This window comes from Tenrec ecaudatus, chromosome 10 (assembly GCF_050624435.1).
Source record: "Tenrec ecaudatus isolate mTenEca1 chromosome 10, mTenEca1.hap1, whole genome shotgun sequence".
Taxonomy (NCBI): domain Eukaryota; kingdom Metazoa; phylum Chordata; class Mammalia; order Afrosoricida; family Tenrecidae; genus Tenrec; species Tenrec ecaudatus.
The window spans coordinates 154,611,687-154,713,955 of record NC_134539.1 but is presented as its reverse complement, the minus strand read 5'-3'; the positions used below and the strand labels follow the sequence as shown (position 1 = coordinate 154,713,955).

The 102,269-nt window shown below is 56.3% G+C and overlaps 1 protein-coding gene across 2 annotated transcripts; it reads right to left on the bottom strand.

Moving 5' to 3' along the window:
- Positions 1-41,004: 41,004 nt before the first annotated feature.
- Positions 41,005-100,870, bottom strand: MGAT5B (alpha-1,6-mannosylglycoprotein 6-beta-N-acetylglucosaminyltransferase B). Of its 2 annotated transcripts, none has more exons than XM_075559463.1 (17): positions 100,735-100,870; positions 96,766-96,878; positions 87,074-87,221; positions 77,503-77,618; positions 76,391-76,464; positions 75,483-75,653; positions 74,525-74,689; positions 73,936-74,105; positions 60,666-60,797; positions 59,447-59,580; positions 55,385-55,521; positions 48,610-48,765; positions 47,502-47,648; positions 47,281-47,397; positions 43,124-43,198; positions 41,818-42,074; positions 41,005-41,203 (listed from the first exon to the last, which is right to left on the bottom strand). In XM_075559463.1, the coding sequence occupies exons 1-17, from the start codon at positions 100,800-100,802 to the stop codon at positions 41,005-41,007; spliced, it is 2,379 nt and encodes a 792-aa protein (XP_075415578.1). In that variant the 5' UTR covers positions 100,803-100,870. The 2 variants fall into 2 exon arrangements, with proteins under 2 accessions (XP_075415578.1, XP_075415579.1); XM_075559464.1 differs by having other exon boundaries at positions 55,391-55,521.
- Between the last annotated feature and the right edge of the window lie 1,399 nt (positions 100,871-102,269).

The following is a 102,269-nucleotide window of genomic DNA, read 5'->3' as shown; positions in this document are numbered from 1 at the left end:
GCGCCTTGGAGGGTGCCCATCCCGAGCCTCGGGCAGCTGACACGCTGGGGACAGGCGCCCCATCACGCTGCTGATTAAAATATAGCTGACTGCAGGAGAGGCCGAGCCAGCGGGCCGCGGCGAGTCGGTGGAATCCGGAGGTAATGAATAATGGTCTGTGGCAAACCAGATAATGCGCCTGCTATTATATTGTCTGGGGCTGCGGCGGCCAAGGCGCAGGCTAAATTGCTCCTCCGACATTGAAAGCCCAGCCACCGCCTTCCTCTCTTGAAAATTTCCATTTGTCTGGAGTCGGACTCTTGTCTCTTCCTTCGCAAACTCCATCCCAATGCCGGGCTATTTTGGTGCCTGTAGGAGTGGACTCGGGGTGTGGGGGGCCTCCATATGGTTCTGTGTGGGCCCGGCATACCCTGGGGCAGAATGCTGGGGGCCACACTGTGTTGCGGGGCCTTGGGGAGGCCGAAGGGGCTTGGGTGTCCCACAAACTTGTGGTTCAGGCAGAGGGACAGAGAGCCACAACCTGGTCTTTGGAGGCCTGGGAGTTGGAGGCTTTGGGGTTCTTTGTGGACTGGGGTCACTTCCTGGCCGTGACCTCGGCCTCAGCATCTGGTCCACACACAGTGAACCTGCTGTCAGTGGGTTGTCTGTGAGCACACGCAGACCACGCAGCACGATGTATCTGGAGCCAGCGTTCCGTGACGACTCTGATCGTGGTCACAAAGGCGTGCGCCGCACCAGGGGCCCCGGAGGAGGAGTCTCAGGAGCGAAGGGGTTGGCTTTGGTTTCTCCCCTTCCTTCTTCACGGTGCGTGGCTGGCTGAGGGAGCCCGAGCCGCTCCCATCACGTTTTCCATGTTCGTCCTGGTGACATGAGCTACATTGCCCCCCACTTGTCGAAATGTCACCATCATCCGTTTCCATATCTCCCCAACACCCCAAACAGGCTCCATGTCCCCCACCCACTCCCCGCCCAACTGCTGTTTCCACCTCTCTCTCTTTCTCCCACCACCCCTCCCCTCCCCAAACAAAAACACTCAATGCCACGGAGTCGATCCCGACTCAGCAAGCCTACAGGACAGGGTAGATCTGCCCCTGTGGGTTTCTGAGGTTGTAACTCTTTACGGGAGCAGAAAGCTCCATCCTCCTCCTAAGGAGTGGGTGGTGGTTTTGAACTGCTGGCCTCATGGTGATCAGCCCACACACTATCACAGGAGCTCCCACCCACTGATCCCAGGAACCACTAATAAGCATTGGTCCTTAAATGTCGGCCTGTTGGGCGCCTTTCCTATCAGGACGAGTGTGCATTTGTGTGTGACTGTGTTCATTTCAGGAGCCCTGGTGGCTTAGTGAGTTTGTGCCCTGACCACCAGGTCAGCAGTTCAAAACCACCAGGAGTTCTGCTGGAGAAAGGTGAGGCTTTCTACTCCCATAAAGAGTTACAGTCTCTGAAGCTCACGGTGCAGTTCTGCCCTGTCCTGTAGAGTCACTGCAAGTCGGAATGGACTCAATGGCAGTGAGTGTCCACTCCGCATGATGCCTTTAAGACCTCCCCGTGTCATGGCCTCTACACAAATCTCCTTTCTCTCTTTGACCCTAGGGGTTATATTTTGTGGGTAAGAGTTGAGGCAGTAGGGCAAAAGAGGAAAGACTTGGAGGCCTGGGGCATGCCAAGAGGATCCAGCAGGGTGTTGGCTGGAGGTCGAGGAGGGCAGGGCCAATCAGAGGGAAATGGCCAACAGTTGGCTGCTTCCAAACTGTGGGCCAGGCAGCACTGCCTGTCTCCTGCATCAACCCCGACTCAGGGCTCCGGGGCAGACTTTGATGGCAGGGTGGCAGAATGCCATTGGATTTGATGAGGAGGGAAAAGAACACCAAGAACGTGGTGGTGGTAGGGGGGTGGTGGTGGTGATGGGGTGTGTGTGTGTGTGTGTGTGTGTGTCACAGCCTCATCTCCTATGCCTACTGAGTGGGCTCCAAAACCCAACCCAACTTAACCCAACCCAACTTAACCCAACCCAACTCAACCCAACCCAACTCAACCCAACCCCAATCCCAACCTACTTCAACTCCAACCCAACTCTATTCAACCCCAACCCCAATCCCTACTTTAACCTAACCCAGACTCCAATGTAACTCAACAACAACTCAACTGAACTCCAACCAAATCCATCTCAACCCCAACCCCAGCTCAACCCCAACACAACCTTAACTCTAACCCCAACCCCAGCCCCAGCCCCAACCCACTGCTACCAACTCAGAGGGACCCTAGAAGAAGGTAGAACTGTTCCCTAGGGTTTCTGAGTCTGCAGATCTTTAAGCAGACAGAACACATAATCTCATCTTTCTTCCTTGGAGCAGCTGGTGGGTTTGAACTGCTGGCCTTGTGGTTAGCACCCAACGTAACCCACTGTGCCACCAGGGCCCCTCTGGCAGGAAGATGAAGGTAGAGTCTTGAGTATGGACAACAGTGCTGGCTCATGTGGGCTTGAGTTCGATTCCTCCTCCCCTGCCCACTGCTTACCAGCTGCGTGGCCACAGTGAAGATGGCGACTGCCCTGTGCCTCTTCGTGAAGTGGAGGGAGGACTGATTCATCACGGAGTCCGCGTCCCAGAGTGACAGGAGTGACACTGTGTTTGAGTCTCGGAAGCATGGAGCACAAGCCCGGCCAGTCTTCACAGTGAGGCTGGGACATGCTGTGTGAGGCCTGAGGCCCAGAGCTGAGGTCCAGGCAGGGTTTCATCCTTGAAGACCCTCATCCAAGTCTCCCTTTTGTCTTGTGCAGGACCAGCTGTGAGGGGTAAGGGTTCAGAGTTAGAACCAGCAGCCAAGATGTCCGCGAGTCTCTGGAAAGTATCTCCTCAGCTGGGACTAGTTCATCCTGCCCTGCTCGGCTCTGCACCGACGCTGCACTGCCTGAGCCTCCGGCCCAGGGGCTTCCTGGGAGGGCTTGGCCCTCCAGGGCCTCTTCTCCCACCCGCTTGAGGGTGCTGCCCTACACACCCCCACCCCGGGCACACGGGTCCCCAGTGGGGTATCACTGAATCCTGATCCTTCTAGGCAGTTCATTAAATGCACAATCAAATGTAAATTGGCTTGCTTGCTTTTTGTGTGTGGGGCTTTTTATGTAAGTACATGGATAAATCAGGACAACATCTTTGGGCAGCCCATCTGTCTCAATTGGGGCTTTGAAAAATGTGGTCGGTCACCTAGCAATGTTCCCGTTTGTCTGCTTCCCGTCTGCCAGACTCCAGAAACAGAACTGTGGCAGGAGGCGAATATCGCCTAGGTACCCCAAGCGGGCTGGGCCGAGGGCCAGGGGCCAGGGCGGGGGCCAGGCACCCAAGGCCAGGGACCAGGAACTGGGTCATAGACTGGAATGGGACTGGATTAGGATTGGGTCTGGGGCTGGGGCTGGGGCTGGGGCTGAAGCTGGGGCTGGGGCTGGGGCTGAGTCTGAGGCTAGGCTGGGGCTGAGGGCTGGGGCTAGGCTGGGGCTGAGGGCTGGGGCTGGGGATGGGGCTAGGCTGGGGCTGAGGGCTGTGGCTGGGGCTAGGCTGGGGCTGAGTCTGAGGCTAGGCTGGGGCTAGGCTGGGGCTGAGGGCTGGGGCTAGGGCAGCGGCTGGGGCTGGGTTTGGGCTGGACTGGGGCTGGGCTGAGGCTGGACTGGGGCTGGGCTGAGGCTGGGGTTGAGCCTGGGGCTGGGGCTGAGCTGGGGCTGGGGCTGAGCTGAGGCTGGGGTTGGGTCTGAGGCTGGGCTGGGGCTGGGACTGAGGCTGGGGCTGAGGACTGGGCCTGAGGACTGGGGCTGAGGGCTGGGCTGGGCCTGGGGCTGAGTCTGAGGCTAGGCTGGGGCTGAGGACTGGGGCTAGGCTGGGATTGAGGACTGGGGCTGGGGCTGGGGCTGGGGCTGGGGCTGGGCTGTGTTTAGGCTGGGATGGGCTGGCATGGGGCTGGGGCTGGGGCTGGGGCTGAGGGCTGGGCTGGACCTAGAGTTGAGTCTGAGGCTAGGCTGGGGCTGAAGACTTAGGCTGAGGGCTGAGCTGGGGCTGGGGCTGGGGCTGGGGCTGGGGCTGGGGCTGGGGCTGGGGCTGGAACTGGGTGGTACTGGGCCTGAAGTGGAACTGTGATAAAACTGGGTCTGCCCACTTTAGGAAGGGACTCTGGTGGCACCATGGATGTTGTATTGGGCTGCTAACCACACCATCTGTGATTCACTCTACTACACATTGGCACCCCGATGGCACCGTGGTTAAGCGCTCAGCTGCTCATTACAATGTTGTCCGTTCGAACCCCATGGAACACATACGTGGAAGCCTTCGCTCATAAAGATCAAGCTTTTGAAAGCCGTAGAAGGAAGTCCTATGCTGTCAGTTAGGCTACTTTGAGTTGAGATCAACTGGTGGCAAGGGATTTTCTATAACTCGTGCAAGACGGACCCTCTGAGCATGCGGATTCACATAGTCCCTGTCTACTTCCAATTAACTGGCTGGAAACCAGACTTAGTAGGTCCACTGAGATGGGAGAAACCTTGAAATGAATGAAATGTTGGCACACACTCCCATCTGTAAACTAAACGAAAGGTTAAGCCAATTAATAATAAATGTTTCTTTCTCACCTTCACTGTGGCTAGCTGACATCCTTAGGGAGGCAGAAAGGTTTTCCCCAAGTTGTCCCCCAAATGTATGCCAAAGCTCAGACGCTGCTTGCTACACATGGTAAATGACTGTACACTTGGAGGTCAGCGAAAGCTGCTTAGAGGTGACCTCCCTGAGGGTAATCAGTCATCTAGAGCAATCAGACTCTATAGTCTGTCCCACACTAACTAGGGCCCACTCCCTCCTGATAAGGAGAGTGGATTGTCTCCCTGGAGGAGAGCCCAAAGACAAGGTCAAGCCAACTCAAGGAGGACCAAGGTTAGGCTGCCATCTTGAATCTAGGGTCTGCCCATCTTGTCACGTGTGTGCCCTTAGTGCCACCCCTCCTGATTGCATGCACACCCCTAGCTTGTCCTCTGATTGATGTATGCTGACTGTACAACCTCTTCCCATTATGATGTGATCAGGGGGGCTGGCACGTCCCTGAATGTGTATATAAGCTGTGATTGGAAATACTGATGTTTTCTCTGCGCAGACCTGGCTGCTGAGATGATGGCCGTCCTGGAGGTGAGCAATCACACGCCTTATATTGTCTGATGTCTCTTTAATTTTAATCCCACAATTACACAACTGCCTCTGGACCCATCCGATTGTGGGGGCTGGTACCCCACAGCTTCCTATGAAACCAATCCTTTCACCTTGAACGACGGCAGTAGCAACAATCCACCAGCGATGAGAACCAGCGTTTCCCTGGGGCATGGGCTCTCCAGCTCAAAGAAAGCTGGTTGAGAACTGGGGGGGGGGGAGAGTATTAGCGATGGAAAAGAGAGAGCACATTGAGGGAAGGAGGGGGTGATGTGTGGCGTGGCACGGGAGGTGGACCAGGAAGGATGGGAAGGCTGCTTCTGTTCGGGATCGGTGTCCTGTCCAGCTTGGAGAGGCACAGGTGGTACTGGGCACAGTGGACTTTTATCCCCCCACCCCCAGCATCCTCACACGTTTCCTTCACCATGGCAGAGATGCTGCCTGCAAATGGTCTCGCTTCCTTCATCCCAGAAGCCAAGGCGAGATGTGACTGGGCAGCGTCTCTTTTGTTAGCTCTGTTGCTGAGCGCATTGGAAAAGCTCTTTGTCAAAGGGCCACAGGCCATAATGCACTTTCCCCTTGTTAGACAGAGCTTGCCCTGAGTCCCTCTCAACTCAGATGGCTGTACTTGTTCCAATGGGCAGCCGCGGCCCATTCCCTACCCTTGGCCAACGCAAGGTTCCAAATGCACCACCTTTCAAGCTCCGCCTCCGTGTCTCCTGTTCATTTTCCAGCTTTCGCAGGCTCGTGGGACCTTTGGAAAACACCTTGACCTGGACGAAGTACACCGAGTCTTCAAAGAGATACCTTTGCTCACGAGCATCTTAATGATCTTAAAGAGGGCTTTTCACGCAGAGGATTTGCCAGCTGTGGGATTATAGAGAGACTTTTCCCCAGCTTTGTCTCCCCCCAAAATATGACAATCACTAGGGGCTATTTTCCAGCATATGGTGGGAGGTCAGATGCTTAGACATCCTCTCTGAAGGCAGTCTACTGTCTGGGCCCACCACAAGTAGGACCTTCTCCCTGCTGTTAACGACAATGGGTTACTTCTTCCTAAAGGCTTGTGACCATTAGTTTGGTTCCTGTAGGTGGGGTTTACGCCCTACTGATAATGGTTTCTATGGAGATCCAGAAAACAGGTCAAACCTGCTCAGTGACATCCAAAGTTAGACTGCCATCTTGAATCTAGCACCCATCCATCTTGTCACATGTATACCCCCAACCCCTCCTCTTCCTATTGCGTGTACGTCCCTAAATTGTCCCCCTCTCATTGCTGTGTTAACTATAGCACAACCCTTTCCTGTGACGTATGTCTTCACCTGTGATTAGGGGGCTTGCGCGGCCCCACAGAATATAAAAGCCTTGGTTAGATATTTCTCTCTCCATGTAGACCACCGAGCAGGGCTGAGGTGAGGATGCGCCTATGAAATGTGTCTGTCTGCATTACTTCCATCTCTCTTCTCTCTCTCATGCTCTCTGTGACTTTACTGTCATCTTTACTTATTATCGGTGTACAATTGCTCCTACCTAAAAAACGTGTTTCCCCAGTGCTAGCCATAATTTGCTATGATACACACAGGCAAACTCCTGCTTAGTCAAGAAAACACAGGTAAATACCTTTGCGGCTTCTCTGTTGTCAGCCAAGATCCATCTGACATCCATACAGGGTCTCTCATTCCCCGCTCACTTCCGAATCCAGCTGAGCTTCGGACAGCTCTCGGTCTACGCCCTGCGGCCATGTGTGTAAACAATCTCCCACAGAATTGTGCTTGCCTGTGGTGCTGATGACACGGTCAGTGCTTTCCACTCTGTGGAGCCACCTTCCTTCTGACGGAATGGGCTCAGCTGGGCAGCCTTTCTGGTCGGTCCATCGGCCAAGTAGCCTTCTTCCAGTTTTCACGGCATAGGCGCACAAACACTTCCCGTGTGGCATCTGCTTGTGGCAGGGGCACAGACACCGGTCACCAGTGAGCTGGCTCGGGCTCCCCACAGCTCCACGTGGGTCAAGAGCAGACCTGTTCTCCAGAGGGTTTTCGACGGTTGGTTTTTCAGAAGGACACTGCCGGCTCTTCCTTCAAGCCTCCCCTGGGTGGACTCCGACCTGCAGTCCAGCATGCTCAGCCTCTGAACCATGCAGGGACTCAGCTCCGGGCCATGCCGCTGTGAGCTGTGCTGGGGTCCGTCCTGACCCATGGCGGCCACAGTGGAACGAGGTGCTGCCCGTTCCTGCTTCGTCCCATCACCGGTGTGCAGAGGGCCTTTGTGGGCCCTGGGGGCTTTGTTGACTGGTTCAGAGAACTAGGTGGCTAGGACTGTCTTCCTGGGTGGTCTTGGGCTGGGAGCAGGTGGGCAGGTGGTGCCTAGCTGATCTCAGGTACTGAGTTTCAGGACAGTTGGAATATCAGGTTCCCGGCCACCCCTGGAGGAGAATCTAACAGCTGGGTCAGGCCTTAAATGTGCTAAGAATCGCTGCTCTCAGCTTCAACTAGGGTAGATTTTCATGCATGCAAATGGAATGTTACTTTGCTCATGTAGACAACTTGGCAGGAAAATGTCTGAGGAACAAGTGGCTCAGCTGGTGAGGACTGTGGGTGGGGACCAGGCTGACCTGACACAGGGCTTGTGTGGGAGGGGCAGTGCATGTCTGTCCTGCAAGCATGTTGTGTGTGCGGGAATAGGGCTGTTTGTCCTTTCATTCGCTAAAGAAGTGGGTAAGGAACCAGTACCTGGCTGTGCTCCAGCAGGCCTTGTGTGCCAGGTATCCTAAATACGTACAATCCAAAATACTGTCTCCTTCTGGCCCTTCTGGTTCTAGCTTCTGTCTCTTCTGAAACTCCAAAGAGAGCAGCTGTTTACAGAAAGGGGAATTCAGAGCAGGGGACGGAAACGCCTGAGGGGGGATGGCTGCAACGTGCAACCAACATGTCAGGCTCTGCGCCCGTTGCCAAGACAGGCAGGGGGATCTGTCAAGAACCTCTCTTCTCACCTACCCACTCATCCATCCATCCACCCACCTACCCATCCACCCACTCATCCATCCATCCACCCACCTACCCATCCACCCACTCATCCGTCCACCCACCTACCCATCCACTCACTCATCCACCCACCTACTCATCCATCCATCCACCCACTCATCCATCCATCTACCCATCCACCCACTCATCCATCCACCCACCCATCTATCCATCCACCCATCCACCCACTCATCCATCCATCTACCCACCCATCCATCCACCCACTCATCCATCTACCTATCTACCCATCCACCCACTCATCCATCCATCTACCCACCCATCTATCCACCCACTCATCCATCCACCCACCCATCTATCCACCCACTCATCCACACGTCTACCCACACACCTAGCAATCTACTCAACTACCTATCCATTTGCCCACCCATCCATTCATCTGTTCCTCCACCTGTCATGAATTCACCCATCTATCCATCCACCCACTCATCCATCCACCTATCTACCCATCCACCCACTCATCCATCTACCCACCTATCTACCCACTCATCCATCCATCCATCCACTCATCTATCCACCACCCATCTATCCACCACCCATCTATCCACCCACTCATCCATCCATCTACCCATCTATCCACCCACCCATCTATCCACCCACCCATCCATCCACTCATCTACGCGTCTACCCACACACCTAGCAATCTACTCAACTACCTATCCATTTGCCCACCCATCCATTCATCTGTTCCTCCTCCTGTCATGAATTCACCCATCTATCCATCCATCCCTCCATCCACACCCACCCATGCACTCGTCCACTCATTGGTCCATTCATCCACCTACCTACCCAACCACCCACCCACCCATCTATCCATTCCTTCCTCTTCCCTTCACCCATCAATACATCCATCCCTCCACCCACCCACCCACCCATTAGTGCACTCATCCATCCACCTATTTGTCCATCCCTTCCTCCTCTATTCATCCACCTACCCATCCATCTATGCATCCATCCATTCATCTACATACCCACCCACTCACCAATTCATTCACCCTACCACCTATCCATCCATCACCTACCTGTTCATATGCCCACCCACTTTTACTCCATACCCACCCACTCACTCACCCATCTACCCACCTGTCCAGGCAGCCAGCCCATAGAGCCTTACAGTGTGTTTTGTGCCTGGTGGCACAGTCAATGCGAGCTCAATGGCCAGTCCAGAGGTCAGCTTGTTTGAACCTGCCAGCCCCTCTGCAGGACAGACTTAGCCCTGGGCGTCCATAGAGGTCACAGCCTTGAGTCCCTGTAGGGCAGTCTTACTGCTCCACTCTGCCCTGTAGAACCACTGCATCAGAATCGGCTCAACGGCCATGAGTTTTCTTGAGGTGGGTCTAAAATGTAGCTGCAAATCGCCCCATCCCCACCCACACACACACACTACTCCCATCTGGACAGCACCTAACCATCACAATGGCCATCGAGGGAGAAAGCAGAACAGAAACGCTGGGGCTGTTGTCGACTTCAGGTAGACGTCCGTGTGTCCAGAGTGGAGGACGATGCTTCAGCATGCCTCCATCGTAGGCTTCCGAGCTTTTCTTCCATGCCACCTCTCGGGCGGTTCCATTGACCCCCTGTATGGCCGGATCAATGCCAGGCCGGCTTCTAGCAGCAAATGACCTTGAATTTCCTCCACCCGTCCAGAGCTGACCAGAGTTGGCTGAAACAACTAGCAGCAAGTGGCCTTGAATCTCCCACACACACCTGCGGAGCTGACCAGAGCTGGCTATGTAACCTGTCAGCAGCTGTGCAAGTTTTTTTCTTTTTTTTACTCAAGGCCCGTTTTGTGCACAACCTGTTTGGCTCAGTGCCCACTTTGCTCTCAACCCTCCACTCTGAACCCGGCACGGCCCATTTGGTTCAGTGCTCACTTTGTTCTTGCCCACCGCTCTGCACCCGGCACTGGCAGGGCCCGTTTGGCTCAGTGCCTGCTTTGTTCTTGCGCACCGCTCTGCACCTGGCACGAATACACCCAGAACCAGCAAAAACCCCTTACATTCCAGAAACCTGGACATACCTGTCCATATATAAGCACCACCCCTGTAGCCTGCAGTGCGATTCCTCCGGCCCGACACTGTGGACCGTGGACTTCGCCCAAGCTGGGTCTTTCTCCCCAATAAAGCCTGTTTGCTCTAATTTGACTGATTTGGTCTCTGGCACCTCTCGACTTCCTTACAGCCCCCAGGTGTTTAAAGCCCACAGTATTGTTTCGAGATGGCCCCCGGACTCAGAACAACCCCACTGTTTAACGGGACAAACCATTTCCTGGCTCCGCACCAGCCTTGCCATTGTGACATGGGAGCCTGTTGTTGCAGCAGCTCCGTCCTCCCAGCTCACCGACGGTCTTCTTCACTGACCTTTGATTGGGTCAAGCATGAGGTCCTCCTTCAGGACTGCTCTCTTGCTAGCCAGGTGCGTAGGACCAAGTCTCTGATGGTATGTCCCCCCAGACATGCTTGTCAATTACTAGGCAAGTCAAATCCATTCACTGTTACTAGGGTTACCGACCTATTTGGACTTAGAGCTCTGTTTCTTTCTTTCTTACGCCTTTCTCTACTTTTCTCCTTATGCACTGCCTGTAGAAGCCCTGGTAGTGCAGAGGTTAAAGTGCTGGGCTGCTCACTGCAAGGTGAGCGGTTTGAACCTACCGGCTGCTGTAGAAAGGAAAGGTGTGGCTTGTCGGCTTCTGCAGAGATTGGCCATCTCAAGAACCCTCTGGGGGCAGTTCCACTGTGTCCTCCAGGGGGGTGTGAGCCGCCATCCCTTCCATGGCAGTGGCAGGGGGCTGAGTGGGGTCGATTATGGTGGACCAGCGAGTATGGTAAGGTTACGTGGTTTCCAGCCCTGCCGTGGTCTCCCAGAGCTGCCATGGCAGAAATACCAAGAGGCAGGGAGCTACCTCCAGCAGAACTTGATCTTCTCACAGTTCTGGAGGACAGAAAGCCTAATCAGACTCTGCCGATTCCCAACTATCTGTTTCCAGAGCAGAAACAAACCCGTCGCTGCCGCCGTCCAGGGCGGAGGGTTTCTGAGGCCGTTGGTCTCTGTGGGAGCAGACAGCGCCCTCGGGTCCTCATGCTCCCTCAGAGCAGCTGGTGGGTTCAAACGGTGGACCTTGTGGCTAGCCACCCAGTGCTTAACTCACCACACCACCAGGGTTCCTGTGGGTAGTCGAGCGCCTACTCACACTGGCAACCCTGATGGTGGGGCTTGAGAAGCCGCTCCAAAGAGTCGCCCTGTTGCCATCAAGCGGAGTCTTGCTCATCGTGACCCTGCAGGATGGAGGAGAGATGCTCCGGGGCTTTCCAAGGTTGCCATCTTTGCCCAAGGTCGGCAGTTCAAAACCACCAGCCGCTCCAAGGAAGAAAAGACGAGGCTTTCTACTCCAATCAAGGGTTACAGTCTCTGAAACCCACAGAGGCAGTTCTCCTCTGTCTTGTAAGGTCGCCATGAGTCAAAATCGACTGATGGCAGTGTGTGGATTCTGATTCACAGCGACCCTATAAGACAGGGTAGAACTGCCCCAGTGCGTTTCCAAGACTGTGCCTCTCTATAGGAGTAGAAAGGCCCTACTCTCTCCTGTCCGGGTAGCCAGCCCCTAATACACCATCACGGGTCCAGTAGGTGCAATTGTACAGCGAGAATAAGTAAAGCTTATATAGTAAAGTCATAGAGCACATGAGAGATAGAAGAGAGGTTGAAATAATGGAGTCAGACACATCTCATGGTAGCATGCTCACTTCAGCTCCTCTGGTGGTCCAAGGCAGGAGAGAGAGATGTATTACTAACCAAGGCTTACATGTCTTTTGGGGACGTGCAAGCCCCATAATTACAGGTGAGGACATACGTCACAGGAAGGGGTGGTGCTATAGGTAATACAGTGATGAGAGGGGGACGATCTAGGGGTGTACATGTTAGGCAGAACGGGAACTGGGGGGCAGGCAAGTGGAACAATACGCTGATGACAGTGCTCAACGGGACGCAACAACTGACATGGCCTTTGAAGGCCTGACACAGATGCATGGCAGCTCCGATAGCATTGTTACATTGTTACTGCGTTCTAACTGCCCACTTGGCCAAACAGCCCCAGCTACTCCTCCTTAGACTCCACCTCTCCCTGGACACTGTGACTTCTCAGGACTCCGACTGGCGTCGCCCCACCCCCTACCCCGTGAGCCTCACGGGAGCGCAGGACGCTTTCTCTGCTCTCCCTTCCCTCCCCAGAACTCTGAGACAAACTTCTGAAACTGTTTTCTACCTTTGCCTCCTTTCTGTCGCCAGATCAACCTCACAACACCTGCAATAGGAAGGGGATGGATTGGGGGTGCACATGTGACAAGATGGGCGGATCCTGGATTCAGGATGGCAGCCTAACTTTGGATGTCACTGAGCAGGTTTGACCTGCTCTCTGGCTCTCCATGGAAACCATGATGAGTAGGGTGTGAACCCCACCTACAGGGACCAGACTGATGGCCCAAGCCTTCAGGGAGAATCCATTGCCCTTAGCAGCAAGGAGAGGGCCCCTCCTGTGGTGGGACCAGAAAGTAGTCTGAAGGCTGAATGCATCTGACCTCTCACCATGTGCTGGCAAACAGCATCTAATGTTTGTCCTATCTTTGGGCGGGAGACAAAGCTGGGGGAAAGTTTTTTTTATATCCCACATTCTCTCAAGGAGCAGCTGGGGTGGTGGGGGTGGTGGGGGTGGTGTTTCAAACTGCTGACCTTGCAGTTAGCAACCCCATGCATAACCACTCCACGACCAGAACAGGTGTGTCAGAGTTATATTCTCTCACCATACTTACCCAGGCTGTGTGCTGAGCAAAGAGCCTTCTGGGAAGCATGCTATGCAGATAGGAGGAGAGCTCACTAATTGTAGTCAGCAGGCAACAACACACCCTCGCTTGCTGGGCGGCCTTCGGGGTGGGTGACACCTTAATGTAAAGAAAGCAACACCCTCACAACTGGACCCATCAGCAACTTCATGACCCACAGGGACAAGACGCAGGTTGCCCAGGGCGTCCTTTGCCTTGGATCTGCAACGCCCAGGGGAGCAGCAGCAGCAGCCACAAAATCAAGCGACCTTGGAAGACCCGGCTGCCCGAGGCCTCGTTACGGTGTTCAAGAACAAAGATGTCACTCCAAGGCCTCAAGTGTGCCCACTCCTGGTGCTGCCTCATCTGCATGCAAAGGAGCAGAGTGCTGAATGGGCCATGGGCTCCCCGGAGAACCGATCCATCTGTCTGAGAGGAGTATAGCCAGCATGCTCCTTAGCAGCGAAAATGGTAGGGCTTGGTCTCACTGACTTGGGACACGTTACCAGGAGGTATTAGTCCCCAGAGGCGGGCGTCATGCTTGTTGCAGCAGAAGGCCAGTGAAAGAGGAAGACCTCAATGGGCTGGATGGACGCAGTGGCTGCAGCAATGGGCGCACACAGCACAGATGGTGAGGATGGCGCAGGACCGGGCAGTGTTTTGTTCTGTTTGTACAGAAGGCTGTCAGAGACAGCTCCGCGGTGCATAGCAACAACAAGCAGCATGATGGGGCTAAGGCGGGATCCGTGAGCGTTACTAGGACGAGGGGACTGCGATCTACGGGGTTGCTTTATGTCTCTCGTCAACCTATTTAGAGATTTAAAAAGAGAGAGAGAGAGAAAAAACAGAGATTAAAAGAGACAAGCAGAGAGGATGGGCATTGACAACCACCAAGAAAGAAGTCTTGGGAGTGGAGCGTGTCCTTTGGACCCAGAGCCCCAGAGCTTGGAAACCTCCTAGGCCCAGGGGAAAATCGATGTCAAGACACATAGAGATTCCCAGGAGAATACCAGACCTAGAGCTGTTGAAAGGAGACAAGCCTGTTCTCCCAAGCCGTGAGAGGATACACTTGGGTTGGCTCTATGGCCCTCCACCCCCACGTGGAATCCTGTGACAGCAGCACCGGATAACGAAGACACCGTCCCACCGGCAATCGCCTTGACGACGTTCCGCAGTCCTGGCTGGAGGCTGGTCTGTTTCCCTTGCTGAGCTGACGAGGCCTATGCTCCAGCCGCTCCAGTCCACTCTGCACCCATTCTCATTGCCCAGGGCCAGAGAGCCAACAGCAGGGGCATCACCTGTGCCCTGAGTCCGCAGAATGGTTCCAAACACCCAGCTCCCAGGAAGCTGGTAAAACCTAGCTGATGCGCTCTGCGTGTCGTGTCGTGCACAAGCCCTCGCAGACAGCTCCGGCCTGTCACCTTGTGCCCAGAAGCAACCCCGTGTGCCCCCGCATCACAGCACGATGTGTCTTCCGTCTCCGTGAACCATGAGGATAAGCCTGTGGCGTTCCATGGCCCCAGGCCTCCTCTTCCTCACGTGCCCACCTGACTTAGCATCCAGAAAGGTGTGAGAACACCACCACCCCCCACCCTCCGCCCAGAGAGTTGCTCTGCTTAAACCTGCCCCGCCATCCAACCTCCGGGCAATCAGAAAGTCACGAACAACCTCAGCCCCAGCAGGATGGAGCTGGGAACCTCTGCCCAGGGAAATCTATATGTAAATTCAGACCCATTTGCAGTCTTTCCCCAGCAAATGGGCTTTGGTCTCCAGCCAGGTCTCTGCTCCCATAAGAAGGGCTGGGGACACATTGCGGTTCTGAGCTTGAAGCTGGAAGGGTGGGCATGGAGACAGGGAGTGGGGGTTGGGGGTGGCTCTCCAAGGTTGGAGTCTTCTTTAACTCAGAGAGACCCAACCTAGCGCTCCCTTTTCGGTTCTCAAGGTTGCCATGAGCAGGTGGGGGGTGGGGGTAAAGGAAGAGCTGTGGCCCGGGCTCTACAGCAGTTTCAGAATATGGCGCGGAAAACTTTTGTACAACCCAGCACTCTTCTGTGAAGGGCTGCAGCCCCCCGGCTCTGTCTAAGTCCACATGGTCACTGCCACTGCCAGGCCTGCAGCCTTTCTTTCTTGGCCTGTGTCTAGAGCGGGATACCTCGGTTCTTGCTTCCCAACGCTGAAAGAATCCGCGCGGCAGAAGCAACTTTGCAATCCAATGACTTTCTGAGGAACGGGGAAGTTCCAGGTATCGTGGTCTCCAGAGTACACGCTGCTTCTGGGAAGCGTGCCAGGCTGCGAGGGAACCTCGAAGAAGTTCGAGAGTGGACGTGAAAAACCACATGGAAAGAACACAGGAAACCCCCAGAGGCCAAGAGAGGGGCCTGAGAGGGAGCCTGGGCCCCAGGGCCGGAGTGGCGCATGTGTGTGTGTGTGCCCACACGCAGGAGAGATTCCCACCCTCTGCCTGCCAACCACACCTGAAAGAGAAGGGCAGGTGGCCTGTCTGCGGACTGCTTTTATCCCCATTGGCTGGGGAGGCAAGGTTGAGGGTATTGGCTGATCTTATTGGCTGAGTTTGGGCGCACCTGTGTTACCAAACTCATGTGCCTAGGTTGTGCCTTGGCTTGTCACCTCCGCCTAAGTGGCCCCAGTTTGGAATTTTCCATCGGTGTCTAATGAGTGCCTGATTTCCCTGTAGCCCCTTTATTGTGGCCTGAGACAGCCATTTGGGGAGACAGCCCCTCTCCCCTTAGTCCCTATTCTGGTCACCTAGCATTTATAGTTTAACGTTGTGTCCAGGTGAGATTGTACCACGGAGCAGACAGCCAGCAGAGCTCAAGGGCTGTCTACGAAAGAGTTAATTTTAAAAACAGCTGTATTGAGATATAATCCACACACCACCCAATCCACCCACTTACGTGTACAACTCAGTGGCTTTTAGCACATTCGCAATCAACACTTACCACATCCGTCTTCATCCCTCAGAATGACAATCTGGACCCTTTAGCTCGCTCTCTCTCCACTGCCAAGCCCCTGACAGCTACTAATCTACTTTCCGGCCTCCATGGATTTGTATGTCCCGGCTATTCCATATAAATGGATTTAAACAGTCGTGTGACCATTTGTGCCTGGATTCTTTCTCCAGAATCATGTTGTCAAGATGCATCATATCTTTATTCCATTTTAGAGTCAGATCGTCCGATATCCATTGTATGGATGGGCCACGTGTTCGGCTGGGTTGTCCAGAGAAGCAAACCAGTGACTGTCATCCGTGTACAGGATGGAACTTGACATCAGGAAGGTGCCGCAGCCCTGCCCCCCTCAAGTCCATGAGTCCATTGGCAGCCAGGCTGCCTCACGTAGCTGCAGGCGGATGGCACAGAAAGGTGACTGGGAAGCAGGGAGACCACAGGCCAGTGAGTGCGGAGACGTGTGACTCTGTAGGCAGCTAGCGGCAGAACTAGGCCTGGTCCCTCTACGTGCCAAAGCCTCCCTCCCCCTTACAGGAAGTTAGAAGCTGCTTAAGGCTAGAGGGCAGGCCCACATTCAGGTCTTTGAGACAGGAAGCTAGTACACCTGGGTTGGCCCCAATTTGGGCCAGGTGAGCCTCATCCAGCCAATGGAGTCAACCAGTACCGATGACCAATGACCACACCTCCCAACAGAGGGCCTCCTCTGTGGTTCCCTGAAACAGAGCCTCGGGGTCTCTCGCTCTCTCCCCCCCCCCACCCCTCCGTCTCTGTCTCTCTTGTGTTCAGTTTACTGTACCATCTGAAACTGCTTCTATCCTTATAAAAACCCACTCGGGTCACAAACCATTTCTTTCTCTTGTGAAGCCAAGGACCGAGGTATTTCTCACCCAAGGAACTGAACAAATCCAAGGTGGTCGGTGGAAGCATGGCAGGGTGCTGACAGCTCTGCGGGCCGGGCAGCCCACGTGGGGTCCCCCCTGGAGGCCGACGCAGGATCCCAGTGACGAAGAAGGCAACGTGGCAGAGTGGCTCTGTTCAATCTTGCTCCTCTACAAAGGCCACACCCCTAAGGATGTGTCCTCAAGCTACCACCTGATGACCAGCTGAACTCCTCCCCTGGCCACGAGTGTCCAGTTGGCATCTTCTCTAACTGCTACAGGCCTTGTTTTGTTCATCGATTCCACCTGTTGGCGGACATTTGGGCTGTTTCTCGCTTTGAGCACTGCTATGAACATTCAGGGTCAAGTTCGTTTTTGTTTTTTTGTTTTTTCCCGCCTGCCCCCGCCCGCCCCGCCTCCCGGCCCTACGTAGGGTCAAGTTCTTACACAGAGTTATGCTTTCTATTCTCTTGGGAGCCCTGGTGGCTTAGTGGTTTTGTGTTGGGCAGCTAATCACAGGTCAATTGTTCAAAAGCACCAGCAGCTCCATGAGAGAAAGAGGCTTTCTACTCCTGTAAACCCACAGGGGCAGTTCTATCCCATCCCACAGGGTCCGTATGAGGCAGAAATGGCTCCATGGCAGTGAATTTGTTTGTTTGTTTTGGTGAGTATCTATCCAGAAATGGAATGGTGGTGCAGTGGGCTGTGAGCTGGGATGCTAATTGCGAGGCCAGCAGTTTGAAACCACCAGGAGCTCCACAGGAGAAAGATGAGGCTCTCAACTCTCATAACGAGCTACCCTGTCCTCTGGGGGTTCCATGAGTGGGGGTCGACTCGGGCTGTGAGCTTGGCCAACTGCACGGCCCAGCGTGCACCCAGGTTAGAGGGTGCAGACAGCTATGGATAACAGTGAAAGGTGACCATCCATTGACAGCGGGTCTGTGGCTGGCTTCTCCTGGCAGGAGTCCATTAAACCTCCATTGAATTCCTTCTGACCACAAACTGGGTTGTGAACAGCCTGGAAAAGACGGAGACAAGTGGTAAACCTTAGGGACTTGCCCGGATGTGTCCTTGATGGAGCTTTGGGAGTCCCAGAGTCACGTGGCCGTGGGTCAGATCCTGACAGGCTTGTCTGGAGAGCCCCTGAACCAACCCTGTGAGCGCTTCCATCCCACATGAGTGTGTCCTAAACACAGCCTCCCTCCTGCTGCTGTGCTCCCGTCTACAGCTGGGGGAATCTGCCACCCATCGGGCTCTGGTGACAGCTTCCTTTGCCCGCCCACCTCCTATTTAAGCCCACCTCCTGGTTCTCTGTCAACCCTTGGATGACAGTGTATCCTTGGGCTGATGGCTTCGTCACCAGATCACATTCCGTGTCCACTCAAAGACTGAATACATGTCCTCTGAACATTGTGTTGGTGGTTTGGGGTCTCTTTCACCCCACAACAGAACTCACCAGCTACTCCTTGGGGAAAAGATGAGGCGGTTTGCGCCTGTCAACGTTTCTAAGCTCAGGAACCCCAAGAGGCAGGTCCTCTCTGTCCTCCAGAATGACCCGAGTCACACTCGACTCGGTGGCCGTGGGCACAGGTTGGGGATGGCAACTCCAGGCTTCATCACCTGAGCGGTTGTCTGACTCTCTTCCAGAGGGGTCCCGCCATTCTGCATGTTGGTGGCGGTGGTGTCAGCAGTCGGCCCCTCGTCCACAGACCCCAGACAACCCCCCAGGAAGCCGTGCCTGCTCCTGCACCAGCCCTGTGAGTGCCTATGGATCTGATCAGTGTGATCCCTGGGTGCTTCACTCCTGATTGTTGGAGGGAGATTGCCCAGCCTTTCCTCCTGGTCTCTCGGGGCTGGGCGTGCCACTGAAACCTGTTCAGCATCCTGGCAACATGCACCCTCCACTAACAAGTGGTTGGTGACTCTACAGAAGGTACCTTGGCTGGGGATTGACCTGGCCTCCCACCACCGAGCCACCCAGCTCCCTGCCATTGATGGCAGGGACCAAAATGGACTCTGATTTTATTTCCTTGCTTTTCTCAGTTTTCTCATTTTTCCCATCGTGGATCTGAATTGCTTATGTAATCTGTAAAAAATAAAAAACCCAAAATTACTTTTTTTGGGGGTATAAAAGCAGGATACATACGGAATCGTGCCATCCATCTGGGTTCTTCTTATAAAAGATGGGGGGTGCTCCTCCGTGGACCCCTGAGGTGCTCCACCACCACCACCACACACAGAAAGGAGACCCCTGAGGAGATGTGATGATTCCAGTAGGAGAGAAACAAAGTCTCTGGTGAGAAATGTCCAGAAGACTCTAGTTGATGGTGGGACTGGCAGCCAAGTGGGCTCTGTGAAGGCTCTGCCCCCGGGGCAGCCAGGCCCTTGGGAATCACTACTTCTTAGCTGGCAGGGACTCTTCTCTGCAGCAGCGGCCTGGGGTCACTCCAGAAACAAAGACCTGGTCCTGGGGAGGTGGTGTCCTGGGCTCCGCTCAGCTCTCTCCTCCATCTGTGTGCCTGGAGAAGGGTTTATTATGGGATCACAAAAGTAGGGCAGGCTGGGGTGGGATGGAGTATTGCTATAGCAACCAGGGACATGGGGCAAGGGGAGGTGGGTGGCGGGGGGTGGGGGGACACTCTATTAATCTATGGAGGAACAAATTGTGGGGGTCTGTAAACCCACAGCAGGGAGCATGGTGGTAAATTCTGCTCCCCCATCATCTCAGAGGAAGGGAGACAGGAACCTGGGGGTCAGTGTGACCCTGAAGGAGAAACTGTCCAAGATCTTCAGGGGCGGCTTCCTGGCTCTTTACACCAATTGGGGGGGGGCGCATTCCCACCCTCCTGGGTTGTGGTTCATGTCTCTAACTCCAAAACACTGCCATCAAGTCACGGTGACCCGATAGGACAGGGTAGAACTTCCCCTGTGGGTTTCCAAGACTGTAACTCTTTTTAAAAATTAATTAATTTATTTAAAATATCTATTTATTTATTTTTCTGTAACTCTTATAGGACTAAAAAGCCTAACCTTTTCCCCTCTGAGCAGCTGGTAGTTTCGAACTGCTGACCTTGCAGTTAGCAGCCCAATGCATAAGCCACTGCACCACCATGTCTATAACCCTGCATTTGAACAAAGAACTGTCCATCCACCCAATGCACAGAGCTAACGCGGAGTCACCAAGACAATAGGTGGCTCCCCAAGGCCAGAGCTGGGCAGAGGCTGGACAAGGGGGTCTCTGAGGGGTTTTCATGGGTTCATGTCTCTGCCAAACTTCCCAGTGATTTTCTGTTTTTCCGAGAAGGATGCAAATGGAGCCACCATGAAGGAAATGCTTGGGGGGATTGGGGACAAGAAGACGGTTGCTGTGTTGGGGGGTGCTGACTCGGAGTGGAACCTGGCCCATAGCGTTTCCAGCAACAATGGCTCGACACCAGATCTCCAGGCCTTTCCTCCACGGCACTATGGGTGGGCTCATGTCTCCAGTCTTTCAATTAACAGGCATGGTGTTAACTATTTGTACCACCCAGGGACGACAAGCATTAGCAATAAAACCGAATTTTAAAAAATAAAGTAAATAAAATGGAACGATGAAATGAAAATTAATAACAAAACATAATATAAACTAAAGCAAAATAAAGACCAGATGCCCTGCTGCTGAGTGGCTTCCGAAGAGAAAGCTCAGTAAAACCTTCCTGTGGTGAGTGAGTGGGGGGTGGTTGCTAGGAGCTAGTCCGGAGTCAGGGGTGCTGGGGAAGTTCTTCCCCGAAATGCCCTCCTGGGAAAGTGGAGGAATTGCTCTCGCCTTAGGAAAAACTTTGAGAAGGAGCCCAGCTCTTGGTTCAAAGAGAAGTAAGGGGCTGTGCTCCCACCTGCAAAGCAAGGCTGGAGGGGAAGGCTGGGGAGCCCCAGACACCTCGGTTAAGGGGACCAGATTTTAACATTGGTAAAACGGGACACCATTGACGGAGGGCGGGGGGAGTGTCTTGATTAAAATTTGGTCTATATGGAGCAACAAAAATTTTCATAGAATGCAAAAATGGTATTGTAATATATATTTAAAATTTCAACATAAGTACAATTTACAAATATAATACATTAAAATTATGTATAGTATTATTTTATTCTTTGGCATATTTCTCATTTGAGTGAATTTTTTTACTAGATTGCTGTCGTTGTTTAAAAGGTCATGAAATTTTCACAAGAATTTGTTAAATTATATTTCACACATAAAATGGCTTTCAAAGTCTCAACACTTGTGATATTTCTGATGTCCACACTTTATTTACCGTAGGAAAAACGCGTTCAGTCGCAGCATTAGTTCCTGGTAAGGACAGTGCGTATTCCACAATTTTTAGTGCATTATTGTATGGAACATGGTTTGTTTCAAAATGATGAAATATTTGTAATCATTTGTTCTCTATTGTGATTTTTGCTGATGCCCAAGATTTAACCTTTTCCTTATCAATATGTTTTTAATAATGATACCTCATTTAAAAGATCATTTTCAGAAATATTACTATATGGGAAATTTTGAGTAATATAATCGAATGATTTTTGCACATCACTCCAATTAAGTTCTTGTTTTAATGCAACCCAATGAAAATGTTCAATATCATTGTAATGTACCGTCCACTCTTCTAAATAATCTATGCAGTTACTATAGAACTTTGTAATGTGATTCATGATATCTGCACGATTTATTGCACCTTGTTCTTCTAGCTGGCTTATACTATTATAGATAGTTAACAGAAGAAAATTATTTTCTAACCGCTCTTGACACTGAATTTTTAAATTACTAACTTAATTTGCTACTTCAATTACCAAAATTTTGTCACCTCCAATAAGTTTTATAGCATTTTGAAAAAGAGCTGCTTGATTGTGTACAAGCTCTAGCCAAATTTTTGAAGATTCTTTTTCAAAAAACTCTTCTAAAATTCTGGGACATGTATCTTGTGATAGAAAGTAGGATTTCAAAGGATCATGTATTTTCAAAATTCTTTTGACAGCTGGCAAAAGAGCTAACCAGCATATTTTACTGTATCCAAGTATTTTCTGATATTCAACTTCCACAGTTTCACAAAATTCTTTAAGTATTTCAACGCGCACAGTGTATATATAAAAATAAGAATATACTTTTAATAACAATATTTTCCACATCTCTGGGCAACAAGTCAGCAGCTGTGTGAATGGCGTTATGTATTATGTAGATTCCCTTCCCGTTCTCCCGCCGTCCCCTAGCTTGTCGTGCATTCTTTCCAAAAATCGGGACTTTTTTAAAACGCCCTGGGACGCAGGACGCGGGACAAATTGTTAAAAATCAGGACTGTCCTGCCAAAAGTGGGACATCTGGTCACCTTATCCTAGGTCCCCAGGTTTTTTTGTCCTCTTTTTTCCTGTCCTGGATGCCTTCCCAGACAGATGGGACGGACGGACGAATGGACAGACGGGCACACACACACACACACAGTGATCTTCGGGCGCCCCCACAAAGTAGCCAGCCAACTCCCTTGACAGTAGCACTGCAGGGAACTCAGAACCCAAAACACACCTGTTGGATCGATGACCACTCACTCACAGGGACGCTGGAGGACCAAGACGTGCCCCACAGGGCTGCCCAGGCTGTGAGCACATTGGAAGCTGGCTGCCACGCTGGTGTGTTTGAACCGCCAACCTTTCACTCAGCAGTTGAACGCTTAGCTCACTGAAGCCCCTTCAGTAGAGTCCTTGTGGCTGTGCTGTTCTTGTTAGGTGTCGTCCCGTCGGTTCCGACTCCTGGACACCCGTGTTAGCAGGACAAACAGCCCCATGGGCTCCGCCCTCCAGATCGAGATGTTTGCGCTCCCGGTTGGAGCCACAGTCAGTGCTTCTCACTGAGGGCCTTCCTCACTTTATTTGGAGTGGCTTCTTCCAGTCTGAGGGAGGCCTGGTGGCGTAATGGTGCAAGGTCGGCAGTTTGAAACCACCCGCTGCTCCTCAGGAGAAAGACGAGGCTGTCCACTCCCACAGAGAGTTACAGTGTCAGTGTTCTACCCTGCCCTACAGGGTCACTGTGAGTCAGCATTGCCTCGGGGCAGTGAGTTTGATTTTTTTTTGGCTTTTCCAGTATGAGGGGCTCATCCTTGGCTCGGTGTCAGACAGTGTCCTGCTGCTATGTCGAAGGTTTCCCGTGGCTAATCACTCAGAATGGCACGGCCGACTCCTCCTTCGCTATCTGCTCTTAGTCTGGAAGCTCTGCTGAAACCTCTTCCCCAGGGTGACCCCGCTGGCATTTGAAATGCTGGCGACATAGCTTCCAGCATCACACCAACACGCCAGCCTCCGCAGCATGGCACAAAGACCAACGGGCAGGGCAAGGTCTCTCATGCCCTGCCAAGCTGCCCATTGCTCCAGAACACTCCACCTGACAGCACCAACCAACAGCCAGGATCACTGTAGCCTTCCAGAACTTTACCTCGTGTCTGACAAAGAAGCCAATCATCACATTTACTAAAAACGAAAAAGAAAGGGGTAAAACGGCGGCATTCCCTTGCTCTGTAGTAATTTTTTGGTAGCAGGCAACCAAACGACACCTTGCACTGGGCAGATCTGCTGCAAAGACGTCGTTAAAGGGTGGAGAACCAAGGAGGCTACTTTGAGGATGTTGCTAAGGTGCACCTGACCAGCTCTGACATTTTCAATCGCTTTGTATGTGTGTGAAGTTTGGACGTTGAGGTAGTTTATTGTGCCAACCTGGCCCATAAACACGTGTGGGGTTAATTGAAGGGCGGAGCGATAAAGGGCTCGGTGAGCTTCGACTTTCAAGTTCTCAGGTCTCTTGCTTTCTGATGGCCGGACCAGGGTGCAGCTGCCTTAGCCAGTTCCCTGCTTCAGCTGGCAAGGCTCACTTCCTGCAAGACATCCTTAGGGATCTAAGGAGAAGCTGCATGGACCTCTCCCGATGCAGCCCTGGGTGCTGGAGCAGCCGTGTGGAGACCCCTGCCAGCGCTGAGATGCTTACACACTGATTCGGCTTTCCTCCTTCAGTCGGCATCATAGTGTGTGTTTTGTGAGATGGAGGAGGACTTTGTGGATTGGTGTTGGACATATGGGTTAATGGGTTAATGTTGGACTTGTGGGCTTGGGCAGCACTGGGTTGGGATGGTTTCTTGATGTGCACTTACCCTTTATTTTATTAATAAATCATTTTTATTGGGACTCATACAACTTTTATCACAATCCATACATACATCAATTGAGTAAAGCATCCTTTACAACGAATGTATATTCGTTGCCCTCATCATTCTCAAAATTCACCTTCCACTTGGGTTCCTGGAATCAGCTCATTTTCCTTTTTCCCTCCCCCTCCCTCGCACTTACCCTTTATATAAAACTCTCTTATACATGAGTTTCTGTGGATTTGTTTCTCTAAAGAACCCAGACTAACACAGACATGGAAGGAGGACGCCTGAAGGAGAACGGATGCCTGTGAGTGGCAGGGCAGGCGGAGACTATTGGAAGGACCGTGAACTGCCAAAGGAGCAAACAAACCTGTCTTGGACGAAGTATGGCCAGAACGTGTCTCAGAGGCCAAGGTGGCGAGATTTTGTTTCATATACTTTGGACATGTGTATTCATATACTTGGACATGGATATCTCATTGGGAGAGACCAGTCCCTGGGGAAGGACGCCATGCTCCGGAAAGTGAAGGGGCAGCGAACAAGAGGAAGGCCCTTGACAAGATGGACTGATCCAGTGGCTGCAGCGATGGGCTCAGACGTGAGAATGATTGTGACGGCGGGGCAGGACTGGGGGAAGCCTCGTTCTGTTGTACATCGGGTCGCTGTGAATCAGGACTGACTCCCAGGCCCTCACAATGACATGTTTGCACTGCCCGAAGTTTCTCTTGGAAACAGCAACTGTCCCTGGGCCTTGGGAATCAGATTCCGCTTACAGAGCCATGATTCACTCCAGGTCTGAAGGACTCCTCCACTGTGCAGAGGAGCCCGGGTGGCACTGTGGCTTAGACACTGGGCTGCTAACTGCGAGGCTGGTGGTTCAAACCCACTGGCCACCCTCTGAGAGAAAGATGAGGCTTTCTGCTCCTGTAAAGATGTACGGGCTCAGAGCCCCATTCTGGGTCGCTATGAGTCGGAATGAACTTGAGGGCGGTGGGCTTTTGGGTTGGCTTTGCTTTTGTTTTCTTCTATTGCATGGAGGCTCCGGTTGCTACAGATATTAAGCACTTGGCTACAAGCCGAAAGGTTGGAGGTTCGAATCCACTCAGCAGCTCTTTGGAACTTAGGAAGTCCCAGAGCATGGCTCTGCTCTGCATAAATGGCTAATAGCGCTGGGGGAAGCCAAGTGGGGGTCCTGAGAGAATCTTGGGGAAGGTTAGGGGAAGGGGAGAGGGGCCTGCTGGTGTCTCACCTGCATCAGACAGCAGCCTGAGGCAGGCTGTACAGGAAGGCACCCATCACTAGCTTCTCTTTCAGTCCCAGATGAGCCGAGAGGGCTCTTGTGGACACTCTGTCCCTGCTCATGGGATCCCCCTCCTTGCAGTAAAGCTGAGCTGTTTTGGGCACCCTTGGATGTGGCGTGAGGGTTATGTCCTCGCAGTGACGGTCCCTCCAGTCACAGGGGGGCAGCTGGGGGCACAGTGTGGTTATTAGAGGGAACCAGGGAGAACTGGACCCCTGAGACTTGGGGTGCAACCCGGCTGCTCACTGAAAGGTGAGTGATTCAAACCCACGCGTCGCTCCTTGGGAGAAAGATGAGGCAGTCTGCTTCCACACGAAGATAGCTTTAGAAACCCACAGGTATCCAGTCTGCTCTGACCTGTGAGACGGCCCCCAGCAGTGGGCTGGCCTTGTTTCCCACGGCTCAGGAGAGCTGGAGTGGGGCAGGCCACACAGCACACGCCTGGCTGTTGTTTCATTTTTCATTTAAATGTATCCTTGAGTTGTGAGGGATGCTGTTGGGGGTCAGCGTTGGCTCTGCTAACTGCAAGGTCAGCCGTTCAATCCCACCAGCCACTCCTATGGGAGACAGCAGAGGCTGTCTGCTCCCGCAAAGATTTACAGCCTCAGAAACACTTGATTGGGCCTTTACGAGTCAGAATCGACTCAATGGCAGGGGGTCTCAAGGTGTAGAAGGAAGCAATGACAGAGGTGGGGGCTGGAACCCAGGAGCCTGATATTTGGTCTGAGGTGCCTGATGGGTGAAATTGTTAGTGCACTCGGCTGCTTCCAGTTGGAAGGCTGGAGGTTCCAATCCACCCAATGGTGCCTCAGAAGAAAGCCCAGGTGAACCCGTGCAGAAAAGCCAGTGGGGCCCTGTTCCACTCTGACGCATGGGCAGTGGGGATGCTGGGAGGTGCAGGGGACTGGACAGTAACTGGCAATGTGTCCCTATGGGGGTGAGGACATTGCCTTGTACCCCCACTGCCCCACCACCACTAAACAGGGACACAGGTCCCTGGTACATGAACTGTTCTCTGACTGGTCTTGTTGGCCCTTCTTGGCAGAGCCCGATCCCAATTCCCTAAATTTGCCAGCAAATGACAATTATTCCCTCCAGCACCTCCCTAATTAGCCCAGGAGAGACTGGCGAGCGCTAAAGCTGTTTCCATGGCAATGAGATCAGGGATTTGATGCTGAGGGGGTTGGTTCTGAGTGGGTGGCCTCCCTCCCTCCTGGTGAGGGGGCGGGCATGAGTGGGGGGGGGCTGACAGCAATGTGGTGTGGATGTACCTGGATTCCTTCCCTCCCCCCCCTCCCCACCGCCCTGTTCACCACTTTAACTTCCCTGGGTCTCAGTTTCCACATCCATCAGCTGGGGGCTAGAGGAGTGCCCCTGGGAGAGCAGGTGGGAGGCACACAGCCAGGAACCCACAGGTGGGAGTGCAGTGAGTACACAGGGGACCAGCTGAGCACTGCTTCCCTCAGGGGCTGGGGAGACTCAGAGCTAGGGAGACTCAGAGCTGGGGGGAGTCCACACTTTCTGACCCTGCTCCCTGCACACCAGCTTTCAGGACTCCCACTTCAAGCTCTTAATTCTGCCCCACCTCCTGTGAGCAGCTCATTCCCAGGGAGGTATTCTACAGGCAACCTGCGCCCATCCCAGAACTCCCCACCCTCCCTCTCAGGGGCAGCCCAGCAGACAGCAGACAAGGCTAGCTTCCAGGAGGACCCCGAGGGTCAAGTGCCCCTTCTCTGTCTCTGTTGCTCATCTTTCTCTGGGGGTGTGCCCAGGTGCAGGCTGGGCTGGCCCTTCTCAGCCCTTCCGGCTAACCAGGAGTTCACCCTTGTTCTGCAGGCCCGAACCCCACACCAGTCGCTGCTGTGCCCTTTCCTGTATTGGCACAGGCTCAGCCAGCCTCGGGAGTGAGATGCAAGGCCAGGGACCAGCTTTGGAAAAACAGGGAGTGGGGTGAGGGAGAAGGAGTTTAGCCGCAGCTGATGGACAGAGGGGTTATCCACCTGGGCTCAGTTGAGCAGATGCAGAGCCCAGAGCCGGCCCCGGACTTCCAAGACAGCTAGCCATCTCAGGGGCTGCAGTCCACTCCGCAGGGTCAGTGTCCTGGCCAGGACCAGGGAAGTTGGTCGCAGGCCTTTTAGTGGGGTGGCCACACATCCTGGTTTGGCTGGGACTAGACAGGAGTGTCCCTGGGTGTAGGACATTGAGTTATTGTGCTAGTTACATAATGTTTAGGCCACTTGAAGACATAGAAGTGAAGGGGTATAGTCTAGCCCATCAATCAGGTCACAGCCTGATGGTACCTCCTGGAGGATGTGGCACAAGGAGGATCCTGGGAATTTCCTCTCTTCCTCTCTCTCTCTCTCTCTCTCTCTCTCTCTCTCTCTGCCCTCACCTTCATGCCGGTAAACCATGCTGAGACCTGCGTGAGCCTGTGATCTTCCTGCATCAGTGCATGTGGCTTCATGAAGTCTGAAGAGGGATTTCTAGACTAGCGTCAGACTTATGGACTTGGGTTGGATGGGGCTGGGATGTTTTCCTGGTACACAATCGCTTCTTGATCTAAAGCTCTGTCTTATACATGCACGAGTGTCAGAGAACACTAGTCAACCCGGCCTACCACGGTAATAAAACCAGGACAATGGTGGACAAGTCCTTCCAGCACTGAGGGACAGCGTGGCTCTTGTTCACTTTGACTCTGGATCTGGGAACCCTGGGTAGAGACATGGGGGTGCTCCCTGGCTCCCAGAGGGCTGGGTTGAGCTGAGCTGGGCCAACAGCCACTGTCAAGGGTCTAAAAGCATCTACCACCTGTGGGGGTGGAGAGAGATACCAGGGAGTGTGAGTTAGAACCTCTTACCTTGGGGCTGGCAGCCCCACACTAACCCACCACACCACTACCAAGTCTGGCTCACGGAGAGGCTGCGGGAGGGCAGTTCTATCGGGTTTTCAAGGCTGTGGCCCACAGACGCCGAATGGCCAGGCCTTTCTTCCAACGTGCCTCGGGGTGGGCTAGGATCACCACCCTTCAGGGTGCTCACCCAGCGCTTACCTTTTCACATCACCCAAGGACTCCGCCGGAAAGGTCAGCCCAAGTCCTGACCCCCAGTCCCTGAGAGAGCCACCTGATTTCGAAAGAGGGACTCTGTGGATGTGACAAAGATGAGGGCATGCTGCCTAAGTGGGCCCTGCTCCAGTGACTGGGGAAATGTGGGTTTGAACCCAGGCACAGGGTGTCTATGCTGAGAAGGCTGCTGTTTGTCTAGGAGCGCCCATCAGGGGGCGCTGCGGGTGGATAGACTCTTGGATACATTGTCGCAATGGGCTGGCCCCAGGCCGGCAAATTCGTAATTTGCCTTTTACTTAGGCATTTATGAAGAGAACACGTGGTCTCGGGAAGAACCAAAACCTGTCTGGAGGTGGGCCAGTAGTGACGACCCTCCAGGACAGAGTGGAACCGCCCATAGGCTTCCTAGGCTGTCAGTCTTCACAGACACACATGGCCTGTCTACACTCTCCCACGCTGGGCCTTTGCTGGGCTCCACCACTGGCCTCTGATAAGCGGCCAAGCACTTTAACACACACACACACACACCACCACCACCCCACCCCCCAGGAAGACCAGGGTCTTCTCAAAAGGTACCAAACCCAGTGCAACCCACGGCCATGGTTCTGACTCATAGTGACCCCATAGAGCAGCAGTGGTTCTCAACCTGGGGGTTGCGACCCCTTTGGGAGGGGTGTCAAATGACCCTTTCAAAGACCATCAGAAAACACATTTCCAATTGTCTTAGGAACCGAGACACTGCTCCTCTGTCTTGTCTCCAGGTGGGTCTGTCCACATGCAGATAGGCCCACATACCAATACCTGGCTTGAAGACTGTTACCCATGCTACACTGTGCTTCAAGACAAAATTTCATTGATTTGTCATTAAAAATAAATATTTCACAATAGATAATTACTTATTGTTTTTGTGATTAATCACTATGCTTTAATTATGTTCAATTTGTAACAACGAAAATATATCCTGCATATCAGCTATTTACATTATAATTCATAACAGTAGCAAAATGACAGTGATAAAGTAGCAATGAAAATAATTCCATGGCTGGGGGTCACCACAGCATGAGGAACTGTATTAAAGGGTCACAGCATGAGGAAGGTTGAGAACCACTGCCTTGGAGGGTTCTCGAGGCTGTTACAGGAGCAGGCAGCCTCAGCTTCCTCTACAGGAGTGGCTGATGGCTTTGAACTGCTCACCTTGCAGTTAGCAACCCGATGCCTAACCCACTGAGCCATCAGGGCCCCTGTTTAGTGAAGGCCTGCTGTTAGCTGCTGCCCGGGTCTGACTGTTGTGAGCCACAAGCTACATTTCAGAAGCAGATCACCAGCCCTTTCTTCCCAGTCTCTTTTGGTGTGGAAGCCCCTCAGGGAGCTGTTCTGTGTCCTGGTGAGCCTCCACTGATGAGCGGACGTGGTGGCGTCATGGAGGTGAGCTGGGTGGAAATGGAATTCTACTGAAGGACTGTGTGTGAGTGTGCTGTGTATGATATGAAGCCGATTCCAACTCAGCCACCTTATGGGATGGAGTCGAACTGGCCGACAGGGTTTGGAAACCTGATATTCTTTAGGGACAGACTGCCACACCTTCCCCGCTGGAAGCACCGACTCTGGTTTGTAGACCAGTGCCTACTGGCTGCCCACCAAGACTCCTACTGAAGGACTGCCACGGGCAGACCTATCAAGGGCACCAGCTCCATAACCCTCCCAGGTAGGAACCACTGTGCCCATACCACTGATGGGAAAGCTGAGGCTCAGAGGTTAAGGACCTTGCCACTGTAACAGGAATCCCACTGCCAGCCCCCCAGTGTGAGCTCCAAGAGACAAAGCCCCCAGATGGGATGCCCCCAAGGCTGGCTGGCTTGTGAACTGTGAATGCCCCCCCCACGGTCGAGTGACTGTGGGTCAAGGTTCCAGTAGTGAGTTCGCCCATGGCCTCCCACTCCACCCGACCCCCAGGCCACCGCAGACAGCTTCTAACAGAAACCAGGCCACCCGCAGCTTCTCTCCCGTCCTCCCCCCCACCCAACTGGGAAGGGGTTTCATTAAGCATTTAGTCTTGTCGGTAACTGACAACAGAGTGGGTGGTCTGCCCAGGTGGCCCTGGAGAAGGTGGGAAACCCCAGGCATCCTGGGGTGGGGTGGTGGAGGGGTCCTCAGGGTGGGGAGGTCGGTTGGGGAAGGGGCTTTCAGAGGGAAGAGAACTTTTGCTAGAGCATGGAGCTCAGTGTCCCCTCCCCCATGCAGCAGAAGCGCCTCAAGGGGAAAGGCTAGAGGGCGGGCGGGCAGCAGCTTTCCCCTGGCCGCACAGAAGGTCTGAGCTGGGGTGACTGGAACCCCTGGGGTGGGGGTGGGGGGGGCTCCTGCTCTGGCCAGGCCTGTGTTAGGTGCCCCTACACACAGAGCTGAGCTCCTGAGGATCCCCGAGACCTCAGAACCTACATCTTGGCTTCTCCACTTTAGGGAGGTAGGGTGGGGACGGCTTGCTTTGAGAAATTTCCATCCTCACCATCTTGGGGGTGTCTCGTTGTTTTGCCCTCTGGGGACCCTCACTCTGAGCTCTGCGGGCCCTTTCCCACCTGGGAGGGGGGCAGGAAAGGGGTGAGGGAGGGCCAGCAGATGGGAGTGAGTTGGGGTGGGAGTCCCCCAGCTCCAGGCTCAGTGCCTCCTGCTTACCTCTTCTGTGGGCTAATCAACACCTTGGGCATTGAAAGCCTGCAAATGAGCCCCGTCAAGTCATCAAGGCAGGTCGTTTCCCTTGCAAATGCAGCTGCCGCCGCGTGGTTTCCTCTTTAAGCCTCATCTACACAGCGGGTGAGCCGCAGTCTGGCTGCTCCTTCACTGGCCCTGGGCCGGGACTTGGTACATTTCAATTAGCTCGCTGCATCCTGGTAAACAGAGCAGCCCCTGTGCCACCCCCCTGCCCTCACCCAGGGCCTGGAGACCCTGGAGGGTGCACCCCTACCCTCTGCCGTCCCCTGGGTAATTCGTACATGTGCCTGCCCAGACCGGCTCCCGTGGGTCCGTCCTGCTGGGGGTGCCCCACCCATCACCGCTTCAGAGGAGCAGAAGAACTGGGGCTTCCAGGCACTGGGGCAAATCTGACAGGCTGGCAGTTTGAATCCACCCGAGGCTCTGAAGGAGAAAGACTGGGCAGTCTGCTTCCATAAGAACGGTCCTATGGGTCGGAATGAGCCCAATGGCAGAGTTTGGGTTTGGCCCCCCGAGGTCGCATGGATCTGAGGACCCTTGGGCCCTGGTGCAGATATGTCCGTCTGCAGAATTCGGCCCCAATAGACTGAGAGCTGAAGCAGTGCTCGCTGCTCCCCTGCTCTCGGGGCCCCAAGTCTCCCTGTCTGTAAATGGGAAGGTCGTGTTGTTGTCTACCTTGTTGTCTACCCTGTGGAGCTGGGCCAAGCAGTGGTGATAGCGGGCCGGCCGGGGACTGGAAGGCAGCGGAGTCTGGCACCCGTCAGCCTGGAGGCTTACCACCGGCTGGAGCATGGGGCACCAGTTTTTCTCTGTCCCCGAAGGCCCTCCCTGGTGAAGCCACCCCTCGTGCTGCTCCTGTCTGAGGCCCCCCAAAATCTGCTGCCCGGGTGTCCGTGTGACTCACGGCAATGCCACTTGATTAGAAGTGGGCCCCAAAAGGGCTTCCGTCTGTGAGCTGCTGGGTGCTGTGTGCAAGGCCTGTCTTCCTCGGGGTGGCTGGGTGCCATTGGACTGCTAACCATTTGATTGGCAGTCATCTGCAAACCATCGGACCAGCTGCCTCTAAAAACAACACAACTCACTGCCCTGGGGTCGACACCCACGCATAGCAACCCAAGAGAACAGGCGAGAACTGCCCCTGTGGGTTTCTGAGCCCACGGCAACTCCTTGCCTTTCTCTCTGCGTGGCTGGTGCATTTGAACTTTAAATGTAGCTGCCCATCACGTACCCACTAGGCCACCAGGGCTCCTCTCGAAGCGGCCTGCCCGCCAATCATCCAGTCTTCTGGGGTGGACACAAGGAAAGAGCTCTCTGCTGTCTGGTTCTTCTGTAGCGAAAGCAGATTGCCCTCTGCTGCCATCGAGTGACCCGGCCCCAAGGAGCCACCAGGGCCCCTGGACATAGCCTCGGCTTGAAGGAGGGCGGTCTGAGTTCACTTAAGAGGGGAGAGACCCTCTAAGTCTTTTCTTTATCTCCCCATCCCCTGTTATCTGAACCCCTTTTTGAGGTCCAGCTTTGGGGTGGATGAGAGTCTCTGGTTGCCTGATCCCCTGAGCCACGAGCTCTGTATGGGCAGCACTGAGTCTCATTTGCCTACCTCTTGTTCCCACCACTGCCGCCACCAGGCATCTGGCCCAGCCCACAGCACCGACAGGTGCTCAGATGCTCAGACATTGACACACACCGGCCCTCCCCCATCTCGAAAGGTGCCCGCCCACAGATGGCTGAAGCCTCTCAAATACAGAAGTCACTTTCCAGGGGTCCCCCGACTCCACTTCTGCCCTGGCCCTGCTCCCACGCCTGCTGCTCAGAGGGATCCTTGGAGATTCCTCCCTCATTTTCATTAATTTCTATTGAATAATTAAAAGCAGGAAATTAATACTTTCAACCTAAACCTGAATTGCAGTGTGTGCATTTCATAATTGCGATTCCAGTGGAGCATGAGACACCCACAGGCGCGCTCCCTCTCTAGGAGCGGGGCAGGGAAAAACCACATCCCGATGCTGAAACACAGGGCTGGGCTGAGAAGGTGCCATGGTCATTGCTTGTGAATGGCCACCCATGGATGGATGGGTGGGTGGATAGATGAATGGATAGGCGTATGTATGTATGTATGTACAGATGGATGAATGGATAGGGGTATGTATATATGTATGTATGTACAGATGGATGAATGGATAGGTGTATGTATGTATGTACAGATGGATGAATGGATAGGTGTGTGGATGGATCGATGAATGGATGGATAGGTGGTGGAAGGATGATTGTGATTAGATGGATGGGCGGGTGGGTGGAGGATTGAATAGGCAGATGAATAGGTAGGTGGTGGATGGATGAATGGACGGGCAGGTGGGTGGGAGGTGGATGATTGTAGATAGATGACTAAATGGATGGACAGGTATGTGGGTGGGCGGTTGGGTGGGTGGTTGGCTGGGTGGTTGGGTGAGTGGGTGGGTGGATGAAAAGGAAGAAGGAAGGGGGACAAATAGAAAGGACAGGAGAGAATAATGAAGGGGACCGGACCCCAACAGCTAGGTGGACTGTTAGAACCTCCCCCCAAACCAGGGCTGACTCGCCCTCCTTTGGGGGCTGGAATCCACCTCGCTTCTTTTGACAAAATGTAATTAAATTGGCAGGATTCCAAGAGCCAGAGAACCGAGCCAAGAGGGTTTTGTCCCCCTTGACTTCTAAACATTAGGTCCCCTCACAGCCAGTGTCACCTGCCGTATGCAGGTGTACTGCTCTCTGTCAAAGGTTTAAAAAGACCTTTGGAACGCAGCCGATGAGTGGATTCTGACTCACTGGATTCTGTGACTCATGTGTACAGCAGGGTAGAACTGCGCCAGCCCCGGGCCCCGGGTGGTTCCGATTTTATAAGAATCCTCCCAAGGTGTGCTCCGCTAGTAGCCAAAAGCTTGGCAGTTCTAATCCACCCAGAGGTGCCCCATGTGGGGCCTTCCCCAAAGGGCCCCCAGAGGCAAAGCACAAGGCTGGTGCAGCCAGGGCAGCACGGAGAGAACGAGGGGTAGGGAAGGGAGGGGAGGCAGTCCCAGTGAGAGGTGGGGCTCCTGCCAAGGCTCCCCAGGCCCCCTGAGAGAAGGGAGCTTCAGAGGGAGGGCCTTCTCAGCAACGCTGGTCCACATCAGGCCCCTCAGGACATTGGTCCTCCATTGAATGACCATCAGAAGCCAGGGGGCAGATCAAGGTTCTTCTTGTTGACATTGAAGCACCTCCTCCCCCAAAGGCCTGTGTGCTTCCAAGCGGAGCTGTAGATGGATGGTAACCAGTGCACCCCAAGGGTACAGAGCCAGGCACAGAGCAGGGTGGGATGTCGCCTCTGGTCTCTGTGCTCCACCCACTGCAGCCACTTTCACCTCCACCTCAGCTTAGACCTCAGGCTTTGCACCTGCCATTCCTCTGGGTGAGAGAGTCGTCCTGGTAGGCTGCTTGGTTCACACCTGGCTGTCTCAGGTTCCTGCTCAAGGACAGCCAGGACCACCCCTTCTCTCCTCTTCCCCTCCCCCTCCTGCTATGATTGTCTCCAGAGTGCACATTAAACATGTTTCTGTCCTTCCTAAGTACAAGGCAAGCCCTGGAGAGAGACCACGACTCTTGTCTGGTGCTCAGCAGGGTCTGCCTGGCACAGTGCCTGGAAAAGCAAAGCCGAATGAAGCCACCCGGACCACAATGCCCCCGTGTGTGCAAGACAGAACAGCGCTCTGCTTGGGTTTTCAAAGCTGTGATGACCAGGACTTTCTTCCACGTGCCTATGGGGGGTGGGGGCAGCAGCAGAGAGTAGGTCCTCAATGAACGCTCCTTGAACTAATGAATGAATCATCCCTGGGCCTGAGAAGGGGGCGTGGCACACGGGTGCCAGGTGGCCTGAGTTTAGTACCAGAGGGTCACAGTCAGTAGCCACCTGCCTTTGGGCCTTTTGGTGGCTGCGGCTCTACCAGCCCCCTCAGGCTCAAACACCACCTTGCTCTTGGCAGCTTCCTCCCCAGGGCCAGGCTTAAGGTCTCCAGCAGTGTCCTGTTACACAAGATGAGGTCCCCGCCCCTCCCTGCCTTTCTCAGTCCAGCAGGTGAAGCTGGGCCACAAGAGAGGGACTGGGCGGGGAGCTCGCCCAGGTGGGGCTGGGAAGCCTGCTTTCTGGTAGATCAAAGTTTAGAAGGTGGCACTGTTCATCACTGTGCATACCTCACTGTGCATACCTCACTGTGCATACCTCACTGTGCATACCTCACTGGGGTAAGTGGCTCCCCATTCACAGTCTATTCATTCATTAGTATTCGTTATTTTCCTTCTTGATGGGAAGGGTGGGCAGGACCCTGCTCTGCAAAGCCTCCAGTGGGGTGCCCTTGGGGGGCTGCCTGCTGCTCTGCCAGCTGGTGTGGGCCTGGGGTGCGACTACAGAGTCTGAAGTCAGTTTTACACAAAGCCACATGCCCCTCACCTCCACCTTCTGAGGACCCAGAATGAGGGGACACAGGCCGGCAGCCCCTGGATGGTGTGAACCACAGGTAGGACATTCAAGCACCGCATGCCCCCTGAACCTCAGAAGGAAAGTCAAGGGGTTTCCTCCCATCCGATCAGGGCCCCCAAGCCCCAGCTGACCCAAAAGAGCTGCTGGTAAGGAGCTCCCAGGGGCCTGTGTGGCCACTGAGCCCTCAAGTGCCCTGGGGCCCTCACAAGCCCAATGGCCACACCTGGGCCTGGAAATAAATGGTGAGCCGGCATTCTGGCATTCTCCGCTCACTCACCAGACTTGCTCTTTGAGCCTCCACAAAGCAGCCCCTGGAGAACCATATTCAAATACAGGCTGAAGCTGGCTGGGCTATTTTTAGCAGCAGCCTAGGAAGGAGGGGGTGAGCTCAGGCTGAGCAGAGCAGGCAGCATGGGGCAGGTGGAACCAGTCTGGAATTTGGCTTCAGGGATGCCCCGTCCCTGCCAGGGGCAGCAGAGCCCACAGGAGGCAGTGGGGTGGGGGGGGACTGGCTGGTGGGCAGAACCCCAAAGTCAATGTCCTTTTTCCTTTGCTTTAACAACAACCCCCGACCCCTGACTACAGAGCCCATGCCGACTTGTGGGGACCTCACTCCACAGACAATGGCTCTATTGTGTTCTCTTGGTTGTATCTTTATGGAAGCAGAGAGCCAGGACTTTATTCCTCAGCACCAATAGGCGAGTTCGATCCACCCACCTTTCAGTGAGCAGTCAAGCGTTAACTTTGTATCCATACTCAACTCACTTGTCCTCTGGACCCTCCTGACTCTTGGCGACCCTGCAGGACAGGGGAGAACTGCTCCTGTGGGTTTCCGAAGCTGTGACTCTTTACGGAAGCAGAAAGCCTCATCTTTCTACCTTGGAGTGGCTAGTGGTTTTGAACCGCTGGCCTTGTGGTTAGCAGCCCAACGCATAACCCACTGCGCCAGCAGGGTTCCTTTGGCATCAACTGGCCCCCCTTTTCTGATGCCTGTCCAGGGTGCCACTGGGCTCAGACTCTGGGCTGATGGCTTGCTTCTTATCTTGCTGATATTCTCAAAGATAGCAGACACCTGACCAGTCCCTCTTTCTCCTCAGGGACAGAGCTTGAGGCCTGGGGCCAGAAGAGCAGCGAAGTGGAATTTTACCGGAGCTCTTCCTTAACCAGCATCCATCTCTGCTCTGTGCTCCCAAGGACTGACTGCTCCAGCAGCCAGACTTCATCACCCAAGGCTGCTGGACTCTGACTGCCCCCTCTCCATCCCCTTCCCCTCTGGGAATCCAAGCAGCTTCCTTAGGAGGAGGAGGAGACATGCCCAGCAGGCTGGCCCAGGGGAAGCCTCCAGGTTAGGCCCCACTCACTAGTGACCAAGCCCACCTGAACTCCCCCACCTGCCTGCCTGTCCGTGTGGGGTCTTGCATGTACTGTGAAACTGAGGGATATGTCACTGGTATTTCAAATACCAGCAAGCTGGACAGGTTTCCAGGGAGCTTCTAGACTCTGCAAGATTCGGAAGAAAGGCCTGGGGATCAGTGGAAACGCAGTGGAGCTCAGACTTCCACTAGCTCATTCCAGATGTGGCCTCAGGAGGGACCCGTGCTGGCGAAGTACCTGGTAGTTGATAAAGAGGAGGGCCCCAAAAGGTGAGGGGCCCCTGGGTGAGAGGGGCTGATGTGATGGTCACACAGTGGGACTCAAGCTCACTTAGGACCCGTCACTGTGAGTTGGCACCAGGGTCCCTGGCCCTTCTGCCCACTGCTGCCCCTGTGAGGGTCTCCTTCCTAGGACCCCTTGACCCTGTCCTTTCTTACTTAATGAACAGAGCTGTCTGCACCTGATTCAGCATACGGAGGGAGGGAAAGCAGTTGTTTTCTTCCAGAGCATCCTGTTCCCAGGCTTAGACTGGGGACAGGCTGGGCAGCTCCCTCCTCCCCCAGGTCCCTGACTCCTCCTGCCCAGAGCCGCATAATCCATCCTTACCTGCCAGCAGGTGTGACAGGCTCCTCCTACTCAAGCCGGTTGAACAGTGTTCACAGCTGAGCAACACCAAAGCCTGTGGTCCTCAAGTCCATTCCAACCCAGAGCAGGCCTGGAGGACAGGGTATTATCGGCCGCATAGGGTCTCCAAGGCAGCCCCATGTTTCCCCCTCGGAGCGAGTGATTTGTGGATCGGAACCGCCGAGTTTCACTGAGCACCAAGCACTTAACCAAGGTGCCGCCACCATTCCTCCAGCGCCGAGCAGCCCCCGGCTGTTAGGTACTCACTCACTTTACTTCATCTAGGGTCAACCTCAAGGTCGATGATTCAAACCCACCAGTCTCTCAAAGCGAGACAGTTGAGGCCGGCTGCTCCCGTAAAGGCTGACAGTCTTGGGAACCCCAAGAAGCAGTTCTACCCTGTCCTTTCAGTCAGGGTCCAGTCAATGGGGGGGGGGGGGGGTTTCCGCCCCAGGCTTTCTGTCTGGTTTCATTAACCCTCAAGCCCCAGGGTCATAGGTATTCTGTCCCATTCCGAGATGTGGAAAAAACACCAAAGCCAAACTCGCTGTCTCCGAGAGAGTCGATGCTGACTCACGGTGACCCTACAGGACAGGGTGGAATGGACCCAGGGAGTTTCCATGGATATAATTGTTTGTTTATGGGAGTAGAAAGCCCCATCTCTCGGAAATGTGGGAGAGTTAGAATACAGTGATGTCCCCGGACAGCAGGTTTCTGGGTCTAGACTCAACCCCTACAAGGGCTCCCCCATTCCACTCTTCCTTCCTGGCTAAGAATGTGAGGGGCACCACAGGGTGGGGCCCAGGGGCGCCCCTCCCCAGCACACTCCCCCTCTCCTTGAGGGATATCTATGGATATAACTGGCTTTTGTTCTTTTCTATATTAAACAAATTTAATATCCCTACCTAAAATATGACTGGTTTGTTCTTTTCATATTAAAAAAATTAATCTCCCTACATTAAAAACAGTTAAATTACCAGCCTATCCCCATTACTAAAATAATACATACTCCTTTTTTTTAAAATGTGGGAATACAAATAAAGTAACGTATAATATTTATACACTGTGATTCTAGTAACTAGAGATAAAACCATTTGCATTAGAGGCTAAAGAAGGGGTGCACTTGAACGGTAGGGCTGGAGAAGATTGAAAGGACCGTGGACGGCCCGAAGGACAAACCGGTCTGTCTCAGATTCACAGCCAGAGTGCTCCTTAGAGGCCAGGATGGCGAGACTTTGTCTCTCATACTTTGGACATGTGGTCAGGAGAGGCCAGTCCCTGGAGAAGGATGTCGTGCTGGGTCCAGTGGAGGGACAGGGGGAAGAGGCAGGCCCTGGCGAGATGGACAGACACAGTGGCTGCAACACGGGGCTCTTTAGTGTGGGCACTGTGGTGAGGACGGCGCAGTGTTTCCTTCTGTTGTGCACAGGGTCACCACCGTGGGTCGGAGCCAGCTCACTGGCCCAAACAACAATTGAGGCTGTATTTTCTTACAGGAATAACTTGCACGTGTATCATTTACAGTATGGCAGATGGACTGGTCTGTATAGAAAAGAGGGCAGGCCTTGGGGTGGGGGCAGGGTAATAAGGTCATTAAAACCTGAGGCCCCTCTTTTTGCGTTCCTCATCTCACCCTGGGTTGACTCTCCAGGTCCAGAGGCTGTACCCTGGGGTGGGGGAGAAGGGGACAACTGGGGTCTTTGGGGACCTTGGAGGTCATCTCGAGGGCAGGAGAGGTGGCTTTGGGGGCAGGGCATGTCGTGGGCTAAATCTCCCTCAGAGACCCCTACCCCCCCCCCCCCCCCCCCGAGAATCCAGCATCCAAATGCTTCCATGAGACCCAGGGCCCAGCCTTGGCCCTCACCGCCCTAGGACAGCTTTCTACCATTTTCCATCTCCTGCCCCTTCAGGGAGGCTGGTGTGGGAGCGCCCTGCCTCCTTGCTTCAGCTGAGGCCCAGCCTCCCAATGACTGACCCAGGGTCCTGTGATGCACCATTCCCTCCCACCTTGCATCCAGGCAAACCCACGATAACCACCAACCCTGCGCAGGAGTCCCCCATCCCTTTTTAGCCTTAAGGGATGGCTCTTCACACTGGCTGCTCACAGGAGTCCCCAGTATGGAGGTCCAAGTGTCGAGGTGGCTATGTGGAGGCCCCTGGCCTCTCTAGCACTAGAAGGGTCTTCCGCTGGGCAGCCTGGAGCTGAGGACCTGCCCTCTGTAGACCGGAGGACAAGGTGTGCTCCCTGGGCCCCCCCCGCAGAGGCCCTGCTCCTCCTCAGGCCCCCAGCCATCCCTGAAAAGGGACCCCAGCTCACCGCCCCCACCAGGCACCCTGGGAAAGGAGCAGAAACCAGCACCAGTTGTCCTCTGCACCTCACATCCCAGTAAAATATTTATTATTCCAAGAAATAAATCTTTAAAAAAGAGAGAAAAGAGTCTCTATTGCTTTCCCGCAGGCTGGGCCCAGGTGAAGGCGGGTTCCCCAGCTTGGGCAGGTGGCTCCTCCCATCACAAGCCAGCAGCCCCGAGGGGCTCCTCCCACCACTGCAGGAAGCTCCACTTGAGCGCCCTCCCCCCACCCCCCCTCCCTTATCCCAGTTCTCAGTTCCGGAGCTGCCTCCTGGAAGAGCTGGGGGCAGGTCTAACTGGGGTGTGGGGGTGGGGGGCAGGGCTGACCAGACAGGGGTGGGGTTCTAAAACTCCGTGGAGGGGGAGGGGGTGGCAGTGTTCTGAGGCCTGGCTAGAACCAGGCAGGGCTGGGTTGTGGGGAGGAGGACAGAGCATCCTGGGGTGGGGGTGGTTAAGGTTGGAGGGAACATGGAAGGGTCCCCCATCAGGGCCTGCAGGCCTTTACTGCAAGGAGGTGGGGTGGGGGAGTCTGCCCCTTCGGAGGTGTACATGATGATCCTGGGCTCTGTTCTGGGGAGCTGCAGTGGAAACCCGTCTCTTGGAGGAGGCAGACAGAGGCTAAAGAGAGAGCCTGCCGTCTGGAATAATGAATGGGTCATGCTGGGAGCGCCATTTTCAGAGGATGAGAGTTGAAACAAGCAGACAGAGAAACAATTGGACCGGGGCCTGGGTGGTCCCTGCATAGAGAGGTGGGGGCCTGGGGGTGGCTGAGGGCAGGCATGAGTGCCAGGACGCCCTGGCCTCCCCTGCCCCCAGCCCAGCACTCTTGGGTCACCGCCGACCTCTCCAAAGGGTCACAGCTGGCCTGCATGCATGGCTCCGCTGGCCAGAGGCATGCCCTCAGAGCAGGGGCCCTGCTGAATAGAGACGCCTCGCTCAGACCCTGAGGAACACAGGTCAGTGCATGGAGAGCCCGCTCAGACCCTCGCTGGTGCGGTCATCTGCCCGCGTCCTGGGTGCATGGGTGTCCCCGGCAGGAGCTGGAGTGTGCAGGTGGGGCTCACAGGCAGGCCTGGCACAGCGCCACCTGGCCCTTGCGGAAGTCTCTGCAGGGGCAGAGGCGGCGGTACTTGGTGCTGGCGCCCGCACAGCTGAAGAGAAGAGGCTCTTTCTGCAGGTAGCACTCCTGGCCGGGTTGGGCGAAAGCCGGGTACAGGTGGTTCATCTCGGACTCCGTGCTGTCACAGGGCACCTGAAGCCTGGGCGGCACCACACAGCTGGCCCCAGCGCGCCCCCGCCCCCACTCCCACCCCCATTGCACCGGGAAGGGCAACCCTGAGTTAGAGCTCCTTGCCCCAGGGGCTGTCCAGGGACCCTAGGCGGAGGTGGGGAGGGGGGACGCTGTTGCTGCCCCTGGCCCCCACAATGGGGCTAGGGCCCTTGGCCGACCCCCCAGGAAGGTCAGGGTTTGAGATCTAGATCTGAAAGATACGCGGTTTGGGGGCAGGGAGGGAGGCGGGCGCGGGGGAAAGGAAAGCGAATGAGGGAGGGAAGTGCAGGAGGGGATGGGGAGGAGCTGCGAGGAGGAGGAAGGGGTCATGTAGGCAGCGACTCGGAGGGCTGTCGATGGTCCTTTACTCCAAACCAAACCCACTGCTACTCGGATGGAAGGCCTCCCTCGGACGGAAAGATCCCCAGATTGGGAATCTTTATGGAAACGGCCTCGTCTTTCTCCCTTGGAGAGGCTGGTGGGTTTGAACTAATGATCTTACAGTTAGCAGCCCAGGTGTCCAACCCAGCGCTAACTAGCTCCGCGGCGGGCCAGAAGGGGCGGACTCCGGTGGGCGGGGCCCGCGGGGACGGGGCCACTCACTTCCGGAAGGCGTCCCGGCTGTTGAGCAGCGGGAAGAAGGAGGGCTCGCAGACCAGCCCGTGGTCCAGGCAGGCGTCCGTGCAGGCGCGCCCCGCCTCGGCCAGCCAGACCTGGAGCGAGTGCCCGGGCGGCCAGGCCCCGAGGGCCACGCTGGCGTTCCTCGCCCACTCCAGGTGGGTGGCGTTGGGCGCCAGGACGAAGGGGCTCTGCGGCGCGTGGGGCCCCGGTGGGGAGGGGCCCGGGGCTGCGCAGAAGTCCTGCAGAGAGGGGGTGAGGTCAAAGGCGGGTGGGGAGGGTTAGGAATGGGAAGCTGTAGGGGCAGCCCTGCAGCGGATGGACTTCTGAAGGCCTGGCCATCGCACCAAAGGGCTCACTGCTGGGCTCTCAGCCCCTCCAATCCCGGGGAGCTAATACAGTCTACATATCTTACAGGGGGGGAAACTGAGACTCCGAGGGGTCAAAGACCTGGGTCACAGATCTGACCACTGCAGACAGGCCATCTGAACTCAGTCCACTGTGTGCTGTAGCCCCTGGGCTGTCCTGGGTCCTCAAAGATGAAGCTCACAGGCCCTACTTTGAGGCCCCCTGGGTTGGCCTGGGAGGGTCACCCCACAGGGGTCTGCTCCAAGGGCCTGCAGGGCCCAGCAGATGTGTGTCTCTGAGCTTCATGAAGGACGTCCCCACCAGCAGCTCAGAGTCCCAGGTGGTGGCCTTAGTCCGGCCACACTCACTTCTCCCACCCTCATCAAGGCCCCTCCCCTGGGTGCCCTCAGTATTCGCATCTGTAAAATGACCTTTGGAGCCAGACTGGCTCAGCCCTGGGACCTGTGAACAGGGCCCGCCTCCAACCATCACCCTGCAGCCTTGAGCCTCATGAAGCCACTTTTCACCTGGGGCCGCCTGGGGCCTGGGAGGCAGACCAGGAGCTCAGATCTTCCAGGGCACTGCCACCGGACTCTCCTGAACAGGGCAGGTAAGTCCCTCCCCACTCTACCTGAGCCCCACCCAGCATCAGAGGGAGAGAAGGGAACCTTCAGGGAGTCACTTGCATGAACATGCATTTGGGTGTTGAGGGTGCCCACCCCTTCCTTGCCTGGCCCCTCTTCTCTGTTTGGGACTTGGGGTGGAGGCCCCTCTTGCCTGGTCTCCCAGCAGTACTTCCCACCCCCAGGGCTGACCATTGGGGATAGAGGAAGCTGGGAGAGACAGGAGAATAAGGACCCTGGGCAGAGGTGACCTCCTTGTGGACAGGGGAGCTGCTGGCCCCTCTCCTCTGCCCGAGGGTGGCCCCACAGAGCTCTTCTACCTGGTGCTGGATATAGGCGTGGACGCGCTCCAGCATCCCTTCACAGGTGTACTCATAGGGCAGGTAGGGGTCCACCTGTGGGGGAGAGTGCAGACACATGGGGCACCAGAGCCACACCCCCCCAGACCTGGCTGCACTGAGATGCTGGTGACCACTCTCTCTCTGGCCCTTCTCCTTCCTCCGCAATTGGATTCTGTGCCCACCTCCAGGGCTGGCCCCATGTGGGCCACTGACCAGGGAGCTGTCAGCGCCCCATCCACCTTGGATCCACGAGACTCTGCACCCGCCAGCCTGTGCCCTCCCTGCTTCCAGCCTCACCTTTCTGCGTTGCCGGCCTGAGGCCATGTGAGTGTGAAGAGGGACCGGGCTAGGCGCGTTGGACTGGGCGGGGATGCCTCTTGATACAACGTTACTTCTTAGACATAAATGCACGTTGTTGTTGGTTTTGTTTTGCTAGACAGCCTGCCCCTGAGAACCAGCCGCGGGCGGCCCGAGATGCAGGGACCACTCTGGTGGAAAAACAAGGCTGGAGGAACTGACAGAATATCAACTGAGATGTTTCAGCAGGGAGCTGCCACGCTGGAAGAAGGCTCTCTGGTGCTGAGCAGTCTGAGGGCAGCTTGGCTGTAGAGACGTCGGCCTCGGAAACCCCAGGGCCCAGTTCTGCTCTGGAACCGAGTGCGCTTGGTTTAACTTACACCAGGGGCTCAGGAAACTCACGGAAGGCAAGAGCATGCAGCTGGCCTGCCTCCTGCCGTGCGGAGGAGCACGGGACATCTCTGCCGAGTCCACGGAACCAGGTGGCATTTGTCAAGCTCTACTGGGCTGGGCCCCAGAGAAGGAGGGAGCATGCCTAACCCGGGCCTGGGAAGGGGGGTATGTGTGCAGTGAATCAAAAGGCGCTGGGGACCACGAAAATAACCAACCAAAGAAAACGGAGTGGCACAGCCTGGACACTGGGTTCCCCAACGTTAGGCTTGGGGCAGTGGGTGGCCAGGCCTTTCTGCTGCGGCGCCTTTGGGTGGATTCAAACCTCACCTCTTAACTTTCGGTGAGCCCCTGAGCGTGCTGACTGCTGGCAAACCCAAAACACCATACTCACTGCCATTGGGTTATTCCAACTCATCGCAGCTATAGGACAGGGTAGAGCTGCCCCTGTGCTTTTCTGAGACTGACTCTAGAACAGCAGCTCCCAACCGTCCTCATGCCGTGACCCTTTAATAGTTCCTCATGTAGTGGTGACCCCCCCCCAACCATAAAATTATTTTCGTTACTACATCACTGTCATTTTGCTACTGTTATGATTCGGGCAACCCCTGTGTAAAGGGTCGTTTGCCACCACCACCCCCAAAGGGGTCATGACCCACAGGTTGAGAACCGCTGCTTTAGAAAGCTGCATCTTTCTCCCATGGAGCAGTGACACATCATGCCATGCTGCACCACCAGGGCTCCCAGAATTCCAATTGGGAGCCAAGCTCGTGACCATCAACCATCAAGCCTACAGCAACCCCCCTGTGGGTTTCTGAGACTGAAACTGCTTACAGGAGTAGAAAGCCCAGTCTTTCTCCCACAGAGCTGCTGGTGGTTTTGAACTGCAGACCATGCGGATCGTAGCGCATAACCGCTATATCACCAGGGTTCCTAGGGTTCCACCCTCCTGTGAGTGGACCCACCCCTCCTGTCCCTAGCACTACCTCAGGGCCCAGCACAGAGCCACCTTGGAGGAACTGGATGGCCAGGTGGGCAGAAAGGAGAAGGGCCAGGGTGCTAGGACAGAGTCCTCGCCCAGAGGAAGGCCGAGATGGGTTCAGCCTCGCCCTTCCCCTGCGGGTACATGGGCCTAGCCCTCCACTCACAGCCCAAGTCCCCCCCATCCCAGCAGCTGTGGGAATCAGTCTCCCTCGGGGTAGGACACAGCACTGGTCTCACCCCTGCCGGTGTGAAGAAGGCCCCTGTGTCAGGCTGGCTCCTGCTCCCTGCTGTCGCCCAGTGAGGGACTGGCTGGACACTGGTGCCCAGGAGGGGCCCAGGGAAGCAGCTGCTCCTGGCCACAGGGCCTCATGCCCAGGACAAGCCCATCCTATGGACTTGCCTTGGGTTCCCCCTCCTGCACTGTGATGAGGTTCTGTGTCATCAGGCAGTGTGGCCCCTCAGAGTGCCCACAGGCCTCGCCCAGCCATCACATAACCCATTGTGGGAAGAGAGCCCTGCCTTCTGCACCACCATGCCCCCACCCTCTACTAGGAGCTGTGGCCCAAGAAGGCCCTGTGGGTCCCAGACACTCGGGCCAGCATCAGGGGCCCAGGGGGTGTCACGGCAGAGGGCTCCAGGCCCAAGCTATAACAAAAGCTCCAGCAAGGAGCTTGGATGCTGCGCCCCTGCCCTGGCAGCTGCCCCTCGTCACCCCCTGTGCCTGAAATGCTTTTCAAGCGCTGACTCAGACTCAGGGCAGCCAGCTCTCCCCGCCTCGCCAATGGCTGTGGTAAATCTTTGCTGCGGAGCCCGTGGCCTGGATAGTACCCCAAGTTACATCTAATTCCAGGTGGGCGCCATCATCCCTCTGGACAGAGTGACAGGTGCGGCTGCCTTAATGACAAGGGGGCTGGGTGGGGAGGGGAGGGGTGAGGCAGGCCACTTCCTCTCCTGTTCACCTCAAATGGCCTCTCTGTGGACAGAGATGTGAACCGACCCCTGCGTGTTCCCCTCCCACCCCAACCCTGCCGCTGGCTCCAGAAAGGATCTCGTTCCAGAGCTTTCTTGACTTTGAGATCAAGATTGGCTTTGCTCCCGCACCTCCAGCCCCTCCTCACTCTTCCTTGCTCCCCACGAAAGGCTGGGTGACCTACAGGACAGACACACACACACCCATCTGCCGCCAGACAGGAGGATGAGGCTGTCCGCTCCTGTAAAGATGGACAGTCTCAGAAACCTGGACCGTGGCTACAAGAATAAACTAGCAGTGCGTAAGGGCCAGAGCGACCCGGTAGCACAGCGGGCTAAGCCCTGGGCTGCTAACTGAAAAGCCAGCAAGCCAAACTCATTGCCATCAGCTAGATGCCAACTCACAGGAGTAGAAAGCCTGGCATTCTTTCAAGGAGCGGCTGGTGGTTTTGAACTGCTGGCCTTTGGGGGTTAGCAGCCCAGTATGTAACCCAGGACACCACCAGGGCTCCTCCTCCGAGCCCAGGGATGGGGAATGTGTTGGCCGTCTGTCGTGCACCTGTCTCCTCTGGGCCACAGCCAGGGAGTCTCTCTCTGGCAGGGGGGAGGGACATGAGGGGGCACTTGGAGAATGTGGTCTTGGGGAGGGACAATGAATGTGCAGGGGCAGTGTGTCCAGCGACAGCCAGAAGAGGTCCAGATGTCCCTGGCTACCAACTAAGTCCACATGGCCTGCCTCCCGTCCACATATGCCCCAAGACTCCTGAGTGTCCTGTGGCCTCCATGCTCCATATTCTTCATGAGGAGCTCAGGCCAGCAGGATCACAAATCCCCACAGTGGGAGTGGGGGCAGGGAGAGTGCCGGTCTCAGCCCTGCCCCCACCCGCCAAGTCAGAACCTGCAATTAAACAAGCTCTGAAAGGGGGCAGCCGGCCCACACCTGCAGCAGGGTCCCCACAACCTCTGGGAAATGTTTAACCAGCACCTAGCGAGTGATAGCAACCAGGACCTGGGGACAGGGACCTGCAGAGATGGCCCTGGGGAAGTGATTCTGAAACCGGACTGCCAATGGGTGGATTGTGCCAAAGGTCTAGCTAGGGCAGTGGTTCTCAACCTGTGGGTCACGACCCCTTGAGAGGTGGTGGGGAGCAATGGACCCTTTCACAGGGGTTGTCCAATTCATAACAGCAAAATGACAGTGATGAAGTAGCAATGAAAATAATTTTATGGTTGGGGGTCCCCACCATATGAGGAACTGTATGAAAGGGTTTCGGCATTAGGAAGGTTGAGGACCACTGGTCTAGAATCTGGTAGGTGTGGCACGTGCCCTGGGGCCCTGGGGGTGGGGCACCAGTGAGCAGTTGCTTTTTGCCCTGGCTGTGGTGAGAGACCATCTGGAAAGTTACAAGGGGGCCTATCTTCCATAGGTGGGCCTCAGGGTTGCTCCTGCACATACACAAGTTGGTGAGCGGGGCCCCCAGAGCCCCCACTCTCACCTGAGTGCTCATGATGCCCTTGATGGCAGCTTCAAACTCCTGTGTGTTGTTGTAGTCCACAGTCCACACATGGGGCTTGCCGATGAAGTTCTCGGCGTACGGGTGCTGGGAGAACACCTGGCAGGTGTGCAAGCAGGCAGGGTGTGCTGAGCCTGGTAGAAGAAGGCATCCCCTCCCTGCAGTGCCTCGGCCTCCTCCCCCAGCAGTTCCCTCCCACTCACCTCTCGGGAGGTGGGCTTGCCTCGGAAGAACTCGTGGGTGAGGGAGCTGTGGGGCGGGCTGAAGCGCGACTGCAGGAAGATGCAGCCGTTCGCTATGGCCTCCAGCGGGGCGGGGCCCTCGTAGGGGAAGCCGAACCCTATGAAGAGCTGACAGGGTGGGGGGCAGCAAAGACAGACTAGTGGGGTGCATGGCAAAGCCACTTCTGCTCCTGGGCCTCAGTTTCTCCATTTGTGAACCGAGGGAACCTATGCGGGACTCGCCTAAGGGTCCCTGGTGGGTTCAACATGGGCCTGCCCACCAGAAGGTCAGCGGTTTGCGCCCATCAGCAGCTCTGCAGAAGAACAAGGAGGTTGGCTGCTCTGGGAAAGACTCACAGCCTCGGAAACTTGATGGGGCAGGCCTTCTCTGTTCTATGGGGTTTTGACTTATTATATCATCTCAGTTGCCTCTAAGGAGGATGGGAGAAGAGTACACAATTCCAGTTTTGAAGGCCCCAGACTTTCCCCCTCCTTCCCCCCGATAATCCATGCAGCCCCATCTCGGAGCCTACAGAGCTCCCAGGGATGGTCCCCTAGCAGGTGCTCCAACTGATTCTGAATCCTGGGTGGCCTGGTATGTTTGTTCAGGTGGCTCACTGCACACAGACACCCCCATCTCCCCCAAACAGGCCCCCGAGGCAAAGGAAGAGAGCTAGAGTCAATGTAGCAGCAGGCCTGGCTATACTCCAGCCATGGCTGGCACCTCAGGGTCCAGGAGCAAGGACATGCCCAGAGGCACAGGGCAGGGACGTACTGCTGCAGCCAAGCAGGAGCCAGCGGTCTGATAGAATCCCAGCAAGGAGCCCTTGCTCAGCCTTCCTGCCACCTTCTCTACTGAGAGGCTCCAAAGGCTAGGCCTGGCCCAGGTGCCCAGTGGGCTGGGCTGGTACTGCGCAGGTGGGCAGTGCCCTCCTGTTCCATGTCTGATGGTCCCTCCCAGTCCCTTTCAATGAAGACCACCCCATCTCTGCCTCTGGGCTCTGGTTGGCCCCCACAGGAGCCAGCCTGGGCCCAAGGAGCAGAGCCTGCTGGGCCTGGATGCACGCAGGCCAGGCAGGGGTTGGCTCACCTTGGCCTTACGCAGCAGCTGCTGGAACTCGGGCTGGGGCAGCAGGCCGTGGTTCTTCACAAAGGCCGGCACCTCGGGCGGCCGCTGGCTCTCATAATACACTGTGCCGTGGACCTCCATGTACTTGTTCAGGATGCTCAGGAACTTCTCCTTCCCCTGAGAGGAAGAGGAGAGGGGACGCACGGCTGAGCGGGAGAGATACCCCAGTCTGAAACTCAGAAGACACCGGCTGAGTCAGGTCTGCCGTAGACCAGCTGTGCACCCTGGGCCAGGGCCCCCTCCTCTCAGAGGCTGCCCCGAATCAGAGCTGTCAGAAGTATTTTTAGCCATGCTTTCCTTGCCAAAGGAACCCCATGGGAGCCAACATTCACCGGGATCAAAGCAGAGTTGTGTGGTCTAATTGGCGCCCCTGAAAGCTGGTGGCCTCCAAGGACCTCAGATGCCCTCCAGAGTGGAGCCTGAATCATCTCTCTACACATCCCCTCCACCAACATCCATCTAACCCACCCTGTATCCACCAACTGCTCCATCCCATCTACAGTCGTCCAATCCATCATCCATCCACTCACCCACTCATTCAGTCCTCTAGTTCATCCATCCTTCCACATCCATCCACCCATCCCTTCCATCCCACCCACCTATCGCCTCAGTCATCCATCCAAGCCAGTCCTTGATCCACCCACCCACTAATCCACATCCACCCAACTACTCACTCATTCCATCCATTTATTCATCTACTCGGTCATCTATCCATGCACCCAGCCAACCCATCCATCCACCCATCTATTCAATACATCTAACTACTCCATTCCGTACATCCACTGATCCTCTTCTCCATCCACCCACACCTACCCATGGATCCATCCATCCACCCAACCAGTCCATCCTTCCACCCACTCATGCGGCACACGTACTTACTGACACCTGCTGTGTGCCGCACTGTACTCAGTGCTGGGACCACAGCAGGGAAAAGACAGAGTACTCCTCCTCCTGGAAGACACTTGATAACTAGCGTAGGCTCAGCCATTCCAGGTTGAGACTCCCGACTTCAGGCCCTGCTTCCTGGCTGGACTGAGGGGAAGTGAAGACGCAGACTCAGCCCTTGCGGGAAGAGGATAAGGGCAGAGGCCAGGACAAGATCACGGCTCTGCTTCTGGGAGCTGTGGTCATTGGTGTAGGAGGTGGGATTGGGGACCTCGGTAGGGATACACACATGATCCTTCCATGAGGGCATCAGCCGCTGCTTCTCAGGGAAAGGGATGAAGTTAGGAAAAATGACTTCCACATCTTGGAGGAGGGCGGAGGAGCATCTTTTCAGGGACGGCTTGTTCCCAGCAGGCGAACAGGCCAGCCTTGAGGCCGGTGTGCAGGAGGCTCCAGGTCTGCGTGTGTCTGTGGGACCACAGCCTCTTCAAGAAGGACTCACTTCAAGAGTGGACTTCAGAACTACTCTTCACTGTTTGCAGTTCTGAAGATGAAGTTGCCACCAGGACTTCCAGTAGAGCCAAGCGGTTGTTGGTGGGGATCTGCTTCAACCCCACATGACCGAGTAGACGTGACCCCTGGGAGTTTCCAGGCTGTCACCTCTATGGGTGCAGACTGCCAGGTCGTTTCTTCCGCCCAGCCACTGGTTGAGTTCGAACCACCAATGGCAGATGAGGCAACCCACGCCAGCCCTCAGCTAAGAACAACCCGGGAAGGAGGGGAATGTGAGACAGATCCGCTCAAAGACAAGCCCCAAAGCCCCCTGCCGTCAAGTCAATTTCTGCTCACTATGACCCTGGAGGACAGAGCCGGCCTGTCCCAGCAGGTCTCCATGGCTGCAATTCTTTAAGGAAGCCGACTTCTCCGGCTTTCTCCCACGCAGAACCTGGTGGGTTCGAACCACTGGCCGATTGGCCAGAAGCCAGGCACTTAACCACCGTGCCACCAGGGCTCCTGAAAGTGTGATGAGAAGAGAAAATTGACCAGACTGGGAACTGGAGAAGGGGGACCAGCGTGTCGAGCTCACTTGGCATTGGGGTTGGCGCTCGGAACCTTTCGGGCATGAGCCAACTACAGAGACAGCCTTGAGGAAGCTGAGCGGACAGTCTGTTGGCAGCCTGGCAGAGCTTTTGCCGTTGGTGTGGGGAGGTGCCATCGAGTTGGTTCCAACCCATAGCGACCCTATGCCCAACAGAACAGAACCCGCCCGGCCCTGTGCCCGCCTCACAATGGTTCACTGTCTCCGTCAGTGTCTGGCTGTGCTCTGAAGCTGAGCATAGGTTTTCAGCAGCTCTTTCCTCCAACCTGGGCAGCCGATTCCTTTCTTTGCAGTCTGTTCGGAAGCTTTCCTGAAACGTGTTCCCTTTTGGTGAGCCTGCTGGCGTTTGAAAGACCGGCGACAGAGCTTCCAGCACCCCAGCCATACACAAGCCACCACAGTGTGACGCGCCCACAGACAAGGAAAGGGTGGTGGCACAGCTGAGAGGCAAAATAACAAAGCACCACAAAACCCCCACCAGTTGGGGACTGCTCGGGTCGGGGACCCTGGAGGGAGCCTCATGTTTGGATCCAAAGTCTGAGGCCCCACAGCTTGGAAGACGAGGAGCCCAGAATGAGACCAGTCCTTGCTGGGGCGGGCTCTGTTTGCAATCACCCCATCACACAAAGTCATTCTTTGACAGTGATCAGACTTGCTAGTTCCCCGCCCCCCCCGACGAGCCAGAAGTCAAAATACGCCCCCTGATGATTTCTCTGACCCCATGATTTCGATAAATGTTCATGCACGACGTCCGGAATCTAAAAAACGCCAGCCGCATGCTGGTAGCTGTCCACACTCGGGGTCTGACACGCACATGGAGACGCACAGGGCCAAGAACACACAGCGAGCGACTTTTGAGAGAAAGGGAGTTTGCAGGTGTTTGCTTCCCGATTTCAAGGCCCCTTGTTGAGCCCCCCAACGGAGGCAGGAAAGCAGACCACTGGACTGGAGGAGACGGGAGAGAAGTGGGTCTGCAGTCAGCTGATCGTGGGCAAGGGGGCAAAGGCGAATGGGGTGGAGAAGGGTAGTCTTTTCCACAAACGATGTTGGAGCGCCGTGGGGCCGAGGTGAGGAAGACGGGGAGGAGGAGGAGAAGGGACAGAGATGAGGGCAGTGATCCCACATGGAATCCCATAAACGGAGCTGGAATGAGGAGCAGCCATGGAGGGGAGCACGGGGAGCTGTTTTGTTGTGGGGGTCAGGTGCTACCTATCCAGTGGGTCCCGACTCACAGTGCCCGGTGGACATGAGGACGAGACGCCGCCCGGTCCTGCGGCAGCCTCACCATTGCTGTGTCTGAGCCCACTGAGGCAGCCACTGCGCCCGCCCATCTCGCTAAGGGTGCTCCTCTCTCCCCTGCCGCCCTTCTACCTTACCAAGCATGATGTCCTTCTCCAGGGGCTACGCAATCCTATAGGACAGCTTAGAACTGCTCCCGTGGGTTTCTGAGACGGTGACTCTTTCCCGGAGTAGAAAGCTGCCAAGGGGCTGGTGGTTTCAGACCGCTGACCTTGTGCAGAGCAGCTCAACGGTAACCACTGCAGCACCCAAGGCTCCAAAGAGAGACCCTTCTGCAGCTCTGGAGGTTCAAGTCCACCCAGCGGTGCTTCGGAAGAAAGGCCTGGTGATCCACTTCTGGCAAACTGTCTAAGGAGTGCGGTTCTGTGGAGGCGCCAGGAGTCGGGATCCATTCGCTGGCCACGTCTGTCCACTGGCTGGTGACCCATCACAGGGAGAAGCCGTCGCCTCCAGCTCTGATCTTGGGGGAATCAGCACTAAGGCCAGCAGCCTTGGCCCACAGCCCGCCAAACCCGGGGCCCTGGGTGATTCCTGGCGCCTAGAGGATGCAGTGACCCTCCCTGCTCCCACCCTCTCCTGCCCCCTCTCTGGTCCTGGGAATGGGTCCCACGCTGCTGTGCTCGCTTCTCTCTCCATCTGGCCACCGCCGACTCCCGGCGGTAGCAAACTCCACAGCAAAGCCTTCTTTTTTCGGAAACAGTGTCTTCGAGGTCCCTTGCTGACAATACTGCTGCGGGCTGTCACAGAAGTTCCCGAGCCAGAGATAAAACCCTTCTTCCCAGCCTTCATAACCTCCCACCTTCTCTCTCGGGGCAGCCCCTGATTGTTTCCTGGTCAGAGCGGCCAGCCTGTTCCGATTACCCTCTGACTTTGCCTCCTTGGCCGGCACCTGGGCATGGGGGGGGGGGAAAGGTCCCCCCCTCCCCGCCGCTGGTTCCCTTGGCAACCATCTTGCTTTGCATCAAATGGCAATTGCCTGTCAGTCTTCTCCCACCCTCAACAGAGGTCCTGGACTCAGGATGCAGCCTCAAGAGATTTTCTCTGTCATGGGCCGGGGCTTCAGACGTCTGGGAGGCCAGACAGCGTTGGGTTGAGCCCCCTGGCTCTGGAGTTAGAGACAGGCTGGAAGCCCAGCTCAGCCACTTTAGTAGCAGTGAGATGGTTTAACTTCTGATCATTGCTTTCCTCATCTGTGCAACCAGGGTGACGGTGCCGATGAGTCTGCTCTGACCTTGTGCACAACAGAACAAGACACTGCCCACACCATCCTCACAACTGCTATGGTTGAGCCCATTGTTGTGGCCACTGTGCCCGTCCATCTCCTCGAGGGGCCTTCCTCTCGGCCGCTGCCCCTCTGCTCAACCAAACACGATGTCCTTCTCCAGGGGCTGGTCTCACCTGACAAGATGTCCAAAGTCCATCCGTACAACCGTGCCTCTGAAGGAGCGCTCTGGCCTTCCAAGAGTTCTTCCCGACAGATGGGTTTGTTCCGTTGGCCGTCCGCGTCCTTCGAACGCATGGATTCTTCTGGCTTCCTTAATCAGTGCCTGACTTTCCCGAGCATAGGAGCACTTGGCACAAATTCTGTGGAAAAGCCACCTGCTATGGGCCGGATCCCGCGCCTGGCACCCTCACATGTGCTGTCGCGGGGTGTGGTGAACCGAGGGACTGGGTGACAAAGACTGTGATGCAGTTCACTCCTCCATGCTCGGGAGGACGGGTCTGGAAAGCTGACTCCGCTGGGGGATGACCCTCACGGTTATGAGATATAAATACGTCTTAATACACATTCTCACGACTGGACACAGTCCCTCCAATAACCCCCCACAAAGGAACTGTCATAAAAGAGCTAACATATAAGATGAATAATTTCTGTCCCGCTGCTTCACGGTGCCTAAAGGCTATCTGTAGATCAGAGCAATCAGCTTTATAGCAAACCCACCATAAGAGTAGCAGCCCCCTGCGGGGAGGGCTGGGTGTTGAGGGAGGTCAACTAGCACTAGGTCAAGACGCTGACTCACCTCATTGCTTGTTTCTTATGTTACCCGCTCACGCTAGGACTCATGGATGACGTGTCTGTCAGCTGTGTGAGGGGCAGGCCTTCTGGAAGCTCTGAAAGCCCCGTGGTCTGGGCCCATTGGAAACCATGTGCACGCTCAGTCCTGACATGGGACGAGGAGCCCCAGGCCCCGCCATCTGTCTGTCTTTAATATTTTCCACAATCGCAAAGTAGCTCCCGAGGACCCGTCGGCGTGTTGGGGTCCCTCACCCTGACAGGAGTGAAACTGCATTTTTCTACGGCTGGTTTCCAAAGGAGAATCGCCAGTCCTTTCTGCTGAGGCACCTCCGTGAGGACCCGAACTTCCAACTTCCTGGTTAGCAGCTGAGAACACCAACCGTTTGCAGGCCAAGGGACCCCTTCCTCCCCAAAGGCGGCGAGCCCTTTGCTGCAGCGTCAGTTCTGACTCCGAGGGCCCGTAGGATGGAGTAGAACCATCTCCCAGGGTCCCCACGCTGTGAATCCTTGTGGAAGCAAGTGGCTTGAAACCACCCAGCTTTCAGTTAGCAGCCAAGTGCTAAACTGCTCGCCCCAGGTCATCAATATATGGTGTCCACCATCAGCATCGGTGTCATTCACTTTATGCCACCTGCCCATTCTGAGAGATGCTCTTGGACCAGGCTGGACTGCGCCCTCACTGCCCAGCTCTGGCCCGTCCCACTTCAGTGACTCAGGGGAAGGCCCTCTCTCCCTCCCCAACTCCCTCCTCCCAATGGTGGTCCACCCACAGGAGCTACCCCTCACCCAAGCCTGAAGCAGGGCATTCCTCTTCACAGACCCAAGGTGGGGGTGGGGGGAGGGGAGGGTTGGGGAGGAGGCCCAAGCACCCTACCTGGAGCTGCCTCATGGCCAAGGAATGCAGAGGGAGAGAAGAGAGCCTGTTAGTGACCTGGCGGCAGGCCTGAACCTCTCTGCCTTCTCCATCATCTCTTAGCCCACCGGGCTCACACAGGGAGGGATGCAGACTGTCCCCAGGGAGGCGGGGGATTTGGTCATCGCCTGGATAAAGTGACCACTGGGGTTTATGGTGAAGAGTTGGTGGGGGGGCAGGGCTTGGGGTGATGGACAGCCCCAGGCTGGGTGTCTCTCCTTGTCAAAAAAGGACTTCTATGTCTGAACCATGAAGAAGGGGGGTGGGTGATGAGCTGAGTCTGAGGCCAGGACTGGGGACCCAGTGTCCACCCCCCGCTGACCCTCACTTTCCACGGTGGGGAGAGTGATGGAGCTGAATCTGGTGCAGGACTGAGGGTGCTCCAGCGGAGCCTCAGGCCGTGGGGGGTGGGGTGGGCAGGGAGTAAGGAGCTGAGTCCTCAGGGGACCAGGTGCTCCTCCCTGGGGCACCTCCTTTCTGCTGGGGGTGGAAATGGAGCTGAGCCGGGGGCGCACCTGCCGGCCCTCACCTTCCAGATGCTGGACTCCTTGCCGTACACCACGGCCATGTTGCCGGCTTTGCCGTTCCTGATGAGCTGCTTCTCCGTCTCGTTGAGCTCCTCGGACACAAAGCCCATGAAGGAATTGTCCGGTGTGTGCGCTGCAGCCGAGGAGGGGACAGGCGGGGTCACAAGTCTCCCTGGACTGGCCGGGGGCGTTCCCAGAGACAGGAAGGAGCTGGGTGGTGTCCATCATGGGTGACAGTTCCCCAAGCGCCTCAGCCCCCAGTCCCTCCCTTTCGCAGACACCATGGCAGACAGAAGGAAAGTTAGGCACAGGGCAGGTCAGCCAAGGCCCCTGGGACCGGCCAGGACTCTGATGTCACATCACCAGCCCCTCCCCCAGGCTGCTCAGCTACTCAGAGTTCAAGCTATGGTTCCCCACTACCCCCACTATCAGTAGGTGGGCTTTCTCACACGCCGCCCTCATGCCCCTGGTCCTCGGTCACTGTGACAGCCGTCCATTGCCACACGGCACCCCATCTCTGCACCATTGGAGGGTGGGCTTTCTGGCATGCCCCCATCGCTGTGCCCTGGTTCAGGCTTCTGTCTGCCTCATCATGACCCATGACAGCTGCCTGTTCCCACAGGTCCCTCTCTCTCCCTCTCTGCTCCCCCTCCCTCCTTGGACTCTCTGACCCCCTGCAGGAGTCCGTGAAGCGCAGAATAAATGCCTCCTTTTCCTTCTCTCTGGCCTGGGGTATCAATGTATAACCACTGCACCCCAGCAGCTGGGTGGCCTTGCTCATCCGGAACAGCCCCAGTTTCATAGACCCCGCACCCTGCATTTCAGACGCATTTTTCAGTATGTCTTCACTGTTATGAACCCCCCCCCCACTCACTCACTCCCCACCTCCCCCATGCACCTTTTAGTCAAGCGTGTGCATCCAATATCCAGTTCTACCCGGCTCCAGAAACCCTGTCATCAACAGCCCCTGCCCTGCAGAAGAGAGGGAGGCTGGGCTCCCACCTCGGCAGGCTCCATACCCCAAGCAATCCCTGGCTTGTGGGTCTCAAAACTGGGTGCCGCTGCAGGAATATAGAACAAGAGCGCCTTGCTCTCCAGCTTCAGATGGGTGAGGAGGGGCCCTGGGGTTCACCCTACTGCACAGAGCTGCACCCCAGGCCCTTCTCTGGCCAAATGCCCCTCCCCTTTTCTCTGCAGCTAAAGAACTCCCACTAAACTTTGTTCCCTCCCCCCCTCGCTCTGTCCACGGATGCCACCCAAAGGGACAGATTTAGAACACAATTAGCTGAACAGTAGGAGCAGGACAGGAAGTATTGCAGCCAATTAAAATAACGGGCATCATTAGCAGAGAGCTCCTGGGGGCAGGGCAAGGGTGAAGCTGGGAAAGGCTGGCAGGGAAGAGGTCCGCTCCAGAGGTGGCCCTGTACTCACACCCAGTGCATACTAGCCGGCAAAGATGAGCAAGAGATAAGTAAGCGAATAAATAGATGTTTTAAAAAGAGGCCTGCTCTCCGACTCCTTCCTGGACTCTGCTATGACACCCCACTTCCCCACCCCCAGGCCCCCTTTCTCTCTTGTCCTATTTATCAATGAACATTTCTGAGGCCCCAACAGGCTCCGGGGGCATGAGGTACAGTGGCCTTTTCTGGAGCGGCTCAGCCTCTAACCAAAATCGGTGTGCCAGCAAGCCAGCCAGCAAATGGAAACGCCGGCTGCTGTGGAAGCCACGCCCCAGTGTCGAGGAGAATGTGCTCAGCGGGTTTTCAACAGCTGACATTTTAGAATGCTGTCACCAGGCCTTTCTTCCTCCGACCAGTCGGCTGTACCACCCAGGGACCCCGCAAGCCGACGGCTCGCCTACGTTGTCAGCTGGACTTTTGCAGAATCAGGTCTAAGGGTGGTTGAAATAGAGATGAAGGTGAAGGAGCAGGGCGGACTGCCTGGGGGAGGGGATGAGGGCATCCTGGAAAGGGCTAGCTCACAGACCGAGTCTCTGCCCTGGGCTTGGGAAGATGTGGAGGGCTTGGCCAGGCTTGCCCCTCCACATGCAGTGGGCCCGAGTTACTGCTGGAGTCGCTCCACCCCTCTGCCTCTGCTTCCTCTCCCACACCCGCTCTGGCCACCTTCAGACTGCCAGGACAAACGTCCTCAATGACCAAGGTCTACAACATTTACTCCAGCACACACACGCTCCATCCCGTGGATTCCGACTCACGGCGACCGTGTGTGGTCTCTGAGGCTTTGTAAATCTTTACAGAAGCAGCGAGCCTCGTCAGCTTTCTTCCTCGGAGAAAGTGGTGTGTTTGAACCGCCGACTTTGTGGGTACCAGTCCCAAATCTACCTGATAGGGTCACCGGGCACCTCAAAAACCTACGAAACCTCAACAACTCTGTGCTTTTGAGTTCGCTCAGACTCAAACTAGAACTTTCTTGTTGTGTTTCTGAGACTTTCAGTCTGTAAGGGAGTAGACGGCCTCATCTTCCTCCCTCGGAGAGGCTGGTAGGTTTGAACCACTGACCTGTGGTTAGCAGCTCAATACATAACCCCCCTCATCACCAGGGCCCCTCCAGGAGCCTACAAGTGGGTCTGACGTTCCCGTATCAAACGTAAACTCTGGACCCTTCACTGAAGACCCTCTCCACTGACTGGCCCCCTGTGTCCCTCTTCTCAGCCTTGTTGCTGTCCTCTGCCACCACGCACGCTGTTGCCCTAGCCTGAAGCATCGCTCCGGGGATGGTCGCTGAGACCACAGAGCTGCAGCTGATCATCTGGGGACAGTCCCTTTCCCTTGTAGGAGCTGGTGCCACCTTGGAATGGACTTGGGGAGCAGGCAGTCTGGTCCTCACAGACCTCAGAGGACCCTCCATTTCTCTGGGCCTCAGTTTCTCCATCTGGACCACCTTCCCAGATGTCGAGCCACCCTGATCTACCAGGAAATCTCATTGCCCCCAAGATGGCCTAGAGCCCGGGAAGAAAAAGCACAGCATCCCCGAGGCACCGCAAAACTTGACAGGCTCAATAGAGATGGAGCTCTTTACTTATAAACAAATTTAGTTCCCAGTTCGGCACGGCTTGCTCCTAATTAAGACACAAGCTTAACAAGGGGCTGATCTGGCTCTCTGGCCCGGAACCTTCAAAGCCTGAGTGAGACAGCAAGATGCTTTGGCTGCCCGGCACTGAGTGACCAGCAGTGACAGATGACGGCCACCCAATGGCAGGGGGGCCACTTAGTGGGTGACAGTGGTGAGAGTCCTCAAAATGGGGTCCAGCATGGTCTCAGTCTGCACTGAAGAGGCAGGTATGCCCGTGGCACTGTCTCAGTGTGAACAGCCAGCCGTCAGCAGCCCGCCCTGTTGCGAGGCACCCCATACCCCACCTCCTCCCAAAGCTCTACTACCCATCAGTCCACTGGGCTCTGGTGTTTCCAGAACATTCTGGCTCTTTCCACAGCCATTTTTGCTGTCTGCTCCCTCCTCCCAGATGAACCTGCCTCCCCCGATGTTCGGCCTTGTTCTAGAATTCTCTAAGCGCCCACCACAGCGGCTCGGTCCTGGGACTGTGTGTCCAGCCTGGGTCTTTGCATGCTCCCCTAAGGTGGGGGCCACGTCCTGCTCACCTTGGGCAGGTGGCCGGCTTCTCCCAGGCAGCTGGGGAGCCCCCAACCCCACCCCTGCCCAAAGCTGCTCCTTCCTGGCTGCCGGCTCCTGAACATCACGAGAAGCTTCCTGTCTGGTTAGTACACTTGCTGCATGGTCAGGAAGTCTGTTCCGAAGCGCGGATGCCAGGGCAGCCCCAGACCCCACGGCCCCCGGGGAAGGAAAGAAGAGAGCCCTGCTCTGCTCCTCCCCGCCAGCTACAAGTCCCCAGCCAGCCCTTGGCCCTAGCCCAGCCCCCTTCCAAAAATCCCAGGAGGCTCTGCCCGCTGCCTTGAGCCCTCAGAGGCCCTGCCCCTTTCCTGAGACACCCCCAAGAGGCCCCACCCTTCCCTGAACCTCAGGAGACCCCATCCGTCACCCTGCGTCCCAGAAGGCCCCACCCCCAGTCCGCGCACACTCACGAAACATGGTCATGAACTGCTTGGGGTTGAGGTTCCAGTAGCCCCAGTTGGTGCGGTAGCCGTGCAGCGTGGCGTACTCCTCGTGGTTGTACGCAGGTTCCGTACCAAAGGTGTCGATGACCCGGATTCGGCACCTGCCACCACAGAGAACAAGAACCAGGGTTGGCTGTGTGCCCCAGCCTGGGGCCCATGACAAAGGCTGGTTGGGATGGCGCCCTGTGTGGTCAAGCTTTGAGTCAGCGTGACCAAGGCAGTGTCTTAACCTCTCTGAGTCATCTTCTCTACAGGCTATCTCAAGGTCATTGGGACTACCTGGCCCATGTCAGAGGTATTGGTCATTACAGTTGGTCCCATAGAGAAGGTCAAGGCCCCCGGGGGGGCTGGGGGCACAGCTGCTGTCTGGGAACACAGAGTCCAGGCCCCTGGGCCAGGTGGCCACTCCAGGGAAGGACCTCCTGGCTAGCTGGCTGGCTGGAGGCGGTCTGTTCCCTGTCCACCCTCCTTCCTGCTGGTTTTAAGCTCAAGGCCCAGGGTGGGGGCACCTTTGCCCAAGGGTCAGCCAAAAGCACGGGCCATGGGGCACTGAACATGCTCATGGGCTCCCCTGATGGGCCATCTATACTGATCCCCCCCCCCCCGCTACATCCTCCCAGCCCCCTGGGAGTGAGACCCAGTCGCCCCCACTGCCTCCCCCCTGCCCCCTTGCCAGCGGTGACCTAGATTCGCGGCAGAGTGCTGAGGTCGGCGTTATTCCACCCGAGGGGGCTGAGTGCCGGGCGCACAGAGAGCTCGCATTAATAATAAAAGCAATAACGCCGCCTGTCACTTTTCCCCCTAATGAAATCATGCGGGAGAGTCAATGGGACAAGAGCACCGTAATAGATAGCAGGCTCTGGGCGCTAAATTAAACCTGCCTCTCGGGCTGCGGGGGTGGGGCCAGCCAAGGGAAGGGCAGGAGCGCCCAGTGGCCCCCACAGCACAGGTCGCAGCCCTGGGTGGCTGTCCTCCACCGCTCCCTGCATCTCCTCTGAGCCCCCCATTTGGTTCCCTCTGAGCCCCGCCCCCCAAGCCATGCAGTTGGCAGTGGATGCTCTGAAGGTGGGGAATGGGAAGCAGGAGGCAGGGGAGCCCCCAGGCACGGTCATGCCCCATGCAGAGCCCCAGCTGGCAGCAGGGTGCTGGGTGGGGTGGGGTGGGGATCTGGGGGGGGTGCCTTCACCGGTACTTCCTGAAGGACAGCCCCATGTGCTGCTTCATCTGCTGCAGGCCATGGTAGTCCGTGTAGATGAGATCGAAAGACAGAGGCCCCGTGAGCGGACAGCTCCCCCGGCCTGGCGGCACCCCTAAATTACTGAGAGAGGAGCCTGTCAGAGTCAGGCCCCAGAAGCAACCCACAGTAGCCCCAAACCCACCTCCTAGCAGGCCCGGCCATGGGGGGGCCTCCATCCCAGCCTGTTCCTGTAGCCCAGGCGGCCAGGCTGCGGGCATCGTGGGTGCAGGTGGGGGAGGAAGTGGCCAGGGCAGAGATGCCCAGTCGTGTAGGTTTTTCACTGCACCAGGGAGTCTGGGGAGCGGGCCGTGCACCAAGACCCAGGAGCAGCCAGGCAGCCAGGCTCCAGTTACCTAATCAGCAAAGTACGCACCGGCTTCCTTGTGCTTCTTTATCTAGTGAGCGGTTTCATATTTCCCCAGCACATCCAAGATTCCACCTCTGGCCTGGCTGGCATCTGCCTCCCTCCAGCCCCCCAGTCCCTTCCCACAGAACCAAAGCCTCTTTTCACATCGATAGTTCTCGACACAGGCACAGAGGACCCAGTAAGGTAAGCATGAGCTGACTGTTGCTTATGGACGCATCTATAAGGAAGCACAGATGAGTCTGTAAGCACCAGTCAGCCTGTGCTTACCTTGCTGACTGGATCTTTCATTGCAGGGAACACCTGGAAGAGGCTGCACCTGTCCAGAGCAGGCAGTGCCTCTCCTAGTTCCCACACACAGGTCCCCTGCAGGGCCATGCCAGCCAAGAGGGCATCACCCTCTCCTTGACAAAGGGCAGCATCAGTGACTGCCTACTGTGGTCCTCAGACACTTGGGTTTTCGGACTTGCTGTCCTGCTGCTGAGCAAACCTCTTGAACCCAGGGTCCCTGGGCATTCCAGACCAGTTCCCTGCTTGGGCCGGCCAGCAGCCATGGGCCAGGTGGGAGAAGGAGCCTGGATTCATTTGAGGTTCGACCCTGCCATCATCCTCCATAGCTTCAGAACTAAGACCACAGCCCGACTGCTCACCTCCTGAGCTTTAACTCACACTTCAGGCAGCCTTCCCAGGACTCCAGGCAGTGAGCTGCCCCTCTGGGGGGTCACCCCACATCTCCTCTGCCTGAGTCACCTGACCCGGAGTGAGGCCTTGAGGGCAGAGCCAGGCCGGGGTCAGACCCCAAAGAATGGGTAGTTGATGGGAGACTGGGCAGGCTGAGGAGTGGAGGACCAAGTGGTTTCCACAGCCCAAGGGTGGCGAGGAAAGCAAATCTGGAGACAGTGCGGGACTGCGTGGGTGCGTGGGGATCCTGAGGAGACGGTCTTGGTGGCTTATCCATCGCTCAGCTCTTCCAAAGGGTCATTAGCTGTCCACTCCAGACTCGGAGAAAAGGGGCCCACGCTCAGCCCCCAGCAGGAGGAGAGAGGAGCTGCCTGGGATGGGATGGCAGTGTTGTCTCCTTCCCAGAAGGAGTTAATGAGAAGCCACAGGGCCTCCGGAGCCCAAGAGAAAAGAAGGGGGGTTGGGGGGAGTTGGGATGGGAGGTGACTGGGTCTGCAGCTGTCCCACCCCCACCCCACCCCCTGTAAGCACCAGTCTCACATGAGTCTGCCCCCTCCCCGCACCCAGAGCTGTGGTTTCACCTCCTGCAGTTTAAGATCCCTTTTATGGGCCATTTCCCACTAAGTGGTAGTTTGCAGCAGTGACAGGGATCAGAACACCCGTGGCCTAAGGCACAGCGACCTTTGGCTGAAGGCACCCAGGAGGCTCCACCATTCAAGCCCATTTCCTGGCTGACACAGGCCAGTTCCTCCTCTCCTGACCCCCCCACCACACACACACACAACACACACACACACACACACACACAGGAGCAGGGAGCAGAAAGTACTCCCCCCTCCACACACCAGTGTGTTGACACAAGCTGGGAGCATGCTCAGCGCTGGCTGGCAGGTTGCAAGTATGAGGCCACTGCACCTCGGAAGAAAGTCCTGGCAATCGAAGTCTGAGAAACCAGCCACAAATGAGGAGCCACGCCAGGGACCGGGGTGGGGGGTGGAGGTCCCTGTGAGTACCGTTTGAAGAAAAAGAGTTTTCTTTTCAAGTGTTAGGAGTTACATTGCTGACGTCAGAGCAGAGGGAGGTGGGTCTCACCAGGGAGACGCCGGACAGAGGAGAAGGACAGTCCCGCATTGTGGTGCTAGAGGAGACGGGTGGCTAGATGGACACCCAGATTGGACAGGTGTGGGAGGGTGAGTGGGGCATCCCCATGACTCTGTGAAGGTTTCACAGAAGGTATTTGTTCTGGGGTGTTTGTCCTGGTCGCACGGAGAGCCATGAATGTGGTGGAGCATACAAAGTTGTGAAAATTTCTCAGCCACAACATCTGAGGGAGTGAGTCAATGGGCCGGGATCAGGACCATCGTTTCAGGGGACAACAAGTCAATTGGCATGACACAATTGACAGAGACAGTGTTCTAGGCTGGGTCGACTTTGGTAAGCAGCACGCCGAGGGTCTTACAAACTCATGAGTGGCCCTCTGAAGTGCAGCCCTTGGTCTCTCCCCACGTGAAGAAAATGGGAAAGACAAGCAAAAGACGTGTGGAAATCACGGACTCAGGGATCACCCAGACATCAGTCCCCACCACGTGGAGAGCAGAGGAACTAGATGGTGCCCGGTCACCACTGCCAACTCTCTGAAAAAGATCTGGCCAGAAGGTCCGCGATAAAGTGGGAGAAAAATCTGGAACAGAACTCAAAATCGTAACAGAGACCAGGCCTGTTTGGTTGGATAGAGCTTGGTAGAACCCCCAAGATGATAGCCCTTAGTCCCCCTTCCGGTCTGAAACTGGACTCATCCTGTGTTAGAATCGGCAAGCGTTGGTATTCCAAAGCACTTACCCAAGGAAGGGCCGAGCTCAAATGAGGAAAGGAGAAGGAATGGTAACCGGAAACACCGGCCGGAAGCCGCTTACAAGACAGTGCATGGAGGGGATTGCAGTGGACGAGTTGAAACAAATGTGCTTGAATTGTCGAATGCAATGCTGACGTGACTCCGTAAATCTTCACGCAACTCACAATAAAACGTTTTAAAGAGAGAGAGAGAAGCAGACACAGAAACCATCACAGATTGAGGATCAGGGGCAGACTACCTAATAAGCACGGTAAGCACGGATGGACTTGTGCTTACTCACTAACCAGTTGGGAACAATTTCACGTTTTTTCACCACATCAGAAATTCTGCTTTCAGGTCTGGCTGGCAGCTGTCTCTCTTCCAACACCCCCTTCCTACAGAATCAAGGTTTCTATTCAGAAGGACAGACTCCCACAGGTACAGAGCACCAGTGAGTGAGGTAAGGATAGGCCTACCCTATGCTTGCTTGCCTTCCTTATTGGGCGATGTGTGCTGGTAATGAACTCACGTGGCGATCCCTCTACAAGCACCCAAGGGACCCCCCCAGAACGGAGATAAAGAAGCTCCTTGTGGTAGTGACAACATAATCTGTTGTCAACATGAGACTATTAAGAGTGGAGGGGTGGAGTCTAGCCTGTCAGTCAGGTCGCAGCTTGATGACCTCATTTGGAGGCACTAAGGAGATAAATAGTTCGCTGGAGGCAGGACACACACTCACTTCTTGTGAGATATTCCTGGTAAAAAGCCACATGGAGCTACACTGATGGAGCCAGAACCCTGGAACTGGAGGACTCACATAGAGACCCACTTCAGTGCTGAGATGCTTCCACCACCACTGGATCCACAAGACTTTCCACCCATTGGCCTGTGAACTTCCTGCATTCAGCATCATTTAATGGCATGTGTTGTGTGAGTCTGAAGAGGGATTTATAGGTTGGTATTGGACATATGGTCTAATGATGGGCTTATGGACTTGATCTGGACTGGGATGTTTTCTCAATATTCAATTGCTCTTTGATATAAAAGCTCTTTCTTACACACATAGGGGTGTCTCTGGATTTGTCTCTCTAGTCCACCCGGACTAACATAGTCCTGCTCCTGGAGTTAGCAAAGAGAACAGAGCCCCCCCCCCGCACCCCCACACCCTGAATTTCAACTTTGAAAGCCCCTAAGTGTAAAATGATACATTTCTGTTACTTAAAATCAGTCACTGCCAAGTTGACTCCCACACCTGGCAGGACCCATGTGGGTCAGTGTGGTACTGTCTGCCCTACAGTTTTCAAGGGCTGGCTGGATGGTTTGTTCCTCCATGGATTCTTGGGCTTTTTCTCTGTGGTGCCTCTGGGTGAACCCCAACCTCCCACCTTTCAGTGAGCAGGGAGCACATTAACTGTACCACCTAGGAACTGATGTCAACCAAGTTCCCATGGGAGGATCACACCAGCCTGGGTGATCCAAAGACTGTAAACAATAAAATCCCAATCCGGAGGAGGAGACCAGATCAGAGCTTGAATTCTGAAACCTGGTTTACAGAAAGCTATGGTTGACAATGAAAGACTAAGGTCCATCTGCAGGGGTCCACGCATGGATTAAGCCTCCGGTGAATCCCCTCTGATCAGCCCTGCTACCAGGCAGAGCATGCAAAGTCCCTTAAGGCAGATCCATTTGGACCCATGTAAAAGCTGTCCCAGTTTTTAATCTTTTCTTTCTTCCACTGAGATTTCATTTTTCTTGTCATTGTTTCTAGATTGTTTTGTCTATTTTTCTGTCTGTGAAATCCGGGATAGGCAAATCTGTAGAGGCAGTAACAGGATTCATAATTCCCCGAGGGCATGGCAGGGGAGGTTGGGGGAAAATGCGGAGCTAACAACAACTGCCAGAAGGAAAAATTTGTTCTAAAAAGTGCACGACTCTTCTTAATCAGATTGAACTATTGAATGGTGTGCTGTGGGAATCGTATGCCAATTTAACAATAAACTATTTGAAGTCATCCACAGTATGGTCTGGCTGCCCTCCACCCCCACCCGCGAGGCCCTAAGTCCCAGGGTTTTACTGGGCTGAGCAAGAACCAGATGAGCTTCCGGCCTTCCCCCCTCATTCTCGGGCACCCTTCGCAGTGTTTCTCTGGAGCAAACACTCCCAGCTTAGGGAACTGATTTCCATTCCAGGCGCCTGCTTAAGAGCCAAGATGTCTCCCTCCTCGCCGTCCTTATTTAAACATTCTCCTTACAAGCTTTCATCATTTGCCAGTTAAGTCAACTAATTTCCTACTAAACCCAATTTCACTGCTGGGCGGAGGGAGAGAGCGGCCCATCCTTCCCAGGCTAGAAACTATGCAAATAAGATGGATGGATGGTTCCGAAGCCTTCCCGGCGGCGGGAGAGGCTTGACTGGGAGGCGCCCCGCCCCCAACCCAGGCTGCAGTCTGGGGGTTTGGGGGTTTGGGACTGGGCCGGGCCTGGCCCGGCGGGTCGGCGTATCGGGTCCACCCCTGGCCCGGGTGGGGAGCCCAGCACTGAACGCATGGTGTCCCGCTACCTCTCTGGCCCCAGGGACACGTTGGCGCCACAAAGCAGATGTGGGCTTCCCCGCGTCGCCCGGCACAGCGCTCCAGCGAGCCGCTTAATTAAAACCCCAGGAAAAGAGCTGGGAGCTGGGAGCGGGCGGCTCCTCCGCGCAGCCTCGCTGCGAACTCGAACTCGGCGGCGGGGACTTGGGCGCGAACATCTGCGGTGAGCGCCCGCACTGTTCCGCTGGCGGGAGGGAGACCTGAGCTCTGGGAACCGAGCGCCCGCCTCGAAAGGACTCCACTCCATTAGGCTGGAGGCGAGCCCCCGCAGTGGCCCTGCGAGTCTGCCGCAATATCAGGGAGCAGGTTGAAGTCCTAGCCGGACTCGGCCACTTTCTTCAACACGGTCACCATCTCCAGCTGCCTTGGACCACCGCTACAGGCGGGCATGCCCACCCCGCGCTCTGCTTGACACCCAACTGGCCAACACCCTTAAGGCTGGGCCCCCACACCCCTCAGCCTCCGGTGCTCAGGCCCATCCCCTAAGCTCCACCTTTATCCCTAACGCTGCTCAGTTCTCCCAGCACGGAAACTCACTGCTGCCCAGTCAATGCTGACTCTTAGTGACTCTTCTATAGGACAGACAACCGCCCCTGTGGATTTCGGAGACTAAACCTCTCCAGGTGCAGAAAATCTCATCTTTCTGCCTCCCCGAGGCTGGTGGTGTGGGTCTGCAGACTGCCAAAGGAGCAGCCCACCGAGTACACCATTACACCACCAACAAAATAAAACCAAAACCCAATCTCACTGCCATCGTGTCAATTCCGACTCATGGCAACCCAGCAGGACTGGCCGTGTGGGTTTCCCAGACTCTCCACAGGAGAAAACCTTGTCTTTTCAGGGCTCCCACTTCTAGGTCACTCTTAAGGCTCAGTCCTTTTGTGTAAGACTAGATTCCCACCCCTAACAACTGCCCCACCCCCAAGGCTCAGCCTTCTCCTGCACCAGGGCTGTCAGGTGTGCACAGGTAGGCCCCCTGAAGTTCTCGCTCCAACCTTCTAGCTAGGAGAGGTCCTTAGATTCCCCCGCCCCCGCCCCAGGACCATCCCAGTCCACAGCTAACCCTCTTCCCACGCTGGGGGGGTGGGGGTTAGGGGGGTGGCTGCTGAGAAAGGTCTCAGCCTCAAGCCTGGTGGCTCAGGCTAGCCACTGGACCACTTTCAGCAAGTGACACTGGGCCCCCCAAAACACACACACACGGATTCCGGCTCATAATGATCCTATAGGACAGAGTAGAATTGCCCCCGGTGGGTTTCCAAGACTGTAACTCTTTACAGGAGTAGAAAGCTCTACCTTTCTCCCTGAGAGTGGCGGATCAGGTATCCAGGAACCCCACTCCAGACCAGTTAAATCAGAAAGGAAGGGCGGATTGTTCTTCAGGCCCCTCAGGTGGGACTGTCATGGCCAGGCTCCAATACCCCGCCCTAAGTGAACCCCACCCAGGCTTGTGCGCGCGCGCACGCGCGTGCGCGCGCACACACACACACACACACACACACACGGCAGTATCCTGTCTCCTGGGGAAGGTGTCTTTGTGTTTGGGCTCTTATTCTGATTGTTTTTCCATTGTATCTGGTAACAGATGCGAAAACTCCTTTCCCAAGGCTAGTCCCCCAGGCGAGCTGTTGACACAATCCTGGCCTGGCTAACTAGATCAGTGCTCACACCTACGTCCTGTGGGGGTCACAGCGGAGCCGCCTCAGCACAGCCCAGGGCTCGCCAGCCCGGGTCGCACACTGCATGTCGGGGCTCCCTGGAGCGTCTGCTGTGGGGGATATCAGGTGTCATCAGTTACATGCATGAGGTCAGAGCACAGGGGAGCGGGTAGCCCTCATCCGAATCCCAGACAGCATGAAGGCACAAGTGAAGATCCAGTTACAAGCAGACAAGAAGCCACTCAGGACAACAGGAGTGGATGGAGACGGGGAGGGACCTTCCCGAAACCAACAGGACAGTGCCCCACAGGGACCCTGAGTCTGCATTCAGCTTACAGAATAGTGGCAATGGCCAGGCAGCACGGGAAAGGTTGATACAAAGATACTGATTGTGTGTGGGGTGTGGGGGTGGGGGTGTGTGTGGGTGTGTGTGTCTGTGTGACAGAGAGAGAGAGAGAGAGAGAGAGAGAGAAAGAGGAGGTGTGTGCCTGTGCATGTGCCTGTAGGCACAGCGGTGAGCATGTAGGTCTGCATGTATACATGTGCATCTTGTGTGCATGTGTGTACATACATGTGCACAGAGCCTGGGTGCATGCATGGGAGGTTGTGCATAAGGAGTAAGAGGGTGTGTTTGTGTCTGTAATGAGTGAGGGCAGCAGGAGGCTTCCCACAGATCCTAGCATTTCTCCTTCGGACCGGGCTTGTCAGAGTTACCTACGTGGGGTGAGCCCATCCTTGGCTGCGCTGGCCCAGATTCAGCTCCACGCCACAGGAGTGGCCACAGGAGGAGGGGGTTGGCTGTCAAGGCCTTGGAGAGAGAGGAGACGGCCCTTGGTATGAATATCTGGGCTACCAGTGTTGGCTCAGTGGTAGATGTCTTGCCTTCCATGCAGGAGAATCAGGTTGAATTCCCAGTCAGGGAACTTCATGGGTGGTCACCACCAGTCTGCCCATAGAGGCTTGCTGATGGTAAGTGATACAAAAACAGTTTGGGCAGAGTTGCTGGACTAGTGGTCCTCAACCTCTGGGTTGTGGCCCCTTTGGGTGTTGAATGACCCTTCACAGGGGTCTTCCGATTCATAACAACAGCAAAATGATAGTGATGAAGTAGCAACGAAAATAATTTTATGGCTGGGGGTCACCACCACGAGAAACTGTATGAGAGGGTCGCAGCATGAGGAAGGTTGAGAACCCCTGTAATCTAGTTCTTTAATGCTTCCTCCCCTTACTATCATGGTCTTAGTTTTACCTCATTGATCTTGTTAGACCTACGTGTGTTCATCTGTATAAGATTGTTCAGTACATGAAATCCAAGATAGATGAACCCTTCAGAAACAGTAAAGGGAGTCATGATTCTCAGAGGGTGCGGGAAGACAGGCCTGGTCATCCTTCCAACATCAGCCAATGAAAGCGCTCTGGGTCCCCATGGTAACTCATTGGCAGCTCACCATCACAGCGAGCCGTGGGAACTGCTGGTCCTGGTGCCTTGCTCTGCTGGTCGGCCTGAATTACAGTGACTCTGTGTTACCAGAAGGAGCCCTCTGGGCCCAGGAGTTACATGTAGCTTGAAATCACCATCTGCTCCCCAGGAGAAAGACAGGGGCTTTCTGCCCCTGCAAAGACCTTGAACGCTCACAGGGGCAGTGATACTCTGCCCTACAATGAGTGGGCATAGATTTCGGTGGCAATGAGTTTAAGAGGGGAAGGGGAGGTTTGGTGTTCCGGGAATTAGGTTCTTGTTTTACCAAGAGAGAGATCTACTTTTGGAAGACCTAGGGCGTTGTAAGAGGATTTTATTTAGAAGCTTCTAGAAAGACAATGTCATCAGCCATCAAGGCTGGACTCAGTGTTTCTTGCCCCATTCCCCTCCTTCCATCCCAAAATGCCCATCGAGGTTTGTTTGTTTGTTTTTAAAAAGCCTCCCTTGCACACCACCAGATTCTCCTCTGGGAGCGTCCAGCGGGGGCAGCAAAGGATTCTGGGAAATGTAGTCCCAATTCATTGTGAAGTGCTCTGCTCATGCTCTGACCAAATCACCACTTCGCTCCGTGCACTGTCTCACTCTGAGGGAGACACCAGAGAACCGCGGAGGTCAAGGGACTGCTTGGGCCCCGGGCCCCGGTCACCTGAGGTGGTTACTGCCTCGGGCCCCATCTCTCCCACACTCCCACCCTGGAGGGTCAGCATCGTGGACCATGAAAAAAACTGCTGATGGGAAAGAGACTTCTGGCCTCACAAGGCGTGTCACACCTTGGCTTGAAAACCACCTGGGGATAAGTTAATGGAGCTGATGGGGAAAAGTCGATCTGTATGCACACACCGCGGTTAGACGCCTCTCATCCAAAGTCAACCGCAGAAGGGACAGACATGCCTAACCGGAAAGGGAAAGACATGCCTAACCGGAAAGGGAAAGATGGACAACTTTGATGAGAGTCCAATCATAACAGATGTTCATCGAAATCGCCATCACCGGACTGGAAAAGACAAGCCACGAAGAGGAGGCTCGTTAAATGTATACAAGTCTGTGATACATCAACTCAGTAAGAAAAAACAAAACATTTCGACCAACGGAAAAATGGGCCAAGGACAAGCCTGGGCACTTCTTAAAGAGGAAAAGAGTAAACAGACATGGGATCGGGTGATACAACCTCACTAGAGAAGCCCAGGATGGTGCTGCTATTTCAACACAGTGCCACGTGCTGCCCAGTCCATGCCCGATCACAGCGGACCCCCCACCCCCATGTGTGCGAGGGGCTGGGTTTTCGGAAGTATACCACCAGACCTTCCTTTGGAGGTGCTTCTGGGTGGACTTGAACCTTTAACCTTTGGTCAGCAGCTGCGGGGCAAACCCTTCACACCATCCGGGCAGAGGCTCAGGAAGAAGGGGGATGTCACTGTGTGGTGAGAATGTTACCCGAAGGGAAATCACACTGATCACTCCCTGACCTCACCGCCATCGAGTCGGTGCCCACTCATAGCCACCCTCTAGGACAGGGTAGAACTGCCCCTGGCGGTTTCTAAGACGGTCACTCTTCACAGGCATAGACAGCCTCATCTTTCTCCCACAGAGTGACCGGTGGTTTCAAACTGCCGACCTCAGCAGCCCAGAGCGTGACCCACGGTGCCCCAGGACCCTTTCCACTCAGTGCACTGGTAGGTATGTGAAATGGTTCGACGGCTCTAGAAAACAGTTTGGCATCGCGCTGTCGGGCTGGATTTTCACCCCTCCATGCTAAGACCCCCACAAAAGCTCGATGGTGAATAAGGAAGACCAGAGAAGAAGGGGTGTCCTGGAGTGGGGGTGGGCAAAGAAGAGGGTACTGACCACGGTCTGGCACAAGGATGAATGGACTTGTCTCGCAAGAAGTGCCAGCCAGAAGGCTCTTTAGAAATGAGAATGGTGAGACTCAGTCTCAGGTCCCTTAGACGTGTCATCAGGAGGGACGAGTCCCCGGAGCAGGACAGCATGCTTGGTCAAGTGGAGGGTCTGTGACAGAGAGGAAGGCCCTTGATGAGGCAGGCTGACAGAGGCTGTGGCCATGGATTCAGGGGGAGCAACAGCTGTGGGGCTGGTGCAGGACCGGGCAGTGTTTCCCGTCCTGGGATTACTATGGGTTGGAACAGACTCATTGCACCTATCCGCAGAGTAGAAGACCCAACCACGACACACCTGAGCCCGTACCCAGGATGCGTCTTACATGCTGCTCCACGTGACATGTCCAAGAAGGCCCTAGAGGGCCAATGTCTAAACTCTACCAAAGACTACAATAACGTGACAAGGAAAAGATGAATAGCCCAGCTTAAACATGGACAGGGGAAACACACAGTTCGCCCGCGAGGACATCCCAGTCACCATCAGGCTGATGCTGACCCACAGCCACCCGACAGAGCAGGGTGGCACTGCCCTGGGAGTTTCCAAGCCTGTAGCTTTACGGGAGTAGAGCGCTCAGTCTTCCTGCCGAGGGGCGGCTGGTGGTTTCAAACTGCTGGCTTTGCAGTTAGCAGCCCAATGCATAAGCACTAAGCTACCAGGGCTCCAGAGCAAAGGTTGGAAAGAGCAGAAAACAACAGAGGCTGGGGAAGGTACCGAGGGGCTAGAAGGGTGGGCGTGCCATGTTTTCCTGGCGCAGCAGGCACACAGGTACCACAAACGCCACCATCGGGCCTGATGTCTACTCGGCGACCGACATGGCAGGGTGGAGCTGCCCCTGTAGGTTTCCAAGACGGTGGCCCTTGACGGGAGCAGAAAGCCCCGTTTCCCTCCTGACTTACAGACACCAGGAAACCATTTTTCTAAAATTCAAAACCCAAACAGACTTCTCCCTGTACTGCGCCTGGATCCATGAAGATGGAATGAAAAGTCAAACTGGGAGTTGCCGGTTTCCTCTCGCGGGTGGCGGGAAGTGGGGATGGAGGGAGGGGTCCTGCGGTCCACCTGGTTCTCAGGTTCGAGACTGAGGTGCTTGTGTCTTATGATATAAACCAAAAACCAAACCAGCCACCACTTTGGAATCATGGCCACCTCACGTGACCTAAGCCAAAAAACCCAAACCCCAACCAGCCGCTGCAGAGCCCCGTTTGACTGGAGGCTGCCCGGGTGTTCCAGCACTGCCCCACAGCGGGTAATTGTGGGGGTCTCCAGACTATCCTTCAAGGCATCCCCGATGGGGTGCGGGAGGGCACAGGTGTGTGCCTGACTCCACAACCTTTGTTTAATCCCCTGCTTAACTGTGCTCACCGGCCAGGGACTCCTTTGTTTCATTTTCATGTATGAGCTCTTGTCAAAGTACGGCTAAATGAAAGGAGCCCCCTATGCATTCGACAGCACACAGATAGACCCCCCACACACCATCTCCCCCATTCTGCATTCCCCACCCCCCAGCCTCCCGCCAGCCTCTGTTACCTGCCCTGCACCCCAACAGCCCCACAGGAAAGCCAAGCATGGGGAAGGGGCAGGTATCACCTCCCCATCACCACCACTCCCCGCCAGTGTTACGGGTCTCTTGTCTCCAGAAAGGGCCCAGGCTGGAGCCCACCCTCGGAGGAGCAGCTTGGAGGCAGCATGGAGCCCACCAGGAAGGCACGGAGGAGGCCCCCAAAAGTGCCAAGCCCCAAACCCAAACTCACAGCCCTCCAGGCCATTTTGACTCACAGTAACCCTGTCAGACAGGGCAGGCCTGCCCCCAGGGTTCCTGAGACTGTCACTCTTTATGGAAATAAAAAGCCTTCTTTTTCTCCCCAGGAGCGGCTGGTGGTTCTGAACTGCTGACTTTGTGGTTAGCAGCCCAGTGTATAACCACGATGCCATCTGAATGCATGGCCGGGCTCAATTCCACGTCAGCGATTGTCACCTGCTGAGTACAAACTCAGGGTCTTCCCAGCCTCATGGGGGTGGGGGCGGGACAAGCTGCAGGCCCTGCTGCCCAGGGCTGGAGAAGAGATCAGTGATGTGACTGGGTAGTTCCTCAGGGTCTCCCCATGGGAAAAAGCATCAGTGCAGAGGAGGAGGTGGGCAGGAGCTAGGCAGGAGGACACTGCCCACGAGCTGATGTCCACTCATTGAAACCCAGTAAGAGCCGTGGCGGTATAGCGGTTTGGCGCTTGGCTGCTAACAGAGAGATTCGCTCCGTGGGAGAACAGTGCAGCAGCCACGCCCATAAAGCTGAGCCACTGACCCACTGGAGAATCCGAACTGCTGGCCAATGTGAAACCACTAAACCATCAGCCTGCCTCCAAACCCGCTCCCCCCCCACCCCCGCCACCCCAACACACACACACCAAAACCCAAAACCTGACAGCCACGGAGTCAGTCTTGACTCATCTCAGCCCCATATGGGGCTTCCGAGGCTGTAACTCTTTTACGGGGGCAGACAGCCTCCTCCTTCTCCCTAGGAGTAGCTGGGGGGTTTGAACTGTGCATTTTCTTCAGGTGTAAGCCACTCTGCCACCAGGCTCCTCCCTGAACATGACAGACTTGGAAAGAGCATGGGACAAGTCTTCTCCGTCCTAAGGGTGGCTGTGAAGAGGAAATGCGGAAGCCGCCCAGGACTGGGGGTGCACAGGCTCCTGGAGCCATGCCTCCTCACCATGGGGCTCACCTCTGCAGCTCCTTCAGAGAGACGGTGATACGCAGGCTGTGGCCCAGGACATAGAGTGCGGCCAGAATGTCTGCCCACTGCACCATCTCCCCCAGGGGCCCGCCCTTCAGCACCCGCGGGCTGAACACGTCCCCCGACTCCTCCGTCAGGAAGCCGATGTGCACGAGGATCTGGGGGTTGGGGGGAGACACAGAGGGGCAGGCCAGGCTGTCAGGGAGACCCCTGCGGCCCAGCCGGCAGCCCAGCACCCAGATATCAGAGCTCAGCAAAGGGCCGAGGCAGCAGATAGCAGCCAACAGACACAAGGCAAGGGCTCTGAAGGTCAGAATTGTCAGGAGTCTTGTGTGAATGAGTCAATGGGAGAATGCGTGGATGAACGAGCTCCTCCCGGCGCCTTCCCAAAGTGGGCTGTGTGGACTCCCGCCACGTGGAGCTGCCATGACTTCCCGCTGATGGGAGCAGATGTCTGCAGAACTCAGAGGGCCGTCACCCAGCCCCCACCTCGGGAAGGGCCGCATCCCTCCCTCTAGCTGCCCCACATGCCCACATGCAGACGGAGGCCCTGAGCGGATGGGGCGGACAGCGATACCTGCTTCTGGTCCCTGCGGGCACCCCCCAGCTTCTGCTCCAGGCGCTGGGCTGCCAGGGCCCACTGGGCAGTGAGCCTCTTGGTCCGCTTTTTCATGAAGATCAGAGACTCCTTCCCGCTGCCCACCAGCTCCAGGAGGTGGGACAGGTTGCTGCGGAATGCTGCCTGGGGAGGCGTCCGGTGCCTCAGTTCTGAGAGGCCCTGTCCACAGCGGGTTGCTATCCAGCCACCACCTCCCCAGGCCTCTGTGCACCCTCCCCACCAGACAGCGGGCCTCTGCATGGTGCATGTGGTCAGCCCACTCACTGAGCCAGAGGCGGGAGCTTCGAGTGCACCCAGAGGCGCCTCAGAAGCAAGCCCTGGTGATCGAGCCCTGAGGGGCTCAGTTCTGCTGTGACACCCACCCCGAGTCCCTGTCATCTGCCTGGCAACTGGCTCGACCCCCACACTTTTTAAGGGGCACACCCACTCCAAAGCCCAGGGGCTCCCTGCCATTCCTGCCACAGACACCCACCCCAGCTCTGCTTCTCCAGGAGATGGTCCCTGAGCGCACAGCCCAGCACCCGAGGCGCACAGGAGCCCTGAGGGGCGTGGTCAGAGGACAGGCCCTGGCAGCTGCCTTTCCTGGCTCCACTGCCGGCTCCGACAGGGGGCTTTCACAGGACCGCAGGGAGGTGTAAGGGCACAGAGAAATCCCTCGGCAGTAAGGAAGGACAGCAGGGGCAGCTAGCCTGCTATGATTCTGTCCCGAGGGGGCACCTCCAGGGCCCCACAGCTCCTCACGCAGCCTCGAACTGCCACATCCTGTAGCAGTCAGGACAGGCAAGGTCAGCTGGCTCCCATCTGTGGGACAGGCCTGGGACCTGCCTCCCAGCCTCCACCTGAAAACTGGGTGCTCCCGCCCAGGCCAAAGGCCCTTCCCACTCCACCGTGGCCCAGTCACTGCCCTGCTGCCTACCTGGACTTTGGGGAGGGCCTTGGGGGCCGTCTGGGCAGCCGTGTGGTTCCTCCAGGGTAGTGGGGGGCAAAACCACTCGACCTCGCTGAGGTAGACGAGGAAGGAACACTCAGTGCCGTCCACCCCGAAGAAAGCGTAGCAGGGGTCAGAGGTCCAGCGGGCCCGCATCCACTGCAGAGAGAGCAGCTGGAACCAGCAAGGGACAGGGAGGCTGACCACCCCCACCCCCAAGGGTGGCCACTAAGGGTCTTGGAGAGAAGATGGGTCCCTGAGGGTGTGAGATGCACACAGGTTCAAGCCCACCCAGGGGCGCCTCGAAAGAAAGGCCTGGCCACCTCCTGAGAAGCAAGCCACTGAGAGCCCAGTGGAGCCAGGGGATGCCACGAGCTGGGGTTGACCCCCACGGCCACAAGGTGCTGTCTTCAGGACTCTGGAGGACACAGAGTCAAGGGGCTTGGAGCATGTGGCCTGGCTCAGTCTCCTTCTGTCCCGACCCCCCATCACCCAGTATTCAGCTCAAGGTCAAGGCTAGAGGAAGTCCCCCAGAGACCAGGGGCTAGGCCAGGGCAGACTCCATACAGGATCCTCACGTGCCGCAGCTGGTAGCGGGGCATGGGCAGATGCCCAGGACAGATGAAGTAGTGGGGAGGGTCTGAGCCATACAGGGGGCAGGAAGCACCTCTATAAATGTGACATGCTGACAGACCCATCTGGACAGCCTGGGGCACTTACAGAGAGCTGGTCTCTGCCCTCAGGGCCAGGGTCAGGGTCCAGGCAGGGCACGAGGCCTGACCCTGTAAAGTCCCTGCCAGGGTGGAGCCCTTCAAGGTGATCACAGCCAGACTCCAACAGAGGGGCCTAGCCCCACCTCCCTGCCCACCCACCACCGCCCGCAGCCCCAGGCTCACCTCCACTTTCCCTGAGCAGTCAGGGAACTGGGGATCACTAGGAGCCTCACACTGGTCCTGTCGGCCTTCAGACACTGTGGGAGAGGGCAGCTTGCTGAAGTCCAGGGTGCAGGCAATGAGTCGAGGGTGGTGGGACTGGGCAGTTATTGAGGATCTGGGTTCTGGAGTGCACGCAAGGTGTCTGGGGTCAGTGGAACTGGGCAGGGCCTGAGAATCTTGGTCTCAGAGCGCCAATAGGGGGTCCAGGCTGGGTGGACAAGGCAGGATCTGGGTCCCAGGATGAAGGTGAGGGGTCGGGTTGGGCAGAGTCTGAGGACTTTGGTCTCAGGTGCCAGTAGAGTCCAGGCTGAATGGGACTGGGCAGGGCCTGAGGACCTGGGTCCCAGGGGGGATTCTGAGATAGGAAGGAAGTGGCAGGGGAGTCTGAGTTTCACACAGACTACCCGTCAGGTGACCCCATCTTCTACACCACACAAACAGGACTCCTTCCCCCACCCTCCTCGGGTTCAGAACCAGCAAGGAGCTAGCTTTACCAGCCGTGGGCTGCTGCCCTCGACAGCAGGCCCCAGCCAGATGGACCCCTAAATCATATGGGGGCAGAGGAAGGACTGGGAGCCTGGCCCACTACTTTCACTTCAGGGGACGGAGAGGACAGTCGGGACCCTCCCCTGGGTAGTCGAGACGCCTGTCCTCAGCACATGTCAAGGTGGATTGAGCCCCAAGTTACCCCACAGAGAGCTTCAAATGGAACCCCGAGAGCCAGGTGGGCAGCGTGGGGCTGGAGAGAGCATGAGCCCAGGCCAGGTGTGTCCAGTCCCTGGGACGGCCACCTCCCCAGGGCTGCACCCAGTGTCCAGGCCTGGGGGGTGGCGTGTGCACGGAGTGCAAAGAGTGGGCACTGGATAGAGCTCCGCGCCCCCCACACCCACCTTTGCTGCTGAGTGCCCCAGAACACCTCCAGAAGGAAGATCCCAGTGCCCCCAGGAGAGGGTTTGGGCTTGGAGCCCCCAGCATCCTGATAAGTGGGTTCAGGCTCCGTGACCCCCTACCCAGTCCTGTTGTGTGCAGGAGCAGGGCTAGGCTCGGAGCCCCCTCCCCACCGCCAAGCTCACCCTTGCTGTGCAGGAGCAGGCTATGGCGCAGAATCTGGTCCACCTTCACCGCGATGTCTGACACATTCTGGGCGATGGCTTGGATCCGCTCCATGAGGCCAGTGCCAGGGGGGAGCCTAGGTGGAGAGGGTAGAGGTGGGCTGGAGGCCTCTCCGGAGAGCAGAGGCAGGCAACGTGCCCAGCAGGCCAGAGCCCAGGTCTCTGAGCTGTGTACGCTGCCGCCCTGCACACGTGAACGCCACAACCAGCCGGCCAGAAGAGATGTGCCTGGGCCTGAAGTCAGCTGGTGAGTCCCTTTCAATGCCACCCAGGCAAAGGCTCCCCAGGGACGCTTCCCCAGGCTGCTTGTGCATGGCATCCCAAAGGGGCAGCTTCAGAAGAAAATAAATCCCATCCCGAGCAGCCCCCGACATGCCCACTACCAAAACTCCTGTAAATGGTCGCTGGGTTCCAAGATGGAATTCACCCCGCCATGTGTCAGCCACACCACGCACTGCCATCAAGTCCTTGCCAACTCAGTGACACTACAGGACAGGGTAAAACTGCCCCATGTGTTTCTTTACGGGAGAAGAAAGCCTCGTCTTTCTCCTATAGAGTGGTTTCAAATGGCTGGCCTGGAAGGTGTCCGCCCAACTTGTAGCCATTCCACCACCAGGACTCAGCAGTCTTTGTGTCCTGGAGCATGGATTTCCATGTGTTGGTGACAAGTGAAAGGGCAGTCTCTCGGACACCCTGATGCCAGTATCTGTCTCGTGGCTAGGCACCCACTGAGATGAGTCTGCTCCACCGTCCAGACCAGGGTCTTCAGAATGATGTGCTAGAACCTTTCAGAAGCTAAACAAACAAGCCAACCAACTGTCACTGAGTCAATCCTGGCTCCTACCAAGCCTACAGGGTAAACAGGGCCTGCTCCTGGGGGGTTCGGAGGCAGGGGATCTTGATGGGAGGGGACTGCCTGGTCCTTCTCCTGCAGAGTGGCTGTTGGAGTCAAACTGGGGTCAGCAACTCAGCGTGTAACTCCGCGACACCAGGGCTGCTGGTCAGAAGCTGAAGTCCAAGCTGCTACTCAGGCAGCTCTTTAACGTCTTGGTTGTCCACCCTGGTTGATGAATCTGCCTGATTCAGAGAGTTTGTGCAGGGAACTCTGGATTCAGACCCCAAGGTCACTTGGCAGCTGTTGTGGGCAGGTTACCCAGCCTGAGCTCAGGTTGTCGGTGTCGCCTATAAAATTCTGGCTAATTGCCGCCCCAGAACTGCTGCTGAGTGTCAGACCTGAGGCCTTACTCAAAAGGACCCAACCCCAACAAGCTCACTGCCATAGAGTCAGTTCTGACTCTCGGTGACCCTGTTGGGCACCGCAGAAGTGCCCCAGGGAGTTCTGAGATGGAAACCCTTGACCGGAGTAGAAGGCTTATTTTTCTCTCTCAGAGTGGCAGGTGGTCTTGAACTGCTGTTTTTGTGGTTAGCAGCCCAACACGCCACCCCTAGGCCACCAGGGCTCCTTATGCGAAAAGATGGGGGTTGTTTGTCAGCATTGACTGAACCAAAGCAGTAGTCACGGCGGAGCCAAATCTGACTCATGGTGCCACCACGCGTGCTGGAGCAGGCCGCTTATCTCCAAAACAGATCACCAGGCCTTTCTTCTGAGGCACCCCGGGCGGGCTCGACCCTCCCACCTTTTGGTGAACAGTTAAGCACATTGCCTTTTTGCACCAGCATATCATAGATGCTCAGTATACTACTCCTGTCTGACATCCCTAATCCCAGGCTGCCCATACATGCATGCAAACTCTAACTCTCTCTCTCTCTCTCTCTCTCTCTCTCTCTCTCTCTCTCTCTCTCTCTCTCTCTCTCTCTCTCTCTCTCTCTCTCTCTCTCTCTCTCTCTCTCTCTCTCTCTCTCTCTCTCTCTCTCTCTCTCTCTCTCTCTCTCTCTCTCTCTCTTTGAGATCCTGTGGAGCTGAGCTGCTGGCAGAAGCACCTGGGCTTTAAATAGCGCTCACGGCATCTTTCTGATCTTGCAGGTTCACCGTGTTCGAAACCGGAGCCCTGCGTGGCGACGGTGTCTCTATTATTATCCTGGACGCAACGTCGGCTGCCACACAGTGCTTGCTGCTTCCAAACAGTGTAAGCTAAGCCTTCTCTCCCCGAGCAGCTTTTTAAAAAAAAGACAGCAGAAGTAGACGCCTGGAGGCCTCCGACTGTAGCCCAGCTGGGAGCTGGGAAATGCCTAAGTGAGAGAGCCAGCCAGAGTTTGTGAGAAGAGGAGAGAAGGTAGGGGGAGGGGTGAGGAGAGAGAGAGAGAGAGAAATGCCAGAGAGAGACCAGCTGGTGGGGAGACCCGATGTGGGTCAGGGGACCCGGAGGCCCGGGTGGTCAGGGTCTGGTTTTTTGGGGTGGGGGTTATTGAGCAGAGATCCGACGCATGGGGTTACCAGGCGTCAGGAGCTGTTCGGGGCGGTGGGTTGGGAGCTCAGGGGTTGAGTATTTTCAGAGGCTGTCAGGGAGTCGGGTCAGACCCAGGAGGCACGTATGGTGCTGGTGCGGTATTTTGGGGACTCACACACACACACAAAAGTGTCTTCGTTTCTTTTAAAATTGGAGAGAAAAAATAGGACTTGTGAGTCCCAGAAAGGCTTTGATTGGTCATGTTGGAGGCTCCTTCTCCGTATCTTTATGCAGACGGGCGTGCCCCGCAGAGCAGGGCCAGCTGGCAGGGTTCTCCTAGACGGTGGGGTGCGGAGGGAGCTTGGGTAGCCACACCATGGGGCTGCTAAACACAGGGCCAGCAGTTCAAATCCACCAGCTGCTCTGCAGGAGAGACTGGGAGAAAGATTTCCAGCCTCGGAAAACCACAGTTCTACTCTGCCCTCCAGGGTCACTGTGAGCTGGAGTGGACTTGATGGTGGTGGGTTTGAGGGGCTCTGGTGGGCTATGGAGTAGAGGTCACTTCCGAGAAGGACAGTCGACTAGCCAAGAGGTCTTGACTGCTCTGAAAGGGCCTGGAGTCTGAAAAGACAGAGGACCAGCGAAAAGGAAGAAGCCCTCTGAGAGGTGGACCGAGGCAGTGGACCCGGGCTCACAGCAATGGGTCGAAGCCCACCTACCCTCCTGTGTCCTGCTGTTGCAGGTGGGCTGCCCTGAGGACCCGTACACACCCACCATGCACTTTATGTCAATCAGCATCCCTGGGACCACACTGCCCTTTCTCTCGTTCACGTATGTGCACACAGATAATGCCTTCCTGACGCGGCCCATCGTCCAGCTATCTGACACGGCTCCACGGTATCCAGTGGACGGCCCACTCGCTCTTCAGTCTGTTCTCAGTCTAGAAGCTCCGCTGGAGCCGGTTCCCCTTGGAGCTGAATGAAGGTGCAAATGTGTACAGGGTCCCATGGGGGAGAGAGGAGGATGGAGTTCCCACTGTGTGTGTGTCCCCCCAGGTGTGCTGACCAGCCTGCCTGCCTCTCTTTCTGGGCTCAGGTGGCCCCGAGTGTGAGGGGTGACCCTCATGCCCATCAGCGTGACGGTGAGAAGCAGCATGAGGTCCACACCCACCCCACCGCAACGGATGTGACTTGGAGGTGACCGCCGAGGCCAGCCAGATGGTCCACAGAAACACTGCAGGCTGTGCTGGGGGCCCTGGGCCGAGAGTTCTCAGCCTGTCCTCTGGGGGGATTGGAGCCATGCCAACAGACAGCCATGACTATGCGACAGATCCTAGCAGAAATAGAAGTGTTGACACCACAGACCACCCTGCCCACCATGGGGCCCTGGCCTGGACCCTCTGCCAGCTCCACCAGCCAGGCTGAGGGAACGACTCGGCTGCTCCCCACTTCCCCTGGAGCCATGCACCCTGGACACCGACTCGCTTCAGGGCAGACCCCCCCCCACCCTCCCATAGCTCTTCCCCACAAGGTCATGGGCTGCGTGGCCCTCACTCCCCTGGCTCCAAGCTCCCCAGACGCCTCGGGAAGGAGGTTTAATTTCCAGTGCCTGCCATGATTGATGAGGCTGCATTCGATTACCGGGGTATTGATCTCCCCGCAGCTGGCCAGCGAGCTTGCTGGGAGTTGTTATTTTATTATGAAGTCGACTGCCTTCCTTTTTCAGGCCAGACACGGGGACCCTGGCTTGGACTCGGACTCGGACTCTGGGATCAGAGAGGAGACGGAGTCTGTGTATGTGTCTGAAGCATACATGCAGACACACACATACACACACACACCATGGGGCATGGTACAACCTCCCACGCCCCCACACTCCTCCATTCTCCACCCCCCTGACTCCTTCTGAGCCCCGCTGCTGCTGCCATGGGAGGGGGTGGCCTTGACCTGTCAGCCACAGCTAAGTCAGAGCAGAGGACACCTCTGCCTGTACCTGAACCCCAGAAAGTACTCCTTCACACCATAGGGAAAGGGGGTTTGTGTTTACGAGTTGGGCAACTAACTGCAAGGTCAGCAGTTCAAAGCTGCCAGCTGCTCGGAGGGAGAAAGATGAGGCTATAGGGAGTTACCGTCTTGGAAGCACACAAGAGCAGTTCGACCTTGCTCCCTAGGGCTGCTATGGTCAGAAACGACTTGATGGCAGTGAGATTTTTTTCTTTTGCTTGTTTGTTTGATAGTCAAACTAACAAGCCCTGGTGGTGCTGTGGGTCAGGCCTGGGCCGCTAACCTCAAGGTGAGTGGTTCAAACCCACCAGCCACCCCTCAGGAGAAAGACAAGGCAGTGTGCTCCCACAAAGGTGTACAGTCTTAGAAACCCGAGCTCAGCACTGGGGATAACCCACAGGGCCCAGAGGCACCAAGGGCTCCACAGCGGGGGCTCAGTCTTGGGTCTGACTGGCGTAGAGGTGGGCAGTTAGAGCACCCCCAGAGGGCCCACTGGCCATCCAAGGGAAGGCCTGCTGGGCCTGCTTTCCTAAAGAAATCCTGGGAAGCTCAGCTCTCTATTCTTGGGACGCTCGGGGTTGAGGGAGCTGGATGAGCTTGGCAGCGTGGAGCGAGTAGCTATAAATACATAAGTAAGTGCACTTTAATGTGTTTCTCGTTTTTATAGCTCCTCCTATCTTGTACCTTTGGCACGGGGGAAGGGGAAGGCCTCGTCACCCCCCAGCTATGCAGATGACAGACACAGACACAGCCCGGCTCGCTGAGAGTGAGCAGGGCTTGAGGCTCTTGCTGCGGAAGATCAGCCTTCGCTCGGTACCAATCACGGCTGAATGTAAAGAAGACAAACTCCTCCCTAGTGGGCCAGTCCGCAACATCGCGATGCACGGCGAAAAGACGGAAGGGGTCAAAGGATTTCATCTCGCTCGGAAGCACAATCGATGCTCACAGCCGTGGAGAGGTGGAAGGGCGCGTCGCGTTGGGCCGAGCTGCGGCTGCAGGGACCGCATCCGCGTGTTGAAGAGCGAGGATGCTACTTTGAGGAGGGAGGTGCGCCCGGCCCAGGCCATGGCGTTTTTGATCCAGGCCTGTGAAAGGGGCTGTTAAACAGGAAAAGTGAAGAAGAATCGATGCATTTAAGCTGTGAGGTGGCGAGGAACGTGGACTGAAAGAGCAAACTGATCAAGCAGCACAAGCAGCGAGCTCCTCAGAGGGCAGGATGCAGGGACTCAGTCTCACGTCCTTTGGACTGCTGTTGGGACAGACAACAGTCCCCGGAGAAGGACAGCCTGCTTGGGGCGGCGAAAAGAGGAAGACCTTCGACGGGACGAGTTGACACCATGGCTGCAGCCCCGGGCTGGATGGAGCAGGACTGGGCGGGTTTCTTTCTCTTGCTCACTGGGTCGCCATGGCAGCGAACAGCAATGTTGTATCTGTTGGTTTGTCCACCGTTGTATTCTTATTCAGACCAGGGGTTCTCCACCTTCCTAATGTCACAACCCTTTCAAACAGCTCCTCATGTTGTGGTGACCCCCTCCACCACAACATTATTTCCATTGCTACTTCATCACTGTCATTTTGCTACTGGTATGAATCGGGCGACCCCTGTGAAAGGGTCGTTCAACCCACAGGTTGAGAACTGCTGATTTAGACACACCTGTCCTCCCAGTGACGTGGGTGCTGCTGGTAGACTTGGGTGGGGCATGGGGTGGGATGAGGAGAGTGACTCCCCACGGGTCTGTGTTGGTCATTCAAACAGGCGGGCTAGAGAAGCATTTTCGAGTTTTTAAATAAAGCTGATTCCCCCCTCCCACCCCCAATGGGAAAACGGAGCTCATTTCCTGTCCTGAAGACAACCCGGTTGATGGATCTCCTTTCTGCTCCTGCTCTGTGCTCTTATCTATTTTTACTGGGTTTTCTACAGCTGCTAAGGTGACACTATTTATAATGACATCACCTGCTCTTTCCACATGAAGATCCCAGCGTGGCCTCATAAATGTGCTACTTAGCGTCAAACCCCCCGGGGCAGAGTTGCTGTCAGGATCTGACTGCTCGCTCCCCCTCTGCGCAAACTGCCGACACTGGGGGTGCCCCTGACGGGGACTTCCCGGAGAGGATGATCAGTGTGAGGGAGAGCCGACCCCGGCCTCTAAGACCTCTCCCCACGAAGCAGCCTGCCGCCCCACACCCTCCACCAGAGACTCCACCAGGGCCGGTCTGCTTGCAGCAGACAGAGCTGGCAGGGATCACACCCCTGCCCTCTCACACCACACCTACGTCCGACCCGCATCTCACCAACTGTCCAGAGCCAAGTCCTCTTTCCAGGCAGTCCATTCTGACTCATAGTGGTCCCTGGTGCCTGAGGTTCTACATCTATCTCCCTGGGAACAGGCTCCTCTCTCTTCCACAGGGCAGCTGGAGAGTTTGAACCATTGACCTTGTAGTTAGCAGGCCAAGAGGCACCAACAAGGCTCCTCAACCCCTCACCCTTCTTCTCTCCTTGGCCCCCACCCGGTCCGGCCCACCCTATCCCTTCCTGCAGCCACCCAAACCAACCAACCAACCAACCAACCCCGTTGTCATGAAATCAATTCTGACGCATCCGCTTCTCTCAGGATAGATCTGGTCGGTGCTCGGGCCGTCCACGCGCTGCCTGCCGGCGTTCTTTGTTCGCACCGTCATTCCCGGGCATCAATCCTCCCCCGTCTTCCTTATCTACCGTCCAGCTTCTTCACGCGCTGGAGAAATAGCTGCGCCCAGCCCCCACTATCAGTCATCCCCGCTGGTGGAGAGAAGGCCCGGGGGGATTTCAAAGATGGGCTGCTATCTGGTTCCAGGATGTGTATCACTGAAAGGCTGTTTTCATCACATGTGCCTCCCTAAGGCTGTGTTCCAGGCATTTCCTGAGGAAGAGCAAAGGCTAAAACGACTTGGATGTGGACTGCAGGCTCATCAAGGACACCAACTGCCTCACCGCTGGGACCAACAAGCAACATCACCCCCAAGGAGGCGAGGCAGGTTTCGCCAGAGTTCATTTCTGACTTGGGGCTACAATCGGACACCCCCTTCCCCTGCCCCTGAGTAGCAGTGGAGAAAGCAAATGGTGCACTGCCAGCGGGCACACCCGCTGCCCGCTGAAGCGAGGAGGACCGAGGTGCGCTAGAGCCCGGGCGTGGTATCTCCAGTCACCTCCCACAACATGACACGCAAGCTGGGCCACGAATAGGAAAGGACACCGAAGAAGTGGTGTCAGCCAAGATTACTGAGTTTACCAAGCACTGCCAGAAGGCGGAGGAAGAAGCAGTCAGGTGCTCCTGAGAAGTAAGGACGGGAGACTTCATCTCATATACTTCGGACATGCCCTGGGGAGAGACCAGTCCCTGGAAAAGGGTGTCATGCGTGGTAAAGGAGCACGCAACCCCGCGACCCCCAGAACAAGCCGCCGTACTGTCCCCCTACCAAGCACGACGTGCTTCCCCAGGGCTGGTCTCTGCTGATAACGGGCTCAGGGTAGGTGAGACAAAGTCTCACTGTCCTCTCTTCTACGGAGCGTCCTGGCTGTACTTCTTCCCAGACAGTTGCTGTGTGTCTGCAGTCCACAGTACCTGCAGGATTCTCTGCCAGCACCACAATTCAGATGGAGGGTTTTTTGGTTGTTTGGAGTGGGGGATGGTCTGCAAAATCGAGGAAGGCCCTCAAGAAGATGGATTGACACAGTGGCTGCAACAATGGGCTCAGGCAAAGGGCCGCACGGTGTTTTGCTCTGTAGTCTGAGTGGATGGGGTCCCAAGGTCAGCAGTTCAAAACCACCAGCCCCTCCATGGGAGAACGATGAGGCTCCCTCCTCCTGGACAGTTTGTGTCAGGGGAGGTGATTCCCCAGCAGAGCCCGCCCCTCCCAGGAGCCAGAGACAAGTGTCCCTGAAATGCAGGCTCTGGCCCTGGGGGCTGATGGCTCAGTTGCTCACTGATAGATGGTAGCTATTTCCTGGGATGGAACTGGGAGGTGGAGAGGGCTGGGCTTCCCGTCCCAGGCTGCTCCCTCCCCCGGGAGCGAGGGCAGGAAAAGGGCAGAGAGGCAGTGACTGAACTGACTGACAGCTGTGCCCCAGCCCAGAGCGTCAGCCAGGCCATCTGCCTGACCCTCAGTTCTGCCGCCCGCAGCTGGGGGCTCACAGAGAGCCAGTCGTCCTCTGCCAGCCTGACCTTGGACAGCAGGCATGGCCAGAGGCAGGGGTACTGCCTGGGGGCAGACAGGGAGTGGACTGGATCAGAGAGGGGTGGGGGCTAGGTTAGAGGGGAGGCACCCTCAGAGGGAAAGGCACTGGTGTATTGGGGGCCGGGGCAGCCCCCCATATCTTCTCTTTACCCAGTCTCAGCTATTGCCTCGTCACTGTCCCTCTGTCCACCCCACTGGCCTGGCCTGCAGCACGCAGCAATCAAATGCATCTGTCCTGGAATGTGCCCCTTCCGTGCTAGAGACCCAGGTTCGATCCCCGGCCAATCAAGTCCCTGATGTGTGGCCACCACGCATCTGTGGCTGGAGGCTTTTGCATGGCTGTGAGGCTGAACAGGTGTCAGCGGAGCTTCCAGACCGAGAGACTAGGAAGAAAGACCTGGTGATCGACCTCCAAACACCTGTCCATGGAAGCCCTGTGGATCACAAGAGTCCGGTCCCACTGGGCGTGGGGTCACCATGAGCAAGGGCCCACTTGATGGTGGCAAATAACTAGAGCATCACCCCTGTGGCTTAAAACCCTGTTGGCTCCCAGCAAAGCGGCTGCCTCCACATGGCCCCACCCACCTGCCCACCCTCCCCTGCTCTGCCATCTGGGCCTTCCTATTGGTTCTCTCTGCCAGCATACCAAACTTATTCCCACCCCAGGGCCTTTGCATGTTCTGTACTTCCACCTCCTGGATAGCGTTAGTGCGTGTACACGTGCTTGTGAGAGAGAGGAGAAAGAGAGAGACCCCAGCAATGGGAGGTGCCTGCATCTACTTCAGGGGGACACCTGTCTGCAGGGAAATGCAGTGCAGAGGCCCGTGATGTTTTAGTTACAGGGAAATGGGGGGCACATGGGTGGTGTGACGGCACGATCCTCTTGTGTTCAATGTTCCCACAGAGGCACGACCCTGGGGGGGGGTCTGGGGTGCATCTAGGGGCACACAACTCATGGCTGCTCACCTGTCCACGGCCAGGCGCCCATCGCTGGCCCCCCGGTGCAGCTCGCTGCTGTTCTCCAGACGGGCCAGCGCGTCCATGCGCCTCACCATCATCTCCAGCAGGTCACTCATCTTGCGCAGCACGCCACGGGACTCCAGGCCGCCGGTCACTGTGGGTATAGCGGGCAGTCAGGGGCAGCCTGGGACAGTGCAGACCCTGGCCCCCTGATGTCCCACCCCAACTGCTGGTCAGGCCTCAGTTCTGGCCAGTATAGAGTGGAGCTGTCTTGGGCCCTGGGAGACCTTGGGAGTCCCCAAGCCCTCCAGGCCCCCAACACCAAACTCCGAGGGGGCTTCTAGATCACCCACCCAGATCAGCCTTTCAAAAGCCCCCTCCACATTCCTCACACATCAGATACAAACACACCGCGGTCTGAGCAGCTATGAAAGGAGGAAACGTGAAATTAAAACTGACTTAAATTCTTCTGGGACACACAAGCTAGTTTCCAACAATTTTTTTTTAAGCTCAGCCCCAGCTGGGCCTGGCCCTGGCCCATGTGGGTCTCCAGGGCCCAGGACCAGGGAAGCTGCACACTGCTCGCCCTCCATGATGCTGAGCCTCTGGACAGGTTGAGAGCCCGTGACCCAGGGCTCAGCCTGGTCGCAGCAGACTGGGCAGGGAGAGCTGACTGCCGCTGTTTTACAAGACTGCAGGTAGAAGGCTTGGGGAGCTGGAGAAACAGAGTCAGACTGGAGGAAGGGAGAACACTGCCCCCACCGACCCCAAGCCCGACACTGGCTGAGGGTGTCCCCACAGAATGCTGGGAAAGAAGGAAAATTTAAAGCAGAACCCAAGCCAGGTGTGATGGGGAATTTCAGCGTCCCATCCCACCATATGTAAGTGGCTGGTGGTGTCCTGGGTTACACATCGGGCTGCTAACCACAAGGTCGGCGATTTGAAACCATCAACCACTCTGTGGGAGAAAGATGAGGCTTTCTGCTCCCAAAGAGAGTGACAGTCTCAGAAACCTACCAAGCAGTTCTACCTCGTCATGTAGGGTCTCTATGGATCAGCATCGATTGTAAGGCCGTGAGGGAGGGAGGCTCCATGAAGATGACCCTCCTGCCCAGGCCCTGAGCCAGACCACAGCCCATGCCCCCGTCACACCCAGTACCGGCTGTAGAAAGCCAATTTGAGTCTCTAGGTTCCCAGTTCTGGTCAGGGTAGGGCTCCCCAGGGCCTACACCGGCACCCTTCTCTCTGTGAGAGCTGAGGGTGCCCGGAGTGGGAGGGGGGACAAAGATCCATCAACCAGCTGGAGCCCACCTTGGGGTCCTGTGCACTTGCCCCCTCTCCAATGACCTGTCTACTAGGTTTTACATGACCCCTCAGGGCCATCCCGAGGCTCAGCTGCAGGATCTGTGACCCCAGGTCTGTGCACTGCCCAGCCCCCAACAGCCAGGCTCTGACCCTGAAGAGTGAGAAGCTTGTAGAAGGCATGGCCAGGCTGGGCTGCATGAGCCCTGTCCTGGAGAGTAACTAACTGCTCTAGGCTATGGCTGGGGTGAACCCTTCCCCCAAGGGGGAGCAAGACCAAGGCTGGGGAGACCCCCCTGAAGTCAGGACTTATTAACCATGCTGGGGGCTCCCCCTCTCCAGGGTGGCAGGGCCCAGCCTGACCACCCAGCCTGGTCAGTGCCCCATCCTGTAGGCATAGGGACCCAGCCTTACGGAACCTGGCTCCCCACCCCTTCAGAGCTCCCAGACCTGGCTCCCCGTTCAAGCCCCCAGCTCCACCGCCCCTAGGAGGCTCTCCTGCCACCTGCGTCCCAGCCCTACTCCAGAGACAGCCAATAGCTGAGGGCTCTGTGGCCGTGTCACCACTCCTATAGGACCCAGTGGTCCTGAGAGAAGCCAGCAGGGGACATCACTCTTTTGCCATGCGGGGTGTGCATTTGTGTCCCCACCCGGTAACCTCCACTTGGGGAGTAACCCATTGGGACAAAGGGCTAAAGGATAGGGGCACTGTGTGTGAGGATTCGGCTGATACAGGAGGCCAGCTGGAGAGGGGACATGGTTCTGGGCATCTTCAGAGGTATCTGGGGGGGTCCAATTGTCCTCCTGGGGAGGGATTAAGCCAGGAAGGATGGGGAGCTTGAATGCAGGGGGCTGCAGGGTCTCTGATGGTCTGTATAGCGCCCCACTCCCCTCCACACACACGCAAAGTGGCCTTCGGGTCCTAGGCACCCCCCCACCCTACCCCCAGCTCCTTCCTAGCACCCAGGCTGCATCTGGAAGCACTATGTACTGTGGAGGATTCCAGAAGTCCCCATGGCCCCCAGACACAGCCCTTGCTTTGTCCCAAGGGCCCTGGGGGACACCAGACACATTTTCTGCCCAGAAGATTCCAAAAGCCAAGACAGGGGTGCCTGGGGGCAGACAGCCTTGCCCAGCCTGGCTGCTATCCACCCTCAGCACCCCCAGTGACCTCCCCACCAGCCGATGTCATTGTCTCGCCCCACCACATCCCTGACGTCCCCTAAATGGAAAGGTATTGAATGCGAGGCCCGGTCACCCGTCGGTCGCTTTCACCAGCTGGTGCTCCCTCCATATTTCCCGGCATTGGGAGCCGAGAGACACATGGGTCTCCTTTACACAGACATGCAAGTGTCTGTCACTCGCTGAAGGCCCATCCTGGCCTGGGCAGCTCTCCGTTTCTCTGAGACCCTCCCATCTGCCTGGCCCCTTCCTCTCCGGCCCTGGTGCCCAGGCACAGGGCACACTGCCCGCCCTCCCTGGCACTTGGCTTTCGTGTCCTGGAGAAAGGAGGGGTTTTGTCTCCCTGCCTGTGCACAGCCCCCCCGGGGAGGCCTGCCACGGGTGTGGAGCGCTGGGCTCTGGGCAGACAGGTGGCAGACCCTTTCGGCACAGGGGCCAGTAGAGCACTGCCCAGTGGCCTCTGACCTCAACTCCTTCAGGACAAGACAGAGGAGGGGACAACCACACACACTCTGGGATGGAGGCCTGGGGCCAGCGTCTTGACATTGTCCCTGCAGCCGTGGTTGGAGAAAACGTGGGGACGCCCAGTAAAGGCAGGAGGCGGGAAGGGACACTGGGCCGGGAGCACGTCGGGAAGACCACCCTCAGGGCCCACACGGGACCGACTGCAGCAAGAGGGAAGGAAGGGAGAACTTCAGAAGGGCCTGGTTGGGGATCATGAGCCCACACTGCTAACTGGTCTCCAGCCCAAGCCCCGGCCCCGGCCCCGGCCCCGGGTCTCTCCTGGCAAACCGTAGGTGCCCTGTTGGTGTGCACGGGTGTGCAGCTTCTGACGCCCTGGTGATTTTGCCCCTTCTCCCAGCAGGGACCGCCCAGAGAGCGTGGGGCACAGAGTGAGAGGCCCCTCACGATTTATCCCCAGGTGGCTGTAGATCTGACCACCAAGTTAGCCCCCAACCCGCAGGGGGCCCAGAGTCCACCCCCCAGGGGAGCTCTAAGAACTCCCTCTCTCAAAGGTCTCCACTCTGCTCCATGCCCCTCGGCCCCCCAGGCCTGGAAGGGGACGCAAGGCCAGGTGAGCCGGGTTTCTCTTTTGTGCCCAGAGGGCCCTGTCGGCTGCCCAGAGCATACTTTTTGTTTCTTCTTGTTTAATTCTTTCCTATCTGCCTGTTTGTTAGGGGCACGGGTGCAGGTTCCTCTCAGGGTGCTGTGTTGACCACCTCCACCCCCACCAAGAAGCCCCACTCCTGCTCTCTGCCCCAGGCGCCGGGTGGGGGTTGTTACTGCAGTGTGCCCGGCAGGGTGAAGGACCCTCAGACCACAGTGCCTGTCCTCCTGGTGCCTGTCCCCCCAGTGCCTGGACCCCGAATCTCTCGGGACAAGCGGTGAGCAGGAACTTGGAATGTCCTATGCCAGACACAAGGGGCGGTAGAAAGGGTGTCTGGGGGAGGGCACCAGGGGGTGCCAGGATCTCTGCCTGGGGTGAGCAAGGAGGGGGAGAAGAGGAACGCACCATTTAAAGACCTTCACTTCATGGCACGTGGCGGGGGGCTGCCCAGGGAGACACCGGGAGCAGAGGGGACTGACGCTGTCCTGTCCTTGTCCCTTCTCCCAGATGCCAGTTCCCTCGGCCAGGCCCTCCGTGCCCAGTCCAGGGGAACCTTGGGAAACCAAACAGACTGGGCCTGGGAGAAGCACAGCAGGGGACCTGATGTCACAACAGACAGGAGGCCCAGCAGCTCCGCGACTCGGTGCCCGCGACGGGCATGGCGACCAAGGGCGGGCTGCGGCGGTGGGTGGTGCGGAGCAGCTGGCCTCCTCATGACCGGACAGCCAACAGAACAAAGCACTGCCCACACCACGGTGCTTACACCTCAGCCCATGGCTGCAGCCACTGTGCCGATCACCTCGTCCTCCTTACTGACCTTCGACCCGACTCCGCATGACGGCCTTCCTAAGGCCTGGTACCCTGAGGGCATGGCCAGGGTGGTGCTTACAGGTGAGGACAGTGAGCCTTTGGCTCACGGACTTCCGACATGTGGTCAGGAGAGACCAGTCCCTGGAGAAGGACATCGTGCTTGGTCAAGCAGAGGGGCAGCGAGACAGAGGAAGGCCCTCGGTGAGATGGACGGGCACGGGCTGCCGCGATGGGCTCGGGCACGGGAGCCACGGTGAGGAGGGCACAGGACTGGTGGCGTTTCCCTCGGTGTACACGGGCCGCTATGGGTGGGCACCGACTTGCTGGCACCTAACATCATCAAGAGTCTGCCCTGCGGAGCCCGGGTGGCCGACTGGGGCAAAGATAAGCCGCTCCGTGGACTCTCTTCCCTTAGAGAATTGCAGCCTTGCAAACCCACAGGGACAGTTCGCCTCGACCCTCTATCCGTTGGAATGGACTCGATGGCAGCGAATGGGCGAATCTCTCCTGATCACATGTCCCAAGTGCGCGAGACCGGCTCACCAGCTTCGCGTCTAAGGTAAGGTGACCAGACGTCCAGCTTTTGGTGGGACAGTCCCGATTTTTAACAATTTTTCCCGCATCCCACGGCATTTTTTAAAAGTCCCGATTTTTGGAAAGAATGCACGACAAGCTAGGGTAGACGGTTTTCGGCTGCCATGTGGTTATTTCGCCGGGATATGAGTCTTATCAATGGTGTCCCGCTTTACCAATGTTAAAATCTGGTCACCGTGGCCTATGGGGCACTCTGCCCGTACTTCACCCCAGAAAGATTTGCTGTTTCTTCATTGGCACCATAATTCAAATGTATCAATTCGTCCTTGGTCGTCCTCATTCACTGTCCAAGGCTCATGTGCATGGGAAGGAGCCCTGGTAAGGTCGGTGGTTCAAACCCACCAGCTGCTCTTCGGGAGAAAGATGAGGCTGTCTGCTTCTGTAAAGATGTACAGCCTCCGAGGCCCCCATGGGGCAGTTCTCGATCTCACTCAGTGCCATGGAGCTGATGCCAACCCATAGTGACCCGATAGGACAGGGCTGAACTGCCCCCGTGAGTTTCTAAGACTGTAACTCTTTACAGGAGTAGAAAGCCTCGCCTTTCTCCCATGGGGCGGCTCATGGGTTTGAACTGCTGATCTTGTGGTTCAGTCCAACGCATAACCACTACGCCACCAGGGCTCCCTCCACTCTCCTAGAGGGTCTTCACTACAAGTTGCCGACAACAAAAGCCCCAAAACAGAAACAAGCTGGATGTCACAGCAGCAAAGGGGATGGTTGTCCAGGGAGGAGTCCCGCCGTGGACTGTCCCCCGGCTAGGAGGCCAGGCTAGGGGCAGCCGCACAGCCCACAATGGAGGGCCCTCACCAAGGTCACACTGAGCGGGTGAACCAGGCACAGAGAGGCACTCACAGAAAGTACAAACATGATCAAAATCTCTCTAGGCCGCTAGGAGCCGGGGTGGTGCCCTCGGTGCCAGCCCCTGGGGGCAGTGGCTGGAGGCAGGTTCCAGGGGCCTTCGGGGTGCTGATGGCCTTGCTTCCCCATGAAAGTGCGTGGATGGCTTCAGCCGGTGCATGTGATGTTTTAAGAAAACCTTTGGGCTCGTGACCTCAGGCAAGCTCTCTGCTCTCTGCGGTCCTGGCCCTCTCTAGCACACTCGGGCTGGGCTGCCCAGTCCTCCTGGGGCAGAGCTGCCCAGGGCTCCCACGGGGGCAGGAGATGGCTCCCACAGTTCCTTATGTTCAGGGTCACTGGGCCTACCTGTCCCAGGTTAGATAGGGCCTACAAGGGAGAGAGGGATCATGAACTCCTTTCAAGAGATAAACCAAAGAAGCTGCACCCAGCCACAAACAGCCCTCCCCAGCCCCTCTGTCTATCTCTGGGACCCTGGACCTTTCTGGAAGCCCAACTTCCTCTAGCCCTTGGAAGCAGCCCACCTTCCCAGTCGTGGTACCCAGGTATCCCTCCTTCCTCACTCCCTCCCCCACCCATGGCCTCCAGGAACCACGCCCCCACCCCCAGCACATCTCCACCATGCACTCCCACCCTCTCTCCCAACCTCAGCCCTCCCTCCCCTGCCTCAGACCAGCACCTCCTCCACCTCTTCCCAGGCTCCCATTTCAGACACAGCAGCTCGTTAAATATGCACGGAATCCCTACGGGCTGAGGACTCTCTGCCAGGCCCTTCTGTGTATTGTCTTAACTCATCCCCAGGAGGACAAAGGAGGCAGGTTTACGACCCTGCTTGCAGAGGACAGAAGCATGGAAGAATCGCTGAATCTGACGTGGGATAAATCAGTCTCCTCTGACTTGAATGACTAATAAAAAGTGACATTCCAAGCCAGTCAGGATGCAGTGTAGCACCGATGAAATAGGCAACTTTCCTCTAGCTCTTTAATGCTCCCCCCCACACACACACACTATCCTGACCCCAATTCTACCTTATAAATCTGGCTAGACCACTGGTACAGATAAGAGCTGGGAATATAGGACAGATAAACCTCTAAGGACCAATAATGAGAGTAGAGATACCAGGAGGGGAAGGAGGGGAGAAAGGGGGAACTGATCACAAGGATCTACATATAACACCCCCCTCCCTGGGGGACAGACCACAGAAAAGTGGGTGAAGGGAGACCTGTCAGTGTAAGACATGAAAAAATAATTTATACATTATCAAGGTTCACAAGGGAGGGAGGATCAGGGAGTAGGGAAATGAGCTGATACCAAAGGCTCAAGTAGACAGAAAATTTTTTGAAAATGATGATGGCAACATATGTATAAATGTGTTTGACACAATAGATGGATAGATGGATCATGAGAAGAGGCCCTGATAAAATGATTTTTAAAAGAAAAAAACACGCTTTGATCAGATTGAATTATGGATTGTTATAATATCTGTAAGAGCTCCCAATAAAATGATTAATAATAAAAAAGTGACATTCCTTCCCAGTATGTTTGCTAGTTCAAAGAAATACTCGTTTTGTCAAAGGGATCCATCTGGCGATGAGATGCCAAAATGAGTGGACACGCAGGTTTTTGGATTGGGAGAGGCTGCTTGGTGCCCGCAGAGCATCCACCTTTGATGACCTGAGAATTTTTTCAGTGTTGGAGACAGAGGAGCCCAAGAACTGAGCCTCTCCTTCTATCCATCCACCCACCAAACCACCTACCCACTCACCCATCCATCCATCTGTCCATCCATCCATCCATCATCCATCCAAGCATCCATGTATCTATCCATCCATCTACTCATCTACCCAGCCATCTGTTCATTCATCCACCCACTTACCCATTGATGTATGCATGCATCCATTGATGTGCTCATCCACATACCCATCCATCCATCTACTTACTCATCCAGCCACCACTTACCCATCTATCTATGCAACCATCCATTGATGTGCTCATCTACTCATCCATCCATTCAGCCATCTATCTATCCATCCACTTACTCATCCACAAATCCATCCACCCACCCAACCCACCCATTTATCCATCCATCCATCCATCCACTTACCTAGCCACCCACTCAACATCCATTTCACCACTTACTCATCCATCCATCACTTATCTATTCATCCACGTACCCCACCCTCCCACTTATTCAGCCATCTACACATTCATGCATTTCCCCAACCTCCTACTTGCCCACCCATCTAAACAACCATCTATCCACTCACTTACCATTCATCTATGAGGGGGTACCCATCCCCCCCCCAAAAAAACAGAAAAAAAGTTCCACTGATGTGAGGGGGGTAGTGCATTTGGAGTTCCTTCCACCAGGTCAGACTATTAATCAAGCTTTCTATTTAGAGGGTCTGAAAAGATTGCGTAACAGTGTGTGACCAAAAAAGGCCTGATTTGTGGCAGGTGGGGGATAGTTTTGCCACCAGGACAATGCACCTGCTCATGCTGCCTTCTCAGTGCAGGAGTTTTTGGCAAAAAAAAACCCCAGCATGCCTCTCTTGCTCCACCCACTTTACTCACCTGACCTCGCTGAGTGCGACTTCTTTTTGTTTCCGTGAATAAAGAGGGCCATGAAAGGACAGAGATGTAATGACGTAGAGGGGGTGAAGACAAAACGAGAGAGGTGCTGTCAGTCATGCAAACAGATGAGTTTTGAAAAATGCTTCCAAGAATGAAACCCTGGATTTGACAGATGTATTAAGTGTAATGGAGAGTACTTTGAAGGTGATACGTTTGTTTTATTAAATAAAATAAAAAATTTAATACATAGCTTTGAAAAAGATCCAGGTTTTTTGGGTACCCCCTTGTATATCCACGCATCCATCCATCCACCCACCCACTGACCCCTGCTCATCCATCACCTACTGATCCATGCACTTGTGTCCATCTATCTACATCCATCCATTCACCCACTTGTCCATCTATCATCTACATGTCCATCCCCTCATCCGTTCATCTCTCATCCACCCAACCATCCAACTATCCATCCTTACAACATTTATGGAGCCTCGCTGGACAGGAGAGATTTCAAAAAGAGACTCTTCTAAGGGGCAGGAGAAGGTCCACAGAGTCAGCCTTCTGAACAGCCCATCTGCCTCAGTCCTTACTACCCTATTCTTCCCATCCGAGACTGGAAGGGCCTGTGTGGCCCAGCTTTCAGGGCCTGGGAGGGTCTCTGCCCCTCTTCAGGCAGGATGGGCGGGTGACAGGCCAGCTTTGGAGAGAGGTCTCAGGCTCACCTCACCCATGCCATGAACTGTGCTGGGAAGCTCCATGTGTGAGCTCAACCAAACCAGCCCTGGATGGTCTTCACACTCCCTTCTCTGTCCATCCAGGGCAGACAGCTCCTTAGTGTGAACCAGCATGCAGAGCCCAAAGTCCACCCCTGAACCTCTGCTCACTACCTTGCAAGGATGATATAGGCAAGAAACCACAAAGCACTGAGCAAGCCCGGTCCCCGGAGGCCGGTGATAAAGTGAATGAACCCAAGCCAGGCCTGCCCTCTTGCCTCCTTCTGCACCCACTGCTTGGGACTGTGTCTCAAAGAGGTGGGTGTCATATGCAGAGACCCTTGCCTAGAGAAACAGTAGGTCAGTCTCTTCTGATGCCTGCAGACCCCGGGAACCCAGACCAGGGGACGACACCTGAGTGACCAGAGAGAGCTCTGGAGAAAACATGGTGTGTAAGGCCATGCAGCGGGGCCACGTCTACCCATGGGACAGCAGACCCCATACAGAGGTCTCCAAGCGCTAGGCTCAAAGGCACCCCCTCACCCCTTCCTCCACTGAGATACCTTCTGTGCGGATGGTGAAGGGTGAGTCCCCTAGGCGCCGCGCCGAGAACTGGCCTCCCAGAGATGTCATCAGGAAGCAGAGGGTGAAGAAGCCGATGCCCAGGACAAACAGCCTACAGAGGGAGGGACAGGGCAGATCAGCTGCACAGCATCACACACACCCCTTCCTGTCCGGAAGGGGGGGCACTATAATGGTTTTGAAGATGATAGATGGCTGGATGATAGATGGCTGGATGGGTAGAAGGGATGGATGGATGGATGGATGGATGGATGGATGGAAGGAAGAAATGGATGGGTGGATGGATGATGGATAGGTAAGCAAGTGGACGGATGTGATAGTTAAAGTTTATTGTGCCAACCTGGATGATAAACACATGTGGGATTAATTGAAGGGCAGAGAGATAAATGGCTCGGTGAGCCTTGCCTTGTTCTCTGATGGTCGGACCCGTGTATGGCTGCCTTAGCTAGTTCTCTGCCTCAGCTGGCAAGCCTGGCTTCCTGCAAGACATGCCTGAGGAGAAGCCACATGGACCTGCCCTGATGCAGCCCTGGGTGCTGGAGCAGCTGTGTGATGACCCCAGCTGTGTGGTGACTGAGATGTTTACATGATCACTGATTCAACTTTCCTCCTGCAGTTGGTGTCATTGCGTGTGTTTTGTGAGGTTGAAGAGGACTTTGTAGATCGGTGTCAGACATATGGGCTAAGGTTGGACTTATGGGCTTGGAGAGCACTGGGTTGGAATGCTTTCTCAATGTACACTTACCCTTTATATAAAGCTCTCTCATAAATAAGTGTCTATGAATTTGTTTCTCTAGTCTACCCAGACTAACATAACGGATAAATAGGTAGGTGGGTTGGTAGATAGGATGAATATGTGGATGGATGATAGATGGATGGACAGATGGAAAAGTGAAACAACAGGGGGTTGAGCTGGACCAAGGAGGCTTCTCAGTGCCACAGTATAAAATTAAGATCAACTACAAGAAACTGGCCATGAACCTCACACAAAACATGAAGGGACATCACACACATTTGTCTATCCTGTTGGGACCATTTTAACTTGGAGATGGAGCTTAATTCATTTCAAGCAGAGTTCTCAGAGTCTGGTCCCCAGGCAGGCATCATGAGCATCACCTGGGAACTTGTTAGACATGCATCTCTGGGCCCAAGCCCAGACTTCCTGAATCTGACATGCTGGGGGCATGGGAACAAGCAGCCTGTGTCTTAAGGAGCCTTCCAGGGGGTTCTCAGACACACACAGGTCTGAGAAGGGCTGGTGCAGACGGAAACAGCAGGGTCTGGTGCCAGCCAGAGGGCACTAATTGGTCAGACAAAACCCACCTGGAAGCCATCCATCACCTGTGCACACAGGCATTGCGGTCGCAAGCACCGTGCACCCGCGTGCGCTTCTCCTGATCTATGCGCTGGAGGCCTCTTCAAGGAGGTCCTCAGTGTCACTACAGGGTAGGATCTACAAGTGCAGGGCCCTTCTGTGCCCACCAGCTCCCTAACATACATCTTCAGCTGGGCACACGGGAGGTTGCAGCCTGTATCACTGCTCAACTAGGCCAGAGAGCTGACCAAGTAGCCTCTGTACTGAGTATCCTTCCAGGGCCAAGCTTACCCCAGAAAGCAAGATCCACAATGGTAGCCTAGCCTAGCCCTGCTCACAATAAAACTGGGTCCTTGTCCCCAGCCTGGAGACCTGAGCTCCCCAGCACAGGAGGGGGTGTGTGAGAGGTGGTAACCCTTGTAGGACCTTCATTTAAGACCTTGATGGGCTGGCAGAGCTGGAAGGGGAGGCCCCCAGAACCTCACCTCCCATGGGCCATGCTCCCCAGGGAAACCCTCCATCTCCACCTCCACTCCCACCCCAGGCACACACTTGCTTGCATCTTTACGCAAGACTCCGGTTCTGCATTTTAATCTCCATTATTTGAAACTGGCAAAGCAGTATCTAATTAAAATTGGAGCCATTAAAGAAAACACATAATTGCAGAAGAAAATAAAATCACAACAAAATTCCCAACCCATAGTTAAAGGAAGCCGTTAGAAAATGAAGTCGGAGCAGGGATAGAACCCCAAAGGCAGGAGGGGACTCTCCGGGTGTCCGCCCCCCCACTCAATGTGGGCTTCTCGGGGACCATGCTCCCCCCAGGCTGGAAGACAGGCTTCTTGGGCAGGATGGTGCCTGCCTCACAGAGACACCCACAACGCAGTCCACCAAGGCCCGGGCATTCCCAAGATGACGTCAGAGGGGTATTAGGACAGCAGAGGCGAGGGGTGGTCCCATACCCAGGGCAACTGCAGGGTGATTTGTCAGCTCGCTGTCCTCCAGCTCAGGGCAACAACAGAAGCCGCCCCACTGGAATCTTGTGTCCTTCCTGAGAGTCCTCCTCCCCTAGCTATGGGGGTACATTTGGAGACAAGGACCTGCACAGTCTGGGTCCAAAGATCTGCTGGGAACGTTGGCCTATTTCTCTTGCCCAGCACCCCCTAACCCCTGCAAGTTGGTGCCCCCACTTCCCTGGGATCTGAACACCCCCCCTAAAAACCTCATCTGCTGGACCCCAAATCATGGAGTCCAGGGTCCCCCAAAGCAGCTAGGGGATAATTTACAGACATGTTAAAAGAGGCCCATCTGTCTATGGACCCCGTGTCACAAGACGACAAACCCATAAGGCAGGAGCCCAGCCGGCCCTTGCAGACTGAGAAGCTGGGGATATGATGGGCGTCCCAGTCCCCTGTCTGAAGGGGACATGAAGACCACACTGGTGCCTGTGGGCCACCTGGCAGCCCGGGGAGACTGCATAGAAGCCAGACAGCTACAGAACTTGGGCGGGAGGAGCTTTGCAACTCCACTGAGGATGCAGATCCTGCCCGTGGTGAAGAGGAGAGGGGGGGCTGGGAGCTGTCCATGGTGGAAACTGGCCACAGCACAAACCTTGCCTCGGGAGACTGAGCGGAACAGCTCTGGGCAGCCGCCTTCAGAGCCATGCAGACAGGCGGTGGGAGATAAGCAAGGTCCCCTGGGCTGTCCCTGAGGGCCAGGATTCCAGGGCTCCCCTGGAGGGCCAGGCTCTTTCCAGAGACCTTGCTTCAGTCCTGTTTCCCATGATAACCCTAAGCCAAGGGAACTGACTACCGGCCCAGGGCTCTGACCCAGCCTGACCCTGCCCTCCCAGGAGACTGCCTCCTCACTTTGAACGATGGGCCCAGCCCCTGAGCTGGGCAAGTGAGGCACAGGACCACCCTACCAGTCTGGAGGGGAGAGTGCAGTGGGGCTCTGGAAGAGATAGGGTTGGGGAGTGGAGGGGAAGCTGGAACCAGAGGGGCTCCCACCTACCCTCTCTGTGACCACATTTCAGGTGCCCCCTGGGGGCCACTGCCCCACCCCAACAGGCTCCATCTGGCCCTCTGGCCCCCACCTGTGGCCAGGTCTGAAGCAGTCACTGGCCCAATGTACCACCCCCAAAGACAGCACCTAGCCAGCACCCCCTTCCCCAGCTCTAGGGAGAAGTGACCACTGGGCTCAGGTGGGGAGTCTCCAGCTGTCCACCCAGCACTCCCTGCCCCCTAGGTTCCCACTGGCCCAAGTCTGAGGGACCCTCCCACTGGGGACTGTTGCCCCTCCATTAGAATCCAGCGCTATGAAGGTGGGGAGCCAGCGGAGGTGGGCAGACTGACCCAGGGCATCAAAGGCCAAGGGGTGGCCGGGACTCCAACTTGGCCACCGGGTGGGGTGGTCCAGGGTGGGGAAGACCCCAGGCGTGCTAACTGGGCGACCTCCCGGCCACCGGCTGAGTCGCTCGGCCCCTATCGCCACCTTCCACGTCCTCACCAATCTGGACCAACTCGGGGACCCCCTCCCCAGAAGCGCAGGCCGCTCCCGTGGAGCTCCCTCCCCCACTCCGCCCCAGCCTGCCCCACCCGGGACGCGCCCACCCGGACCCCGCGGGACACTTTACCGGAAGGGTTTCAGGGTGCCCAGCCATCTTCTGACCATTATCTTTCCATCGGGGTGCCCCGCGAGCATCGTGCAGACTAGCCGGTCGCCGAACCGCGCGCGGGGCCGGGCAGTGGCACCGTCCCGGGCCCGCCGCGTCCCGGCCGCGAACGGCGGGGTCCAGACCGGGGCGCCCAGGCGGACGCGGGCCTGGCTGCTCGGCGCGGCCTCGGAGGGACAGAGCGGCGAGGACGCCCGCCCGCTCACATGGTGGGGTCCGCGGGGCGGCGCGCCCCCGGACCGCCGGTCGCGCGTCTGCTGGCTGGGGCTCGCTGGCGGGGTGGCTCGGCGCCGCGGCGCGCAGACCGGCTCCCCGCCGCCCGCGCCCGCATGCCCGGCGCCCTCGGAGCCGGCTAGAGGCGGCCCGGGGCCCGCGCCTCGGGCCCCTGCGCCCCCGGCCCGCGCCGCCCGCCGGGCCCGCGCCGCGCCGCGCCCATGGCTCCGGGGAGGCGCCCCGCGCCGCTGCTGCCCCGCTGCCGCGCCGCCTGTCCGCACCCGGGCTGCGCCGCTACGCTCGGAGGCGCCGCATTGTTCTCGGAGGAGGCGGCCGAGCCGCGGCTGGGTGGCCCGGGAGCGGCCGCCGCCCGTCCTCGGAGCGCCGGCGCCACCTCGCGACCATCGTGCGCAAGAGCACCCGCCGGCTGGGAGGGGCGTCGAGCGCGGCCCACAGTCCGGAGGACAGCGGGCAGGCTTGCGGAGGCAGGAGGACCCCTCCTTTCCATGGCCTCTGGCTGGCTGCCGCCTGGGCCACCCCTGGCTCCTAACCCCTGCGCAACCGCTCGAACCTGGACTTGCAACACGGACCCCTCCAGTCCAGAGGGGCCAGAGATGGGAGCACTTTGGGAGGGGGCAGCGGGGAAGGGGAACAAGCGTAAAGAAGGGCTTGTGGGGAACCAGTGATCACCTGGCCTGGACTTTGCCCGTAGAAAACCTGAGGGGTGGTGCCCGAGGGGGGGTAGAGGTGTTCCACCTCTAAACGTGCAGAACTCGGGCTTTATCATCTAGAGCCCATGCCTGCTTCTCCATTCTTGACTCTAGAGAAGAATGAGCTGTGTTTGACCAGGGCCTCCTGTAAACGCCACATCCCAGCCAGGAGCCTGCGCTCTGGACCCCTGACCAGGACCCTCGACCCGGACTGGAGGACAGAACTTAGCCTCCAGAAGACCTGTACACCCCCACGCCCCACCTGCAAACCAAACCCATAGCCCTCTACTTGATATGGACTCATAGGGACCCTCTGGACAGGGTAGAGCTGCCTCTGTGGGTTTCCGAGGCTGTAAGTCTTTACAGGAGTAGAGAGCCTCGCCTCGTCTTTCTTCTAAGGAGCAGCTGGTGGTTTCAAACTGCTGGCCTTGCAGTTAGCAGCCCAACTCGTCACCAGTACGCCACCAGGGCGCCTCTTAGAAGAGCCCCTCCACCCCCCATACACACCGTGACAAGTGATGACAAAGACATGACCCTGGGGGTCTTCGACTTCCCAGGAGTAGGAAATGCTTC

Bases quoted from the DNA above. Each gene is read 5' to 3' on its own strand.
- MGAT5B (XM_075559463.1), bottom strand. From the start codon at position 100,802: ATGCTCGCGGGGCACCCCGATGGAAAGATAATGGTCAGAAGATGGCTG. The intron at 55,522-59,446 runs GTGAGTGTGCGC...CCTCGGCTGCAG, and splicing joins GCAGTTCATGACCATGTTTC to CGCACACACCGGACAATTCC. The intron at 47,649-48,609 runs GTGAGCCAACCC...CCACCCTGTCAG, and splicing joins AGCTGCTGCGTAAGGCCAAG to CTCTTCATAGGGTTCGGCTT.